Raw genomic sequence first — 144,179 nt, forward strand, 5'->3', positions numbered from 1 at the left:
TTTCGGGATTCTTATGGCTCAATAATGGTAAAGCCATAGGCAAGTCTAAAAAGACTCCATTATTAAAACCAAAGCTCCCGAGGTGTGCAACATATCCCACATAGTGGGCTCAACAAAACCGATAATAGATCCCAGTCCCACTTACCCTAATATAATTAACAAAATCAACCATTAATAGGCTACTTAAGGACCTCTCTTCTTAAGCAAGAAAAGAGAAACCAAATGCTCTGATACCAATGTAATGGAAATGGCCTATGAACTTTGAGAGTAGCGGAATTAGGAAATTAGATAAAACACTTTTGTGAGATTACTTTGTGAGCATAGCGGGTGAACTTAATTGATGGTAGCAACATAAAAATGGTACTTAGTTAACTTGGCATGAACAATACTTTTGCAAGAGAGAGTGTTTAGAGAACATGACAACAAATGAGGACCGGATTCATACGGAGCCGGTTCCCCCTCCAATAGGCATTTGTATTATAGTTTCTCCCATCAAGAGAGACTTGGTACAATACAATCTTTGTGTTCCTTGTGACCTAGGTGATGCAATGAAGATGGAAAGCTTCATGCATCACGAGCATAACATAAACTTTGTAGAAAGCATTAACTATCCCAAGCCTCAGTCCCAAGGCCTCAAACACCTTCGAAGGTGGAGAGAGCTAGCCGGGAATGAGGGTAGGGAAGAGGAAGAAGAAACATTCCATAGGAGAAAGAAATAGTTCCTCACTTATCATCACTCTTCTTGCTAGCATACATAATAGCATAGTAATGAAGATGGAGAAGATGGCAAGCTTAAGCATTGAATCATAGCTCTTGGTTGGATTTGCATTCCTTAGCCAAGAGTGTTGGTGTAGGCTCTCACTTCTCACAAGCTTGGAGAAGGAGGTGGAGTTCCTCTACTTTCACCAAGTGAGAATGAATCCACAAAATGAGTGTGTGTGTGTGGTGTATACCCCCCCAACACACCCCTTGCTTGCTTGGGGTGAGTTCTACCTTTTTCCTCATGCATCAAGCTCATTGGACCCCTCTCCCCCTAGCCAATCACATGCAGCATGCATTTCAAGTACATGGGTAGTCTTTGGACAAGTGTCCTCCTTACCCCTTAGAGAGAGAGAGAGCGAGCTTGAAAATATCTAGATATTTGTTGGATGGAACTAGAAGCTCATTGGACCTCTCTTTAGCCCAACCAATAGCATTCAAGCACACCATGTGGCTAAGCATAGGGAGAGTCTGACATGTGTCCCATGTGCCCCTTGAGAAAAGGGGTGCCCTTTGGGTGAGTGGGAAGTTAAGTCAAAGATTCCCCTAACTTTGGGGCTTTTCCCCCTCCTTTGTAGGGTATCTTTTTTACTCAAGCACCTTACCCCCCCATGCATGGGAAGTTTCTCAAGCACCTTCCTCATTAAGTATGACAAGCACCTCAAGTACCTTAGTCATCAAGCATGACAAGCACCTTAAGCTTAGGTTGGATTCCTACCTCAAGCTCAGCCCTAGCTTGTTAACACTAACCATTGGAGGTCTTTAACGAAGCTAACCCTAAGGTCTTTTAAGCTCCATTAGTTAGCCTTGCTCTTTGACAGACCATCTCTCATTTGGACCCCTTTACCATTGGCCCGTGTTGAGATAGATCTATAAGCACATGTCTATATTCTAACCCTTGTTCCCATTTATTATCCCACATTAAATGATCAGTTTAATATGAGAAAATCATTTGGGTTGGTTAGATATTAGATTTTATGACGGCCAACATTTTCATTGAAGAGAGCAGCAGAGACTAGACTTACTAGAGACCACACAGCATTGGGTAGATTGGAGAGGATGTGTTCACATGTTCAATTTCAGGAGCCGCGAACTAAGCTCTGGCTCTTTGACACTTTGGTGGCTTCTACATTGCTCTATGGAGCTGAGATTTGGGGACCTTCATTGGACCATCATGGGAGGACAGGTTGCACTGATGGATGGGGGGACATGGAGAAGCCACTAGTCTCTATGATCTCGCAGCTCATTAGAGCCAAGGCTTCAGTACCACGTGCCATTATTCGGGCAGAGTTAGCTTCCCCCCCACTAGTGGTGGAGGTGCTCACCAGATCTGTCTCCTTCATACACCACATGTGGGAACTTCCTAGAGACAGATATGCCCACCTTGCACTTGAGTCCTCTCGACAATTAGCCATGCAGGGAGATACAACATGCTGGTATGGGGAGATGACATCATGGTTTCAACATAGACAGATTTCCCCCCTTCCAGTACTCACTAGATGCACCCTCTCTGACTCTTACACAATTCGAGATCACCAGGCTCATCCGTCAGGACTTGACTCAGCTAGACACCATGAGGACATGGATACAGCCAGCATAGGAGTTGGGCACGAAGATGGCTTTCTACAGAGAGCATCTTCTCCATCTTATGGAGGACGGTTTTGTGACTAGGCCCAGATACATGGACACCCACTTGTCTCATTGGATACGATGTGCTATTGGTCAGATACACACATCTTCACACCAGCTATGGATCGAGAGTGGGAGATACAGTGGAGTACCGACAGAGGCCAGGACATGCCTTCTGTGTGACATGGAGCCTGAGACAGAGTTGCACTCCACATGCCACTGCCCCGTCTACTACGAGATACGTGGCCGCTTCCACTGTTTGTTCAGAGAGGGCTTCAGACCACTCTCCATAGTCATGCGGTATGAGGATTAGAGATGCTTGGGTTTGTTTTTTCTCGAGCTAGGCAGACACAGAGAGAGCCTGATGAGGGGAGAGCTTAGAGACGGATCTTAGACTTCTTTAGAGCAGACATTGGGCACCCGAAGGAGCTACTACCACAGGAGAGCCTGTCGCCTCACACTAGAGGCTCACTGATCAACCAAGTGATCAAGCTAGGGACATCTTGATGCCCATGACTGCGGAGGACTACACAACATCGATGGAGGCTGCAAAGAGGATTCGGATCACTTTGGCCCGACATGCACGACGCCCGGTCAGGCTATTGTCCATGGAGGAGATTGATGAGATCCGCCAGCGAGACCGATGCTGGATCTTTTGTGATTTAGCTATCCCACCTAGCTGCTTAGCTCACACCGAGCAGTTTAGGATCCCATAGTAGTATATTTTGTCATTTTTTGCTACTTTGACTTTGTATCAGATCCACCACAATGTAACTTTTTGGTCTCATAGGTGACTTTGGCCTTTTGAAGACGTTAATATAACATTTCATTTCATTTCTCTCTCAAGTAGACAAAATCAAGTACCAACAATTATTAATAAATTTTGAGAAATTTCTTCCTAGGATTTACCTATTGGATGCCAACTAAATTTTTGTGAAACGTGGAATTAATGTTGTACAAGGAAGCAACCCAATAATAATTAAGCCTCCCAATATGCTTAATAGTCGAAGGAGGTAGAATGTCAATTTTAACTACTTCCAATGTGATTTTATTAATCGTAGTACCTCTCCATGGGACCATGAGCTTCGCCAATTCTCTCGGTGAAGAAGAAGGATGGTTCTTTGCATGTATACATAGATGATTATAGCTTGAATTACTTTCCAATCAAGAAAAAGCTACCAAGGGCACATAACTCTTTGATCAACTATAAGGGTCATGTTACTTTTCAAAATTATATTTATGCTTAGGGTACTATGAGGTATGTATTTGACCCTATGATGTACATAAGATGGTGTTTTGAATACGCTCTAGGCATCATAAACTTTTTATGATGGCATTTGCTTTAATAGTTTCCCTAGCTATGTTCATGAAGCATATGGACAATATCCATACCTTGGTAAATTTGTTATTACATTTTTAGATAATGTCCTTGTTTACAATTCTTTCAAAGTAAAAGACTTGAAGTATCTTTGTAAAGTTTTTGAATTGGTTCATGAACACAATCTCTACACAAGCAAGATTGAGGGTGAGTTTTTGGGCCTAGAAATTGGCATTACCTTAGACATGTATTTCTAAGCATTTTGAAGTGGTCCTCTCCCACCAATCTATAGGACTAACAAATTTTCCTTAGGTTTGATGAATACTATCGCACATTTGTTAAGGAATATGCTAAGATAGTAGGTCCTATGGTAGAACTACTCAAGGACATGCTTTCAATTGGGGAGAGGATCGGCAACGTAGCCTCACTAAGCTTGAAGTAGCTTGTTGTTGCTTTTGTGGTAGCAATTATGAAACCTCACACACCCTTTATGCTAAAAAAAAGTGCTAATGATAAGGCATTTGGTGTAGTTCTAAGTCAAGATGGTAGACTTGTGTATTTGGAAGTAAAAAGCTAGATACAACTCAATTGATGTACTTTGCTTATGAGAAAGAACTTTGATCTATTATCCATGATTTAAAGCAACCACGACACCTTTTAAATGGGTAGAGATCCTTCAAGAGCATGAGTGTAAGTTATGATATCACAAAGGGTGCTATAACGTGGTATTGGAAATTGTTAGCAAGTTGTGGCGATGGATGATACGACACAGCTAATTGCCTGCTAATATATCAAAGTAAATATACAAGGAGTAGACCTGGTTTTGGCACAAGAGTAGCTCGGCTTATTAGGCATGGTGCATTGGCTCATCCATAGCGATCACAAAGGTAATAAACAAAAACAACAAATCAAGACCAATGAGCAAACAATCTCAACCCCACTACTAACTAATTAGATTGGGCATCTCAAAAAAAATATCTAAAAGAGGTTACACACTAGATGGACACCACCTCTTGGGTTTGATAAAACCTCATTTTGAGAGTCCAAAAAAGAGCAACCCATCATTTTTAAAGGTTTTAAAATTAGCACAAAATGCTTGCACTATCTTAGGAATACTCTAACCCTTCTCCAATAAAAAATTAAGGATACGAGCAACATTTAGACTACTTAATCAACATATTTAGGCTCCAGATAGCCCATCTCCAACCATCAAAAATTGCACAATGTAAGCAATTAATTATAAAAGCATGAGTATGAGATTACTAATATGCAATTGAAATTGAAAATCAAGTACAAACAATGCAAGACCCTTGATTTGAATTTCTAATAGTAGCTCGGAGTACACGGGAGTTGCTCAACTTTGATAACAACCTCAAATAATGAGTTGCAAATGTCTTTTATACTTAAGGATTGGCAAATACTAATGTCCTAAGGCTCAATAGACTTCTGGTAGAAGACTCATTTAATTACAAGTTGGAAGTCCATTGACCACATTCTCATCAAAAGTCATGCTACAAATGGGAAATTACAAAAAAATGATAAGATCAAGACATCATAGATTTTCAATATTTGCAAAAAAAGAACTACTAAAAATTTGATGTCCATTGACCACATTCTCATCAAAAGTCATGCTACAAATGGGAAATTACAAAATAATAATAGGATCAAGACTCCATACCTTTTCAATATTTGCAAATTTTTTTCCCTAAAAACTTGATGTCATGGGTTGTGCCATGTTGCCTTCTCATAACATTTTCTCCTTCTATTATGATGCACATCCCTAAGTATCGTTGAAGATTTCAAGGTTATCTATATATATATATATATATATGGTGTTCTTATAATTCAAATCTTTGCTATAGCAAAGCACTCAAGCATCATATTTTGCTTGATTGACATTGGATCTCAATGAGTTGGTAGCCAAAATAGCTTGATAGTTTACATGACAGTCTTGTAACTCCTTCAAGAGGGAGTTGAAAACCATAAAACTCAAAGAAGCTAGTGATGAAGCTTTCTTCAAAGGTTTGTGGAAAGTGAGATGGAAGAAACGTCACCCTCGAATAAGTTCCCATAACGATGTTATGATTATGGGAGTCTATGAGATCCCAACAAAGTGTAAGGATTAGGGTAGGTCAAGAAGTGTAGGGATGGTGGATGTTACCTTCTTGCCATAATACATACAAAATTTGTTTTTGTAGCAATCCTTGAAGAAGTGTCTAGGCCTACCACACTTGTAACACTTCTTTTTATTGGATGAACTACATGAAATTGCTAATCCTGATGACGATGCAAAAAAAAAGCTCCTCCACTCGCTCCATATGGTTTTGCCTTCTTTGATTTCTTCCTCTTTTCCTCGTGCATTGAGCTAAGTACATGTTTCAAAGTTGGTGTAGGGTCTTCCTGTTTTAGGATTGTGACAATGTAAAATGAGAGAGGTAATGCACCCAAGAGAACCGCCAGTTTGTCTTCTTTAAGAACCTCATAGTTAATTTAAGTGAGTTGGGTAATGATGCTCATTAAGTCTATTGATGAGACTAGAGCCATCCTCCCCTTGAAGCATGACTGCGCGACTGCTTCCAAAAATTTCAACATAATACCACATGGTCGATTTTGAAACTTTATCTTCTAATATTATGAGGACTGACAAGAAAAGATACACCGAGTGATAGTGGAAATATGAGAGGAGAACTTGAGAAGCAGTAGTTGCACCATGTGCACCACTTTCTTCTTACTTTGGGCAATAGATTTCCCCTTGGAACAATCCTTTTTGCCATGTCCACTCCCTAAACATGTGAAACATAACTTTCTCTTCTTAGCCTTCTCAAACTCTTCACTAGACAGACGGCCCCTAGGCCCCTTGGGCTTCTTAGATACATCGGATGTAGCTACTATAAATTTTCTCTTATTATACCCATGATGTGTTCGTGCATTTGCATGTGACACTTATGCAATGCTTTCTCATCGAGATCATCGTTTGTACGTGCTTGCACTATAGCCTCCTCAAGCGTCTTGGGGTCTTGATTTTTAGCATGCTTCTTAAGCTCTGGTGTCAACCCACAGATGAACCAACGCACTTGCTGAAAGGTATCTAGACCCTCCAGCTTGAGAATCACATCATGATAGTGCGAGATATACTCCAATAGTGTCTTATGCTGATGCATAGAGCACTTGTCCCATGCAAACCAATTTCTGTCTGCTTCATTTGTGGGCATAATTTTTTTTCTAAACACCTTCTTGAAGGGTGCCCAAGTGTGTGGTAGTTTTGGCAATCGACAATGAGTACAAAAGTGAAAATCATGTGAATCCAAAAGTTGAATCACTTTTCTCTTGTACTATTTTTTTTCAATAAGCCTACTAAAGTGTGTGTGCAAAGCCTTGGGCCTTTAAATTCCAACTTGCCATAGAATTACCATAGATTATGCCACTTCTAATGTTTTGGGCCAAATTATTTGCTATATGTTTGTGCACAAGTGAACCCTAAGCAAGTATTGGAAGAATCTAAATGTGAGGGACTAGAGAACCAGCTTCATCACACACATCCCAAAGATCTTTTGTGATCTTGCCTTGTCAAAGCTATCCTATGCTTGTGAGGTGATCACAGATTTGCCGTGTATTTGGCCACTTATAAGGCTTCGTTCAGATTGCGCACACTTTAGGCTCATACTCATACCTTTTCCCATATGGGTGCATTTCACACTTGACGTGGAAGCAAAAATAGTAAAAATTAACAGCGAATCATGCCCGCCAATGTGGTTAGGTCATTCGTTGGGGTCGAGAGTGCCAGAAATGCTTTGTTTTTGGGCATTTGAGGCCGCCCAATCTGTTGTTGGTCCTGGTTACAGATTTCCAATTTTCCGGTCTTTTAACTGCCAGCTTCAAGACGCTTTGGGGGCCGTCAGCCTAAAAGCTTCTGGTACCGAGTTATGAGAGGTTTACTCTCCTGCCGCGTGCTGAAGGGACCGTCTGGTGCTGAGACGTTCTCCAAATCCCTCTTCAGACACTCGCAGCGTCGCAAAAGCTCGAGGAGACCTCCCCTTCGGAGACCCAAAACATCGTTGCAGACACACTCTTCACTAGCTATAGAAGGAAAAGAGAGAGAAGAAGAAGCTAGTCAGGCCGGTGACAATGTTGGTGGTGCTCATGCCACCTGTGCTGTAAACAGAAATCATGATCACGCTAAGTGCCACAGCATCAATGATACTGATGATAATGATGACGTCCATGATCATTTTGCAGCTGTAGACAATGCAGGAACTGGCCTGAAGGACTTACATGCCATGGGAATTCAAGAATCTATAGGTGGTGACGTGAATTTTGGTGTAGTAGATGTGGAGGAGAACGTAACAGAAACAGAAGACAGTGCAGAAGAAATGTTTGAGGAGGAGGAGGAGGGTAGGGAAGATCGTTCTCATGCCACCCCTCATGCTTTTGGCAATGGCTACAAGCACAGCAATGAAGTCAGTGTAAGCGTAGAATGGCACGCAAACAACACAAATTTGCAAGGGGAGGATAATGCATCAAATATCACCAAAGCTCTCAAGGGCCCACTTATTTTACCTGATTGGGAAGCTGTTGTGTCTATCATTGCAGAAACATCAGCAACCATTTCCTTTGTATGTGGAGGAAAGAATACCGGCAAGTCCACTTTTGCCAGATACCTCATAAATTCTTTGCTCAAAAGGTTAATTTTGTGCTTTGTTCTTTGTTTTTTTTTTCCTTTCTAAATCTATTGTTGACAGACAGTTGCTGTTTGGTTGCTTACAGATATGGAAGAGTTGGTTTTTTGGACACTGATGTGGGGCAGCCAGAGTTTACTCCTTCGGGCTGTCTTTCACTTCATGTGCTGGATAAGCCCATCATAGGTACTTAATTAAACTTTCAAACATGTGATGAGCATTATACTTTTAGATGTGCATGTATGGGTATTTGAAGCTGATTTTTGTGGCAATAATTTACAGGTTTACCGGCTTTGGAAATGAAAGATCCTGAAAGGTAGGTGTATATACTTTTAAACTTATCTATCAAGTATGACTGTGTTCTCTCTGAACATAAGTTGTTTGCTGATTGCTTCGTGTACAAGAAAGTTGGTTGTTTGGGTCTAATGTGGCTGAAAACACTGTGTGGGCTGCTGTGTGTTAAGGAAAGCAAATTGTTTTGGTCAGATGTAACCCTGCTAGGGGTCATGGTCCCGCGAGGGAACCACCTCTTAAGGTTATAAAAGGGGGCTCCAGGGAAATTAAGCCAGGTGTCGAGCAGCTTGTTAAGCTTCTCATGCATACTGGCGGCGGGAGCCATGAGAGGGTTATCTGTCAAATTATAAGTGAGGGTTTTTGTCGCTGGAGACATCCGAGTACAGATATTTCTAGTGCGTCATTCAGAGTAATGAGGAGAGCATTGTGAACGGAGATATCTGGAGGGCCACCAAGAACAGTTTCTTCTCATGCGTCACACTGGATGGGTGACAAAGAGCATCGGGAAGAAGTATTTGACCATGCGAAACGGACATCTCTGATGCGTCATAGGATGGGAGACATAGCATCGCAAAGGAGATTGTACCTTAAGTTTGGTGACAAAGGACTAGGTGATGGGTATTCCTGATGCGTCACATGGTGGGTGACGGGGACATCGGAAAGGGAATATTACATAGCCATGAGGAAACTCTGGAGTGAGTTAGAACTGTGCACAAGAAACAAGCAAGCACTTGAATGAAGATGGGCTCATAGGAAATTTTGAGGAAATATAGTTGCTTTCTAAGAAAGGGGGTTGCTTTTTGGGAAAGTGGATGCTTTTCCATAAAGTGGTCTATGTTAGCATTGCATCTGTGCATGAGACTGCATCCGGAGGCGTGGGTTGTGATTGTGTAAGCATTGTTTTCAACTTATAAGGTTTTACTGAGCCTTAGCAGGTTAAGATCATTTTTAAAAGTGGCCGGCTGCCCACCTAATAAGTGGGCAGCCGCATGACAAAAACAACCAGCAAACCCCTAGCGCCCCACTCTCTCTTTTTAGCAAGAGAAAAGCGATCCTCTCTCTCTCTAGCCCTGAGCGCCTCCTCTCTGCCCTATTCTTGTGGGAGAACCTCCCCTTTTTCACCGGTTGCCAAGAGCTATAAAAGCAGATCCTCTCTCACTCTAAGGCTCAAGAAAAAGTGTCACAAATTGATGCCCAGCTGGAAGAGAAATGGCCGAGTGGATAAGAGAAATGGAATTCGAAGAACTAAGGAAGTTTTGAACCTGCGAAGCATCGGCCAAGGGGCCTAAAACCCTAATAAAGTCAAAAGCTTGAACTCTGGACAAGTTTTCGTAAAACGTGTTGATTGATGATGTGGCAGGTTGTGCTGACGTGGCATGTTATACGGACTTCCGTTAAACGCGCTGACAGTGCCACTTGGCAGTCTGTACAGATTTCCACGTTTTGTGTTGGCTGATTAGCTGGATGTCTCTTGCACATCTAACCCTATGTGGATGTGAACAAGCTGTACCTACTTCTAGGGTTTAGGTAGCCTAGGAAGTGTTTTGGCACCTTTGTGAGCTTGTACGTAGGCCATGCATGTTTAGGCACAGTAGCTACATACCCTCTGATTGCACAACCCATTAGTACCCAACATGAGCGTCAATACCCAGCATAAGCATTTCACCGCATGGGAACCACCTCTTGTCGTGTGCGTGAACCACCTCTTATTTTATAAGTGGATTATTAGGCAATTTTCCAAATCGTAAGGTTGTAGGGAGCACTGCTCGACCCAACTTTATGCAGGTATATAAGCAGCACCTAGTGCCAACAGTTCAGGCAGAGGAGCAGAGCATAAGAGCCTCTCAGCAAATCAGCCTTCCTAGTGTTTTTGCTAGCAGCAGCACCAGCGTTTTCAGCCCTAAGGAAAACGCTAGATCCCCAGCGGTTTTCAGCCATTAACCTCAGCAGTTTTCAGCCATTAACCTCACGATATGCCACCATTTCTGCACCGGATCCTCGTCGGAAATCAGCCAGCGTTTTTAGATTTCAGCCACCAATGTTTTTGCATAGCCTCGTCATCGTTGTCGTCGGCTTAGTTGCAGCTTCAGCCCTAGACTATCGATCAGTTTTCAGCCAGCTTCAGTCCTAGCGTTTTTCATTTTCAGCCCTTAGCCTTCGTCTTCGTCGTTGTCGTCAACAAGTACCACAACATCTAGAAGCATTCTACCAGACCTTGTGCAATCTAAAGCAAATACCTCTCTAGCAATAGAGAGGGGGGTCCTTGGAGGGTGGTTTGGGATCCCATCCGGTGTCGTCTCTTCTCTCTCTCTCTCTCTAGCACTTTCATGCACTTCGCACTCACAGTTTTCACTCTTTGTTTTGGTCATTGTACATTTTCTCTCTAAGCAAGGAAGGCTCTCTCTTTCTCTAAAGTAAAAGGAACCTTGAGCGCTCACTGATCACTCATCCTAAGTTTACACCATCATTCACTTCCGCTGCACATTACATTGGTATTAGAGCTCTTTGGGTATCATCACTCAAGAAAAGAATCACAAAGAACCACATTAATTTTTTTTGCTTGTTGTGATCGCACGTAACCTAAGACCACTTGGGCGTGTCGATCCCTAATTTGTGTTTATGAAGAGTGGCAGGTAACTCAAGAAAGAAGGACTTGTCCAACCTCTCCTCGTTCCTCTTTCCCACTTATTGAGAGCGGACCTTGCACTTAGCAGGCCAATCGACGTAAGGTGGGAAAAAACAACCTTGGTGTGAGCGCAAGGTCGCCAAGGGGTGCACCCGCAGGAAGGAGTTGAGCTTGGGTAAGAGTAAAGCCTTCCTAAACGAAGATTGCAAGCCAAGAATTCCAAGAACCCGGAGTACTCAAGAACCCTAAGAACCTAGAGTACTCAAGACCCTCAAGAACCCAAGTACTCAAGAACCTCAAGAACCCAAGAACCCCAAGTACCCAAGACCTCAGTGCATGGTCATTACCCGAAGCAAAATGGATACCTTGCGTGAAGGTGATGAGAGTGGAGTTGTAGAAGACGAAGTTTCTACACCAGGAGGATTGTTCCCCCGATTCTCCCCCATCCCCATCTACACCACGGATTGCATCAAACCCTATGGAGGCTTTGGTGAAGTCGATCATGGAGATGATGCTACAATAGGAGGCTCAATGTACCGTCATGGATAGAGATCGTGAAGAACGAAGGGCAGCTATGGAGCTTGAGCGTGAGCAAGCACTCAAAGCTCAACACATAGCAGCTGAAGAAAGAAGGGCAGTTATGGAGCTCGAGTGTGAGCAAGCACGTGAGGCTCAACGCATAGCGACCGAAGAAAAGCGAGCGGCTATGGAGTTAGAGCGAGAGGCGCAGAGGGACCAATGCATGCAGGAGTTGGTCCTACAGGTATTCTCCACGACAGGCGAGCCACTCAAGGAGACCAGTGAGTCATCACGTAGCATAAGTAGAGGCGATGACTTCAACAATCCAGTCAGTGAGAAGTTGACGTTTAGTAAGTATGATGGTAAGATGGATGCATCTGTGATTCATTCTTGGTTGCATCAATTTAATGCCTACTTTACGACCAACAAGAAAACAAGCAACATTAAAGTGTTGATTGTTGCTATGTATCTAGCAGGTGTTGCTATCAATTGGTATCAAGCTTGGCAGGAGTCATAGTTGGCTGAGCATCTTGAGCGTGCCGAGGAAGGCGTACCCCTCTCTTTTAGTTGGGTCAACTTCCAAGACAAGCTGACGCTTCATGCCGCCGCAGTACCTTGATCGGTTAAAAGAAGATTGGTGTGGTCTTAAGCAAAATGGCACTCCTGTTATGTCTTTTTTTAACCGTATTTTGCACATTAACGTCCAATTGCGCAAAATCGGATCCTGAACGAAAAATAGGCTTTTCTTTTCGGGTTGGACGAGTGCATCAAGTTCGATGTGCAAGTCTTCAACCCTACGGACTACAATGATGCTGTCAGAATTGCTATGGCACAAGAAATGAAGCACAACAAAGGTAAGCCGAAGGAGAACAAGTCTAGTACCTCTCAGAATCAACCGAACGGTAAGACCAATGGTAAGCATGACGGTAATTTCTCTTCTCAATCTTCTTCTACACCTAGAGCACAAAATTTTCACAAGGATAATAAAGAAAAGACTAAAACTCAGGAAACCCCTAAGCTGACGCCTGATGAAAAATCTGCTCAAGGAATTTTAGGAGGTAGGTTAACTCTTGAAGAACGAGCCGAATATGCACGAAAAGGAAGATGTTTTGAATGTCACACTAAAGGTCACATTAAAAGAGTTTGTCTTAAGAAAGCACCTAAAGAACCCACAAAATCCACATCATCTGTTAATGCACTCACACTAATGTGTCCGAAGTTTCTCATGATCATGTAGATGAGTCTCTCATGTAGTGTTATGGTCATGTGAATAGTCAATGCATTGTGATCTTGTTTGATTTGGGTAGTATGCATGATGTGATTAGTGACTCTCGTGAAGAGCGCACGTTTAGAAGCTCTTCCCATAGATTCCATTGTGATCTCTGGTTTTGCTCCTGTCTTGCACTCTTCTTTCACGCATGAATGTCCAGATGTGACAGTGTTAGTTCAAAATGTCGGTTTTCGTCGTAAGTTTGTGGTTTCTTCACTTAAAGAATGTGATTTGAGTTTTGGCATCAAGTGGTTTAAAGGTTATAATCCACACATTGATTGGAAAGGAAACACTCTCTCTCTCTCTCTCACAGTTGAAGGAGCACCTCCCGTGGTTCTTCGCAGTGACAAGAACATTCCATCTTTGCCACTAGTCTCTCACTCTCATGTTTTGAAAGAGGATAAAACACATAGTATCAGAGATTCTCTCCAGTTCCACAGTCTAGAACAGAATGAGTCATTGCATGAAAAGGAATCTCTCTCAGTCACTCCTTCTTTGAAGCACGACACACATTTTTTGCATGATAGAGATTTGATTGTTCATCGGGATCACCAAGCCTTACGTTGCACCAGTCTGTACCGAGTACACCTTGGGGTGACCGTCAAGCTAGATGGTTCCAGTCTTGTGAGCAATTTGGTGGTTTGGATGATTGTGTTTCTAGTACAGCTAACCTGTAGATACGATCAGTCATGCAAGACCGATCTTGGCTCTCGAGTCGAGGCCCAAAAAACCCATTCAGGAAGTATTTTTTCTTTGCATGATTAGTTAGTATGCATTGTTCGCGTCTCTCATTCGTGACGGTTTGTTGTATATTCGTCACCGTCTTTATGTGTTACCTTCTCATAGGAACTCCATATTGCACGATTCACATGATTCAGTCACGGATGAGCACAAATGTATACATATCACTTTAGAAAGAATAAAGAGTTTGCATTCAAGGAATTCACAATGTTTCACGATTGTCCGTTTTGTCAATCGGTTTTGTATGCTCATTCCTTGGCATGACATAGTAAAAAAAAAGCACGAGCACGATTGTCCATCAAGCATTGGCATTTCTATTGTGGTTTGCCACAGTTGATAGCTTTAGGTCGAAAAGTCAAGTTTGGTGAACGGTTTGGCACTCCGTCACATTGTTCATCTGCATATCATGCACAATCATTTCGGAAGAATGGTCTTTTTCCAGTCACTCGACAAGGAACAAATATGTTCATGGTCTTGTATTGGACGTGGTTTCAAGGATATTCCTCAGCGGAGATTCTTGCAGAAGGTGAATCCTAGATCGTAGACGAAGTTGAAGACATGTTTCCGCAACAGATTATTGTGTCGCTTTTGGCGCGGCCCAAAGAAGCAAGCATTGCAAACTTTCTTGAAGTTCAAGTATCGCGCAACCCACGTAGCAGAGTGGGCCAGCGAAGAGTTCTTCGCAGACTCCCAAGAGTTGTTGGCGGACAATATGGAAGCCATACAACTCGGTATTAGTACCTCACCTTGAAAAGGGGGGGATGTCACGTGCACATCTAACCCTATGTGCATGTGGACAAACCGTACCTACTTCTAGGGTTTAGGTAGCCTAGAAAGTGTTCCGGCACCTTTGTGAGCCTGTACGCAGGCCGTGCATGTCCAGGCACTTAGAGTAGGTGCATACCCTTTGATTGCACAACCCATTAGTACCCAACACGAGCATCAATACCCAACATAAGCATTTCACTGCGTGGGAACCACCTCTTGTCGCGCGCGTAAACTACCTCTTATTTTATACGTGGATTATTAGGCAATTTTCCAAATCGTGAGGCTGTAGGGAGTACTACTCTACCCAACTTCATACAGGTATATAAGCAACATCTAGCGCCAGCATTTCAGGCAGAGGAGCTGAGTATAAGATCCTCTCAACAGATCAGCCTTCCTAGCGTTTTTGCTAACAGTAGCACTAGCGTTTTCAGCCCTAAGGAAAACGCCAGATCCCCATCAGTTTTCAGCCATTAGCCTCGCGATACGCAGCCACCAACGTTTTTGCATAGCCTCGTCGTCGTCACTGTTGTCATCGCCGGCATTGTTGCAGATTCAGCCCTACGATCAATTTTCAGCTAGCTTCAGCCCCTAGCGTTTGTCATTTTGAGCCCTTAGCCTTCGTCGTCATCGATGTCAACATCGTCGTCGTCAAGTACCACAACATCTAGAAACGTTGTACTAGACCTTGTGCAATCTAGAGCAAATACCTCTCTAGCAATAGAGAGGGGGGCCCTTGGAAGGGGTTTGGGACCCCGTCTGGTGTCATCTCTTCTCTCTCTCTCTCTCTCTCTAGCACTCTCATGCACTTTGCACTTACAATTTTTCACTCTGTTTTGGTCATTGCACATTCTCTCTCTAAGCAAGGAAGGCTCTCCCTTCCTCTAAAGTAAAAGAAACCTTGAGCACTCATCATTCACTTATCCTGAGCTTACACCATCATTCACTTCCGCTGCACATTACACTGGCAGTTTTCGTGGGCTTTTGAGGTAAGTGCCTTTGGGTACTATGCTTTTGAACCTGATGCTTTTGGGGCTCTGCTTTTGGGCAATCCTTTGAACTATTTATAAGAGTCCTTGGGGCCTCACTCTGCAAAGCATCTAAACGTACAGTTTGAGAGCAGAGGACCCTCGGAAGTGTTAGTCTTTGGGGCTAGTGTTTCTAGGCATGGAACTCTGCCGTGTCGTGTCGACTCTCTTTCTCTCTCTAGTAAAGCTCAATGATTTTGCAGTTTCTGTTCGTTTGTTGTTATTGATTTCTTGCTTGGAGTGTCCAAGCTTGTAACAGTGGTATCAGAGCTCAAAAAGATTTTTCTTCTATGGGGGATCCGATCCCTTTTGCAACACACAAGTTCTCGAGGAGAATATGGTAGAGCAGTCAAGATTTTGTTTGTCAAGGAATCTTCGTGTCCTTGCCTCGGATTTATTAGCCACTCCTATCCTTAGTCCATCGCACATCGGTCGCGCTCCCGTCTTTATCGCTCTGAGAGCCAGTAAGCTATGAAAGAACCATTGAGTGGGGCCCACCCTGAAATGCCAGCCACAGACAAATATCCGGTGGGGGAGTTTGACAGAGTGGAGTACAAACGCCAACTGCAGGTTGATACGTGTGTGAAAAGATTAATGAAGTACATCTAGAACTGGAAATATGTGAAGCATCCGAAGACTTACTCGATGGATGAGATCACGCGAGATGGCGAGAGGCCATTGATTCTCCTCTCAGGTCGAGAAGAAAGCTAAAAGGATAGATGAGTGCAAAAAAGCGAAAATTGTACTTGCAGAAAGAGCTGGACAGAACTCTTGACAAGAAGATGAACCAGATAATAAAAGGCTTGAAGCGCTCACGGAAGAAGAGGAAGTCGGTGGATTTCCCCGGTTATTTGGATCGAAAGTGGACTGTCGAGGTGGCAAGCAGATCCAAGAAGTGTGCTCATTTCGAGGATGACTCAGATTTTTATTCGTTAGTTTCCGTAAGGATGAGAGAAGGCGGACGAAGTGGAGAAAAAGCAAGAAAATCTATAAGGCATGGGAGGGCATCTAGTAGTTCAGAGAAGGAGAGCTCATCCTCTCTTGACAATAAGCAGATGAGCAAGAAGATCAAGGAGTTGAAGGAAGGGAGTTAGGCCATCAGGTTTGAGACGTTTTCAAGCTTTTAGGACACCCATCGAGCCCTTTAGAGTTTATACAGTAGTTTGACGTCGCCTTCTTTGGAGGTCGGTTCACGGAACACTTCAAGGTGCGAAGGGCAATATCTTACTTGAAAGAAACTGCAGAGACATGGTGGTCTACTGTGTTGTTACGGAGAGAAGCACCTACTACGTGGGTAAAATTCAAGAAAGTTTTCACATCAACTTGGATATCAAACGATAAGAGAATTAGACGGTAGTACATCCGACGGTTCCTACGACCTAAGAACTGATGCAAGTTCATCAAAGGATTTCGGAGAAGAATAGGGATCAGATGATAGTGTGTCTCAGGGTTTCGACGATTGAGACCGACATGCCATAGGACAGGGGAGGCTAGCGAGGCTACCCATTGTTGAGCTTATATGTGAAGCTACTCAATATATGGCTTCTCTATATATGGCACCCAGGTCCCCTCTATATATACATCATCTCATGTGTGTATTCTACACACTTTGGGGTTCTATTTCTGTGCTCTCTCTTTCTCTTTCAACATGGTATCAGAGCAGTACGTTTTTGTTTTCGATTTTTCTTCTGATTGAAAACGATTTTGCAGAAACTACCCTTGCGAGGCACCGGAATCGATGTGGTCTACAACTTTGTAGAAGAAAGTTTTTTCAAATTCTGCACCGATTTTGAGTTATCGTCCGCGGACTGCGTACATACGTGAAAAGCAACTTTCGCTTTTTGTTTTTGATTTTTTTGCTAATTGAAAACGATTTTGCAGAAACTATCCGCGCGAGGCACGAGAATCGATGTGGTCTACAACTTTGCAGAAGAAAGTTTTTTCAAATTCTGCATCGATTTTAAGTTATCGTTTGCGGACTGCGTACATACCTGAAAAGCAACTTTCGCTTTTTGTTTTTGATTTTTCTGCTAATTGAAAACGATTTTGCAGAAACTACCCGTGTGAGGGACCGGAATCGATGCGGTCTACAACTTTGCAGAAGAAAGTTTTTTCAAATTCTACACCGATTTTGAGTTACCATTCGTAGACTGCGTACATACCTGAAAAGCAATTTTCGCTTTTTGTTTTTGATTTTTCTGCTAATTGAAACCGATTTTGTAAAAAAACTACCTGCGTGATGGACGGAATCAATGTGGTCTACAACTTTGCAGAAGAAAGTTTTTTCAAATTCTGCACCGATTTGGATTTATCTTTCGCAGACTGCGTACATGTCTGAAAAACAACTTCGTTTTTTGTTTTTGATTTTTCTCCTGATTGAAAACGATTTTGTAGAAACTAGCCTGAGTAGGCATCAGAATCGATGTGGTCTACAACTTTGCAGAAGAAAATTTTATCAAATTCTGCACCGATTTTGAGTTATCGTTGGCGGACTGCGTACATGTTTGAAAAGAAATTTTCGCTTTTTGTTTTCGATTTTTCTCATAATTGAGAAGGATTTTGCAGAAACAGCCCGCGAAGACACTGAAATCGATGTGGTCTATAACTTTGCAGAAGAAAGGTTTTTTTTTTCAAAATCCTGCACTGATTTTGAGTTATCGTTGACGGACTGCGTACATGATTGAAAAGAAACTTTCGTTTTTTGTTTTTTGATTTTTCCCTTAATTGAGAACGATTTTGCAGAAACTATTCGCGTGAGGCATCGGAATGGATGTGGTCTACAACTTTGCAGAAGAAAGTTTCTCTAAATTCTGCACCGATTTTGGGTTATCGTTTCGGACTGCAAATATATTTGAAAAGCAAAATTTTATATTTTGCTTTTGATTTTCCTCATAATTGAAAACTTCTCAATTATATTTTTTCTTCATCAATCATATATTTGTTATTGACGTAAGTTTGTTGCAAAAGCTAGTTACATATCGTTTCGATTCAATCGAGCCGTTGATGATCGTCCAAATTCTATTGAGCTACTGTTGGTACATGATCTTTTGTTATATGATATACTCGTTCATTGATTCTCGTATAAATATTCTTCTAGAGATATAGTTTACTCGTTTTATTGATAATTTTTCGTTGATACCATAGTGATTTTGATGGTACCATGATGATGTTTTGTTAGTACTTTGGTCATGGTGATTTTCGTTGATACCATGATGATATTTCATTGATACCATGGTTATTCTCGGTGTTGCCATGATGATATTTCGTTGATACCATGGTTATTTTCGGTGATGTCATGATGATATTTCGTTGATTCCATGGTGATTTTCGTTGATACCATGATGATGTTTCGTTGATACCATGGTTATTCTCGGTGATACCATGACGTTGTTTCGTTGATACCATGGTTATTCTCGGTGATACCATGGTTATTCTCGGTGATACCATGATGTTTTTTCGTTGATACTATGGTTATTCTCGATGATATCATGATGTTGTTTCGTTGATACCATGGTTATTCTCAGTGATACCATGATGTTGTTTCGTTGATACAATGATTATTCTACGATGTTTTTTCGTTGATACCATGATAATTTATTTATTTTTATTGATACAATGATGATATTTTGTTAATACTTTGATGATACTCATTGATATCACTACGTTGATAAATGTCATTTTATGTAGTATATACACATGTCATTTGCATCACGTATCATGCATCTTGTACTTTTTATGTTCATACTTAATGTCCACATATGTTGTCGTGCGTATATATATCGTCAAAAGAGTGACGTCGCAAACTATCTCTTATGGCATTGTGAACGTAATTATTTTACTAACGATGCTAATAATTTTCATGACTATGTTTTTTGAGTCTATGATCTATGTAGGATTGATCAAAGAATTGATTTCATGAAGACAAACTTGGTGACAGTAAAAGATTTATGAAGACATGTTTGGTGATGCCATATTGATGACAACATGAAGATATGTTTGGTGATGCGATAGTGATGACAAGCTACACAGCAGATTCACGGAGACACCTCTGATTACGAGCTAATCGATAGCTTTTACACCTCTTTATTGAACCTTTGTATTCATTATTGTATTTGATAGGATAGGAGTAATGTAACTCCTCATAAAACAGGAGTGATGTAGCTCCTCATAAAATATTCATTGTAAAGATGTAGCTCCTCATGAACATTTGTATTGTCAATGATTTTTATAATATAACGGTGGGTGTATATAGAGCTGAGGGTTTTTCCCTTGATCCCCCAAGGGTTTTTTCATCCACAGTTAGGGACCCTTACTTGAGCGGGGGTGTTGAGCTTATATGTGAAGCTACTCAATATATGGCTTCTCTATATATGGCACCCAGGTCCTCTCTATATATACATCATCTCATGTGTGTATTCTACACACTTTGGGGTTCTATTTCTGTGCTCTCTCTTTCTCTTTCAACACCCATAGGTCCCAGGACACAAGGAAAGAAAGGAAAGGGAATCGGTTGGTAGATCAGAGAATTCCATAGGAGGTGCCAAGGACAGGGAGGCCAACAGGGTTACCAATAGGGTTACCAATAGGTCACAGGACACGAGAAAAGAACCGAAAGGTAAGCTAGGTCCAGCGGAAAAGTTGGTCAAGGTTACTTTTTGGCCCTCGATGCAAAGTGGATGGAGGAGGAGAATCTCGCAAATTCTCTTCAGAGAGAGCTGTACCTTGGAGCTTTTGGGCTCTTAGCGATGTCTGCCAAAAAGTTACCGATGAATCAATAGGTTGAACCTGATGCGATGCGAACTAAAGAGGAGAGCCACTCCACTCTTTTGTCACATATTGAATAAAGTCTCTAATTTCTCTTTGAGATTTTAGAATATTGTTGAGTATCCCTTCTACTTTCGAATTTGTAAGGTAAGTATTCTATTATTGAATTTTTGTTTAATTGATTTTTTTAAAGTTCTCTCGTGACAAAGGACAAGCTCAACTCACCATTGAGTAAGATTTGGAATTTTTCGTGGTTTCTCCTCGGGCGGTTGAGTTGGACCACCACATTGAGGACAATTGTTTGTAAGTGAGGGTTAGTCTCGATGGAGACATCCGAAGGACAAGCTCAACTCACCATTGAGTAAGATTTGGAATTTTTCGTGGTTTCTCCTCGGGCGGTTCAGTTGGACCACCACATTGAGGACAATTGTTTGTAAGTGAGGGTTAGTCTCGATGGAGACATCCGAAGGACAAGCTCAACTCACCATTGAGTAAGATTTGGAATTTTTCGTGGTTTCTCCTCGGGCGGTTCAGTTGGACCACCACATTGAGGACAATTGTTTGTAAGTGAGGGTTAGTCTCGATGGAGACATCCGAGTACAAATATTCTAATGCGTCATTCAGAGTAATGATGGGAGGACTGTGAACGGGGATATTGTAGGGCCACCAAGAACGGGTACTTCTGATGCGTCACATCGGATGGGTGACAGGGAGCATCGGGAAGAAGTATTTGACCATGCGGAATGGACATCTCTGATGCGTCATACGATGGGTGACATAGAGCATTGCGAAGGAGATTGTACCGAATTTTCGATGAAAAAGGATTAGGTGATGGGTATTTCTGATGCGTCACATGGTGGGTGACGAGGGCATCAAAAAGAGAATATTCCATAATCAGGAGGAAATTCGAAACTGAGTTAGAACTGTGCACAAGAAATGAACAAGCACTCAAATGAAGATGCGTTCAGAGGAAACTTTGAGGAAATATAGTTGCTTTTTGAGAGAGCGGGTTTCTTTTTGGGAAAGCAAATGCTTTTCCGCAAAGAGGTTTATGTTAGCATTGCATCTGTGCATGAGACTACATCCAGGGATGCCTTGGTTGTGATTGTGTAATCATTGTTTTCAGAATATAAGGTTTTGTTGAGTTTTTAGCAGGTTCAGATTATTTTTCAAAGTGGCCGGCCGCCCACTTCATAAGTGGGCAGCCATAGGACGCTCTACTCTTTGTAACCGGCCCGTAGGGTGGCAGACTTTAGCTTTCACCTGAATCTTTACTTGATAAACTTTACTTCAACTTTACGACATAGAGAAACTTCATGAATAAACCTGTGACCGGAATTAACACTTCAAACAAAGCGCGGCTTGGCAGCTAGAGTGCTTCCAAGCAGACGACACCCTATAGGCCCCAAAGACTGACGCCTCTTTCTGCATTTCTTTATTCTTATAAAACTTGGGAGAAAAGTTCCTACGAGCTGTCCCGCTTTTACCGGGTTGAAAAGACCTACTCTAGTCCGATTTCGGCAGCATAACTGCAGTAGGAGGCTTCACAAACCAATGCTAGGTGCAACGGAATTAATGTTTAACTTTGCTCAAGATGAGTGCTCCGAACTGTGCTCAAGGTTCCTTTTACTTATGGAAGGGAGAGCATAGTTACATGGGACGGCGGGTCGGGAACAGGGACGGGGACGGGGACGGGACGGCAAAAGTCAGGAAATGGGGACGGGGTCGGGACGGCAAAAAAAAATTTAGAGTTTTTTTGGCATTTTTTGACCTATACACATGCCACACACATAGAGCATCACTTTGACCACAAATTTACACTAAATAGACCAAAGAACATGAGTCATATAGACGCAAATGTGCTAATAAAACATCGAGAAATGAGGACCCAAAGGGTGGCTTTTATAGCCATTGGGGTGCTTTAAAGTTCAAACATATGTCTATTAGAGAGAAACTAGCCTCTAGAAATGATCAGTTTTTCAAATTTTTAAAAAAGTCCCCTCCCATCCTCTGCCGTCCCCTCCCGTCTCTTGCCGTCCCCTCCGTCCCCTTGTTGCACTAAGAACTGTTAAAAGATTGTAGCTACAGGAACTACCATCACGAACGGACAACTCTGATGTGTCATTTGATGGGTGACGGTAAACATCGCGAAGGAGTTTCCGTACGTTCGGTGGAAAGGGCCGGGTTACGAGTGCCCCTGATGCGTCACATGATGGGTGATGGGTGCATCAGTAAGGGGGCGTCCCGTAGGCTAAGGAGGAAATCCGAACTGAGTAAGAAAATACGCGTAAGAACGCAAGCACAAGAATAAAGATGGGTTCAATGAAGCTTTTTACGAAAAGTAGGAACAATCGCGGGAAGGCAGAGGCTTTCCCGCGAGGAATCTATGTTTGCATTGCATTCGTGCATGTGGTTGCATCCAGGGACACCTGGGAAGTGTTGTGAAATGCATTGGTTTTAACTTATAAGGTTTTATTGAGTTTTTGGGCAGGTTCAGACCAATTTTAAAATATGCCGGCCGCCCACTTAATAAGTGGGCAGCCACTTAGAAGATAAAGCAACAAAACCAGCCAGCAAATTCTTTCTCCCTATTTCGGGTAGAACAACGCAAAAAAAAAAAAAAAAAAAACGGCCGCGATCTCTACGCGAGCAGCTATTCGTGCCGTGGCCAGGGAGCTATAAAAGCACCACATGCCCTCACTCAAAGGGGGTACCAACGTCAGCAAGAGAAGACTCTGCCGCAAGAGATCGCGAGACTACGAAGCACGGAAGTCGCTTTTTCCCGCGCAAGAGCGACAGGTATCTATTGTGGATTCGCCATACGAATTGTTGTTGCGTGTTTGTGTGGTTTGTTTTGTAGGAATCTCCCGTCTTACGGGAAGGCCCTTCACGGGAAGTACGGCTTCACGCCTAAGTCACTTACGGGAAAGTACGGCTTCGCGCCTAAGTCCCTTACGGGAAGGAACGGCCTTGTGTCCAAGCCCTTTACGGGAAAGCACGACCTTCGGGTCTAAGATTACAGAACGGAGGGGTTTCCTAGTGTTCTCGTGCTTGTATACGAATTTTCCTTGAATAAAAGAATACTCTTAATGGGGGGGGACCAGCCCATCTTCTGGTCCCCAATATTGTGTCGATCTTCTCCCTTCTCTCACATTTGCGAAGTATTTTAATTTTCAGATTTTCAAGTGCTCGTGTACGCTCCTGTTTTGTGATAGTGGTATCAGAGCTTGGACTCCTCTCTTTCTCTGCAAAGAAGGACGATTCCGGGAAGAACGGGAAGAACCATGTCGAACCAAGGGAGAAGCGTTGAAGAGGAGCTTCAACAAGTGCAAGCTCAGCTTGCGGAGTTGCAACAAATTTTACTGTTGCCAGACGTCCAAAAGCTTTTGGGCAGAATGAAGAAAACGAATGGAAGTGATGCAGTCAAGCATCCAGACAACACTGTTGGCTTGAGACCACAGGAGGCAAGAGAAGAAGAACGTGCCGAGGTGCACAAAGGATCTTCGGATCGTAATGAACGGCCTACTCCAAGGAAAGGCCAGAAAAAAGAGCTCTCTTTGCTAGACGAGAGCAAGGACATCTCTATCTCATCTCCATCTTACTCTCCTGATTATACTTCTACTTCTCGATCATCTCGTCAGAAGGAGGAAGCCGCTACTACTACTACTCTTCATCAACCTAAAGATAAGCCTCGATTCAAGAAGCAAGGTCGCAAGTCTCAACATCGCATGAGAGTCTTCAAATCAGGCGACAAGGACATCAAGTTCGAAACCTACAACAGATGGAGAGACATCTCCAAAGCACTGTCCTTCATCAGACAGTTTGAAGTCGCCTTTACCAATAGGCACTTCACAGAAAAATCCAAATTACGCCATGTGGGGATGCACCTCAAGGAAACGGCAAGTAATTGGTGGTTAGCCAAGATTCTGGAAGGTTCTCAGGCCAGAACTTGGGAGAGCTTCAAATCTGAATTCTATGAACAATTTCTTCCACCTGACTTCGAGCAGGACATACGGAAGGAATGGAACTGGCTTGCCCAGAAGGAACATGAAAGAGTAACGACTTATGTGGACAAGTATAGGTCGGTTCTTTTGAAGGTCACTCCCTTCATGAAGATTACCGACGAGGAAAAGAAAAGAAAGTTCGAAGCAGGTCTCCAACCGCAGCTTCGAAAGAGTATGAAAGTGTATCCGCATGATACTCTTTAGAGGATGATGGAGTCGGCAATCATTGGTGAGGATTTGCACTCAACTGGGACGCCCAGAAAGATGGAGCATAGCACTTACCGTGCAAGACAAAGATGGGTCTACGATGACCAAGGGGACCAAGGAAGAAAACGTCCTCCATCTAGAGACGATGATCATTCTAAGAAGCCAGAGGGCACTGGCAAGCGAACTAAGTACCTTTCTCCTACTCAACTTCAAACTTTCAGAGAGGAAGGAAGATGCTTCTACTGTGGCGAGAAAGGACATATGAAACCGGACTGCCCGCTAAAGCAGCAACGGCAAGAGCAAGCCTGTACGAGGCAAGAGAAAGCAAGGAAGGAACCCGCACCACCAAGCTCGAACTCAATTCCAGATGTTCAAGGAAACACAGAATCTGAGAAAGGGAAGCGTCAACTTCTGAAGGGCTGGGGGTCTTTGAACAACCAGCGAGTACTGATTCTTTATGATCCAGGATCCACGGATAACTTGATCTCCTTGGATATTGCGGAACGATTGTGCCTCACACCAGATCAGCTTGGCACACCGGTTACATTTGGATCGGCATTCGAGGGGTTGACAACCAATGCAACTCCCGTGCAAGGACCGCTCAATCTTCGGATTGGCGAGTACAAGGACCGAGAATCATTTTTGATGGCACCTATCGAGGGATGTGATATCATCTTGGGTATGCCATGGCACTTCCACATGACACCTATTCCCGATTATGTGGAAAAGACCCTCACTTTTGATCATGGGGGTAAGAAAATAAAGATTCATGCTGATGCAGGAGATTGACAGTTCCCAATTGTAATCCATATCTCCATTAAGAAAGAAATGAAGAAGTGTGTTTCTGCTTACTTGATTTTTGCACGTGAGAAGGATAAAACTAGTAGGGACTCTCTCTCTAGTATGGAAATTAAGCGTCTTCAATTTGTTGAAAAGTACAAGGATTGTTTCACGGAAACACTTCCTGATGAACTCCCTCCGGTACGCCCGGAAGATCACCGCATAGATCTCATACCGGGTAGCTCGCCTCCCAATCAACCCCCTTATCGGGTGAGTCTTGCTCAACAAGAGGAAATTTTGAAGCAAGTCAACGAGCTTCTAGAGAAAGGGTTAGTACGGCCAAGTACTTCACCCTACTGCTCTCCAGTTCTACTGGTGCAGAAGAAAGATGGCACGTTTCGAATGTGCATAGACTATCGGTCTTTAAACAAGATCACAGTCAAGAATCGCTTTCCGATCCCTCGGATTGATGATATACTTGATAAGTTGCAGGATGCAAGTGTCTTTAGTCGCATAGACTTAAAGAGTGGGTATCATCAGATACGGATCACCCCTGAGGATGTCCATAAGATTGCTTTCCGCACAACCTTTGGACTATATGAATTCTTGGTAATGCCTTTCGGCTTGACCAATGTTCCTGCGACGTTTAATCGCATGATGGACCGCATTTTCAGCCCGTATCGAGCTTTTACGGGAGTATTCTTTAACAACATACTCATCTTCTCTAAGTCAGAAGAGGAACATCGGAAGCACTTGGACTTAGTGTTTCAAGAATTACGAAAGCATGAGTTGCATGTGAATGCAAAGAAGAGCGAGTTCTTTCTCTCTGAGATACACTATCTCGGCCATATAGTCTCTCACAATTGAGTGAGTATGGATCCTGCCAAGATCCGAGTGGTCGAAGATTGGCCTATTCCCACTACGGTACATGATGTACGTAGCTTTCTGGGATTATGTTCATATTATCGAAGGTTTGTCCGAGAATTTGCTTATGTAGCAGGACCACTTCATGATTTGACAAAGAAGAAGATTCCCTTCAAATGGGGATCGAGACAACAAGGAGCTTTTGATCGGCTCAAGTACTTGGTAAGCCATGGACCTATTTTGATAGTGCCTGACTTAAGGAAACCATTTGAGGTTCACTGCGATGCTTCAAGCGATTGCATCCGAGCAGTGTTAAACCAAGAAGGCCATGCAGTAGCATACAAAAGCAGACGGCTTAAGGATGCAGAGTTGCATGCATCAATCTACGAAAAGGAACTCTCAGCTGTGATTCACGCCTTGTCCAACTGGAAGCACTATCTTCTAGGAGCGGATTTTGTGATCAAGACTGATCACCAGAGTTAGCGGTATTTTCTTACGCAAAGGAAACTATCTGAGAAGCAGATGAAGCAGATGAGATGGGCAAACTTCTTGTCTATGTTTCACTTCCAGATCCTTCACACAGCTGGGAGTAAGAATGTAGTCGCAGACGCACTATCTAGGCGGCCAAGGGTGAACACTATCAATTCGGTGTATCACCAAGAATTAGAAGCACTACCGGATTTGTATCCGAATGATCCAGACTTCTCCGCCATTTGGGAAAAGCTACATCGTGGAGAGAATGAGTTTCCCTATTCCATTCGGGACGGTTATCTCTACCACCATCAGGCCATTTGTGTGGCGGAACCATTAAGAAAGAAGATCATGGATGAAGCACACGCTTCGCCTTATGCGGGTCATCGGGGTATTCTCCCTACGACCTTAGCAATGGAAAGATATTTCTTTTGGACTAGCCTTAAAGCAGACATTGATAAGTATGTCAGGGAATGCTTGGTTTGCCAAAAAGTGAAGTATGATCGGCATAAGACGCCTGGGTTGCTACAACCTTTGCCTGTGCCTAATGAACCTTGGGAAAGTATTGCCATGGACTTCATCATGGACCTCCCTAGAACTCAGACTGGAAATGACGCGATCTGGACCATTGTGGACAGGTTTAGCAAGCAAGCACACTTTATACCAGTCAAGAAAACGATCAAAGCAGATCATATGGCTAGGGTTTTTCTAGCACAATCTTTAAGCATCATGGAATGGCTAAGTCTATTGTGAGCGATCGAGATCCTCGGATGACAGGAAATTTTTGGCGTGCCTTGATGGATAATCTTGGTACAAAGCTGAATTTCTCATCTGCCTACGATCCTCAAACGGACGGGCAAAGTGAGATAGCCAGTTCCACAGTATTGGATATGTTAAAAGCTTATGTGTCAGACCGGCAATCTGACTGGGAGAAATATTTGCCTCTTATTGAGTATGCGTATAACAATACCATACACTCATCGACAGGGAAAGCACCTTTTGAGATTCTCTATGGTAAGCCTTTGCTTCCACCCATCCTTTTAACTAAGGATAAGATCTTTGCAGCAGATGAATTTGTTCGGGAGGAAATCCGAACTGAGGAAATGTTTGCATTGCATTCGTGCATGTGGTTGCATCCAGGGACGCCTGGGAAGTGTTGTGAAATGCATTGGTTTTAACTTATAAGGTTTTATTGAGTTTTTGGGCAGGTTCAGACCAATTTTAAAATATGCCGGCCGCCCACTTAATAAGTGGGCAGCCACTTAGAAGATAAAGCAACAAAACCAGCCAGCGAATTCTCTCTCCCTATTTCGGGTAGAACAACGCAAAAAAAAAAAGAAAAAAAAGAAACAGCCGCGATCTCTACGCGAGCAGCTATTCGTGCCGTGGCGAGGGAGCTATAAAAGCACCACATGCCCTCACTCAAAGGGGGTACCTACGTCAGCAAGAGAAGACTCTGCCGCAAGAGATTGCGAGACTACGAAGCACGGAAGTCGCTTTATCCCGCGCAAGAGCGACAGGTATCTATTGTGGATTCGCCATACGAATTGTTGTCGCGTGTTTGTGTGGTTTGTTTTGTAGGAATCTCCCGTCTTACGGGAAGGCCCTTCACGGGAAGTACGGCTTCACGCCTAAGTCACTTACGGGAAAGTACGGCTTCGTGCCTAAGTCCCTCACGGGAAGGAACGGCCTTGTGCCCAAGCCCTTTACGGGAAAGCACGACCTTCGGGTCTAAGATTACCGAATGGAGGGGTTTCCTCGGGTTCTCGTGCTTGTATACGAATTCTCCCTGAATAAAAGAATACTCTTAAGGGGGGGGGGACCAACCCATCTTCTGGTCCCCAATATTGTGTCGATCTTCTCCCTTCTCTCACATTTGCAAAGTATTTTAATTTTCAGATTTTCAAGTGCTCGTGTACGCTCCCGTTTTGTGACACCCCTGCCGTTCCCTGCCGTCCCCTGCCATCCCCGGGACGTTTTGCCTGCGTTCCCACTTGGCAGCCATTTTTCCGTCCGTCCCCTGCCATCCCCACCCGTCCCCGTCCCGGAAATGGGCGTCCCCCGTCCCTAGGGTCCATCCCCTCCGTCCCCTGTAACTATGAGGGAGAGCCTTCCGTTCCTTTAGTGAGAGAGTGGAATGGACACAGACAAAGTGGTGAACACTGTGAATGAAGGTACATGAGACTGAGAGATAGAGAGAGAAGAATACGACACCAGAATGTTGTCAAAACCCCCCTCCGAAGGCCCCACTCTCTATGGTGAGAGCGGTCTACTTATGATTGCACAAATCTCTACAATGCTTGTACTTGCCGACGATGTCGACGACGAGACGGGCTGAAATCTGAGAATTCTAATGGCTGAAATCTGCAAATCTTTATCTGCTGAATTCTGACTCTATGTCGGTGACGATGTCGATGACAACGGCACGACGACGACGCGCTGAAAACGCAGATGCTGAAATCTGTGTTTTCCGGGCTGAAACTAAAAACCTTGCGGAAACTAATCGTGCGGCGAGGATCTGCTGCGGGAAGGTGAGATCTGCGAGGTTCGGGACTTGATCTGCGATGTTTGACTGCTGAAAACTGAAAACGCTGGTCCTAGGGCTGATTCTGTCGCGATAGATCTGCAAAACGTTGAGGTTGCTGGCAGATGCAAAAACGGTAGGGCTGAAAATTTGCTATTGTCGCCGGATGGCCTGCAAAGGCAAAAACGCTAGGCTGACCTGCTGTCTGCAAAAACGCAAGGCTGATTTGGGAGATCTGCAAACGCTAGATGATCTGCTGCAAAAACGCCAAGGCCTATCTGGTGCAGAAAACGCTAGCTTGGTCTTTATGGCTGAAAACGCTATGGAATCCTGTCGGTCTTGTTGAGAAGGTGCCTGTTGAGCCAAGCTCCTGTTGCCTCTTCTCCATTAAGTGCTAGCTTTGGTTTTCTTATATATTATCTTACCCAATTTACCCTACCTACTTTCCAACAAAAGTCACTTAAAAATAATAAGTGAAAAATGTCAAAAATAGGGAAAATAGGCTAAAATCACTGGAAAATTCCCCCAACTGATTCTGATGGGAATGCTTATGATCATGCTATGTGAAACCTAGAGAATATGCATCTACACTAAGTGACTGGGCATGCACGGTCTACGAATAGACTCACAAAAGTGCCAGATCACTTCTAATCTAGACTGACTGGACTGACGGAACCCTTGTTATTGAAGTAGCTTGTCCACGGACACATAGGGTTGGATGTGTCACGTGACACTTTAGCTTTCACCTAAATCTTTACTTGTTAAACTTTACTTCAACTTTACGAGACATAGAAACTTCATGAATAAACCTGTGACCGGAATTAACACTTCAAACAAAGCGCGGCTTGGCAGTTAGAGTGCTTCCAAGCAAACAACGACACCCTATAGGCCCCAAAGATTGGCGTCCCTTTCGACATTTCTTTATTCTTATAAAACTTGGGAGAAAACCTGCAAGTTCCTACGAGCTGTTCCCCTTTTACCGGGCTGAAAAAGACCTACTCTAGCCCGATTTCGGCAGCATAACCGCAGTAGGAGGCTTCACAGACCAAATCCTCATGTAAAAGGTGACTTTCCCGGTGCATACGAGCACTTTCCCAAACCTGGCGAGAATCTGCAGCACGCTGAATTCTCCCGAAAATGCATCAGATCATCTGTACAGTGACCCCCTCGTTTCTCCGAAGCTCTTGGGGGTATTAGGGATCGATTATGGTCAAAACCCTAAACCTGCTAAAATATACAGCAGGCTGTAATCAACTGTTTTGGGCTCCGTTTCGCATGCCGACTGCATCCACAGCAAGCCCTCGAGCTCCCGCACCTATAGGGCTACTTACCTTTTGAATCGAACGGGATTTCTTGCATGAAATCTCTTTTAGTTCACTTGTACTTGCAGGGGATTAGCAGTTGGCTAATCTAGTACCTGTGCAAGAGGCTGTTGCCTCGGCAATCGCTCATGAACCCACACAACTGTACATACAGATGAAAAGCCCTCGAGCGGGGCATCACAATTTTGTATTCAAAGGGGGAGAGAGATGCACGAGAGCAGAATCATCGTGCTACATAAGACAAGGGGGAAGGCAAGCTTTCCATAAAAGCTGTGATCACTTGCACCGACTACTCACACACACAGTAGTTCACTTATGAAGCAAATCAGCCCCTTCTCAATTTGGGTGTCCCCTGTTGGCAAAATGATATGGAGCCGCCAAGTGTCCACTTTGCCTCTCTTGAGTTAATTTCCTAGTACCCACCGACTTATAAAGTGTAGGGAGGGGCCTAAATGACTTTGAACTGAGCCTATACACCCTTTTACTGCTCGGATTTTAGTGCCGACGGACGTGACCATCTCGTGGCGACCTGCCCTTCTCGACTGCGGTTGAAACACTCAGCGATCGGCCGTTTCACACTGGCCACACAATGTTCGACCATTTGTGACTTCTAAAAGAGGGTCCCAAAAATTAAATAAACATCAAGGGAAAGAAACTAACAACTTAAGGTTAGTGGTTGCCGTGGCGACCTGCCCTTCTCGACTGCGGGTGAAACACTCGGCGATGATCGGCCGTTTCACACTGGCCACACAATGTTCGACCATTTGTGACTTCTAAAAGAGGGTCCCAAAAATTAAATAAACATCAAGGGAAAGAAACTAACAACTAAGGTTAGTGGTTGCCACAACTTTGTGACATATCCCCCTCTTGAAATCGCAAACGTCCTCGATTGCATATCCAATATATGTCACAAATTGCTGACATGTCAAGCCACTGAAGAACGGAGCCAACGGGCAGATCCCGATCGAGGAGCCTAAATCCTTAAAGCAGAAGAAGTGCTATTAACTTATGGGACCCCGCCTGATGGGGCCCAGGGGACCCAAAGACATTAAAATTAAAGCAGGGCCATCACACACACACACAAAGGGTAAAAGCTTGATGATGTGGCAGATGATGTACTAATTTTTGAATTTTGCTTACGTGGTAGCCCGTACGGATTTTCGGATTTTACGTTGACTGTTGACGTGGCAGATTGTACAGATTTCCGTGTTTTACGTTGATTGCTGACGTGGGAGAGCTGTACGGATTTTTGCTTTTGCGTTGACAGTTTTTGGGCATCTGCTTTTGGGGCCAGTTGCTTTTGAGTTTATAGCTTTTCATGTAAACTGCTTTTCATAGGCCAAGGGCCTTTAAATATGAGCCAAGGGCCCATTCTTTGGCATGCTCCGCGAGAGGTGCAAAGGATGGAGTACCGGCGTTGTACAGAGTTCCAAGTAATATAAAGAAATACCGAAAGGGGCACCAAGGTTTGGGGCCAGTGCTCTCTTGGGGTGGAACTCCGCCACTCCACGTCTCGTGTCGTGCATCTCTTTCAGTTCAGTTGTTATTGAAGTGCTAAAGTCTGTTCAATCTGCTCTTTTCTGTTGGCACGTTGTGCCCGTCTCGTGACAATGGTATCAGAGCTTCAGGCGTGTGCTTTTCTCAAAGCATACCGGTCCTATCAAAGAGTAGACATAGCACTTGGGCACTTTGGAAATTGTTATTTGAAGTATCTTTGTGTCTCGACCCCCGGACTTATTAGCCACTCCCACCCTACTTCATCGCGCATTGCGCGCGCTCTCGTCTTCATCGCTCTGTCTTACAGGGCATAAGCCATAAAGATTACTTGCAAGAGAAGGATCCAAGATTTGTTTCGAGGAGTTGTTTTTCTCAAAGGTAGTGCCATGCAGTGGTGGATGTCCATAGCTACCAAGCCGCTCACTCGAAGGACTTGGCAAGCTTTCAAAAAAATTTTTGCTCGAAGTTATATGGTTTTTGGCAGAGTGGGAAACCCTAGCAGATTGTAACTTGAAATTTCTCGACATCTCTGAGTTCGGCTTGTACAACGTAGAGGGCGGTACTATTTCAATTACCTGTTAACTTTACATAGAGTACTGTGAAGAATAGAGAACACAGTTGCGTCCAGCGACTAGAATGTCACTGCACACACGAGATCGACACCTTGCAGGCCCCAAAACTGGCGCCCCTTTTGGTATTTCTTTATTCAATCAACAATTGACGATCCGAACACTTACAAAGCTGTCCAAACCTGGCGAGGGTTGAAAACGCAGGTTTCCGACCTGATTTCGGCAGCGTAACGGCGCCAGAACCTATGTAGGTCAAAAGCATTTGTCTAGGACGGATTCCCTCGCAATTTAGAAGCTTTCTGGTGAGCTGTAACAGAATTTCAGCATGCTGTAATTCTCTGTTTTTCTGCTGTCGGGTGCACATACTCACACACTGTAGGTCACTTATGAAGTTCAAATCAACCTCAACCCTCATTTGGGCATCCCCTCTTGCTGAGGTGTCCTGCAGGTTGCTCTCCTTCTGCCAAGTGTCTAGTTTGCCCCTTTTGAGTTAATTTCCTAGTTTCCACCAACTTATAAAGTTGTAAGTGACTTGCCGAGTGGCCCAAATTCCTTTTGGCGCACACATGTTTCCATACTCGTCAGAATTCGTGCTAATTGGCCCGACCAGTCCCAGACTGACTGACTTAGACTCCCGATGTGAGAAACTTGTTTGGCCGTAGCCGTTTCACACTGGCCATGCAATGTCCACTTGCACCTTTTCAAGGGTCCTAGGAAAAACAAGTAAAATTAAAATAAAGAAAAATATGTAGTACATTCCAACCTTATGGTAGCTTCAACCTGTAAGCTACATCGCTGATCTTTTTTGAAATCTGAAAAGGACCATAATATCACATGCTGAGCTTAGGAAACAAACGTTCCTTGCCTTTCCTTTTCCTTAACCTGGCCTTTTCAAAGCGCAAAAGTACCCAATCACTAGGTGAGAATACAAGTTCACGACGATGACGATCAATAGTTTTCTTTTGCTTAGCTTGAGGTTTCTCAAGAGAAATCTTTATCTTCCTATATATCTCATCCATATCTTGCACATACTTGTCTACCTCAAATATCTTGTGCTTAGTCTGCAAAATGTCCTCCTTCCACTATCTCAAATGATGCCTGACCTATTGACGTATGCACAATGTTATTGTAAGCATATTCAACCAATGGGAGATGGTGTTCCCAAGTTGCCTTGTGCTCTGACACATAACATTTGAGCAGATCCAAGACAATAGAATTTGCCTCTTCTGATTGTCCATCAATTTGTGGATGAAATGAAGAAGAGAACTTTAACGTAGTACCCATGTTCTCAAACAATGCCTTCCAGAAAAGACTCGTCATACGTGGATCCCTGTCACTGACAATTGACTGAGGCATCCTGTGATAAAGATATTGCTCATGAATATCTTGACCATGTGTTCTGGCTTTATCTTCTTCTTAACATGAATGAAATGGGCCTGCTTACTGAACCTACAGATGATAGTCAAAATCCCATCATTGCTTGTTTGCGTCCTTGGAAGATCAAAGATAAAGTCCATCCCTATGCTTTCCCATGGCCTATCAAGGATCGCCAATGGATGCAACAATCCCGATTTCTTTTGCCTGTCAAATTTGACTTTTTGGTAAACTAAGCATGATCTTACAAATGTGTCAACATCTTGACGCAAAGCTGGCCAATAGAAGAATGCCTCAGCCGCTTTCACTGTCGCATCAATTCCACGATGCCTAGCATAAGGTGGAGCATGACTTTCCATCAAAACCTTTGGCCATAACTGTTTAGTAAGGCATAACTTTCCATGCATCATGTGAAAGTCATTCTGAAGCATGTAGTGCTCATGTTGTTGCCCATCAACAAGCTGATCATAGATCCTTGCAAAATCTGAATCTTCAGCATATTGTGTCTTCATTTCCTCTAGTTCACAATGGTACATAATTGACATTGTTGAAATTTGGGGCTTTCATTGACAACGCATCAGCCACCACGTTCTTTTTCCCTTGCACATGCACAATCTGAAAATGGGAACATTGACAAGATGTTTGCCAATCGCATGTGTTTCTTAGGCAACTTCGTTTGTGTGAGAAAATATCGCAAGGTTTGATGATCTGTTTGGACAAAAAGATCAGCCCCTAGTAGACAGTGTTTCCAACTAGTGAGAGCATGAATTACTGCCAGCAATTCTTTTTCATAAACTTGCAAGTTCCTTTCGGTCTTCAAAAGTATTCTGCTCTCATATGCGACTACTTGGCCATTCTGCATTAGAACTGCACCAAGGCTGTGGCCGTATGCATCACACTGAACCACAAAAGGTTTCATAAGATTTGGCAAAATGATTATTGAATTTGAAGTTAGCTTTTCTTTCAAGTGTTTGAAGGCTAAAATTTCCTTGGCTGTCCGCTTGAAAGTGACTGCTTTCCCTTGCAGTGCATGGAGTGGAGAAGCAATCTCAACAAAATTTCGGATGAATCTCGTGTAGTAAGAACATAAGCCTAGAAAGCTTCGAATGTCACATGCACATCTAACCCTATGTGCATGTGGACAAGCTACTTTAGGTCTAGGGTTCAGGTCAGCTTAGGAAGTGTTCTGGCACCTTTGTGAGTGTGTTTGCAAGCCGTACATGTCGAGGCACTTAGAGTAGTTGCATATCCTCTGGTTGCACACAACATGATCATCAGATTACAGTCAACAGCCATCATGAGCATTTTACAGGGCACAACACCCATTTTCCCTATTTTAGCCATTTTTCACTTATTATAAATAAGTGACTTTGTTGGGAAACTGGGTAGGGCAAAGTTGGTAAGTCAATATATAAGAAAAGCTAGCGCTAGCACTTTCTGGTAGAAGAGGCAGCAGGAGTCCACCAACTCACAGGCACCTTCTCAGCAAGACCGACAGGAGGCCTAGCGTTTCCAGCCAACAGCAGATCAAGACCAGCGTTTTGGCTCAGGACCAGCCTAGTGTTTTTCAATAGATCAGCCCTGGTGTTTTGTAGTTTGCAGATCAGCCCTGGCGTTAGCAGATCACAGAACGAGCCTGGCGTTTTTGTAACAGATCAGGCCTAGCGTTTTTGCATCTTGAAGATACCTAGCGTCTTGCAGATTCCCAACGACAGATCATCACATAGCATTAGCGTTTTCAGTTTTCAGCACTTAGACACCAAAGATCAAGTCCCAAACCTTGCAGATCTCACCTACCCGCAGTAGATCCTCGCTGCACGGTCAGATCAGCCAATGTTTTCAGTTTCAGCCCGCTGTTTGCAGATTTCAGCATCTGCATTTTCAGCGCCTCGCGTTTTTGTAGCAGATCAGGCCTAGCGTTTTTGCATCTTGAAGATACCTAGCGTCTTGCAGATTCCCAACGACAGATCATCACATAGCATTAGCGTTTTCAGTTTTCAGCACTTAGACACCAGAGATCAAGTCCCAAACCTTGCAGATCTCACCTACCCGCAGTAGATCCTCGCCGCACGGTCAGATCAGCCAGTGTTTTCAGTTTCAGCCCGCTGTTTGCAGATTTCAGCATCTGCATTTTCAGCGCATCGTCGTCGCCATCGCCGTCCTCGTTGACACAATGTCAGAATTCAGCAGATAGCAGATTTGCAGATTTCAGTCTCTAGCGTTTTCAGATTCACCCCGTCTCGTCGTCGTCATCATCGTCGTCGACATCATCGGCAAGTCCATTGCATTTAGACCATTGTACGAGATTTGTGCAATCAATAGCATAGACCTCTCTCGCCATAGAGAGTGAGGCCCTTGGAGGAGGATTTGACAACATTTTGGTGTCGCATTCCTCTCTCTCTCTCTCTCTCTCTCTCTCTCTCTCTCTCTCTCTCTCTCTCTCTCTCAGTCTCAGCACCTTCATTAACAATGTCATTTGCACTCTCTCACTAAAGGAACGGAAGGCTCTCCCTTCCGTAAGTAAAAGGAACCCTTGAGCACAGTTCGGAGCACTCATCTTGAGCAAAGTTCAACATTCACTTCCGCTGCACCTTACATTGGTATCAGAGCTTTGGCAGTGTTGTGTATCACTCAAGGAAAGAACCACAAGAATTTTTTTTGCTTGTTGCGTTCGCACGTAACCCAAGTCCACTTGGGCGTGCCGATTCCTAATGGTGTTTTTGAAGAGTGACAGGAAACTCAAGAAAGAAGGGCTTGTCCGGCCTCCCCTTGTTCCTCTTTTCACTCATTGAGAGCGGACTGTACACTTAGCGGCCGACCAATCGACGTGAGGTGGGAAAAAGCAACCTTGGTGTGAGCGCAAGGCTGCCAAGGGGTGCGCTTGCAGGGAAAAGTAGATCTCGAGTAAGAGAAGATCCTTCTCTAAGACAAATTGCAAACTAAAGAAAGACCTTAAGAACCTCAAAAACCTCAAGAACTCAAGGACTCAAGAACCCAAGAACCCAAGAACCCAAGAACCTCAAGAACCCAAGTTCCTCGTGGACTTAAGTACCCAAGATCTCAGTGTATGGTCATCACCCGAAGCGGAATGGATACTTTGCGTGAAGGTGATGAGCATGGAGGTGGAGAAAAAGAATTTTCCCCACCAGGAGATTTTTCCGACCCTCCTCCCTCTCCCTCTACGCCAAGGGTTGCACCAAATGCTATGGAGGCTTTGGTCAGGTCGATGATGGACATGATGTTACAACAAGAGGCGCAACACGCTACCTTGGAGCGCGAGCGCGAAGGACGACGGTTAGCCTTGGAGTGGGAGCGTGAGCAAGCGCGCTTGGCGGCCGAAGAAAGACGGTTAGCCTTGGAGCGTAAGCGCGCTTGGTGGCCGAAGAAAGACGAGCAGCCTTGGAGTTAGAGCGTGAGGCGCAGAGAGCATAGTTACTCGGAACGCGGAACGGGAATGGTGACGGAATGCGGGGGAACGGTGAGGGGTTCGGAACAGGCACGGCGCGGAACGAGGCATAAAAACACCCAAATAATGCAATTTTAAGTTCTGTGTGATTGAATAATAGTAGTGTCAGAGTCCTTTGACTCTAATACTCACAAAAAACTTGATTTGAAGACCACTCAACCTTACTATGGCCAACGTGTGTCGTATAGACTTGAGAGCTTGAGGAGAGATGGACGTGGAGAGAGAGATTGGTGGCCGTGTCAGTCGCAGTTTTGAGCTTTCTCGATCTGTCCGTCAGGGATGTCCTTTAGCAGCATATCTGTATCTGTTTGTGGGAGAGACTATGTCTGAGTTTCTTCATGCTCAGAGTCATGCATTTCGTGGCTTGACCATGCGAGACTGCGAGTACCTACAGCTCCAGACCTTATCGATCAAGAGTTTGCTGACACTATGCTCATGTTGCGCTATTTGCTATCCGCTCTTGACCCATGCGGGAGGCCCTACAGGTTTTTTGCATTGCCAGTGGTGCACGCATTAACTGGCATAAATCCTATGGGTTATTGGTTGGTAGTGATGACATACCTACTTGGGCGGTAGCTGATGGTTTCACATGGCTGCAGCCGGGTCAGACATGCAAATATTTGGGCTTTCAGGTTGGATTTGATGTTTCCTCACAGCAGCAGTTTGCACCCGTACTATAGTCTATTCGCAGGAAGCTATGCCATTGGTCTTCACGCCATCTGTCGTTGGCTGGCCGTGCATTGGTCGCCAACCAGGTCATTCTGGCTACAGTGTGGTATACGGCCTCTTGTTGGATGTTACATTCCGGTGTGATAGCTCAGCTCCGCCGACTAGTGAGGAACTTTTTATGGAGTGGCACAAATGGGACTATTGATACTCGTGCTCGAGTTCGCTGGTCCACGATCATTCGTTCTAGGTCAGAGGGAGGCCTTGGCATTATTGATCCAGAGTTACAGAGCCGCGCACTTCTTACCAAGCTTATTGTTCGGGGTCTTTTTCCCGGCCAAGAACCTTGGAAGATGCTTCTTCAAGCCGCTCTTTGCACAGTGACTCCATGACTCGGCACTAGAGACGGTCATACTTGGCATTCAGGGTATCGTTTTCTCTTTACGGATGCCCCCTTGTCCACCTCCACCCTCTCACCCTTCCTCCGATCGCTCCTTCAGATTTGGGTTTCCATGTGAAGGGCTATCGTACGCTCACCTCCCTCATGTCGTGAGGAGATTGAGCGCCAGCCTCTCATTTGGAATGCTACAGTTCTTGATTCTTCGGTTAATCTACCTCGTCAGCTTGGAGAGAGGACTCACATTGTTTGGGCTGCTTGGGACACTGGCCCTGCTGCCTCTATGCAGTTGTTTCATGAGACACGTATGTTGGATGTAGATTTTGTGGTAGAACATTATGACATTGGTCGCGGGGTGACAGACAGATTGCTTGAGATTCTGCCGTTCCTTCACAGTGGGATGCAGTCATGCGAGGCACGGTTCAGATGCCCCCTCATTGTGGCTGGGAAGGCCTCTTTGATCAGAGCACTCTCTTATTAGTTCGTTTGGACACCATGCTGTTCACAGTTGATACTGACAACTCTCAGGGGATTCATGCTAGATTGACATATGTTGCCACTTCTCCACTACTTATCTCCCCTAGCGCTCGATGGGAGGCCATACGAGTAGTTGGCTCACGCGGGAAGCGTCGTTGTGTTGACCCCCGTTTTACTTCCGCTGATGTTGTACTTTGGAGGCTTTGGGTGTGGGAGGGTCGTGCCCTATCTTAGCTTTATTGGGACCCAGGAGAGTGGCATTGGCCTCACTCAGACCCCACAGGTACACCTGTATCATTCTTTGAGTACACTGTCAGGATTGGAAGGTTAGCATTGATGAGACAGCAACCACAGCAGCCCACTCGTATGCGTTTCTGGTTACATTCAGGCCTCTCCCATGCCTATCTGCAGCAGTTTTGGTCCGCCATCTGGGATTTACATGTGGCTCGTCGTATTTCCTTTTTCATGTGGATGATTGCTCATGCGGGACTACCAGTTGGGACTTGGCTAGCTACTATGGGTCATGATCCGTTATGTACTCGCTGTCCTTTGCGACAACTTGAGTCACCTGCCCACTGTCTTTGGTCATGCTTAGCTTCCCATGTAGTGTGGCTTGCAGTTTGCTTTCTACTCAGCAGAACAGGTGTTTAGCATGGATTTCTCACTTGGGGATCTGTCTCATGGTTGATGCCGATGCCCGGCCCGCATCTTTTCTACGAGGGCTCAGCCACAGATGCAGCCTTCATGCTTACCTCGACTGGTTATCGGCGAGGGACTTTGGCGATGATACCACAGATTGCTTGGCAGGAGGATACTCAGACACGTGACAAAGTTTTTTCAGTCATCACTAGTATTACACTATGGAATGTTTGGAGAGCTCGTTGTCTTCACATTCTCAGTGCGGCTCCACAGCTCCTTCAGGATATCCTCACTGCCATTTGGCTGGACATCATTCACACCGTGATTTGGCAATGGGATTCTTCCTCAGGTACATCTCGAGCAGCCGAGGCTCGTCGATTTGCCTTCCTTCGGCGTTGGGCAAGATCCCCACTCTTCTTCACACTGACAGATGGTCAGATTATTTGGCATTATGCCCCTCCTCAGTGGTTTCTCCTCCACTCCTCACACTGACCACCATGAGATTGTTCTAGTCGAGTAGTCACTATAGTGGCTCTCCTCCTTACATTCAGCTTGTACACCCCACGTGATAGCCTATTTTGGCATGCGCTGGGATTATTTTGTACTCAGTAATATACAGCCCTGACTTTTTCCGAGAGAGAGAGAGAGAGAGAGAGAGAGAGAGAGAGAGAGAGAGAGAGAGAGAGAGAGAGAGAGAGAGAGAGAGAGAGAGAGAGAGAGAGAGAGAGCGCTTAAAAGTGGGAGACTCGACTCTCGAGAGAGCTTGAGAGAGACGGGGAGAGGGAGAGAGCCTTGTCGACTCTAGAGTCTAGAGTCTAGACTAACGTGGCTAGAGCTTGAGAGTCAAGACTCGAGACTCGAGAGGGTAGAGCTTGAGCTTTGACCCTTGAAAGCTTGTGTGCACTGTGAAGGTAAGGGGTGGGGGGAAGGGCATTTAAGAAAGGGGAGCCTCACAAGATAAAGCTCAAAAATCTGAAAATCTGCCATTCCTAGCCGTTCCGAACCGTTCCGGGCTGGCCGTTCCGGGCCATGAAAACCCTCTGGAACGCTGTTTCGGCGTTCCCAGTCCACAGGGGAGGCGTTCCCTGGTAACTCTGGCAGAGAGACCAACACATGCAAGAGTTGGTCTTACAGGTACTCACCTTGAAGCCCGAGCCTGTCAAAGATGTTGGTAGTTAGCTCAAGCAGAGATTCGGACTCCAACAACCCCGTCACAGAGAAGATCACATTCAGTAAGTATGACGGTAAGATGGATGCTACTATTATTCATTCTTGGTTGCATCAATTTAATGCTTATTTTGCGACAACTAAGAGGACAGGAAATAAGAAGGTTTTGACGGGGCAGCCATGTACCTTGCCGGTGATGCCATTAATGTTAGGAAATATGACGTAGCTAAATAGATATTTGAGTAGATTACTTAATGGAGAGAGATAGAGTTCACACACAAGAGATTATAGAGTAGAGACAAAGAGAGAGTACACACGATATACGTGGTTCACACAATGTGGGCTACTTCCACGGGAAAGCAACCACTCAATGGCTTTAGTACTTCAAAACAAGAAGTAGTTTACAAAGGGATTATACCCTTAATGGAGCTCCCGCCTTACTTCACTCTCACCACCTCACACTCACCTTGTTGCATCAACTTCACACGATGAAATGTGTGTAGAAATGGCCTCCTTTTATAGGCCAAAAGGGTTGCCCTCTCTCATGAGAGGCAGCCATGTGTAGCCGCCCTTGTGTAGATAAGTCGAAATCGAACCCTCCAATCCGCCCATGTGTGGCCGCCCTTGAGAAGACAAGTCCGCTTTTGAATTTGGCCACCGGCCATTGAATTCGGCCAACGGCCATCGGCTATTGACTTCTGACTACCGGCCACCGGCCATTGACTACCGACCACCGGCCAATCGACCGGTCGTTTTCCGACCACTTTCCGGCCCCTGAATTTTGGCTGTGAAAATTTTGGTTTTCGGCGAGTGATTTTTCTTCACGCACGATGGCTTCTCCTCATAATGGGGGTCTTACAAATGTGCGTTTTTACCACAGAAAATTACAAGGGGTAAATCAGGCTCCATACTTAACAATCAATTGGTACCACGCATGGCAAGAGGCACAGTTGACCGCGCACCTAGAGGAAGCCGACGAAGGCGCATTCCTTTACTTCAATTTGGTTGACTTTCAAGACAAGCTCAAGGCGCGGTTTATGCCACCACAGTACCTAGCACGGTTGAAAGACGATTGGCGCAGTCTCAAGCAAAATGGTATGCCAATCATGTCTTTCTCTAATCGTGTTTTGCAGCTCGGCATCCAATTACGCAAATCGGATGATGAGTGCAAGGAGGCATTCCTTTATGGATTGGACGAGTATAGCAAGTATGATGTCGAGGTACTCGATCCAATCGATCTCAACAAGGCGGTAGCGATTGCTCTCGCATAGGAGATGAAGCACAATAAGGGAAAGCCTAAGGAGAACAAGTCTTCTCAAAGTACCTCTCAAACTCCTCAGAACCCTCAGAACGGTAAGAATTGTAACTCTTCTAGTCAATCTTCCAATAGTCTCTCGGAAAAGAACACTCAAAATGAATTTAAGGGTAAAGCTAACACACTTGCTAAACCTAAGCTCACCCGAGATGAAAAAGCTACACAAGGAATCATAGGAGGATACATCACGGCAGAAGAAGAAGTCATTTATTCTAAGGAAGGTCGATGTTATCATTGTCACGTCAAGGGTCATATAATGTCCTAAGATTGAATCTAACGAATCTAAAGAACTCACAGAACCCACATCCTTTGTTAATGCCATAAATAAGAACACTCATGTGTCCCAAGTTTCTCATGATCCTATCATTGATAGTCTCTCATGAAGTGTTATGGTCATGTGAATGGTCAACACATGGTGGTCTTGTTTGATTTTGGTAGTATGCAGGATGTGATTAGTGACTCTCGTGGAAAGAGCTCGCTTGGAGGTTCGCAAGACATCTCCTTTCGAGGTATCAGGCTTCGCTCCCGGTATGGACTCTCTCATTACAACAGAGTGCCTTGATGTGTTATTCACGGTTCAACAAGTGTCCTTCCGTAGAAAATTTGTAGTGTCTCCTCTTTCAGGATGTGATATGCTTCTTGGCATTCGATGGTTTCGTGAGCATAACCCTCTCATTGTGATTGGGCGGACAATACTTTCACTTTCAATGCCAAAAGTGACTCTCCCATTGTCATTTATGGGGAGAAGGTTGTTCATTCTTCATCTCTCATTTCTAATGTGCAGGCGAAGTTTGAAAAGAAACAGGAGAAGGAGACTTTCTCAGTCTTTTCTTCTCCAAAGCACGACACATGATTTGCATGATACAGATGTGATTATTCACAAGCATGATACTTTGCATGATAAAGATGTGATTGTTCACAAGGATGATGGTTTAGTTGATACTTTTCCTAGTGAAGCTAACCTCATTGCAGATACGATCAATCACAAAGAACCAATCTTGGCTCTCGAGCCGAGGTCCAAGCCGAGGTCCAAGGAAACCACTCAGGAAGTATTATGTGTTCGCATGATTAGCTAGCACGCATTGTTCGAGTGTTTCATTCGTGACAGTTTCTTGTACTTTCGTCACCATCTTTATGTGTTCCCTTCCACAGGCATGCCATATTGTACGATGCACATGATTCACTCATGAATGAGCACGGATGTATGCGGATTTCTATCGAAGAGAACAAAAGTTTGCATGACATAGTGCACAAGAAATATTGTCAATCAAGCATCGGCGTTTCCATTGTGATTTGCCACAGTTGATAGATTCGATCAAAAAGACAAGTTTCGATTCCATTTTTTGTGTGTTTTTGGTGAACGGTTTGACACTCCGTCACTTTGTTCGTCTGTATTGCATGCACAGTCTTTTCAAAAGAATAGTCTTTTTCCAGTCACTCTACATAGAATGGGTATGTTCATGTTTTTGTGTTGGAAGTGGTTTCAGGAATTTTCCAGCTCGGAGATTCTTGAAGAAGGTGGACCTACGTCCATAGACGCAGTTGGACCATTGAAGCAGCCTTAGATGACTTTGTGTCGCTTTCGGCGCGGCCCAAAGAAGCAAGCATTAGAGACCTTTATGAAGTTCAAGTATCACACAACCCACGCATCAGAGTGGACCGGTGAATAGTCCTTCATAGGATTCTAGACATTGTTGGCGATCCCTCGACGCCATATAGTTCGGTACCAGTACCTCACTTTAAAAAGGAGGGGATGTCTAACCCTATGTGCATGTGGACAAGCTACTTCAGGTCTAGGATTCAGGTCAGCTTAGGAAGTGTTCTGGCACCTTTGTGAGTCTGTTCGCAGGCCGTGCATGTCCAGGCACTTAGAGTAGTTGCATATCCTCTGGTTGCACAAAGCATGATCATCAGATTACAGTCAACACCCATCATGAGCATTTTACAGTGCACAGAACCCATTTTCCCTATTTTAGCCATTTTTCACTTATTATAAATAAGTGACTTTGTTGGGAAACTGGGTAGGGCAAAGTTGGTAAGTCAATATATAAGAAAAGCTAGCGCTAGCACTTTCTGGCAGAAGAGGCAGCAAGAGTCCACCAACTCACAGGCACCTTCTCAGCAAGACCGGCAGGAGACCTAGCGTTTCCAACCAACAACAGATCAAGACCAGTGTTTTGGCTCATGACCAGCCTAGCGTTTTTCAGCAGATCAGCCTTGGCGTTGTAGTTTGCAGATCAGCCTTGGCGTTAGCAGATCACAAAACGAGCGTGGCGTTTTTGCAGTAGATTAGGCCTAGCGTTTTTGCATCTTGTAGATACCTAGCGTCTTGCAGATTCCTGACGATAGATCATCACATAGCATCAGCGTTTTCAGTTTTCAGCACTTACACACCGCAGATCAAGTCCCAAACGTCGCAGATCTCACCTACCTGCAGCACTTCCTCGCCGCACGGTCAGATCAACCAGTGTTTTCAGTTTCAGCCCGTTGTTTGCAGATTTCAGCATCTGCATTTTCAGCGCATCGTCGTCGCGTCGTCGTCCTCGCCGACACAGTGTCAGAATTCAGCAGATAGCAGATTTGCAGATTTCAGCCCCTAGCATTTTCAGAATCTAGATTCAGCTTGTCTCGTCGTCGTCATCATCGTCGTCGACATCATCGGCAAGTCCATTGCATTTAGACCGTTGTACGAGATTTGTGCAATCAATAGCATAGACCTCTCTCGCCATAGAGAGTGGGGCCCTTGGAGGAGGGTTTGACAACATTCTGGTGTCGTATTCTTCTCTCTCTCTCTCTCTCTCTCTCTGTCTCAGCACCTTCATTCACAGTGTCATTCACTTTGTTTAGGATCATTTGCACTCTCTCACTAAAGGAACGGAAGGCTCTCCCTTCCGTAAGTAAAAGGAACCCTTGAGCACAGTTCGGAGCACTCATCTTGAGCAAAGTTCAACATTCACTTCCGCTGCACCTTACATCGAATGTCATGGACAAACTTCAAGTCAGGCCATGATCTAATTGCTTCCACTTTGGCACGATCCATGCGTACCCCATCCTTTGAAACAATGTGCCCAAGGAAGTGAATCTCTTCCAAAAAGAATTCACTCTTTTTCACATTAATGAGTAGCCTATTTTTGCGTAGCTCATTTAAAACTGCGGTTTATTGATCCCTATGCTCCTCTTTGGACTTTGTGTAGATAATCATATCATCAAAGAAGGTATCCACAAAATTTCTATGTGGTCTAAATATTATGTCCATCATTCTATTGAACGTGGTAGGAGCATTTGTGAGACCGAATGGCATAACAAGAAACTCATAGAGACCAAATGTTGTCCTGAACGTAGTCTTATGGACATCTTCTGGCCTAATGCGTATGTGATGGTACCCACTCTTTAGGTCTATCCTTGTAAACAATGACGCTCCCTCAAGCCGATCAAGAATGTTATCTATCCTCGGTATGGGGAACTTGTTCTTGATGGTTTTTTTATTCAAGACGCGATAGTCAATGCACATGGCGCCATGAACCATCCTTCTTCTACACTAGGAGTACAGGCGAACAAAAAGGGGATGAACTAGGCTGAATTAGCCCCTTCTCTAAAAGCTCGTTGACCTGACTCATAATCTCTTTCTGTTGGGCTGCACTAACCCTGTACGGTGGTCTATTCGGTGGACTAGAACCTGGCACAAGATCTATGGTATGATCCTTAGGTCTCTCATGAGGTAACTCCCTTGGCAAAGAGTCCGAAAAATAATCATTGAAACCACTCAAAAAAGTTGACTTGTCTTTATCTAAGGTAGACAAATTAGATACAACTTCAGGTACTTCTTTTGCAAAGATCAAGTACGCAGAAAGATGATTCTTTACTACAGATGAAACAGCAGAAGAAGAAACAACTGGAACACTTGCCTTTAAGCTTTACATCAAGGACATGAGTCTTTCCTCTATGTACAAGGGTAATTTTTTTGTTGTACGTATCCACCATAGCATGCACAACCTGTAACACCATGGGATATCCAATAACACATCACAGCCCTCAAGTGGCATAATATGAAATTCTTCCGCATCCACATAACTCTGAATGTGCAGACGAAGCTTCCCCAAAATGGGAGTAACAGGTTCTAAATGACTTGGGCATGCCAAACATGCTTCACCTGTCATACCCATCTCCTCTGCACTAATGCCCAACTTTGATGCCAATTCTGGTGATATAAAATTTGCACGGGCTCTTGGATCAAAGAAAACTAGCACTCTCTGGTCTCTAACTTTGCCCCAAGCCCTACACAGTTCCATGGCATCTATGTTTGGCTGGTCACCAACCAAATCTGGGACAAGTCCTACACTCGGCTTTGGCTTCTTCCCTTCATGATCTGACTTGTCATCCTTATCTTGTGACTTCTTCTGTGGGCATTCATTTGCAAAATGTCCTTCCCCTTCACAAATGTAGCATTTCTTGGCCCCCTTAAGAGCTTTCCTTTCTTCAAAAGTTTTGCTAGAAAAATGCCTTTTTTGTCCTTGTCCTCGTCCCGAAGAAGATTTAGACCGCTTCTTGGACGTGTCCGCTTCTTCAGTGGAGGGCTTTCTTGTGGGAGGCACAAAAGGCTTTGCTGCAACATTGCCCTTGGCTGAAAACTGTTTGCCCTGGGACCCTTTCTTTTGGCTATTAAATCCATCGGAATCTCCCTTCGACAGATTGCTGGCCACTCTCACATTCTCAATCAACTGGAACATATTCATGACAGTAGTCCCTGATTTTCTTGGACAATCCGCAACAATACTTCTCAATCTGTTCTGACAATGACACAAATCCTGTCAGAGGTGACTGACAACAGTGCGGCCCAAAACTGTTTATTGTACTCTTCCAGATTCGCGCACTGTTTAGCATTCAACTCGTGCCATTCTGTCATCACATCCACTTCAAAAGTGTTTGTCAGCCATGCAGGTGCAAAAAGCTGTTTGAACTGGACCCACGTTGTAGGGGCTTGACCTTGATTCAACAGTGCGTTCCACCATTGAAGCGCATTCTCTTTCAAGAAAGTTGCAGCCTTGCGTATCTTCGAAGACTCTGTGAAGTTTCCTCCGGCGTAAGCTGCATCAAACTACTGTATGAAGGTCAAAGCCTTCATTTGATCTTCAGTTCATCGGAAAGTTTCAAACTTCACTCCCTGCCCACCTTCCTTGTAATCCTTAGGCTGACTCAAAGGAGCCACATTATCATAAAGAGGTGCCCGCAAAAGTGGTGAGCCACGATTGTCCATTCCAACACTCGCATCACCTGTTTTACCTGTCATATCTGCATTTTGGGCATATGGTTGCGAAAAACCAGCCATGTATCAAATTGTGTTCCAAGCACTCTAAATTGACCGTATGCACCCTGAAAACCTGGTTGGACACCCATGTTCGCGTACATAGGGTTACCCATGCCTGTTTGCATTGTCTTGAACACATTCCCTGGCATATAACCTGTGGAAGGTCCAACCATAGCTTGAAACACTGAACCACCTCCAAAATAACCTGGATAAGTAATTGGTAATGGAAGGGTCTGATGCATAGCTTGTTCATTACTCCCTTGACCATTCACAAACGGTTCCTGTCCAGCTAAAGCAAGTTGCCTTGGATCATTGGACACCGCAGGTTGCTCAACCACATGGGCTTTCCCTCGAGCATCACAAGTCCTCTGCGCATTGGAAATCTCCTTTTCTTGTAACGGCTTAGTCATGCCCTGTGTAGGAGGCTGAAAACCTTGTGTCGGAGCCTGAAATTCATGTGTAGGAGCCTATAAGAACTCTTGTCACAAAGTGATGACGTGTCTGCCCGAGAGCATGTGGGAAACCCTAACCCTGACTGCTGCTGAAAACCCTAATTCTGGAAACCCTAACCCTAAAACCTGCAAACCCTAAAATCTATCAGAAATCCTAATTCTAACCCTAATCCTAAAAAATGTCATAAACCCTAACCCTAATCCCAGGGCAGTAGAACTGATTTCCGTGAGGATGACGTGGCAAGGTTTCCATAAATTGCGGCGCAATTGGCGGGCTGCGGCAGATTTTTAGCTTTTGCTTTATTTTTGCTCTACGCAATTTCATGAGCAAGAGAGAGAATATTTTGCTTTATTACAACTCAAGAGAGCTTGAGAGAGAAGAGCTTTTGCTTTCATTTCTAGGCTTTTGATATGAAGCTTTTGGGGCTTTGCTTTTGGCATCCATTGTAAACTTTAAATAAGTGGTTTGGGCACATACTCTGCAGAGCATCTGGACGCAGAGTCTGAGAGTGAAACCCTAACCACTCTCTTGTACTTTGAACTGATTAATACATAAAGAAATACCGAAAGGGGCGCGAGTCTTTGGGGCCAATATCTCTAGGCACGGGCCAGTGCAAATCTATTGTGATCTGTGAACTGTTTTGAAGTGGTTATTTGGTGCTGTTGTGATTGATCCTCGACCGATTTCTCTTCTACGGGAAATCCGATCCCAATTTTTTTTCCGCGGCACCTATGGCTTCAGACAAGGATCAGTCGACTACCTCTGCATCCGAAGATGCGAACAGGGATCACAATGAAGATTCCGACAGAGAGTATGTCCCGCCTCGGCCTACTCAAGCGGAGCAAAGAGAGATGAAGCGTCGTCAATTGATCGGCGATGCAACAAAGATGATGCTCAGTTTTGCGAAGGACCCGAAATTGGCAAAATATATGAGCGAGACTTCCTTTCAGGAAGTGCATGCGTAGTGGTGGCAGAAAACCACTACACCACCCCCGAAACCCACTCTCAAGAAACCTTCTAATCACAAGCAATATTCAGAGAAGGAATTAGAAGAGGTGGTTGATGCACGGATTGCTTAGCTTTTTGACGTGCAAAAGAAAGCCAAAAAGCACGGCAAAAAGCAGAAGAAGGGCACTGACTTCCCGGGTTATTTGGGTCGTCCGTCGACATTTGACAAAGCAAAGAAACAGAAGAAGCGTGTTCGATTTGAAGAAGTATCTAGTTCTTCTTCTTCTTCTTCTTTTGACAATTCTTCTAGCTCTTCAGATTCGAGCGAAGAAGACAGAAAAGGTAAAAAGCGAAGCAAGAAACAACGCTTCGGAAAGGGCAAGAAAAAGGCAAAGAAGTCTAAATCTCTCCCAGTCATGACACAAACTCAGTACGCTGAATTTTGTGTTGATGTATGCTCATGTGTGTGTGTGTGTGTGTGTGTGCGGTGTGTGTTGTGTTTGGGAGCATATGTTAGTACCTAGTTCTACACCCACTATTGGGCATTGACGATGTTAGTGGGGATGTCGTGGTATTTAGTCAATACTATGCATGATGGAGCTGATGGTTATATTGCCTTGTGGGTGACTACCATGGGTCTATACCTTGTACTTTCCTTTAAGGGTGAATCTGGGCTTATCGTGGATTCATCTAGGTATATAAATCTCACCCAGTGATTGACAGTTCTATAGAGGACTCGTCGACAGACAATTCAGACTCCGATGACGGAAAATTTTATGCGAGCAAGAAGAATTTTTATAAAGCCAACCAGTATGACTTTCTGGAAGATAGAAGCAAGAAAGTCCGAGATTAAAGGAAGGTGGACAGTCAATCAAATTTGACACTTTTTCAGGATACAAAGATGCTTCGAAGGCTTTGTCTTTTATACAACAGTTTGACATCGCTTTCGCGGGAGGACGCTACTCAGAGCACTCCAAGATTCGGAGAGCTGTCTCTTACTTTAAGGGGAATGCTCGAACTTGGTGGTCCACGCTTCTTTTAAACAAGACTGCGCCAGTTAAATGGTTGAAATTTAAGAAGCTTTTTATTTCTTCTTGGTTGACGCAAGAGTATGAACGCGATATACGAGCTGCTTGGAACCATCTTTGGATGACCAAGAGAGATACAGTGGATGCTTACTGTGAGAGATTCTGGAGCTCTTTTCTACCCGCCTCTTCATTCAAGAAGATCTTGTTTAGAGAACAGATTGAGCGGTTTACCTTGGGTCTACCTACAGAGATCCGAGATCATTGCTTGGAACAGAAGTCAGCTTCTATTCAGAAGTTGATGAGTCATGCGAAACAAGGTTTTGCCATTCACTTTGGCAGTCTGACCTACCCCACGGATGAGGTCATGACACAACGAACCGAATAGACTTCAGCGAATGAAAGTAGAAAGAGAAAGAGCAACCCAGAGAAGAAGGATTCACGACCCAAGCTTACTCCTCAGGAGAGAGATCGCTTCATCAGAGAGGGGAAGTGCTTTGGATGTGGGGAACATGGACATATCTCCGCAAAGTGCCCTAAAAAGGCACAGAAAGAACCAAATGATAAGGACGACGACATGCCCGAGAGTTCGAGAGCAGTTGAGGAACGTGGCAAAAAAGGCAAGATGAAAACAGGACTGGTTCCAGATTGTGTGGGTACCGATCCCAACGCCATGGACGAGAGTACAGAACTTTGCCGAGCTTGGGGCAAAGTGAAAGGCCAAGAGGCCCTGATCTTCGTTGATGGAGGAGCCAAGGCCAACTTCATTTCATCGGAATTGGCAGCGCGGCTCGAGATCACTCGCGATCGGATGGGACCACTTGCGGAGGCTGTTCTAGCGGCACCCGGCAGGGAGTGATGAGGATAGGACAAATATGTCTAAACTTCATAAAGAACGCCAAGATTTTCTCCACTCTCACGACGATTGCTTCTCAGAGGGCCTACCAGGCGAGTTACCACCTGCTCGTTGTGAAGATCATACCATTGATACTTGGAAGCACACCACCGAACCGGCCACCTTATCGTGTGAGCCGAGCACAGAAGGAAGAGATTATGAATCAAGTGAAAGACCTCTTGGAAAAGGGTCCTGTCCAGCCCAGTACTTCACCGTATTGCTCTCCAGTGTTATTGGTTTTGAAGAAAGACGGATCTTGGAGAATTTGCATTGATTATAGAGCTCTCAACAAAATCACCATCAAGAACAGATTCCCGATTCCTAGGATCGATGATATACTCGACAGATTACAGGGAACTTCGTGCTTTAGCAAGATTGATCTGAAGAGTGGATATCATCAGATCCGAATCGCGCCGGGAGACGTCTACAAGACATCTATTCCAACGACTTTTGGGTTATTTGAGTTTTTGGTGATGCCTTTTGGCCTAACCAATGCTCCTGCGACATTTAACCGGATGATGGACAGGATATTTCGAGAGCACAGGCTATTTGTTGGCACTTTCTTTGACGATATCATTGTTTTCTCCAAGAATGAGGCAAAACACAGAGATCATCTGCTTTAGGTCTTTCAGGCATTACGAGATCACAAGTTAGTGATTAATGCAAAGAAAAGTGAAATTTTCCTACCAGAGATACACTTTTTGGGACACATGGTCTCAGTAGCGGGAGTGCAAATGGATTTGGCCAAGATAAAGACTATCCGTGATTGGCCCGATTTGAGGAATGTCCATAAAGTTAGAAGCTTCTTGGGACTGTGTTCGTACTACAGGCGGTTCATTCGAAAGTTTGGAGAGGTTGCTTCCCCTTTGCATATCTTGACATAGAAAGGAGTCCCTTTCTCGTGGGGACCCACAGAGGTGACTGCCTTTCAAACATTGAAAGGGAAATTGACTATGGGACCAGTTTTGACTCTACCGGACTTGCAGAAGTCTTGTGAAGTATATTGTGATGCTTGTGGTTGTAGTCTGGGTGCGGTCTTAATGCAAGAAGGCCATGTCATTGCTTACGAGAGCCGATTGTTCTTAAGGCCGGAGATGACAGCACAGATTTATGAGAAAGAGCTTTTGGCGGTTATCCATGCTCTTATGCAGTGGCGGCATTACCTACTCGGAGCAGATTTTACTGTCTTTACAGACCATCAGAGTTTGCGCTACTTCTTGTCACAGAAGCAACTTTCGGAAAAGCAGATGCGGTGGGCGAACATCTTGTCACAGTTTCACTTCCAGATTGTCTATGTTCAGGGACAAAAGAATGTGGTGGCAGATGCTTTGTCTCGGAAGCTGTTGGTTCTGGCTATTTCCGCGATACATCATGGGAGCTTTGAGGATATGGTCGACCAGTATGCCACAGATACAGATTTTCACACGGATACGAGATGGGGAGATAATAGCGGGATATTCCATTCGGGATGGCTACTTGATGAGAAAAATCATGTTGTGCGTTACACAATCGTTGAGGGAAAAGGTTATGGCTGAATGCCACTGTCCACCTTTTACGGGTCATCGCGACATTGCTACCACCAGGTAGAGAGATATTTCTTTTCATACACACATGTATACTCGATTTGTCTCATAGGCCGACTTCGGCCTCACATAGACGTTAAAAAGCTCTCTCTCTCTCTCTCTCTCTCTCTCTCTCTCTCTCTCTCTCTTTCTCTCGTTAGATTTACACTACTCTGCTGCTTCACAAGTCTAGGGCATACATGTACGGCTAGTGTCCTCCGGGTTGGCCACCCATGCTTGCATATGCATATAGGCTGCACTATCCGGGCGCCCACCTTGTCCGGGCGCCCTCATATATTCTTTTCTTGCTGGGTCGTGGGGCTTGTTATTGGCATTGCCCTACCTCCCCTTGGGCACCTATACATGGGGCCAGGGGGGTACCCACATCCATAGTCTGACACATTGTACCGGTCTTTTGCTCATGGTAGTCATGGGGGGCTGATCGCCCCCTCTTCACCTACCTTGTGTTTGTGTCTACTGTCTCTCCCTTCTCTCACGCTTCTGCACACGCGCACTCTCACATGGTATCAACAGCTTCAGGCTCTGCCGTGTTCCAAGGCGCATCTCCGCATCAGGTACTCTTCCCAAACAATCACATCAACAGCCTTTTTACATCAGCCAGTGATCAGCAAAAAGCTAGGCAAGCGACGACATCTGGAGCGGTTTTTGTCGCGGGAATCCCCATTTCCACCTGCGTTTTTGCTTCCTCCATTGGCAATCACCTGCTGGCTGCCAGCCCCAGCCATTTCTGGACATTTTTGTCACGGAAAACCCCTCTAGATCACTTGTGGTTTTTGCTGCCCCTTGCATTTTTGGGGAGCACCTGCGTTTTTGGTTGAAAACCTTGCGTTTTCAGTGGAGGGGGCAGCGCCAACATCAACCCACTCAAATCTTTGCCCCACCGGCTCAGCATCCGGTGCCTTGCCGGCGAGAATCCTCTTCAGATCTACTGTTTTCAGCCATATACACCTGCTGTTTTTCCTCTGTTTTCAGCCCATCAAGGGTTGTGACATTGATTCCCCGCCCTCCCTACACCCTCTGCTCCGCTTCGGACCATGCCGGGAGCATACGAGCACGCTGAAAATCGCTGGACAGCAGAATTTTCATCACCTCGCAGTTGTGTTTTTTGGGTGGGCAGCAGCCACGTGGCTTGTGTTTTTCATATAGGATGAAGTTACCTCCTGCCAGGATACCATCCGGTGGTGGTCCATGCGGTCTCTCAGTGACTGCTGCAGTAGAGGATGAAGTTATCTCCTGCCAGGATACCATCCGGTGGTGGTCCATGTGGTCTCTCAGTGATTGCTGCAGTACACGGTATCTTTTACATCGGCTTGATCATCTACGGGCGTACGATCCTTGGGAGATCCATTCATTCCAGCCATCATTCGGCGGTTGCGCACTCCAATGGGGGTAGTGACTTGTGGTTTGCTATGGACACACCTATGCACTCATCAAAGGAGTTCTCACGAGATATGGCCATGCTCATGGCATATGGGATTCCGACATTCCCAGAGAAGACACCACCATCATTGGTGGATAGACACTTACCACTTGACCTCGACACGTCAGATCACTTGCTTACACAGGAGCATCTAGATATCTTCTTGGATAGGTCATTGCTTGGATCTACAGACTGGAGTGGGCTCTTGGAGAGTTACCCGCGAGATGCGAGAGATCAGGCATCCTGCGACTACATCCGAAGTCACCCGGAGCTTGGCTTGCATGGTAGTGAAGTTGCTTTCTACACTCCTAATCATTTGGATTGCTACCTTCAGAGTTGCTTACACTCACCCTCGGTAACCTTACAGAAGACTTATCCCCCAACCTGGGCAGTAGGCCACTCCCGGCCCATTCACATTGAGAGCCACACCGAGATGCGGTTTGGTGGCATTGTTGGCGTGGATTATGTTTTGGTTGATCCCGGAGGATTGGAGGCAAGAGATACAAGCAAGACGGCGCAGACAGATTGGTCTGGCCTTTCCTCTTCTCAGAGGTTCTTCACAGCGCAGACTTTTCAGTCTGGCTTCCCTTCTTCATACAAGATGATTACGGTGCAGACAGCTTGGTCTGACGCCCTTCACAGCGCAGACTGTTGAGTCTGGCTTTCCCCTCATCTTGGATTACCCTACCTACTGACAGGACACCATCCGATGGTGGCCCATGCGGTCTATGGGTGACTGCTGCAGCTTACGGTAGCTTCTACATTGCAGATTTCTTAGTCTGGCTTTCCTTGATTCGGAGGACGTTTACGGCGTAGATTTCTACATCTCGTGTTGCTAAATTGGCTTTATCTTACAAAAAAATAATTCTAAATGAATTATTGGATTTATAAGTGAGAGGGTTTTCTCGCTTGGAACACCAAGGAAAAATAATTCTAAATGAATTATTGGAATTTTAAGTGAGAGGGTTTTTCTCACTGGAGACATCCGAGTATAGAGTATTCCTAGTGCGTCAGTCAAAGTAATGATGGGAGCACTAAGAACGGGATATTTGTAAGACCACCAGGAACGGGTACTTCTGATGCATCACATCGGATGGGTGACGTGGAGCATCGGGAAGAAGTATTCGACCATCCGGGAACGGACATCTCTGATGCGTCATAGGATGGGTGACATAGAGCATCCCGAAGGAGATTGTACCGTAAGTTCGGTAGGAAAGGACTAGGTGATGGGTATTCCTGATGCGTCACAAGGTGGGTGACGGGTGCATCGGAAAGGGAATATCCATAGTCAGGAGAAAATTCCGAACTGTGTTAGAATTGTGCACAAGGAAAGGCAAGCACTTGAATGAAGATGGGTTTAGAGGAAAGTGTGAGGAAAAACAGATGCTTTTTGAGAAAGCGGGATTGCCTTTCGGGAAAGCAGATGCTTTCTCGCGAGGAAGTCTATGTCTGCATTGCAACTGTGCATGTGATTGCATCTAGGGACGCCTGGGAAGTGCTGTGATAGCATTGTTTTTAACTTATAAGGTTTTATTGAGTTTTTGGACAGATTCTGACCATTTTTAAAGGTGACCGACCGCCCACTTAATAAGTGGGCAGCCATCTGATAAATAAGGCAACAGATCAGCCAACATTTTCTCTCTCTCTTTTTCAGGCAGAGCAGCAAAAATTTTTGAAAAAAAAAAAAAGGCCGCGATCTCTACGTGAGCAGCTATTCGTGCCCGTGGCTAGGAGCTATAAAAGCATCACATGCCCTTACTCAGAGGGGATGACCAATCTTTGCAAGGAGGAGATGCTGCTACAGATTTCAGTTGTAAAGAAGACGTTGCCGGTGATGCCCATGGCTGTCCCAAGTGTACCAGATGTCGCCAAGACCCAATGCGCGAGTTCCCTCGCGAAGAAGTGCCTACGAAGCGTGTTTCCATCGCGACAAGTTGCTGTTTTTCTCTGTTTTCAGCCCATAAACGTCGTAGACGGGGCTGATTTACGAAAAGGAACCTGAGAACACACCTCTTGTGTGTGTAGTATTGGAAGAGAGGATTTTCTATGCAGAGATTTCTTCCGGGGAATTGCTTTTCGAGAACGGAGTTGCGTTTCGAGTGTCGAGACTTTGAAGGTAACGATTTTCATGTTATGAACTCTGAGTATTTGTTTGTAGGTGTACTTCCTCTTAGTGAGGGAGTAGGAGCAGAGGAAGGTATGAGCCTTTGCAGGAGAAAAGCGCTCTGAGGAACTAGAGCCAGATCAGCCCAGGGGTTTCGTACCCGAGTTTGGGAAGTAGATCCAGGGATCGGAGAGAGGTAGTCTCTCAAGTTGCGATCTGGAAGTTGGGATTCCCAAGTAAGGACTTCGTGTTCGGGAAAGCAGAGTTGTTCTGCGGGAAGAGGACTCTGGAAAGAGAGTTGGAAAAGAGTTGCAGGGATGCCATGCCCTGAGTCTGGAAGGTGAGATCCAGAGGCGAGAACCTTGATTCTCGAGGAATTGGAATAAGGAACGGGAGTTCCTTGGAATAGGGTTTTGCCCTAGGAATCGGAAGCTGAGGCTTCCGGGAACCATCAAGTCTTATTCTAGAACGAACGTGGTAATACGTTCGGTTCAAGTGCTTGTATAGACTTCTCCTCAGTAATAAAGATACTATTATGGGGGGGGGACCAACCCATCTTTTGGTCCCCAGTACTGTGTCGATCTTCTCACTCTCTATCTCTCTCTCTATTTATTTCTCTCCATATCCTCTGGCTTCAGTAATAAGTGATAAATCCTATTTATCCGAATGTATTTTATATTGTTATGCGCTCCCGTTTGTGACAATGGTATTCGAGCATGGTCTCCTCTCTTTCTCTGTAAAGGAGGACGACTCTGGGATGATACGGGAAGAAGCCATGACAAGCCAAGAGAGAAGTAAGCAGGCGGAACCCTAAGTCTTGCAAGGAAAAGCTCGCAGAGTTGGAAAAAAAAATTTTCTCTGTGTAAGAAGTCGACACAAGACTTGGGATTCTTTGAGAAGGCGACAAGAGCATGATGCTCAAGAACCTAGAGAATCCAAGGAGCGGAATGCTCGAGATCCTTCAGAATCCAGAAAATATCCATGAACGTCAATCCAGAACTATAGCCATGAAATCCCGTCATTTTGGGAAGGATATGAAGAAGGTCTCTAGACCTAGGAACACTTCCAATCAAGTTTGATACTTTTGACGGAAGGGAAGATGCCCCGAAAGCTACCGCTTTGATTCGACAAGTTTGAAGTTGCCTTTGCAAATGGCAATGTCTGAAAAAGCGTCGAAGATGAGGTATGTGATTAAACACCTCAAGGGGATTGCAAGTACTTGGTGGTATACCAAAGCTCTGCAAGGAACTTACAACAAGACTTGGATTCAATTCAAGGCTGAATTTTTCGACAAATTTTTTTCCTCTACACTTTGAGGAAGGCATCCAAGAAGATTGGGATGGGTTTGCCCAATAGGAACACGAGTGAGTCAAAGCAAGTAGTGGTTCACTCTTGCCAAGGTAGCTCCACTCTCGATCCTCTCTGAGGAAGGAAAGATGAAGAAATTCAACAAAGGACTTTTGCTCGAATTTTGTAGACGCATCTGCAAAATACTTTGCAGCAGATGATAGAGTCAACAATAAAAGCTGAAAGTGTACACCTTAGTGTACATAGAATCCAATCCCCGTAGTGGGACAGGAATCATTGAACACAAAGTTTGGAGTAAGGGAATTCAATCTAACTCCTGAGTTCTTGAATAGAAGACCCTCGAACTTTAAGTGAGAGGGCAGGTTTTCAATCAAAGTTACATCTTTGAGGAAATCATAAAGTGCATTGTGCTTGTTTTCTCTTTTGCACGAGGTATGGTTATGTCTAACCGGGACTACTCACTCTTGAGTGTTTATGAGAGCAAGATCAAATTGAAACATTGTTTTTTGAGATGAATTGGTTTGCTTGACTAGGCGGAAGGTTGACTATTGATCTGGTATCCGGTAATTCTCGAACAGATTACCTGCTACTGCGGGTAGGAAATTATGAAGGAACCATTCTGAGCTTTCCAGCAAAGAAAAGCTTTCATTAAGCTTGAGTACCTTATGAACCAACACCCCTACCCGGTAAGGGAAGATATGGTAGTGCTTTTCACACAAGTGAATGAACTCTCTTTATGAGGGAAGGAACAAGCGACGACTACGGCTTGTGCTTGAGGAATCCAAGGATTAAAATCCTAGACTATTTATGAGCGGGTTTTGCTCTAAGATCGAGCCAAGGGATCGTCAAGTTGAGCATCTTCGCTCTAAGGATCTTACGAAGGGAAGGTAATTTCCCAAGTTCACCGAAACTTTAACACAGCTTAAGAATTATGTACTCTTTTGAGTACATGGATAACACACGAAGATGCAGACCTATGCCAAGGAACTGGACGAGAGTTTGTTATACTCTCTTGAGCGCCTTTTTGCGCGCAAGAATATTCCGACACGAGAATCTCTATTTGAGATGTGTTTGGTAGAAGGAATTTAAGTTTCTCTACGGAGAAGAGGTTTTCCGATGGTCGTTGATCATTGAGTACGCTATGTGCTTTTACCATTACAGTAGCAACTTTTGGTTGCGGTATATGTTTCTCCATGAGCAGGTCAAGTAGCATTTACACGCTGCTGGAATAAATTTGAACTATTTTGTTCGTAAGAATATAATTCGCCAACCGTTTCAAAATGGTACGAATTACAAATGGGAGAATATCCCTGAGAATCAAAGAGGGTTTGCTCTATTGTGAACCTGATTTGAACGTACATTTAGAAAATGCTATGGCTAGAATCCTATCTACTTGAGGTTTTGCAAATCGTCATTGATGCTCGCAAGGTGAATCATTTTTTTATAATTTTGTAAGGAAGAGACGATAATGGGCGTCGAGAAATCACTGCTGGTGGTAATAACTCGCAGGAGGAAATGATTGGAAGGAAGTGCTGTCATGCACAAGGAATCTTCGGATTGGAACCGTCCGCCTACGTTGAGCGATGGCCTGGAACAAGAACCTTCTTTAAGGTGATCGCAAATTGTGGAAGAAAGACATCGAACTTAATGCTCTATGACTTGGGTATTCCCTATGTGAGAGGACACAAGAGGTTTAATACCATATGGACTAACAGCGTTGGATTATGCGCAAGGACATAGACCTAGATTGATTTCTAGAAGGTTTATTCTTTTCGGAATTGAGTAAACAGATTCTCGGATGAGGAAACTTCCAATCTGTTGGAAAGACGCGAATGACGAGTTCTTACATGGCTCGTAACTTTAATGAAAGGTGAAGGATATCCTCGAGGTCCTAGAGGAAAGACATGAACCGGTAAGGTAAGTATTGAATTATTCAATTTTTATTTAATTAAATTTTTAAGTTCTCTTTTGAGAAAGGACTAGCTCGACTCACCATCGAGGAAGATTTGGAATCTTTCCGGTTTCTCCCCGGCAGTTCAGTTGGACCTCTACAGTTGAGGACAACTGTTTATAAGTGAGAGGGATGTTGCTAAATTGGCTTTATCTTACAAAAAAATAATTCTAAATGAATTATTGGATTTATAAGTGAGAGGGTTTTCTCGCTTGGAACACCAAGGAAAAATAATTCTAAATGAATTATTGGAATTTTAAGTGAGAGGGTTTTTCTCACTGGAGACATCCGAGTACAGAGTATTCCTAGTGCGTCAGTCAAAGTAATGACGGGAGCACTAAGAACGGGATATTTGTAAGACCACCAGGAACGGGTACTTTTGATGCGTCACATCGGATGGGTGATGGGGAGCATCGGAAAGAAGTATTCGACCATCCGGGAACGGACATCTTTGATGCGTCATAGGATGGGTGACATAGAGCATCCCGAAGGAGATTGTATCGTAAGTTCGGTAGGAAAGGACTAGGTGATGGGTATTCCTGATGCGTCACAAGGTGGGTGACGGGTGCATCGGAAAGGGAATATCCATAGTCAGGAGGAAATTCCGAACTGTGTTAGAATTGTGCACAAGGAAAGGCAAGCACTTGAATGAAGATGGGTTCAGAGGAAAGTGTGAGGAAAAACAGATGCTTTTTGAGAAAGCGGGATTGCCTTTCGGGAAAGCAGATGCTTTCTCGCGAGGAAGTCTGTCTGCATTGCAACTGTGCATGTGATTGCATCTAGGGACGCCTGGGAAGTGTTGTGAAAGCATTGTTTTTAACTTATAAGGTTTTATTGAGTTTTTGGACAGATTCTGACCATTTTTTAAGGTGACCGACCGCCCACTTAATAAGTGGGCAGCCATCTGATAAATAAGGCAACAGATCAGCCAGCGTTTTCTCTCTCTCTTTTTCTGGCAGAGCAGCGACAAAAAAAAGAAAAAAAAAACGGCCGCGATCTCTACGCGTGCAGCTTTTCGTGCCCGTGGCTAGGAGCTATAAAAGCATCACATGCCCTTACTCAGAGGGGAGGACCAATCTTTGCAAGGAGGAGATGCTGCTACAGATTTCAGCCGTAAAGAAGACGTTGCCGGTGATGCCCATGGCTGTCCCAAGTGTACCAGATGTCGCCAAGACCCAGTGCGCAAGTTCCCTCGCGAAGAAGTGCCTACGAAGCGTGTTTCCATCGCGACAAGTTGCTGTTTTTCTCTGTTTTCAGCCCATAAACGTCGTAGACGGGGCTGATTTACTGGAAGGAACCCGAGGACACACCTCTTTTGTGTGTAGGATTGGAAGAGAGGATTTTCTATGGAGAGATCTCTTCCGGGGAATTGCTTTTCGAGAACGGAGTTGCGTTTCGAGCGTCGAGACTTTGAAGGTAACGATTTTCATGTTATGAACTCTGAGTATTTGTTTGCAGGTGTAATTCCTCTCAGTGAGGGAGTAGGAGCAGAGGAAGGTATGAGCCTCTGCAGGAGAAAGTGCTATGAGGAACTAGAGCCAGATCAGCCCAGGGGTTTCGTACCCGAGTTTGGGAAGTAGATCCACGGATCAGAGAGAGGTAGTCTCTCAAGTTGTGATCCGGAAGTTGGGATTCCCAAGTAAGGACTTCGTGTCCGGGAAAGCAGAGTTGTTCTGCGGGAAGAGGACTCTGGAAAGAGAGTTGGAAAAGAGTTGCAGGGATGCCATGCCCTGAGTCTGGAAGTGAGATCCAGAGGCGAGAACCTTGATTCTCGAGGAATTGGAATAAGGAACGGGAGTTCCTTGGAATAGGGTTTTGCCCTAGGAATTGGAAGCTGAGGCTTCCGAGAACCATCAAGTCTTATTCTAGAACGAACGTGGTAATACGTTCGGTTCGAGTGCTTGTATAGACTTCTCCTTAGTAATAAAGATACTATTACGGGGGGGGACCAGCCCATCTTCTGGTCTCCAGTACTGTGTCGATCTTCTCACTCTCTATCTCTCTCTCTATTTATTTCTCTCTATATCCTCTGGCTTCAGTAATAAGTGATAAATCCTATTTATCCGAATGTATTTTATATTGTTATGCGCTCCCGTTTGTGACATCTGGCCTTCCTAGAGTTTTACACAACTTAGCCACCTGGCCACACTGGGTTACCGATTCATGCATTGACAGGCTTCCGGTCATTCTCATGACGATTCCTGGGCTTCCCCATTTTCTCCAGACGGTTTGACTCTAGACACGACAGATCCTATTGGGCAGGACACTTGCAGGTCTATTGGCACTTCTTTTACGACAAGGAGTTGTTTTCACACTCGGTTCGGGACCTTCACGCAATATCTTTACCCTGCATTAGCAGAGTACAACAGTTTACTACACTGCTCGTGACCGCACTTTACCATGGAGATCTCTCGGAGGTAGGGACACCCGGACTGCTGCTACACTCACGGAGTACGCCGGAGTATTGTCCTTCAGTGGACATCGCAGCAAACATCTTCATCATTTGCCTCACATCTTCGGCTTCATGTGGTTTGTGCAGCATCCGGTGCTGAGAGGGGGTGTTTAGATTTACACCACTTTGCCGCTTCACAAGTCTAGGGCATACATGTACGGCTATTGTGCCTCCGGGCTGGCCACCCATTTCTTGCTGGGTCGTGGGGCCTTTTATTGGCATTGCCCTACCTCCCCTTGGGCACCTATATATTGGGCGAGGGGGGTACCCACTTTTATAGTCTTGACACATTGTATTGGTGCTCATGGTAGTCATGGGGGGCTGATCGCCCCCTCTTCACCATACCTTGCGTTTGTCTCTCTCTCTCTCTCTCTCTCTCTCTCTCTCTCTCTCTCTCTCTGCGTATAGTACGTCGCAAGAAAAGGGCATATAGTACGGCGTATAGTATGTCGCAAGGAAAGGGCATTTTTAGCGAAACTGGAGAAGGATTTATATCAGCTCTTCTTGAGTCAGGACTCACATGAGGCCTGGCGCTTATTTCACGAGCACTCACCGCTTCCGACGATTATTTCTCCTGAGATTTGGGGTCAATATGTAACATCATTATATATGGTATCTGGACAGCCTCCATTACCAGATCCGCTAGAGCCATGCCTTGCTACTAGTACTTTCTTTACTACGGAAATGGTGAAAAAAGCCATTGATAAGATGAAGACAAGAAGAGCATATGATCATGATGGTTTAGTATTAGAACATCTGATCCATGCCAGGGATCTACTTTCAGAAGTCCTTGCTCGTCTGTTTAATCGGGTCATGTGTGAAGGATTACTTGAATCTTGGAAATTATCTACTATTGTACCTATTTTCAAGTCAGGGGATCCTATGATACCCGGGAACTACCATACCATTATGGTAGGTCACACATTGACCCGACTGTACGCATCCATTCTTGAACAAAAATTGAGTAGATGGGCAGAGAATGAGGACATAAGGGCAACAAGACAAGCTGGATTCAGGAGGGGTTATTCCACTTTAGATCATATTCTTACGCTCAGAGCCATTATTGAGGAAGGAAGAGCAAGCGGGAGAAGGATGTATTGTTGCTTTGTGGATTTCCGGAAAGCTTTTGATACAGTACCAAGGGCCAGATTGATGCGCAGGATGCAAGAGTTAGGGGTCCCCAAAGAGATTATTTGGGGGATCATGGCCTTGTACGGGTCAGTAACTGGTTATGTACGTACTCTAGAAGGGGATTCCGACATTGTTCATTCCACCGTTGGAGTAAAGCAAGGATGCCCACTGTCCCCTACTTTATTTGGTATGTACATAGATGAGGTATCAGATTACATTGATAGAGAGGGTGACAGAGGTGCTCAACTTGCAGGGTCATGGATCCCTTTGTTGTTGTATGCAGATGATATTGTATTGATGCAGAATCACCAGATGGAATGCAGAGGCAGCTAGATGCATTATATAAATTCGCGGAGGACAGTGGACTGTCGGTAAACTTGGGTAAAACCAAAGTTATGGTGTTTAACACCACACCGTAGTGGGTTAGGAGATCGGCACCTACATTTGCGTATGGCCAGGATACAGTAGAGTACACAGATGCATACACATACCTTGGTGTGGTATTTGCAGGACCAAAGTTTACTCTTAAGAATGCAACTTGATGCTAGATTGTCCAGAGCCTCTGCGGCCTTGGGAGGGTCGGAGAGGATGAGTTCACAAGTGTAGTTTCAGAACCACGAACAAAACTTTGGCTCTTTGATACTGTGGTGGCTTCGGCTATGCTTTATGGGGTCCAGATTTGGGGACCATCTGTGGATCAAGATAATTGGAAGTCAATGGAGAGACCTTTGGTATCTATGATTTCCCGAATGATTAGAGCCAAGGCTTACCCGAGCGGAACTAGCTGCCCCTCCGATAGAAATTGAAGCTCTTACCAGATCAGTGTCCTTTATACATGGTTTGTGAGATACAAATAATTGCCGATATACTAGACTGGCCCTCGAATCCTCTCGACAATTAGCAATGAAAGGGGATACATCATGCTGGTATGCGCAACTGTCCTCGTGGTTTCAGAGACACGGGTTCAGTATGGAAAGATTACCCCCCTTCCAATACTCTCTTGAGGCTCCATCATTGGCAATTACACGAACGGAGATTAATAAAATCATTCGTCAGGATCTTATACAGTTGGATACTAAGAGGACATGGGTAGACCCTACACAAGAATTGGGCACGAAGATGGCCGACTACAAAGAAAAATTCCTACAGCTATCTGAAGATGGATTTGTGATTCGCCCGAGCTACATGGATACCCACCTGTCTCATGGTTTGAGATGTGCTATTGGTCAGATTCGTACATCCTCACACCAGTTGGAAATTGAATTTGGCAGATTTAGGGGAATCCCACCTGAGAGTAGAATTTGCAAGTTATGTGGAATGAAGTCGAAGATAGAATTACACTACATATGCCACTGCACCATATACTATGAGATACGTGGGCGCTTCCATTGTCTATTTAAAGAAGGCTTTGGACCTCTTGATAGAGTCATGCAATACCAAGATCAAAGATGCTTAGGCTTGTACCTACTGGAACTACCTCGGCACCGGGATAATCTAATGAGAAGACAAAGAGCACTACAGCCTCAGAGGCAGATCACAGATTTCTTCGGATCGAGAGAAGCAGGAGTGGAAGGAGAAGCAAGAGGCCAGCAGCCAGCACAAAGGAGTACCCACATTCATACCAAAGGTGCCCTCATTGACAGGGCGATTGAGCTTAGGAAATCGAGACGACCACGACCGAGATGCAGAAGCACACTTCACCGGAGGAGACTACAACAAAGGATTAGAAGCATTCTAGCCAGACACCCAGAATGCTCCTAAGAAGTTTATTTAATACTTTGTATTTAGTTTTTCACATTTATTTTCACACTTTTCACACTTTTCACACTTAGTACTTTAGTACTAAGGTACCCAGACATTGTAACAGATTCACCACTTTTGTATCAGTGTCATAGGTCATTCTGGCCTTTTGAAGACGTTAATATAACATTTCATTTCATTTCATTTCTCTCTCTCTCTCTCTCTCTCTCTCTCTCTCTCTCTCTCTCTCTCTCTCATTTTTCACATTTAAGCCAAGAGAGAGCTATGCCGAGGAGCCCAAGCGGCGGTTATCTATGTAAACTCCACATTGAAGAACTTGGGTATTCTTGACAGGTATGTTAAGTTGTTTGCCAAGTTTAAGCACTTATTTTAACCATTGATGTCGAATGCATCTGCGAAGTAGGATTTCCATCTGCCAGAGTGAAACACACCTCCCATTGATGAGGATCCTGGAGAAGCAACGATATGAATAGACATTGGTGGAGGAAGAAAAGTTTTTGGTTCCAGGACTGTGTAATAAGGCACTTGTGTGATCAATGGTCCAGTGGGAATTGGTGGAGCAAAATGAACTAGTAGGATAGGTGGAGGAATGCACTTGTCATGGTAATGTACATCCAAAGATATCATAAAAGATCCTCACTTTGAAAATATGGTGCATACTTTTCGGAAGTAATAGTTAAGTGATGTCCTCATACCAAATTCACTAGATAATCTCGATCTATATAAGTTGTCATGGGAATCTTGGAATTATTTGCTCTGTGTGACCACACACATAGCCTGCCTTATAACTGAAGGCCGGCATTCACCATTCTGGGGTTGTCTTATGGAAGTTTTCTTAGCAGCGTTACATAGGGTCTGCTCGCATCACTCAAGCACTACACTGGGGCATAGTCAGTTTTGCTGTTACTGTTATCAGCCCATTCTGCAAACCTTTTTAGTTCATCTACATCGATCGGTATGTGCAGGATACATGATCATCACATTTGCCTATGGTGGCTTGTTGTCTCTCAAAAGTGTCTTTAGTGTAAGAAGAAATTTCAAATTTCTGGAATAATTGTCTCAAGTGACTTTTGAAACATATGTAATAGCAAACTTTTTGACTACAAAAACCTTATTTCTATTTCAGAAAGTTCATGCTCTGCAGTGGATCAGTGTAATTAATGCAATGCTAGGTCATGTCTTCTTTCAAAGACCTAGTAGGGTCGTTGGAGGCCTTTCAATCTGTATTGACCAAAGGCTTTGGTTATTTTCAAGGCAGATGCTACTTTTTTGGTGACATTTCACCCAAATCCAACCCTGAAGATTACTTGGACAGCATATATTCTCTCTATAATCACTTCAACAATAAGTATACTGTGACTCGCATTGGAAGCAAAGTGGGAGAGTTTCCACTCGTCATCAATACCCATGGGTGGATTCAAGGTTAATGACCTTATGTGTGCTATATTTTTGAGCCAATATGCTTTACTGGTTGTTTTTTTATAGATGGTAATTTTTGCCGTGTATAGCATCTAATCTTGTTGAACTTTTACAGGAGTTGGTCTTGATGTTCTGATTAATTTGATACGGTATATGTTGCCAACCCATCTTGTGCAAACTGTATCAAAGATGTCAACTAGGAACCTTCCTCCAAATCGATTTTGGGAATCCAGCACTACCGTGTGCTCCAATGCTCAGCTTCTCTATATTAACAATGCCCTTGGAGACACCACTTACTTGTTAGTCCCTTCTTGTCTACATTTTTTCATAGAAATCATTATATGTCATATTTTTGGTTATAGACTGAAAGATTTGTAACATTGTAAGGTTTTTTTGCTCGCTTTTTGATGAGTATCATTAGATGATGAGAAACTGCAGATTTAACAGATAAGGTCTTGTCCATAACGGCACACCCGCTCTTTTGATTTTCTATGTGGACCACATTCACGGACGTACACACGAGCATGCACGTGCACGCCCATACACACATCATTTGCAGCTGTTCCTTTGAGAACATAAGAGCCTAGGACCACATCCTTTCAGATAGTGTGCCCTTTTGGATAGCGTGGATCAGACAGCTACTGTTTGTACTGACGTGGCAGCTGTACGGATTTCCGTAATTCACGCTTGCAGCTTTTCAAGCCTGTTTTTGGATCATATGCTTTTAGAGTTGAAAGCTTTTCATGTAACTGCGCGTTTTGCGCTGCTGTTTTTTTGGACCATATGGCACACTCCCGCGTGGAGGTGCCTCCTGGTTTTCCTTGCCTTCACGTGGCCTACCACTCCAGCTCCATATTCGGCCTGCAGCTCGGTCCAATGCCCTCCCATCAGATTGAATAACTTTTTCACTAAAGAAAACCATGTAAAGGTGCCATTCCCACGATGGCTCGCCTGTAAAACAGGCTCGATTCCATCCAGCATGCCTTTTTGGCTTCCACGCAAGCTTTCCCATGCTCTTCCCCTCAAATAGGTATAATAAATATATTGCAGCAAGCTAGACCTCGACCATATATGCGGTTTAGGCTCGGCCATATGCACCACTGTCGAGCAAGGTTGTAGCACAATGAGGCATTAGACTTGACCTCCTCTAACTTGGAATATTTACAAACGACCATGCCCAAAATGTTGTACATTGTACATCGGCTTCAGTTCGAAGCTCTAGAAGAGGAGAGAGCGCCTTTAAGTTGCAGGAAACTTGTTCACCATCATCATTGCCCTCCCTCTTCGGTGAGCATTCATGCTCAACCATAGCAACACCTAGGAAGAAAAACCTGGTAAAAACATGTGGTCCACGCTAAGATAGAGTATCTGCAAGGGGTGCAGGTCTAGGAGAGCAAAGATTCTAAGGCCTTTTGAGGGCAGCCATACACAGGCACCGCTTAGGGAGAGGTCTCTCTCTCTTTTTAGATCTTTCTTGGTGCCAAGGGAAGGTAACCAATGTTTTTTGCTGTTAGAGTAGGCTGGGGTTTATACCCATGTGGAGGATGAGGTCTCATGTGCAGAAGCAGATGACAAATAGCAGTCGTAGTTATATGTATGTAAGGTGCAGCGGAATGATTGTTTGCGCTTTGCTCAAGATGAGTGATCCGTAGTGTGCTCAAGGTTCCTTTTAGTTCTTATGGAAGGGAGAGCCTTCCGTTCTTAATGGAAAGTGCTATGATCACAAACAAAGTGAATGGACACTGTGCATGCAAGTGTATGAGACAGAGAGATGAGTGATCCGTAGTGTGCTCAAGGCTCCTTTTAGTTCTTATGGAAGGGAGAGCCTTCCGTTCTTAATGGAAAGTGCTATGATCACAAACAAAGTGAATGGACACTGTGCATGCAAGTGTATGAGACTGAGAGAAAGAGAGAAGAGAGATACGACACCCGAGAGTTTGTAAAACCCTCCTCCGAAGGCCCCACTCTCGTCGGCGACTTATGATTGCACAAAGTGGTACAATGCCGATGAAATGGACTGATGCAATTCGGGACTATGTCGATGACGACGACGACGACGACGACCTTATGGCTGAAATCTGTGGTCTTCTAACTGCTGAAATTCGGGACTGTTTCGGTGGCTGAAAATGACTGTTTTGGTTGCGTTTTTATGGGCTGAAAATGGGGGTTCTTCTGCAACCAATTGGGGCTGATTCTACTACTGTCCCATAGGCTGAAAACGCTGTGGTTCTGATGCGGCAAGGGCTGAAAACCACTAACACTGGCTGATTCTGGAGTTTCCGTCGCGATGATGGTGCAAAACATTGGGGCTGATCTGCAACCAAAAACGCTAGGGCTGAATTCTGGTGTTTCTGTCGTCGGGATTTTGCATATGTAAAAACGCTAGGCTGATCTGCTGTGGTCTTGTCGCCGCGGCTCTACAAATGCAAAACGCTGGCTGATCTGTGGTGTCTTGTCCAAAAACGCTAGCCAAGATGTTGTGGAGCAAAAACGCTAGAAGCCTTTGGGGTCCTGCTAAGAAGGTGCCCGTTGAGCGGTGCTCCTGCTGTCTCTTCTGCTGTTGAGTGCTAACTTGGGTTTGCTTTTGACGAGGAATTGTAAGTTGGTAGGCACCTTTGCTTCTTCTACTGCTTCTAGGGTTTAGGCCCCTCTACTGGGATCTGCAAGTTGGCTAGGAATCAGGATCTTGAGTGACTTGACACATCAGTAGTTTGTGATATCCCCCCTTCTTGAAAGAAGAGTGATCGTCCGCAATTACAATATATCTGCAAAAGAACTAAGTCAGCTTAAAGATATATGAGGGTCATTGCGAGGGACATTCAATTTTTCTCATTCTAGATCGGAGCTCTTGATAGTCCGGCGTAGCAAAATTAGCCATCACACCCAGATTGTTGTTCTTGAACGGGTGTCTCGATGCACTAAAATCACATACCTAGGCAATCTCACCCAATTAAGAATATTCTGCAAAAGAACTAAGTCAACTCAAAGATATATGAGGGTCATTCTGAGGGACATTGAGTTTTTCTCATGCTCTTGATAGTCCGGCGTAGCAAAATTAGCCATCACACCCAGACCGTGTTGTTCTTGAACGGGTATCTCGATGCACTAAAATTACATACCTAGGCAATCTCACCCAATTAAGAATATTCAGTGGTTGGCACATCACAATGCAACACAAATGCTCACATATGCATGCTACAAGACATAGAAACATATAGTCGTTGATGAACACTTCCTCCGCAAATAACCATCCCAGTCCGGGCCATGAGTTGTTCAACGACTCCCTCATCACTCCTCCCGTAAATAACCTAAAGAGGTCCGAGCCATGAGATATAGAGGCCTTTTGCAACCAAACGCTCCCCAGACCGCAGCCTGCATCTCTTGGAGGTGCTGAAAGTAACCATTGCTCAGACTTCTTAATACTCCCTCCGTAAATAACCATCTAGGCTTGGGCCATGAGTAAAACAACACTTTACAATCATTCAATTGCCCGCAAAGAACCACAAGGGTCGAGTCATGAGTATATGCAAGCATTCTCAAGCATCAATTCTCTATAGTACTCCTCTCGGGAGTAAATCACGAATCATTGAAACGAGTATCAGAACCAAAGTCAAGCAATTCTCAAATCGGCACCAAGACATGTTCAAAACAAATATCAGCCATTCAAACAATTTCCAAATAGTATTTAAAACAAAATTCAAAAAGTATCTAACTACAAAGTAATTAGAAAATTCATTCAAGTTTCTGTTTAGACAGTGGAACTTTGAGGACTGGCTTGTCCTTCCGTATGAAGGTGATTGTTCGGTTGCGGATCTAAAGTGTTGGGTTATTCTTGTCGTTCCAAGGCATGCCCAAGAGAGCATCTTAATTTCCCAACTTCATGATGTGGAAATCGGCTTTTCCGTGATATCCCTGAAGAGTCACTAAGATTGGTACCACTTTCTGAGTTTGCCTCGTGGCTAGCTCGGCCTTAAGTTCGCCACCCTATGAATGGTAATCAAAGTCCATCTGCTTCAGGAAGTCGGGATGGATGGTAACATAAATAGGAGGGCCTTGTGCCTATTGTATTCATTGTGGAGAGCACTCTCACTAGGAGAGGAGAGGAAGTCAGGGTAGGGATTTCGAGACGAAGAAACCTAAACAAGTGGGAATTAATCTTGGAATGGGAAATGAAGGGAACAATTTTGTATCAAGTTTGATTTAAATAAATCATACTGTTTTCAGGGTTTTTTTAAAAGTGCAAAGCTTCTTGTCAGAGTGTGTGTGTGTGTTTGGCTATTTTCTCTCTCAATCTTGTGTAGCCAGAGACCGAGCACCTTTCCGACCAAAGTTAAACAAATTCTGCTCGTGCAAGGTTTGTCTTTCCATGACATTGTGGCAAAGAAAGTAAACCCATGGCCTTATCTTTACCTTCATATTGCAGGGAGAAGCTGGAACAAGCTGAGTTGTGCAACAATTTCACCTAGAAACTGACCCTCTCAATAAGTTATCAATAAATGACTTTTCACGCTTTATTTTTTAAGTCATGTCAAAGTCATTGCTCGACCTAGCCTAAGCCAAGTACATAAGGAGCCTCTAGTAGAGTATAAGAGGCCATGTAGCCTCTCATCTGAGAACACAAAAACTGGGTGCCATCCTCTTCCTACCATTTTGCTGCAAGAACTGGTCTTCCCATCTCCTTGGCATTTTTGGCTGGCATTTTCTCTACCATTGTCGCCCTCCATTTGCAGCAATCTCAAGCGCTCTTGGTTGCCCACTCTCTCGTGGCCGATTGCTTTCGAGGTCAGCCTCATCTGCCGTCCATCAAGTGCTCCATCGTCAGCTGCGTTTCAGTGTGTTTTCACATGGCGGATTTGCTGCGTTTTCAGCATCCCAGAATTGTAGTTTTGCAACCAGAAAGTCCTTGAATCCTCTGACATCAGGTGGGACAATTAGCCCTAGATCTTCGTCGTGGTGGCTATCCGCAACCTACATTGACCCGGATGACAAAGTTGCATCAAGTTAGCGTGGATACCACGGCTTCATCATCCATTCAAGTCCAATCTAGTCTTGCATTGAGATATTACATTGGTGTATATTCCATTTACACAATCTAAAGCAAATACCACACCAATTGGCAATAACGGTGTGAGGGGCCCTTGAGAGGGTTGGTTGGGAACCCATCGTGCGTCTCTCTCTCCCTCTCTCTAAAAGGAACCATGAATAATGTTGCATTCATCAACGCAAGGAAAGAACGAAGGATTGTGGAAGTGTGAACTATGGATTCTGCCTACTTCTCAATTCTGTTGCACCTGACATTTGTATCAAAACCTGTTTTTACACTAATCTGCTAATCCCCCCCCTTCCCTCCCCAATTCTCTCTCTCTCTCTCTCTCTCTCTCTCTCTCTCTCTCATTTGAGGTTTGTGTTTTGGAGTGTTTTGGGGCACTCCTCCCACTCTTGTTCTGCCATTGCAGGTGGGACCGTCCACCTCGAGCATTGGTGAAAGGAAACATTTGTATACCGGGTGTTACATGCGTGGTGCATTGATGAGGGGTAGAAAAGCAGCCTTGAATTGAAGTCCGCGACATTCCTTTTGCACAAGGAAAGGGATCCTCGCATGGTCAAGACTCCGAGGGGTATGGAATACTCCGAATACCTAATAGGCAACAAGCATCTTCCTCGATGGATCCACCATTGGATTCTCCAGTTACCCCACCGTCTTCTCCAGTCTCACCCCATCGGTGTCACCTAGTCCTATGGATTTTTTAATGCATCTGCTTTCTCAAAAAGCAACCTGCAGTTGCAATTCTTCAAAGTTTTTTCTGAACCCTTCTTTATGCAAGTGCTCATTTCTTGTGCACAATTCTAACTGACTATGAAATATTCCCTTTCTGATGCTCCTGTCACCCACTATTGTGAGCATGTCTTGAGCTAGAAGAGAGCGAGAGGAGGCGCTCACAATATACAAGAGCTTGAAACTTGATTGCAAGACTCAATACTTGATTACAAAGCTTGGATTACAAAGCTTGACTTAACACGACAAGACTTGATTGCAAGAACAAGACTTGATAACAAGACAATAACTAGAAGAGGACTTACCTCGCAAGAGCCTCACAATTGTTGGCAAGACTGATGGGCTTGTAGCCCAAGACCTCTATTTATACTAAAGTTTAAGGAGGTTAAGAATCTTCTAGGTTCTTCCTCAAGCTTAAGGAGGTTAAGAACCTTCCAAGTTCTTTCTCGAGTTTAAGGAGGTTAAGAACCTTCTAGGTTCTTCTTCAAGCTTCTAGAACTTTCTAGGACCTTCTAGATTCTTCTATAAGATTCTAGAACCTTCTAGATTCTTCTAGAACTTTCTAGAACCCTTCTAAGAGTTCGCATGTGTGACATTACGCCCTCCTCTAGCGACGAGTTCCACGAGGAGCGGTTGTCCTTCTTGATATAGCGGCATACTTCAATGGATATTGTTGAGATGGAGGTTAGACCTCGGCCTCAGTGTAACAGGGAACGGGGGGAACACAGCCCAAACGTTCCAAAACGGCGTTCCGGATGAGTCCCGTTCCTCAAACGGAGATGGGAACGGAACACCATTCCGGAACGTGGTGTAACCGGAACGGTGTTCCAGAATGGGGGGAACATGAGGCGGAACGAGCAAAAGTAGGCATTTGGGGGGAAAAAAGTGGGCTTTTGGGGGCAGATTTTGGGCTGTTCGGGGAACATATGTGGTGCAATTTGAGGGCGGGTTAGGAGGCAGATTTAGGGGCAGTTTTGGGGTTGTTTAGGAGTTTATTTGGGACTAAGCTGAATGGAGGTAATTCAAGCCTTACTTTAGGAAGACCGTTCCAGCCCCGTTCCTGTTCTGCCCCCCGCCCCCCTTCCCCGTTCCGGACCCTGTCGTTCTCGTTCCAGGTAACTATGGTCGGCCTATGCTCAGGGACCGAGGGCATCATAACCTTTCCAGTTGACAAGGTACTGAAGTCTTCCACGAGAGATTTTGGAGTCAAGGATTTGCTCGACTTTATATTCTTCATGACCATCAATCTCTAAGGTGGTGGTGGCTATGAGAATCTTCTTGGAATCTAGCATTGATGACAAGGCTCCAACAATAAAACATGGAAGATTGGATGAATCTTCATGGAACGTGGTAACTCGAGACCGTATGTGACTGGATTCACTTGGCCAATTATCTTGAATCGCCCAAGTCTTTCATAGTCCAGCTTTTGCGAAGGGCGAGATGAACATTGCGGCAGAGAAGCCACACTACTCGATCCCCAATTTTGTATGGTGGATGTTGCATTTGGTGTTTGTCTATGCCTGCTTTATACCTCTGTTGAGCTCTTTTGATATTCATCGTCAATTCTTTATGAATGCTTTGTAGATTTGTGGCTAAATCTGTGGCTACCGGATTCTTCACTCGATGATTCAGGTGGATATCCATCCTTGGGTGTTGACCATAATTGGCAAAGAATGGGGTATGTCGAGTGGAGGCATGAATAGTGTTGTTGTAGGCAAACTCAGCCAGGGCTAACAATTCTAGCCAATTTTCTTGATGGTAGTTGATTGTGCATTGGAATGAATAGTGTTTTTGTAGGCAAACTTAGCCAAGGTTAGCAATTCTACCCAATCGTCTTGATGGTAGTTGGTACTGCTCTAGAACTTGATTCACCCTCTCTGTTTGTCCATCACTCTGTGGATGGTTGGTTGAAGAGAGGTTTATCTTTACGCTTAGAAGCTTGAACAATCCTCTCCAAAAGCTTTATATGAATTGTGGCCCTCGATCTAAGATAATTTCATCTTGAAGTCCATGATATTTTCAAGGAAGAGCTTTGCCGTTCCTTCTTTGGTGATTGACTTGGTTGCTGGAATGAAATGTGCCATCTTTGTGAGCCTATCGACAACCACCAAAATTGAATCATAGCCCTTAGAGGGGGGTAGATCTGTAGTGAAATCCATGGAAATAGAAGCCCACGGTTTGCTAGGAACGGGCAAGGGCTAAACTAATCCATGTGGGCAATGTCGTGGAGCCTTGGCCCTATTGCAATTGTCACATGTGTATGTATTCTTTGACGAGCTTCCACATTTGAGGCCACCAAAAATCCAATGTGATAAGCTCAATTATCTTGTTTACTCCAAAATGGCATGCTATTCGGGAACAATGTCTTTCTTGAAGTATTTGCAATCTTAGTTCTTGTGATGGTATATCAAAAGTCCTCTATTGTACAACAATCCATCAACTTATTCAAAGTCCTATAAAGTGTTTCTTTCCCCTTGTTGGAGTTTGAGATTGATGTCGCGAGCAAGTAAGTCATTGCAAAATTTTTCCTTCACCTTTTCAACGAAGGCAAAGTCATTTGAGGCCATGCTAGTCACTGCAAAGAGCTTGAGTTATTCTGGCCTCAACGGTACTGACTCTTGTTGATCATGCACACGTGGAGAGATGATGATGTGGCAAAAGAGTACGAACTGCCCGCAAATTGCACTCACAGGTTGATGACATGGCAGCTCCGCCAATTACGCTGACAGCAGGCTGACGTTGACGTGGCTGCTGTACGGAATTCCGTTTTTTTTTTGCGCTGGTGTTTTTTTATGGTAGCTTTTGGAGCCAGTTGCTTTTAGAACAAGTTGCTTTGGGGATTATTGACTTTGCTTTCGAGTTTAATTGCTTTTTGGGCTGTGATTTTGGCATCCCTTGTAAGAATAAAAGGACCCTTAGGGGCCTCACTTTTCAGAGCATGTGGACGTAGAGCCTGAGAGCAGAGGACCCCTCGGGTGTTGTACTTTGCTCAAGCATTAATAAAATAAAGAAATACCAAAACTGGCGTCAAGTTTTGGGGCCAATATCTCAAGGCACGGAACTACGTCGGGCCGTGTTGAGTCTATTTTTAAAGTTGTGAAGTATTTTAAAGTGATTCTCTCGTATGTAGTGCCGGATTCTCGACTTGGGGTGTCCAAGTTTGTGACAGTGGTATCAGAGCACGACTGATTTCTCTTCTACCGGGAAATCCGATCCTCTTACCGCGACACACATGGATTCAAATGACGAATCCCACAAGAATCACCCGATACTTCTGAAACGAGAGGCGGTACAAAAAATTCGAATGGATTAGCAGATCACAAATACAGACCACCTCGGCCTACGCAGTATCAGCTAATGGAGATGCAACGTCAACAGTAGGTTGATGAGTGCGCAAAGTAGATGCTCAAATTTGCAAAGGATCCTCAGTATGCCAAATTTTTGACGCGGCACCCAATTGACGAGGTGCACACCATTTGGCAGAAAGCCATTGATTCTCCAATAAAGTCAACCCTCAAGCAAGGCCCTCAACCAACCTCTTGTTCCACGAATGTTTACTGAAGATGAACTCGAGGACGTTGTTGAAAAACGAGTCAACCGGGGTCAAAAGAGAAGCAACTGAAGAAATGTAACAAGGGAACTGATTTCCCTGGCTACTTGGGCCAAAATCCTCTTTTGAAAACGCCAAAAAACAGAAGAAGTGTGTACGCTTCGAAGGATTGTCCAGTTCGTCCTCATCTTCGTCTGACAACTCGGACAACTCATCTTCTTCTGACTCGAGTGATAAGGACAGAAAGGGCAAGAAACTACGGAAAGATCATATCTTTTATTAAAAAAGGAAGCACTTTTACAAAGCCAATCAGTATGATTTTCTCGACGACAAGGGCAAAAATGCCGAAGAATTCAAAGAGGAAGGATAGGCAATAAAGTTTGATTACTTTTCAGGGTTTCGAGATGCTCCCAAGGCTTTAGCCTTTATCCAACAGTTTGATATAGCATCTCTTGGAGGCCGCTATACAGAGCACTCCAAGATTAGACGGGCAACATCCTTTCTAAAAGGCAATGCAGGAACATGGTGGTCTACTCTTTTAGAAAAGAAGCGTCGACAAAATGGTTGAAATTTAAGAAACACTTTATTTCTTCATGGCTCACACAAGAATACGAACGAGACGTGATTAGTGACTGGAACCATATTCGGATGGTCAAGGCAGAACCTTGGGGGACACAAGAACCATTAAAAAAGGAAATCGCAAAGGATTGCTGATGTGGCAGGCTGTCCGTAAATCGCATTGGTTGACGTGGCGAGGTGTACGGACGTCCTTAGAATTTGTTGCATTGACAACTGACCTGGCATCCGTACGGATTCCCGCATATTACGAAGCTGTCTTAGCGCAAGCTTTTGGAATCAGATGCTTGTGAGACTTGATGCTTTTTATGTCATTGCTTTTGCGGCTCTGCTTTTGGGCATCCCTTGTACTGTGTATAAGAGCCCTTGGGGCCTCACTCTGTAGAGCATCTGGACGCAGAGTCTGAGAGTTGAGGTCCCTCAGGAGTTTAACCCTGTTGAGATCAATATATAAAGAAATACCGAAAGGGGCGCCAGTCTTTGGGGCCAATGCTTATGGGCGCGGAACTGCGCTGTGCCATGTCGACTCTCTCTCTATTACAGTTTAGTGATTTTGAAGTTTTTGTTCGTGTGTTTCTATTGATTTCTCGCTTGGAGTGTCCAGGCAAGCGTGTTACAAGCTCCTTGTCATGAATTTCATATTTAATTTTGGCTATCGAGAATTTTTGAGAGTGAAAAGCAACAGGATGCTCTCGACCATCATCGCCAATCTAGGATAATACAACTCCAAGTGCAAAATCTGAGGCATCTGTCTCCAAGAAGAGTGGAGACAGAAGAGTGGTTTTGTTGGATCTACATGTATCAAAATTGGTGCCGTTGTGAAGGCCTTCTTAAGTGCTTGAAATGTTTGTTCTATTTCTAAATTCCACACAAACTTATCCTTCCTAGTCAAGCTTGTTAAAGGAGCAGAAATCTTTGAGTTGTCTTTGATAAAGATCCGATAAAAATTGGCAAAACCCAAGAAGCATTGAACATCTCGTACAGAGGTGGGAGTATATGTATATTGATATGTTTCAAATATCTTATCTTGGTGCGGAACCTTCTTGACACCCTCTATAATCTCAAATGGTGCCTTTCCCGTAGACGTATGAAATGTGTTATTGTAGGCAAACTTCACCAAGGACAAATACTTCTCCCCCATTGAGTCTTCTGATTAGAGATGTACGACTTTAACAAGTCCAAGACCATTGAATTGGCTATCTCTGACCGCACATCTATCTCTGGGTGAAATGAGGACGAGAATTCAAGCCGTGTGCCTATCTATATTCTCCCAGATTGCGCTCCAAAACAAACTCATGAAGCGGGGATCTCTATCTAAAGCTATAGATTCAGGCATACCATGCAATTTGAAAATCTGTGAGACAAACAACTAAGCCAAATGGTCGGCTTTATTTGTCTTTTTAACCAGAATAAAGTGGACCTGCAAATCATTCTCCACACCTTTCAAGGTGGTGTCAATGTTGCGATGGCCGGCAAAAGGTGGACAATGGCACTTTGTCAGAACCTTGTTCTTCGATCCTTAACACACAACATTGTCTTCCGCATTAAATAACCTTCCTTCAGAGCATAGCTTGTAAGTGTCTCCCCACACTGCAACTAGTCAAAGATGTCTGCAAAATCAGGATTTGTGGCGTATCGATCTGCTATATCCTCGGAGTTCTGATGGTGAATCACTAAAATAGCCGATATTTGTGGCTTGCTAGACAACGCATCTACCACGAAGCTCTTCTTTCCCTTGACATGGATGATCTGAAAATGAAATTGAGACAAAATATGCGCCCATTTTATTTGTTTGTTCGAGAGTTGTTTCTGGGACAAGAAGTATCTCAAACTTTGGAGATTGGTGAACACTCTAAAATCTGCTTCGAGTAGAAAATGGCGCCACTGAGTAAGAGCATGGATGACTGCCAACGACTCCTTTTCGTAAATCTGTTTGGTTGCGAGAACATCTGCTCTGATAAGCTACAACATGGCCATCCTGCATTAAGACCGCTCCCAGAGTGCGACCATACGCATCACAGTAAACCTCAAATGGCTTCTGCAAATCTAGTAGTGTCAACGAGTGCTTGCTCAGTTGATAGAGCAAGAGCCTCTTGTGTCTAAGGTATTGGGTTCAAACCTCCTTGACAACTCGTGTGACATGAAGCCCTTAGGGGCTGTTCCCATGGTCCATATGATGGTTTGGCCACCCTTAACCGGCTGGGATGCTCCACCTCACGGAGTCGGGTGTGTGAGTTGTAATTTCAAGTTCCTACTCTCTCAAAAAAAAAAAAAAAAAACACTCGACCAATCGTCGACTTTTCCTTTAGAGTCTTGAATGATGCAATCTCTAATGGTCCCCATGAAAAAGGAACCCCTTTCTGAGTCAAATTGTGTAATGGAGAAGCTATCTACGCACTTTCGAATGAATTGCCTGCAGTATGAACATAAGCCCAAAAAGCTGCGAACTTCATGTACATTCTCCAAATCTTGCCAATCTCGACTGGTTTCAACTTTGGTCGGGTTCATTTTTACACCCTTCGTAGAGACAATGTGTTCCAAAAAGTGTATCTCTGGCAAGAAAAACTTGCTCTTTTCCCATTAACCACTAGTCTATGTTGCCGCAGGGCATGGAAGACCTGTAACATATGGCGTCCGTGCTCTGCCTCACTCTTGGATGATGTCATCGAAAAAGGTGCCCACAAATGACATGTACTCTCTAAAAATCTTGCCCATCATCCTATTGAACGTTGCAAGAGCATTCGTGAGACCGAAAGGCATCACCAAATACTCGCACAATCCAAAGGACGTTCTGAACGCGGTCTTGTATACATCTCTAGGAGCGACCTTGATTTGATGATAGCCACTTTTAAGGTCGATTCTGCTAGAGCACGTAGAACCTTGTAACCTGTCCAGTATATCGTCGATCTTGGGTATTGGAAACCTGTTCTTGATGGTGATTTTGTTGAGAGCTCTATAATCAATGCACATCGAAGCCAATACAAGTGGGACGGATCCGCCCTTTGATTTCACTTCAAGTACTATATCTCTACCCTTTTCACTCTTCAATGTCGCTTTCCTAGCCCTTTTGTTGACCACAACTCCGTTCTTATGGTACCAGGGAGGTGTCGAGAGTAGAGAGAGAGAGAGAGAGAGAGAGAGAGAGAGAGAGAGAGAGAGAGAGAGAGAGAGAGAGAGAGGGTGCCCTGGTTTTTGCTACTATGTTTTACCTGTGGCTGCCCACTTATCAAGTGGGTGGCCGGCCTCTTTTAAAAATGGTCTGAACGTGCTAAAAACTCAATAAAACCTATAAGTTGAAAACAATGCTTTCCTAGCCCTTTTGTTGACCACAACGCCGTTCTTATGGTACCAGGGAGGTGTCCAGAGAGAGAGAGAGAGAGAGAGAGAGAGAGAGAGAGAGAGAGAGAGAGAGAGAAAGGGGGTGCCCTGGTTTTTGCTACTATGTTTTACCTGTGGCTGCCCACTTATCAAGTGGGCGGCCGGCCTCTTTTAAAAATGGTCTGAACCTGCTAAAAACTCAATAAAACCTTATAAGTTGAAAACAATGCTTACACACTCACAACCCAGGCATCCCTGGATGCAGTCTCATGCTCAGATGCAATGCTAACATAGACTTCTTTAGGGAAAAGCGTCTGCTTTCCTGAAAAGAAACCCGTTGTTTCAAAAGGCAACTATATTTCCTCAAAGTTTCCTCTGAACCCATCTTCAATCAAGTGCTTTCTCATTTCTTGTGCACAATTCTAACTTAGTTCGGAATTTCCTCCTGACTATGGAATATTCCCTTTCCGATGCTCCCGTCACCCACCTTGTGAAAGCTTATATGTTCTCATGATTGGGTTCTTTTTCCATCTTACATTTGTTCTTTTAGAAGTTATCATGAGAAGTCTGGATTCTAGGATTAAGTCTTGAATCCTTGTTTGTTAAAAGTTAAGTGTTAGTCAAGTAGCTTCTTCAGCTTATTTTGCTTATGCCTTTTTCTAAAATCATTTGTTTTAAAATAATGGTTTGTTTTTATGTAGTTCTGTTTAGTAACAAATAAAGTGATTAAGCTTTTCCTTTATCTCTCGTCTTGTGTTCCTTGCTTTGTATTTTTGTGAGTGTCTTATCCTCTCTAATAATTCGTAAGATCAGATTTTTCTGACCTTATGAAGGTATCCCATCTTGAGTTATTGTGTGTGTGTAGTCATTGCACAACAATAAGACACAAGCTAACATGTCTCAAAGTTGTATGTAGGGCGGAGATCAAGTATGATTCAAGAGAACTAAGGGATCTAAGATTGCTCTCTTATTTCCAAAGGAGCATAATAGACAAATTTATGCCGACCTCTAGACTGTCTTCTCTCTTTGAGAAGGCAGCCTCTGAATTGGCATGCTGCAAGCCTTTTCAAGTGCCAATTGCAGCAATCAATGTAGTGCAACAACACTTCCAGGTACTTGTTGTGTATAAGGCGGTTTTCTGCTAAAAGGCTACCGGTTTTATACATCTTTCTATTGAGGAATGATATTCTTGCAGGTGCCCGCAGGTGAAATAATATACAGCCTAAATGCCACTTTAATAGGGCTTGGAGTGAGTAAAGAGAATGAACAGGATGCCAAACCTTGGTGTGTAGGTCTTGGTAAGTAACTTGACTTTTTGAGTACGATTATACAATGTACACTACCTGTTTTATGTGATTTTCATGATGACACTAATCAAAAGGGTAATCATGTGAAATTTGTGCCATGTGCAGCAGATGATGGACTTGATTATCATGATTACATTGATGAAGATGGTAGTCACAGTGAATTTGTGTCATGTGCAGGGGGTATAACCTGACAAAGCTCTCATGAATCACAGACACATTCCCTTGTCTGTGCTTGATTCCATCCTGTTAGAAAGTGTTCTTTGGACGATAGAAAGATATTCAAGAGGTGAAGGTGGCTTAGGAAAAGATAGAAAAAAAAAACATAGCAACACCATGATGGGGTCCATTCTGTGATCAGAGCAATGTCCCTTTTCTTCTGGATAAACAAGGTTGTACAAGAGGCCGTACCTGATTTCCATGAAACTATGTACCTTTGGTGATGACGACCACTGGATGATCCACTTTTTTTCCCCCAAGAAAAGAGATTCTTCTATTAGTTAATAATAACTGCCCGAAGGCTACAAACCACCTCTACGAGAGAGGGCTACGTCAGAAACATGGGGAAACTCTCCTAGTTAGAAAAAGTATGTACAATGAGGGCTAGATCGTGAGATGGGAGGAGGAAAAAACTGGTGGCCGGTAGTGCCATCTAGGCACACCTTGAACCATGGTGAAGAAAGTCCCTGGGGGCCAAGTCGCAAGAAAACCTCTCGGCCTCCCGCATGCGGTCGGAGCTGCCCTGAAGTCTCTCAAATTGATCCCTGAGTGTATGTATCAGCTCCGGCCAAAATGTCACAAACAGTCTCTGCCGGTGGAACATGGTGGTCCTCAAAGATGTGAAAGCAGCGGGCCCGCCAGATGAACCAGAGTCTCAGGCCGCAGATGAGCTCCCAACACCACTCTCTATCACTGCACCACTCTTGGGGGATGAGCTCTGTGGCGAGCTGAAGTGTAGGTCGACCCTCCTTGGCCCGTGAGAGTGGACCAAGCTGCAGCACCCCAAGTGTACTGTCGGGCTGTGGAGAGGGCTCTCATCAGCCGCAGAACTCGAAGCCAAACCTGCTATGCCATGGGGCAGTCCCACAAACAATGATGCTGACTCTGGGCACAGGCTGCACATGTGCCAAGAAGCCGCTGTGTGTGTACCAACCAACTCCCAACTGCTGTAGCCCTGTGCGCTACAAGCCACTGAAACATAATAACTCTCCTCGGCTGCCTGTTGTCCCATAAACGCTCCCAAAAGCCTGACAAGAACTTGGTTGTGAGACCCTCCTCCTGCCAGTGAAGTGTTGCAGTTGGGCGAGCCTCTCTTTGTGCTGTCAGTATGTGTCGCCCCAAGCGAGCTGTGTACTAGAAAAAAGGAGTCCCTGGGTGATTGATTGAAGAGAAAGGATCCCGCCAGAACCACACTCCTGAGTCCCACTGCACTCGTACCAGAAGACGGCTCTCCCAAGCCCAAAGCCGCTAGTGTCCTGACTCAAGATCTGCTAGGTCAGGATCGATGACACAAGTCCTCCCACAGATGCCCACAACTCACTCTGCAACCTGCGGTGCTTGTACTAAGACTCTGTGAAGCCGACCCTCACCTTGAATCTCAAAAACATGTGGGGCACAGTCTCCGAGCAAGCCCTAACGATAATGAGGACCTCCAGGCGCGTGAAGGCCCCCATCCATCTGGAGCTGCTGCCTCAAGAGGGGTATGCCATTCAGCTGGTATAGCCTTTGTAATATCTTGAGACATGCTCTGCACCCCCCTCATACCTTGTAGTTGGATGCTCTAAACCTCCTTGAGAAGGTCTGAAAACTGTAGCCAGTCACCAAAAAGTGTCGGCTGGACCCTCTGGCATGGGACCCCAAGAAACATGAGGCCTGCTGCCAACCAAATGGCCTCTCTGTGTGCTAACCATGGGGTTCAAAACAGGAGGCTGCCTCGAGCGCTCCTCCATGCAAGTGGGTTGGTGCTACTTCAGGCCACTCCGCAACTGCTCTCCCAGGACCTAAGCAGACTCACAGCAAAGCGGTCCTCCCAGCTCTTGCTCAAGCCGACTCGGTGCATCTGTGTAAAAATCAACCTGATGGATGGGCTCCAAGGGCCACCCGTATGAGGGACTCGAGCACGAATCCGATGTACCAAGAACTCCTTCTAGGGCTCCTCCCTTGGAAGCTTCCCAAGGAGGGCTCTGCTCTACCGTGTTGGGTCGATGATCCCTAGCCCTCCCCGAGAACATGGTAAAGTGATGACCTGCCAGGACACTTTGGCCCTGGCTGATTGGGTGTCGCGCCTTGACCACAAAAAATTCCGATCAGCCTCTCCTGCTGGCTGATACTGGAGCTTGAGAAGATCGAGCAAGACGTGATGTACCACATAGTAGCCAAAAGCACCTGGTTGGCCACTACCACTCTACTAGCCAAAGATAGCCGTGCAGAACTCCAATGAAGCAGCTTCCTCCTAATGGATAGGAGGAGGGGAGTCGTCTGCTGCTCTGGAGACAAATCCAAGCCAACCTGACAGCCCATATAACATACAGAAGTTCTTGAGGGATCCATCTGAAGCCCGTAGGAGCATTGCCAACCTAGAAAGCCACAGTCTTTCTCCAGCTGATCAGTGCCCCTGTTGAACAACAAAACACCTCAAGCGCCTTCTCACACCTGTGCAGATTTGCCTCATGGCCCTCCAAGTACATGCGTGAGTCGTCAACAAACTCAGCCTCAAGCAACTCGTCTCTCCTAATAGGGAGCTCTAAACCACGCAAACCAACCTCTTGTGAAGTCAAAAATCTGCTCATCGCCTCAACATAGAAGAGAAAAAGGAAGGGGCAAGAGGGCAACCCTTTCTAACCGAACGCGTGAGCATGAAGCGTTCCCCTCTTCCTCCTGCCAAGAGCACGTGACTGTGGACACATTTGTAGAGAGCTGACACTCCTTTGATCCAAGCATCTGAAAAGCCCATCCTACGTAGAGTGCTCTCTAGGAAATCCCAGTCAACTGTGTCATAAGCCTTCTCAAAATGGAGAAGTGTCACAAGATCCTCTCCTCGGAGATGTGCAAGTGTCGACGCCTCCCAAAAGGTAAAGATGTTGTCAAGGATACTGTGCTCCTTGACAAAACCTGTCTGAGTCTCATGTATAATGCTCTCAAGTAGCAGCTGAATTCTCAAGCTCAGAGCCTTTGCTAAGATTTTGTAGACTGAGTTGAGAAAAGTGATGTGTCGCCACTGTCGAATCTCGTCCAAGGAGCCTCTCTCCTTGGGAATAAGGTAAATCAGACCCTCACTCAAGCTGTTAGGTATCTTACCATTGTGCAACATGGGGGAGTGCCATGAGGGCCTCATAGAGCTCCTCTAGCTGGAGAGGCATCTCGAGTCTCTGACGCATCTGCTCAGTAACTAGGCAAGGCATTTGCATGCACTCTGGGCGCTCTGACTGTGGCTCAGTTGAAAGCAACTCCCGGTAGAAGTCAGTAGCAACCGTACGCATATCCTCAGGCTCTGAAGCAACTGACCCATGAGGTCTCCTCAATTGGCTAGCACTGGTGTGCGCATGGCGAGGCTCCACAGTCTCAAAGAACTCAGCAATAACTCTGTCGCCCACCTGGGTCCACTAAGATGCCTGCCGATAAAAGGCAAACTGATGGTGCCGCTTTTCAATGATGCTCAGCTCCTGTCGAGTGTCACAAAACGGGAGCGTACACGAGCACTTAGAAATCTGAAAAATGTAATACTTTGCAAACATGAGAGAAGGGAGAAGACCGACACAGTATTGGGGACCAGAAGATGGGCTGGTCCCCCCCCCCCCGTTAAGAGTATTCTTTATTCAGGGAGAATTCTTATACAAGCACGAGAACCGGAGGAAACCCCTCCGTTCTGTAATCTTAGACCCGAAGGTCGTGCTTTCCCGTAAAGGGCTTGGGCCCAAGGCCGTTCCTTCTCATAAGGGACTTAGGCGCGAAGCCGTACTTTCCCGTAAGGGACTTAGGCGTGAAGCCGTACTTCCCGTGAGGGGCTTTCCCGTAAGACGGAAGATTCCTGCAAAACAAACCACACAAAACAACAATTCTCAATGCGTATCAACACCTTATACCTATTGCTCCTTGCTCGGAAAAACGACCTCCGTACTCAGTCGTCACACGGACACCTGCAATTTCCGTCGCCAACCTCTGCTCTAGAATCCCAGCGCTAGCTTCTTCTGCTGCTTCCGGTAGCAGAAGAAGCTAGCGCTAGCTGGAACGCTAGCTGCCCTTTTATAGGCCCTTGCACCCGGCGGGAATAGGAGCCGAAAAAGCAGAACTTGGCGCCCCTAGAGAGAGGAGAGAGAGGGATCGCTAAATCAGCCTCCCCCCCCCCCCCCCTCCCTGCGTAGCTTTTTAGCGCTGGCTTTTTTTAAAGAAGAGCCTTGCTTTATTTTATTATAATAGGGCTGGTCACTTAAAAGTGGCCGGCCACTTTATAAAATAAAGTGTGAACCTGTTCAAACTTTAAAAACTCACCGAGTTAGTGAAAATAATGCTACACGAACACATTCCAGGCGTCCCCGGGTGCAGAACACGGCATAGATGCAATGCAAACACAGACTCCTCGTGGGAAAACATCTGTCCTCCTGCGAATGTTCCTGCTTTTCGTAAAAAGCTTCATTGAACCCATCTTTATTCTTGTGCTTGCGTTCTTACGCGTATTTTCTTACTCAGTTCGGATTTTCTCCTTAGCCTACGGGATGCCCCCTTACTGATGCACCCGTCACCCATCATGTGACGCATCAGGGGCACTCGTAACCCGGCCCTTTCCACTGAACTTACGGAAACTCCTTCGCGATGTTTACCGTCACCCATCAAATGACACATCAGAGTTGTCCGTTCTTGATGGCAGTTCCTGTAGCTACAATCTTTTAACAGTTCTTAGTGCACACAATAAAATGTCCTAAAAAAGAGATTAATCATTAAAAATAAGAAAATAGTCCAATTAGCAACATCCCTCTGGCTTCTTAACAGTTGACCTCAACTGTAGTGCTTGGACATATACCTCCAGTATCTCGGGATAAGTTGCTAATTCCTCCTGCGTCATCCACTGAGCATCTAGATTCGAATAGTTCTTAAAGTTAACCAAATACTTCCGTGTTATCTTTCCGGATTTGAGAGGCCGCTCCTGATGACTTACTATCTGCTCCGGTTGGAGTATTTCTTCTGTTTCCTCAACCTCAAGAGGTTCCTCAGCACTAGGCTGGCTCAGAGGCGGTCCCACATACGGCCGGAGTAAACTGACATGGAAAGCATTATGGATCGTCCAATTAGGCGGTAGCTCTAATCGGAGGGTGACATCATTCACTCGCTCAGTGATCTTAAACGGCCCATAATAACGGGTAGAAAGTTTTACCACCTTCCCCTTATGAGACGCTTGTTTCTTAAGTCTTGCCTTCTCAAACTTGAGTAAGACTAACTGTCCGACTGTTAAGTCTAGATTCCTCCTCTGCTTGTCTGCAGCTTTCTTATGCTTTTCCTAAGAGCGTAGAATAGCTCTCCTAACTTGCCCGTAGGCTGTGTCCAAATCTCGGACAAATTCATCTGCTGCAAAGATCTTATCCTTAGTTTAAAGGCTTCGGTGGAAGCAAAGGCTTACCATAGACAATCTCGAAAGGTGCTTTCCCCGTCGATGAGTGTATGGTATTGTTATACGCATACTCGACAAGAGGCAAATATTTCTCCAATCAGATTGCCGGTCTGACACATAAGATTTTAACATATCCAATACTGTGGAATTGGCTATCTCACTTTGCCCGTCCGTTTGAGGATGGTAGGGAGATGAAAAATTCAGCTTCGTACCAAGATTATCCATCAAGGCACGCCAAAAATTTCCTGTCATACGAGGATCTCGATCACTCACAATAGACTTAGGCATTCCATGATGCTTAAAGATCTGTGCTAGGAAGACCCTAGCCATATGATCTGCTTTGATCGTTTTCTTGACTGGTATAAAGTGTGCTTGCTTGCTAAACCTGTCCACAATGGTCCAGATCGCGTCATTTCCAGTGTGAGTTCTAGGGAGGTCCATGATGAAGTCCATGGCAATACTTTCCCAAGGTTCATTAGGCACAGGCAAAGGTTGTAGCAACCCAGGCGTCTTATGCCGATCATACTTCACTTTTTGGCAAACCAAGCATTCCCTGACATACTTATCAATGTCTGCTTTAAGGCTAGGCCAAAAGAAATATCTTTCCATTGCTAAGGTCGTAGGGAGAATACCCCGATGACCCGCATAAGGCGAAGCGTGTGCTTCATCCATGATCTTCTTTCTTAATGGTTCCGCCACACAAATGGCCTGATGGTGGTAGAGATAACCGTCCCGAATGGAATAGGGAAACTCATTCTCTCCATGATGTAGCTTTCAACAAATGGTGGAGAAATTGTGATCATTCGGATACAAATATGGTAGTGCTTCTAATTCTTGGTCTGCCTAGACAATGCGTCCGCGACCACATTCTTACTCCCAGCCGTGTGAAGGATCTGGAAGTGAAACATAGACAAAAAGTTTGCCCATCTAATCTGCTTCTCAGATAGTTTCCTTTGCGTAAGAAAATACCGCAAACTCTAGTGATCAGACTTGATCACAAAATCCGCTCCTAGGAGATAGTGCCTCCAGTTGGATAAGGCATGAATCACAGCCGTGAGTTCCTTTTCGTAGATTGATGCATGCAACTCTGCATCCTTAAGCCGTCTGCTTTCGTAGGCCATTGCATGGCCTTCTTGGTTTAACACTGCTTTGATGCAATCGCCTGAGGCATCGCAGTGAACCTCAAATGGTTTCCTTAAGTCAGGCACTATCAAAATAGGTCCATGGCTTAGCAAGTACTTGAGCCGATCAAAAGCTCCTTGTTGTCTCGATCCCCATCTGAAAGGAATCTTCTTCTTTGTCAAATCATGAAGTGGTCCTGCTACATGAGCAAATCCTCGGACAAACCTTCGATAATACGAATTTAATCCCAGGAAACTACGTACATCATGTACCGTAGTGGGAATAGGCCAATCTTCTACCACTCGGATCTTGGCAGGATCCATACTCACTTGATTGTGAGAGACTATATGGCCGAGATAGTGTATCTCAGAGAGAAAGAACTCGCTCTTCTTTGCATTCACATGCAACTCATGCTTTCGCAATTCTTGAAACACTAAGTCCAAGTGCTTCCGATGTTCCTCTTCTGACTTAGAGAAGATGAGTATGTCGTCAAAGAATACTCCCGTAAAAGCTCGATACGGGCTGAAAATGCGGTCCATCATGCAATTGAACGTCGCAGGAGCATTGGTCAAGCCGAAAGGCATTACCAAAAATTCATATAGTCCAAAGGTTGTGCGGAAAGCAGTCTTATGGACATCCTCAGGGGCGATCCGTATCTGATGATACCCACTCTTTAAGTCTATGCGACTAAAGACACTTGCACCTTGCAACTTATCAAGTATATCATCAATCCGAGGGATCGGAAAGCGATTTTTGATCGTGATCTTGTTTAAAGACCTATAGTCTATGCACATTCGAAACGTGCCATCTTTCTTCTGCACCAGTAAAACTGGTGAGCAGTAGGGTGAAGCACTGGGCCGTACTAACCCTTTCTCTAGAAGCTCATTAACCTGCTTCAAAATTTCCTCTTGCTGAGCAAGACTCACCCGATAAGGGGGTTGATTGGGAGGCGAGCTACCCGGTATGAGATCTACGTGGTGATCTTCCGGGCGTACCGGAGGGAGTTCATCAGGAAGTGTTTCCGTGAAACAATCTTTGTACTTTTCAATAAATTGAAGACGCTTAATTTCCAGACTAGAGAGAGAGTCCCTACTAGTTTTATCCTTCTCACGTGCAAAAATCAAGTAAGCAGAAACACACTTCTTCATTTCTTTCTTAATGGAGATATGGCTTACAATTGGGAACTGCCAATCTCCTGCATCAGCATGAATCTTTATTTTCTTACGCCCATGATCAAAAGTGAGGGTCTTTTCCACATAATCGGGAATAGGTGTCATGTGGAAGTGCCATGGCATACCCAAGATGATATCACATCCCTCGATGGGTGCCATCAAAAATGATTCGCGGTCCTTGTACTCGCCAATCCGAAGATTGAGCTGTCCTGGCACGGGAGTTGCATTGGTTGTCAACTCCTCGAATGCCGATCCGAATGTAACCGGTGTGCCAAGCTGATCTGGTGTGAGGCACAATCGTTCCGCAATATCCAAGGAGATCAAGTTATCCGTGGATCCTGGATCATAAAGAATCAGTACTCGCTGGTTGTTCAAAGACCCCCAGCCCTTCAGAAGTTGACGCTTCCCTTTCTCAGATTCTGTGTTTCCTTGAACATCTGGAATTGAGTTCGAGCTTGGTGGTGCGGGTTCCTTCCTTGCTTTCTCTTGCCTCGTACAGGCTTGCTCTTGCCGTTGCTGCTTTAGCGGGCAATCCGGTTTCATATGTCCTTTCTCGCCACAGTAGAAGCATCTTCCTTCCTCTCTGAAAGTTTGAAGTTGAGTAGGAGAAAGATACGTAGTTCGCTTGCCATTGCCCTCTGGCTTCTTAGAATTATCATAGTCCCTAGACGGAGGACGTTTTCTTCCTTGGCTCCCTTGGTCATCGTAGACCCCTCTTTGTCTTGCACGGTAAGTGCTATGCTCCATTTTTTTGGGTGTCCCGGTTGAGTGCAAATCCTCAGCAATGATTGCTGACTCGATCATCCTCTGAAGAGCAAGCTCCTGTCGAGCCTGCTGTAACTGCTCCTCCAACCATGGACTGTCTGGATGCTGCTCCTGCATCCTCTGTAGTGAAGCAATGCCTCGTCTGAGACGCTGCTCCTCTGTGCAAGCAAGCTCCTGTCGAGCCTGCTGTAACTGCTCCTCCAACCATGGACTGTCTGGATGCTGCTCCTGCATCCTCTGTAGTGAAGCAATGCCTCGTCTGAGACGCTGCTCCTCCTCTCTCGCTGTAGCCCGTCGAGCCAGAGACTCCTGGAGAAAGAAGTGGCTAAGCTGAGCTAGGCCTGAGGCCACTCTGGCTGCAGATGGAGCCTGGCTGTCCATGCCCTCTTTCCATAGAGCCTCGACCCTCTCTCTAAGTGCTGAGTCCAACAAGACCCGCTCTGGGATGCGAAGCATCGTGCTCCCACTCCTCTGCCTATCTGCCACTGTGAGAATCACTGGTGCATGGTCCGAGAAGGATGTCCCTGCCAGGATGCCCACTGATCCCCCCAAGTCACTGAAGTGGTCACTAGTGTAGAAGCGATCTATGCGCGATAGATTCACTCCTCCCATTCTGCGGTCCGATCTAGAGAAGGCAAGACTCTCTGGAGGCCTCACAAAGCCAGAATGCTGCCATGTATCCGAGACCTTCAGCGTCATACAAAACCTCTCCCAAGCTGCTAACTCGACTCCATGCACAGTAGCATGGCTGCCTCCGATCCTGTCAGAAGGGTCCTCCAACATGTTGAAGTCCCCTCCTACACACCACTGGTCAACCTGTGGCAAAGACTCAACAATCTGTGACCAAAACTCTGCACGAGCACTCGCCACATTGGGCGCATAGATGTTCAGGAAACCCACAAGGCTACCCTGAACCTGCATAGTAATCCACTGAGCCCTGCCTGGTACAATAATCCCTCTGCCCACAATGGCCTGCTGTAGTGAGTCCGCAATAGTCATACATACCCCACCCTGGATGCCTCCAGGTCCAAAAGCAGCTGACCAAAAAGTATCATAGCGTCCACGCAAAATCTGACCACATCGCCGAATGCGGCTCTCAGACAAATGGTGCTCCTGAAGCATAAGGAGATCAATCTCTCCTCCCACAAGGCAACGCTGAAGCTCCTGACGCAATCGGCCCCGCTGTCGTTGAAACTGGGGCCCACCTAGTCCCGGCACGTTCCACGAGACGATCCTCATGGGGAGCGAGAGAGAACAGATGCTGCCGCAGCAGCAAGACGAGCTATCTTCGAAGCAGGCTTGGATGGGGAGTAATCCGCATCCGAGTGTCCTCTAGATAGGCGAGACTGCAGTGAGTGCCTGGTCCAAGCCCAAGCAGAGCGAGCCGTGCGTAAAGCAACCTCCTCTGTCCAGGAGTCCTCATGAATGAATACATAGCAAGGCAAACACTGCGTATCAGCAAAAAAGTACACCACAATGTGTCTACATCCTGCTGAGTCTAGGGGTGTCACCGCAAACTTGGCCAGTGGCCACAACGTCTGCAGCAAATCTGTAACGCCAAGTTCTCCCATGTGGTGAGAGAACTCGAGAACCTGTGTATGCAACCATCCCACCACTGAGTCGAGGGACCACTCTGTCTCAGTCCTGCCACAGAGGGGGAAGGAGAAACCAAATGCTGAGTCCAAGGCCTCTGTCCCCCTAGCGGCGAGGAACAAAGCGTGGACTTTGAAGCAGGCTGCCTCGTGGTCTGCTGCGGAGTCGCCAAGAAAACGAGTAAACCCGTAATCGAAGAAATCCCAGCGGCGTCGGAGGTCAATGCTCGTCAAACCACGCGGGATAGCTGCAAGAGAAGATGTCTGAATCTGCAGAGGGGGCCGCATGAAGGGCTGACCCTCTCTCGCTAGGCGACTCGTGGCAAAGGCGCTGCCAAGAGATCTCCTAGCCGCCGGCGAGGGTCCAGTCTCCTGAGCCGACTGAGGTACTGAAGCAGGAGGAGGGGGAGAAGGGGCTGGGGGGGGGGGCGGGGGAGAGGAGAAGCGGGGTGGGGCGGCAGAGACATGGGGGGGGCGAGGTGGGGGGTGAGCGGTAGCAGAGGGCGGGGGAGGGCATGAGGAGGAGGAGAGGAGATCGGAAGGCGGAGCGGCTGGCGAGGGTGAAGCGGAGGTGGAGGCTGGCGAAGGAGGCTACTCCTGCTCAAGAGGCCCAAAGCGGTTCCCCGTGGGAACCCACTGCTGCTGAGTAGGCACCTGGGGGCCACTCTGAGTGCCAGGCTGACGCTGTGGCCCCTGGCGTCGACGGCCACGGGCCTGCTGCCACCCCTCCTCCGCTGGAGCCCCAGGCTCGTAGGGTTGCGCTGAATCTGTGCTCTGTGTCGTTGGCTGTGGCTGCGGCCCAGCCTTGGCAGGTTGGGGCTGAGGCTGGGGTGCGGGTCGTGGTCTCCTCCGTGGACAGGCCTTCGCTAGGTGGCCCATCTGTCTGCAAATGAAGCACTGGTTCGGGAGACCCGAGTACTCCACACTCTGTCGAAACCAACCCCCACTCACCCGAGGCAAACGGATGACCTTCGGGAGCGTGTGGGTATCTCTGACCAAAACTCGAACTGAAGGGATGCCAGCCGCCTTGGCAGCTACTGATGCTGCCGTACGAGGTGTCTCCAGGACTGTCCCGATGGCGGAGCCAATCCTGGAGAGAAGTGGAAGGTACTCCCTCCGTAAACCCGGAAGGCAGACTGAGATGGGGATGTCTGCCTCCTCTACTAGCACATCCGAAGTCGGGTCAAAACCATGTCGCCACTGTCGAAAGTGGGCGCGTGATGCTCGGATGGCCAGTGGACTCATAACAATGACCTTGGAAGCCATCTCGGAAGTCTCGAACTCAATCTGGTAGTACCCCCGTCCAAGAATCTGGACATCCAAGATCTTGCCCACCTCTGAGAGAAGGCGGGCCTGGAAGGTCTCGCAGCCCTCCTCTGCTAGGTCGAGTGCCGAGAACCTTGCAGATGACCGAAGTCGCCTGCAATCTCTCTACCTCTGCGGCAAGGCTCGCTTGCTCTGTAGGCGAGAGAGCAAGTCGAATGGTGGGCTCAGCGGGCTCGTGCGAGGGGGCTTCATCAGAGTCCCTCTGTGGCGAAGCTGGAGCCTCCATTTGTGTCTGCTGCTGTAGGGGAGGGGCGGAGAAACGTAGTCGAAAAACGAAGCTTTTGCACGACCGAACCCGTCACTGGTACTGGCGAGGCCCAACAAGCAGGATGGCCGTCGTGAGGTAGGATTGGGAGGCGGGGCTGGGGGGCTGAGGCAGAAAACGGGGCGGCAGGCGAGAGTGGGGGAAAGCTGGCGAGCAGGTGGGCAGGGCGGGCATAGGGTTGCGGGCAGGCTGGGCAGCGCGCTGGCGTACGCGCAGTAGGTGCGGGCGGCGAGGGCAGGGGGGAATGGGCAGCGGTGGCGCGCGAGGGCAGGGGGGGGAGGGGCAGGGGGAGGTTGCGATGGCGAGTGGGTAGCGCAACAGCAGCAGCAAGCTCCACAGTCTGAGACAACGGACAAACCACTTTCTTAGAACCGATCAATACTTGTCCCCATAGGTCGTGACTCTTTCATGTTCCTTCTGGGCAAGCCAGTCCCATTCCTTCCGTATGTCCTGCTCAAAGTCAGATGGAAGAAATTGTTCATAAAATTCAGATTTGAAGCTCTCCCAAGTTCTGGCCTGAGAACCTTCCAGAATCTTGGCTAACCACCAATTACTTGCCGTTTCCTTGAGGTGCATCCCCACATGGCGTAATTTGGATTTTTCTGTGAAGTGCCCATTGGTAAAGGCGACTTCAAACTGTCTGATGAAGGACAGTGCTTTGGAGATGTCTCTCCGTCCGTTGTAGGTTTCGAATTTCATGTCCTTGTCGCCCGATTTGAAGACTCTCATGCGATGTTGAGACTTGCGACCATGCTTCTTGAATCGAGGCTTATCTTTAGGTTGATGTAAGGTAGTAGTAGTAGCGGCTCCTTTCTTCTGTCGAGATGATCGAGAAGTAGAAGTATAATCAGGAGAGTAAGATGGAGATGAGATAGAGATGTCCTTGCTCTCGTCTAGCAAAGAGAGCGCTTTTTCCTGGCCTTTCCTTGGAGTAGGCCGTTCATTCCGATCCGAAGATCCTTTGTGCACCTCGGCACGTTCTTCTTCTCTTTCCTCCTATGGTCTCACGCCAACAGTGTTGTCTTGATGCCTGGGTGCATCGGTTCCATTCGTTTTCTTCATCCCGCCCAAGAGCTTTTGGACATCTGGCAATAGTAAGATTTGTTGCAAATCCGCAAGCTGAGCTCGCACTTGTTGAAGCTCCTCTTCAACGCTTCTCCCTTGGCTCGACATGGTTCTTCCCGTTCTTCCTGGAATCGTCCTTCTTTGCAGAGAAAGAGAGGAGTCCGAGCTCTGATACCACTGTCACAAAACGGGAGCGTACACAAGCACTTAGAAATCTGAAAAATCTAATACTTTGCAAACATGAGAGAAGGGAGAAGATCGACACAGTATTGGGGACAAGAAGATGGGCTGGTCCCCCCCCCCCCGCCCCGTTAAGAATATTCTTTATTCAAGGAGAATTCTTATACAAGCACGAGAACCCAAGGAAACCCCTCCATTCTGTAATCTTAGACCCGAAGGTCGTGCTTTCCCGTAAAGGGCTTGGGCCCAAGGCCGTTCCTTCCCGTAAGGGACTTAGGCGCGAAGCTGTACTTTCCCGTAAGGGACTTAGGCGTGAAGCCGTACTTCCCGTGAGGGGCTTTCCCGTAAGACGGGAGATTCCTGCAAAACAAACCACACAAAACAACAATTCTCAATGCGTATCAACACCTTATACCTGTCGCTCCTTGCTCGGAAAAACAACTTTCGTACTTAGTCGTCACACGAACACCTGCAATTTCCGTCGCCAACCTCTGGTCCAGAATCCCAGCGCTAGCTTCTTCTGCTGCTTCCGGCAGCAGAAGAAGCTAGCGCTAGCTGGAACGCTAGCTGCCCTTTTATAGGCCCTTGCACCCGGCGGGAATAGGAGCCGAAAAAGCAGAACTTGGCGCCCCTAGAGAGAGGAGAGAGGGGGATCGCTAAATCAGCCCCCCCCCCCCCCCCCCCCCCCCCCCCCCCTGCGTAGCTTTTTAGCGCTGGCTTTTTTTAAAGAAGAGCCTTGCTTTATTTTATTATAATAGGGCTGGTCACTTAAAAGTGGCCGGCCACTTTATAAAATAAAGTGTGAACCTGTTCAAACTTAAAAAATTCACGGAGTTAGTGAAAATAATGCTACACGAACACATTCCAGGCGTCTTCGGGTGCAAAACACGGCACAGATGCAATGCAGACACAGACTCCTCGCGGGAAAACATCTGCCCTCCCGCGAATGTTCCTGCTTTTCGTAAAAAGCTTCATTGACTCTATCTTTATTCTTGTGCTTTCGTTCTTACGCGTATTTTCTTACTTAGTTCGGATTTCCTCCTTAGCCTACGGGATGCCCCCTTACTGATGCACCCGTCACCCATCATGTGACGCATCAGGGGCACTCGTAACCCGGCCCTTTCTACCGAGCTTACGGAAACTCCTTCGCGATGTTTACCGTCACCCATCAAATGACACATCAGAGTTGTCCGTTCTTGATGGCAGTTCCTGTAGCTACAATCTTTTAACAGTTCTTAGTGCACACAATAAAATATCCTAAAAAAGAGATTAATCATTAAAAATAAGAAAATAGTCCAATTAGCAACATCGAGCTTGCTGTATCTGCTTCTCTAAACAAGGACTGTCTATGTGGCGCTCCTGCATCCGCTGTAAGGAAGCAATGCCTCGTCTGAGCCGCTTCTCCTCCTCCTTAGCAGCAGCCAAGCGAGATGCAGACTCCTGAAGGAAGAAACGGCTAAGCTCAGCAAGTCCAGTGGCCACTCTACTAGCAAGGGTACCGTAAGTGCCCAAACTCTCTGTCCAAAGTGCCACCACCCGCTCTCTGATCTCTACATCTAGCAAAATCCTCTCCGGGATGCACAACATCACACTCCCACCCCTCTGTTTGTCTGTCACAGTAAGAATCACTGGCACATGATCTGAGAAAGAGGTCTCTGCCAGAATGCAAACAGATCCTCCTATGTCACAGGTGTGGTCTCTCGTATAGAAGCGATCTATCCAAGATAGATTCACTCCTACTACTTTGCGGTCAGAGCGAGAGAAAGATAAGTTGTCTGGACTCTGGAGGTCGCACAAAGCTTGCATACATAAACGCTCCCAAGCTGCCAACTCGGCCCCGTGCACAGTAGCATGACTATCTCCAATCCTATCTCAAGGGTTCTCCAACATGTTGAAGTCTCCCCCGACACACCACTGCTCTGCATGCGGCAAAGACTCTACAATATGTGACAAAAACTCAGCTCGTGTACTTGCCACATTGGGCACATAGATGTTCAAGAAGTCCATGAGGCAACCATGAACCTGCATAGTAATCCAATGGGCCTTGCCTGGCACAATAATACCTCTGCCCACAATTGCCTGCTGCCATGAGGCTGCAATAATCATACATATCTCTTCCTCAATGCCTCTAGGCCGAAAAGCAGTTGACCAAAATGTCTCATAGTGGCCACGTAGAATCTGACCACATCGCCGAATGCGGCTCTCACAAAGATGATGCTCCTGGAGCATAAGAATATCAATCATACCACCCACAAGGCATCTCAGAAACTCCTGACGCAAGCGGCCCCTTTGGCGCTGAAACTACCTAAACCTTGTACATTCCATGAGACAATCCTCACGGGATTAGTGAGAAAAGACCGATGCCACAACAGCAACCAACCTCGCTATCTTCGAGGCCGGCTTGGATGGGGAGTAATCTGCATCTGAGCGACCTCTAGACAGACGTGTCTGAAGTGACTGTCCCACCCAGGCCTAAGTAGAGCGTGCAGTCGGTAGGGCTACATCCTCTGTCCAAGAATCCTCATGTACAAGGTGTCTACATTCTGCTGCATCTGGTGGCGTCACATTGAACTTGGCTAGAGGCCAAAGTGTCTGTATCAAATCTGTCACCCCCAGGTCCCCAGTGTGGTGTAAAAACTCTACAGCCTAGACCTGGTGTAACTGACTTGGACACTCCAAATCGAGAATCTACCGCGACACCACAAATAATCACTTCAAAACAGTTCACAGTTCACAATTAGTTCACAATTGATTCAACACTGGCCCGCCCGGCGGAGTTCCGTGCCTAGAGATATTGGCCCCAAAGACTGGTGTCCCTTTCGGTATTTCTTTTTGTATTAATTTGCAACTCAAAGTACAATGCGAGTCTTCGGGACTCACTCTTAGACTCTGTGTCCAGATGCTCTGAGAAGTGAGAGCCCAAAGCCCCTTTTAAAGAGTTTACAAGGGACGCTGAAAAGCAGAGCCCCAAAAGCTGTCCCAAAAGCCCTTTTTTTAAAATAAGCTTAAAAATAATGCAAAGCTCTCTTTCTCTCTCTTCTAATGTCTTGCGTTAAAATAAAGCAAGTCATTTGCGTAGAAAACAACCCACGCTTGCGTAGCCAAAAGGAGAGTCGAAAAACTGCCGTCCGTACACTGCTTTTCCGTACGTTGCTGCTATGAATCGCGTCGCGTTTTGCGGGGGCAATACGGATAGTGCCACGTCATCATTCCCCCGAACCTACTGTTCCGGGACTGCTGCTAGCGGGTGTGTGTGAGTACTGGGTAGCCACGTCACCAGTTTGTGACATACCCCCCTCTTGAAAGCATTGTAATCGCCCTCGATTACGCCTACAAAATAGATAGAAGCCATACACTGTCTTAGCAGATACTGACTGTTAGTACCGACACACTAGGAACACACATCTAGCACATGTACCAATCGACAGTCACATCACAGGACATCACTTGACATCACAGGACAAATCACATTCAACATTCATTCGTATCTCAGACCATGATTTATCGGCAATGCAATTAGCAATCGCATCTAGATCCACTTAGGACCTTATAGATGCCCGATTGACTAATCCCTATTGCAACCATGTCTATCGAGATCATTCAGACCAAAATGCTGCAGTCATTTCGTCTGTCAGTTCCTGCACTTAAACAAGTCAAGAACAAATCAGTTTCATATAATCTAGAATTCCATTTCATAAAGTCATACAGCAAGAATACTGTCGGCTCTCAGTATCCCGGAAGCTCAAAGAGACATCAGTGACTCTAGTATTCAAAAATCAAGGCATCTGTTGACAAAGGAGCGGAGTAACTCCCCTCTTGTGCAAACCCACTGCACCAGATCTCCGGCCAAGCTGAATTCGGGGTTCCATTTGGAGTAGACTATGCTAAACCAAAAGCTTCAAGGTAAAGTTTCACAATCTGAGGAGTATCTGCTAGGTCCTCCTCCTCCATCCACTTCGCATCCAATGCAGGATAGTTCTTGAATTTAACCAAGAACCGCCTTCTCACTTTACCCTTATTCTTTCTATTCTTATGTGCCAAAATCTGTTAAGGAACAAGGATCTCCTCGTTTTCTTCCACTTCGGGTTGCTCATCAGGCTCCCCATCTTTAGGCACATCACCTTTAAAAGGTTTCAAGAGACTCACATGAAATGCATTGTGAATCCTCCAAGTGTCAGGTAGTTTCAGTCGGAAGGAGACATCATTGATCTTTTCGGAGATCTGGAAAGGTCCGTAGTATCTCATACTAAGCTTTGGAAAAAGCCTCTCCTTTCCCTTCTTCTTTCTCAGGCGTGCCTCATTCTCCTTCAATTTCAAATCGCGACGATGGCGATCCGTTGCCTTTTTCAGTCTTTCCTGAGATTTCTGCAAAGCCTCGCGGACCTTGGCAAAAGCCATGTCCAAGTCGCGCGTGTACTCATCGGCTTCAAAAATCTTATCTTTCGTTCTTAGGAAGGGTGGAACCTTCGCAGCACCTTCAATAATCTCAAATGGCGCCTTCCCTGTCGAAGAGTGTATCGTGTTGTTGTAGGTAAATTCCACCAAAGGTAGATACTTTTTCCATTGAGTCTTCTGATTCGAGATGTAAGACTTCAATAAATCTAAAAACCACTGAATTGGCAATCTTAGATTGCCCGTCAGTCTGCGGGTGGAAAGATGACGAGAATTGCAACCGCGTGCCAATGTTCTCCCAAATTGCTTTCCAAAACAAACCCGTAAATCTGGGGTCCCTGTCGGAGACAATCGTCTCGGGCATGCCATGTAGATCTGGGCGACAAACGGTCTTGCTAAGTGATCCGGCTTGACTGTTTTCTTCACTGGAATGAAATGAGCCTGCTTGCTAAATCTGTCAATAACAGTCCAGATACCATCGTGACCACTCTGTGTTCTCGGGAGATCAAAAATGAAATCCATTGCAATACTTTCCTAGGGATGGGTGGGTATGGGCAAAGGCTGTAACAATCCCTGTGCTTTATGCCTGTCAAATTTGACCTTCTTGCATACCAAGCAACTGCGCACAAACTCGTCCACATCCTTCTTGAGTCTTGGCAAAAGAAGTATCTCTCTACTCGTTTCAAGGTGGTAGCAATGCCGCGGTGACCCGTAAAAGGCGGATAGTGACATTCGGTCATAACCTTTTCCCTCAACGGCTGTGCAACGCACAACATGGCTTTCCTCATCAAGTAGCCATCCCGAATGGAATATCCCGCTACTGTTTCCCCATCCTATATCCGTGTGAAAATGTCTGCAAAATTTGTATCCGCGGCATACTGATCGACCATATCCTCGAAGCTGCTATGATGAATCGCGGAAATAGCCAGAACCAACGGCTTCCGAGACAAAGCATCTGCCACCAAATTCTTCTGTCTCTACACATGGACAATCTGGAAGTGAAATTGTGAGATGTTCGCCCACCGCATCTGCTTTTCCGATAGCTGCTTTTGTGACAAGAGGTAGCGTAAACTCTGATGGTCTGTAACGACAGTAAAATCCGCTCCGAGTAGGTAGTGCCGCCATTGAGTAAGAGCATGGATAACCGCCAAAAGCTCTTTCTCATAAATCTGTGCTGTCAATTCCGGCCTTGAGAACAATCGGCTCTCGTAAGCAATGACACGGTGTGCTTGCATTAAGACCGCACTCAGACTACGACCACAACCATCACAATATACTTGAAATGACTTCTGCAAGTCCGGCAAAGTCAAAACTGGTCCCGTAGTCAATTTCTCTTTCAATGTTTGAAAGGCAGTCACCTCTGTGGGTCCCGACGAGAAAGGGACTCCTTTCTGTGTCAAGATATGCAAAGGGGAAGCAACCTCTGCAAACTTTCTAATGAACCGCATGTAGTACAAACACAATCCCAAGAAGCTTCTAACTTCATGGACATTCTTCAAATCGGGCCAATCACGGATAGTCTATTGGCTGGATCCGTCTGCACTCCCACTACCGAGACAATGTGTCCCAAAAAGTGTATCTCTGGTAGGAAAAATTCACTTTTCTTCGCATTAATCACCAACTTGTGATCTCGTAATGCCTGAAAGACTTGAAGCAAATGTACTCTATGTTCTGCCTCATCCTTGGAGAAAGCAATGATGTCGTCAAAGAAAGTGTCAACAAATAGTGTGTACTCTCTGAAAATCATGTCCATCATCTGGTTAAATGTCGCAGGAGCATTGGTTAGGCCAAAAGGCATCACCAAAAACTCAAATAACCCAAAAGTCGTCCGAAAGGTTGTCTTGTAGACATCTCCCGGCGCGATTCGGATCTGATGATATCCACTTTTCAAGTCGATCCAGGTAAAGCACGAGGATCCCTGAAGTCGGTCAAGTATATCATCGATTCTAGGAATCGGAAATCTGTTCTTGATGGTGATTTTGTTGAGAGCTCTATAATCAATGCACATTCTCCAATATCCGTCTTTCTTCAAAACCAACAACACAGGAGAGCAGTACGATGAAGTACTAGGCTGGACAAGACCCTTTTCCAAGAGATCTTTCACTTGGTTCATAATCTCTTCGTTTTTGGGCTCGGCTCACACGGTAAGGTGACTGGTTTGGTGGTATGCTTCCAGGTATCAGATCAATGGTATGATCTTCAGAACCAGTGGGTGGTAACTCGCCTGGCAAGCCCTTTGAGAAGCAATCGGCATGAGAGTGGAGAAAATCTTGGCGTTCTTTATCAAGTTCAGACATATTTGTCCTATCCTCATCACTCAACTCTTTCAAAAAGATCGAGTAAACAAACAGATTGGATTTCATCAATTTTGAAATGGCCGAAGCCGATACAATAGGGACAGACTCGCCCTTAAGTTTTACATCGAGTACAATGGTTCTGCCCTTCTCTGTGGTCAAAGTCGCTTTCCTCGCTCGATAGTCGGCCACGGCGTTGTTCTTGTGGTACCAGGGAATTCCCAAGAGAACATGACAACCTTCCAAAGGCATTATGTAGAAGTCCTCATGGCCCAAATACCCTTGACAATGCAACCGAAGTTTGCCAATGACAGGTGTAATGGCTACGTCCCTGTCGGGTGCCGCTAGAACTGCCTCTACAAGTGGTCCCATCCGATCGGGAGTGATCTCGAGCCGCGCCGCCAATTCCGGTGAAATGAAGTTGGCCTTGGCTTCTTGGTCTTTCACTTTGCCCCACGCTCGGCAAAGTTCTGTACTCTCGTCCATCGTGCTAGGATCAGTACCCACGCAATCTGGAACCAGTCATGTTTTCATCTTGCCTTTTCTTCCACGATCCTTAGTTGCTCTCGAACTCTCAGGCCTTTCGTCGTCCTTGTCGTTCTGTTCTTTCTGTGCCTTTTTAGGGCACTTCGCGGAGATATGCCCAGTTTCCCCACATCCAAAGCACTTCCCCTCCTTGATGTAGAGAGCCCTCTCTTGAGGAGTGAGTTTGGGTGTAACCGGTCTGTTCAATCCAAAAAGGGCGGTAGACTTTACTTCAAACCTTGATTTAGCTTTCACCCATTATTAGTCGTCTATTTTACCTGTACTTTCAAGACACAAGAGAGGGGAATGGGATACAAATGCTAGAATGCACCTGTATGAGAAGACCGACATCAGATTGGCCCCTAACTTAGGCGCCCCTTTCGGTATTTCTTTATTGTTTATAAGAGGGAATATACGCTGTGGTTATTTCCAAGCTGCCCCGCACAACCTTGGCTGAATTTTGACTGTTCTGGCCTGATTTCGGCAGCATAACTGTACTAGAACCCTTCACAGTCAGTATTCTCACGCATTAAATGACTTTCCCGACGCATACGGGCACTTTGCAAAACCTGGCGAGAATCTGCAGCACGCTGAATTCTCTGTTTTCAGCCCTGCAAATGCGCCAGATGGCCTGTGCAGCGGTCCCCTTGCGTCCCCGAACCTCCTGGGGGTATTAGGGTCCGTTTAGGGCCAAAACCCTAAACCTGCAAAAATACACAGCAGGCTGTAATTTACTGTTTCGGGCTCCGTTTCGCGTGCCGGTCGCATCCGTAGCAAGTCCTCGAGCTCCCGCACCTGTAGGGCTACTTGCCCTTTGAATCGGATGAGATTTCGAGCGTGAAACCTCTCCGAATCACCTGTACCTGCGGGGGATTAGCCGCTAGCTAATCTAGTACCTGTGCAAGAGGCTCTTGCCTCGGCAATTGCGCATGAACCCACACAACTGTACATTGGTCAAATGAAAAGCCCACTAGTGGGGCATAACATACTACCAAAGGGGAGAGAGAGGGCAGTGCGTAGCGTGCAGGGCATCACTCCTGGCACCGCACTGTGCATAAGAGGGAAAGCAAGCACTCCATAGCTCTTAACCTGTGACAAAACTGAAAATGAGCCTCTCCCAGCTTAAAATTCAGTGCCACTTCTTGTTGCATGAGGAAAGTGCACCAGAAGGTGCCACTTGGCACATTTACAAGCATTTTCCCGTTTCGGAGTTGCCGCCTAAAAATCTCCCAACCGGTTGCCCAGTTGACTTCACGGCAGAGTAAGAAAATGTTCTCCTTGTCATTCCGGAGGTAATGACGCAAACACATTTTCAGGTCCCAAAATAGCAGTTCCCTAAATTTTAGGAGATGCTGCCATTGTATCTTTCTAGGTCATCCGACCCTCTTTGTACATTGTGGCCACACCCAGAACTGAAATGTAGCCTCTGTAACAAAGGATTCCAGTATGGCTAGTCAATGACTCCACTTTGGCTAACCATAGTCTTTGTCCAACCTTAGTGCTCTCTTGCCCTCAGGCCTGGACTCCCTCTGGATAGTTCCACACTAGCTATGCAATGCAGGGCAGTTAGATTTCCCTAGGGGTGTTTCCAAAAAGTGAAAGTAAATAGATAATAAGAAAGAAATCAACAAAAAGGATAGATAGTAGTCACACGCTGGTGACATACCCCCCTCTTGAAATCTCAAACGTCCTCGTTTGCATCTATGTCGTACATGCTCCTAGTCAACACTGATGTATTCAACACCTGTCGACACATGTACGACACATACATGCTCATTGTCAACCGTGGTGTATTCAACACCTTGTCGACTCATGTATTGCCTGCGTGTGAACCCTGTCCCAATGACATAGTGGTAGCTTCGCACTCTGCCATTGCTCTGAGTCACTAACTTTCCAATGACAAAATAGTAGCGACACATTTTGCCACTGTCTTATAGTACACGTTGGATCCCGTAACACTTTCAAGCATATCCAAACCGACAGTTTAAGAATGCAGTTACACATGTACTCTTTAATAGAAGCAATTACTGTATCCTTGACAAACTGACAAGAAATACTCACTTCTATAGCACTAACCAAACTTTTGGACATTCCATAAGAGCAATTGCCAAACTGACAATCTGTACGGCTCTAACATTCATGTAACAGGTATTTCATTTGAGCTCACTTTAAATACCATCTACATCATTTGTTTCAGAAGCCATTGTCACACTGACAATCCATGTAGCTTTGAAACTCAAGGGGTCAAGGAGGTTGCAAATCGAAGGCTTCAAGGTAAAGTGATAACACAGTTGGCGACTCTGTAAGTTCACCTTCTTCCATCCACTTAGCATCCATTGGTGGATAGTTTTTGAACTTTACCAAGTAACGCCTAGCAACCTTGCCTTTCACTTTCCTTTCTTTGTGTGCCAAAATCTGTTCAGGGACCAAGATCTCGTCAAGTTCCTCGACTTCCGGCTGATCTTTAGCTGGCATATCTTCTGGCACATCACCCACATAGGGTCTGAGAAGACTCACATGAAACGCATTGTGAATCTTCCTACTGTCAGGCAATTTCAGCCTATATGCAACATCACTGACTATGTCGCATACTTGAAAAGGCCCATAGTAACGCATGCTGAGCTTTGGAAACTGTTTTTCCTTGCCCTTTTCAAAGCGTAAAAGCACCCAATCACCAAGTGAATATACCACTTCACGACGGTGACGATCAGCTGCTTTCTTTTGCTTTGCCTGAGTCTTTTCCAAGGCCACTTTGACCTTCTTGTACATTTCATCCATGTCCTGAACATACTTATCTGCTTCAAATATCTTGTCCTTTGTATGCAGTATGGGAGGAACTTTCTTGCCATCTTCAACTATCTCAAAAGGTGTCCTGCCAGTTGATGAATGCACTGTATTATTGTATGCATACTCCACCAATGGTAAATACTGCTCCCACTTTCCTTTATGCTCTGACACATAGCACTTCAACAGATCTAGGACAATAGAATTTGCCTCTTCTGACTGCCCATCTGTTTGAGGATGAAATGACGAAGAGAATTTGAGCGTTGTGCCCATATTCTCAAACAAGTCTCTCCAGAACAAACTTGTCATGCGTGGATCACGGTCGCTAACAATCGACTGTGGCATGCCATGATACTTGAAAATATTGCTCATAAACAAGCGTGCCATCTGATCTGGCTTTATCTTCTTCCTGACAGGAATAAAATGAGCCTGTTTACTGAATCTGCAAATAATGGTCCAAATACCATCGTTTCCTGTCTGCGTTCTCGGAAGATCAAAGATAAAATTCATAGCAATACTTTCCCATGGTTTATCTGGAATAGGTAGTGGTTGCAATAACCTTGGTGCCTTTTGCCTGTCAAACTTGACCTTTTGGCATATTAGGCATTCTCGCACAAAGGCATCCACATCCCTTCTCAATGTAGGCCAATAGAAGAATGTCTCAACCGCTTTAACTGTAGCATCGATACCACGATGCCCTGCATACGGTGGGACATGACTCTCTTCCATCACTTTGCGTCGCAATGGCTTTGTGACACACAATCTGCCATGCATCATCATGAACCCATCTTTGAGAAGATAGTGTTCATGACGTTGTCCTTGCATTAGCTGCTCAAAGACCCTTGCAAAATCTTCATCATTTTCATACTGTTCTCTCATATCATCAAGTGCATGATGATAAGGAATCGACACAACTGAAATTTGTGGCTTCCTTGACAAGGCATCAGCCACAACATTCTTCTTGCCTTCCACATGCACAATCTGAAAATGGAACATGGACAAGATATTTGCCCATCGCATATGCTTCTCAGATAACTTTGTCTGTGTCAAGAAGTACTGCAAGGTCTGATGGTCCGTTTGGACAACGAAATCTGCACCTAGCAGGTAGTGTTTCCAACTGAAGAGCGCATGAATCACAGCCAGTAACTCTTTCTCATAGACCTGCATGGTCATCTCTGGCCCTTGCAAAATTCTGCTCTCATAGGCTACTACCCTGCCATCTTGCATTAGCACTGCACCAATGCTACTACCACAGGCGTCACACTGGACCACAAATGACTTCCTAAGATCTGGCAACACAATGACTGGATGTGAAGTCATCTTTGCCTAAGAGATTAAAAGCTGAAATCTCTTTCTGTGTCCATCTAAAGGTGACTGCCTTCTTTTGAAGAGCATGTAAAGGTGAAGCAATCTCAGCGAAATTTCGGATAAACCTTTTAAAATAGGAGCATAGTCCCAAAAAGCTTCGGACATCATGCACCGTCTTCAAATTTGGCCATGACTTGATCGCTTCAACTTTTGCAGGAACCATTCTGACACCATCCTTTGAGACAATGTGTCCCATAAAGTGGATCTCTTCCATAAAAAATTCACTTTTCTTTGCATTGATGAGCAACCTATGACTGTGTAGCTCTTCGAACACAATGGCCAAGTGATGCCTATGCTCCTCTTCATTCTTTGAGTAGACTATCCTGTCATCAAAGAATGTACCAACAAACTGCTGGTGTGGACGGAAAATTCTGTCCATCATCCTATTGAACGTAGCAGGAGCATTTGTGAGACCAAAGGGCATCACTAAAAATTCGTAAAGGCCAAACGTCGTTCTAAAAGCAGTCTTGTGCACATCCTCTGATCTAATGCGGATCTGATGGTACCCACTCTTTAGATCTATCCTGCTAAACATAGCTACTCCTTCTAATTTGTCCATAATATCATCAATTCTAGGTATAGGGAACCTATTCTTGATGGTATTCTTGTTCAGTGCACGGTAGTCGATGCACATACGCCATGAGCCATCCTTTTTCTGCACCAACAACACTGGAGAACAGAATGGAGATGAACTGGGCTGAATCAGCCCCTTTTCTAACAGCTCCTGTACTTGGCCCATTATCTCTTTGTGCTGAGCCGCACTAACCCTGTACGGAGGCTTATTTGGTGGGCTACTGCCTGGCACCAAATCTATCGCATGGTCCTCGGGTCTCTCTGGCGGTAATTGAGACGGTAATGAATCGGAAAAACAGTCACTATACCGTTGTAAAAACATTGACCTTTCTTTATCTAGCACAGATAAATTTGATTCATCACAATCACGTGCAAAAACCAAGTACGTAGAAAGATGCTTTTTCATTACAGAAGTAATAGCAGAAGCTGATACAGTGGGAATAGACTCCCCTTTAAGCTTTACATCCAGAATGTGAGTCTTTCCCTTGCTCTGTACAGTGATCTTTTTGTTGTAGGCATCCAGGATTCCCTGTACACGAAACAACCAAGGAATACCTAACAACACATCACATCCGTCCAGTGGCATGATGTAAAATTCTTCAGCATCTACATAGGACTGGATATGTAGGCGCAATTTTCCAATGATGGGTGTCACAGCCTCTGTATGGCCAGGACATGCCAAACCTGCCTCTGCTGTATACCCCATCTCTTCAGGTCTGATTCCCAACTTTGAAGCCAATTCTGGGGAAATGAAGTTGGCTTTGGCACCTGGATCAAAGAAGATAAGCACTGTTTGATCCCTGACCTTTCCCCATGCTCTGCAAAGCTCACTTGCATCTGAATTTGGCTTGTCGCCCACCATATCTGGCACTAGACCAGCCATGGGCTTCTTTCCTTTCCTGTCCTCCTTGTCTTCAGAATCAGCTGGCCTTTTCTTTGTAGGACAATTGTAAGCAATGTGGCGAGGCTGCTCACAAATAAAGCATTTGTTCTCTATCCTCAGGACCTTCTTTTGCTCTTCAGACTTGCGAGGAAAACGTCTTTTCCATTTCTTCGCTGGTCTCTTTTCTGATTCAGCCAAAGCTTTGCCTTTCCCTGCGTTGGCTGGCTCCTGAGTCACTTTAGGAACCTCCTTGGAAACATACTTCTTCGCTGAATTTTTCTTGGCTGATCCTTCCTTGACGCCAGTATTGAATTCACAATCTTCTTCCTTGAGCAAACCATTGCCAGTGTTTGCTACCTCGATGAGTTGCGTCAAAGTAGTGACTTTTGTCTTCGTACAGTACTTTCTCAATCCTTTAGGTAGGCCACAACAGCATTTTTCAATCTGTTCTGTCAATGGCACAAACCTATAGGAAGTTACTGGAAGTAGAGCTTTCCAAAACTTCCGATTGTAATCATCCAGATTTCTGCAAGTGGTAGTATTAAGGTGGTGCCATTCCGTCATGACATCTGCTTCAAAGTCATCAGATAACCATGCTGTTGCAAAAATCTGCTTGAAGTAAATCCATGTGGACAGAGCTTGCCCTTGAAGCAATAAAGTTGTCCACCATTGTCCTGCATTCCCTGTCAAGAAAGTGGCTGCCTTGCGGACCTTTGAAGCCTCTGTAAAGTTTCCCCCTGCATAGGACTTGTCAAACTGCTGGAGGAATGAGAGAGCCTTCTTCCTGTCATCAAACCCTGTAAAGGTCGTGAATGTCACACCTTTGCCACCTTCTTTGTACGGAGTTGGCCTCTCCAGCGGCGTTAAATTGTCATATGGAAGTGACTGAAACATGGGAACACTGTTAGGGTTCATTTGTGTTCCCTGACCGCAATTAAGTTGACCTGGAAACGCCATATTTGGCTGCTGATTTGTAATTCCAGCCATACCAAAATTTGCCTGTGGCATCCCAAATTGGCCCTGAGTGCTCTGAAACCCTGGTAGCATGCCCGTGACACCATACATGGGGTTAGGCATCATCGTTTGAGCACCCCCGAACACTGTTCCTGGCGTGTAAAACTGATTTGCAGGTGCATGACCAGCCATGCTCTGGAATACCGATCCACCTCCAAAATAGCCAGGGTGTACTGAAGGTGGTGGGAACACTTATTGCATAGTCTGTAGGTTGCTTCCCTGCTTATTAGAACCAGCTATAGGCTGCTGAAAGGTGGCGGGCTGAACTGGTACAGCTTGAAAGACTGGCATCTCAGCCACTTGTTCTTGCACCTTAGGCACAGGTTGTGGAGACTGCATGTTCTCCGTCAAGTGTACAGGTGTTTCCATTGACTGTGCAGTATGAATCACGTGTGCTTGAGCCTTAACAGGCTTTTGAATATGATCCAGTGACCCAACTTGCTGAGACGGAACAGGAGGTTGCAGAAAGGCTAAAAACCTCGGATTCTGTATTACTTGTGTGAACATAGCCACAGCAGTAGCCAATTGGGTCCTGAATATATCATCATCTGTCTGTGGTGGTCTTGAGGACTCACCCACTTCCTGTGTCTGTTGACCCTTTGAAGAGGAAACCTCTTCAGTCACATCATCTGGTTTGTCAGTCATAATTGCTATTTCCTGTGTCTGGTCTATGATCCCGTGTGTCTTCAAGCCCAAACTGACCAAGGCTCACTTCTATGGGAAAAAGTGATTTAATCCCGTCGATGGAACCATGTAACCGGCCTGTTCAATCCAAAAAGGTCGGTAGACTTTACTTCAAACCTTGATTTAGCTTTCACCCATTATTAGTCGTCTATTTTACCTGTACTTTCAAGACACAAGAGAGGGGAATGGGATACAGATGATAGAATGCACCTGTATGAGAAGACCGACACCAGATTGGCCCCTAACTTAGGCGCCCCTTTCGGTATTTCTTTATTGTTTAAAAGAGGGAATATACGCTGTGGTTCTTTCCAAGCTGCCCCGCACAACCTTGGCTGAATTTTGACTGTTTTGGCCTGATTTCGGCAGCATAACTGTACTAGAACCCTTCATAGTCAGTATTCCCACGCATTAAATGACTTTCCCGACGCATACTGGCACTTTGCAAAACCTGGCGAGAATCTGCAGCACGCTGAATTCTCTGTTTTCAGCCCTGAAAATGCGCCAGATGGCCTGTACAGCGGTCCCCTTGCGTCCCCGAACCTCCTGGGGGTATTAGGGTCCGTTTAGGGCCAAAACCCTAAACCTGCAAAAATACACAGCAGGCTGTAATCTACTGTTTCGGGCTCCGTTTCGCGTGCCGGTCGCATCCGTAGCAAGTCCTCGAGCTCCCGCACCTGTAGGGCTACTTGCCCTTTGAATCGGACGAGATTTCGAGCGTGAAACCTCTCCAAATCACTTGTACCTGCGGGGGATTAGCCGCTAGCTAATCCAGTACCTGTGCAAGAGGCTCTTGCCTCGGCAATCGCGCATGAACCCACACAACTGTACATTGGTCAAATGAAAAGCCCACTAGTGGGGCATAACATACTGCCAAAGGGGAGAGAGAGGGCAGTGTGTAGCGTGTAGGGCATCACTCTTGGCACCGCACTGTGCATAAGAGGGAAAGCAAGCACTCCATAGCTCTTAACCTGTGACAAAATTGAAAATGAGCCTCTCTCAGCTTAAAATTCAGTGCCACTTCTTGTTGCATGAGGAAAGTGCACCAGAAGGTGCCACTTAGCACATTTACAAGCATTTTCCCGTTTCGGGGTTGCCGCCTAAAAATCTCCCAACCGGTTGCCCAGTTGACTTCACGGCAGAGTAAGAAAATGTTCTCCTTGTCATTCCGGAGGTAATGACGCAAACACTTTTTCAGGTCCCAAAATAGCAGTTCCCTAAATTTTAGGAGATGCTGCCATTGTATCTTTCTAGGTCATCCGACCCTCTTTGTACACTGTGGCCACACCCAGAACTAAAATGTAGCCTCTGTAACAAAGGATTCCAGTATGGCTAGTCAATGACCCCACTTTGGCTAACCATAGTCTTTGTCCAACCTTAGTGCTCTCTTGCCCTCAGGCCTGGACTCCCTCTGGATAGTTCCACACTAGCTATGCAATGCAGGGCAGTTAGATTTCCCGAGGGGTGTTTCCAAAAAGTGAAAGTAAATAGATAATAAGAAAGAAATCAACAAAAAGGATAGATAGTAGTCACACGCTGGTGACATTGGGTCGTGCTACTTTCTTTTCTGGGCTGCTTTTCCTCTTACTACTTTCATTTTTCGAAGTCTGTTCAGCTCTTTGTGTCATGATTTCATATGTGGGGTAAGTCAAACTTCCTGAATGAATGGCAAAACCTTGTTTCGCATGACTCATCAACTCCTGAATGGAAGCTGACTTTTGTTCCAACCAGTGATCTCGGATCTCTGTAGGAAGACCCAAGGTAAACCGCTCAATCTGTTCCTTGAACGAGATCTTCTTAAATGAAGAGGCGGGTAGAAAAGAGCTCCAGAATCTCTCGCAATAAGCGTCCACTGTATCTTTCTTGGTCATCCGAAGATAGTTCCAAGCAGTTTGTATGTCGCGTTCATACTCTCGAGTCAGCCAAGAAGAAATAAAAAGCCTTTTGAATTTCAGCCATTTAACTGGCACTGTCTTGTTTAATAGAAGCGTGGACCACCAAGTTCGAGCATTCCCCTTGAAGTAAGAGGCAACTCTCCGAATCTTAGAGTGCTCTGAGTAACGCCCTCCTAAGAAAGCTATGTCAAATTATTGTATAAAAGACAAAGCCTTCGAAGCATCTCTATAACCAGAAAACGTGTCAAATTTAATTGACTGTCCACCTTCCTTGAACTCTCGGACTTTCTTGCTTTTATCTTTCAGAAAGTCAAACTGATTGGCTTTATAAAAATTCTTCTTCTTTGCGTAAAAGCTGTTGTCATCAGAGTCTGAACTATCTAAAGACAAGTCCTCTGTAGAACTGTCAACCACGGGGCGAGATTTAGGCTTCTTTGCCTTTTTCTTGCTCTTTCCGAAGCTTTGCTTTTTGCTTCGCTTTTTGCCTTTTCTGTCTTCTTCGGTCGAGTCAGATGAGCTAGAGGAACTGTAAGAAGAAGAAGAAGAAGAAGAAGAAGAACTGGGTACTCCTTCAAATCGAACACGCTTCTTCTGCTTTCTTGCCGATTCAAAAGTAGACTGACGACCCAAATAACTCGGGAAGTTAGCGCCTTTCTTCTGCTTTTTGTCGTGCTTTTTAGCTTTGTTCTGCGCGTCAAAAAGTTGAGCAATTGGTGCATCAACCACCTCTTCTAATTCTTGCTCTGTGTACATCCTAGGAGTAGGAGGTTTCTTGAGAGCCGGTTTGAGGGGTGGCTCTGTGGTCTGCCGCCACTGTGTATGCACCTCATCGAAAGAAGTCTGGCTCATATATTTTGCAAATTTCGGGTCCTTTGTCCTTCGCAAAATTAAGCATCATCTTTGTTGCATCGTTGATCAATCATCGATGCTCCATCTCTTAGATCTCCGCCTGAGTAGGCCGAGGCGGGCCGTACTCCTCGCGTGAATCTTCGTTGTGATCTCTTCTCGCATCTCTGGATGCAGAGGAAGTCGACCGATCTCTGCCTGAAGCCATAGGTGCTGCGTAAAAAGGATCGGATTTCCCGTAGAAGAGAAATCGGCCGTGCTCTGATACCACTGTAACTGACTTGGACACTCTAAGTCGAGAATCTACTGCGACACCACAAATAATCACTTCAAAACAGTTCACAGTTCACAATTGATTCAACACTGGCCCGGCGGAGTTCCGTGCCTAGAGATATTGGCCCCAAAGATTGGCGCCCCTTTCGGTATTTCTTTTTGTATTAATCTGCAACTCAAAGTACAATGCGAGTCTTCGGGACTCACTCTCAGACTCTGCGTCCAGATGCTTTGAGAAGTGAGAGCCCAAAGCCCCTTTTAAAGAGTTTACAAGGGATGCTAAAAAGTAGAGCCCCAAAAGCTGTCCCAAAAGCCCTTTTTTTAAAATAGGCTTAAAAATAATGCAAAGCTCTCTTTCTCTCTTTTTCTAATGTCTTGCGTTAAAATAAAGCAAGTCATTTGCGTAGAAAACAACCCACGCTTTCGTAGCCAAAAGCAGAGTCGAAAAACTGCTGTCCGTACACTGCTTTTCCGTACGCTGCTGCCGTGAATCGCGCCGCGTTTTGCGGGGGTGGTACGGATAGTGCCACGTCATCATTCCCCCAAACCTGCTGTTCCGGGACTGCTGCCAGCGTGTGTGTGTGAGTACTGGGCAGCCATGTCACCAGTTTGTGACACCTGGAGCCAGCCAAGAACTGTGTGTAAGGTCCACTCTGTGTGATCCCTGCCACACAACGGAAAGGAGAAACCTACCGCTGTATCCAAAGCCTTGGTGCCTCGGGCTGCTAGGAAGAGGACGTGAACTCGTAAGCAAGCTGCCTCAAAGGTCGGGAGAAGGGTCACTGAGGAATTGTGTGAAGCTATAGTCAAAGAAATCCCACCGTCAACCAATCAGCCCACGGGGGACTGATGCAAAAGGAGAGGCCTGTGCCAGAAGTGGTGTCCTCAAGTAGGGCTGTCCCTCCCAAGCCGTTCGGCTTGTAGCGAAAGCACTACCAAGAGAGTGTCTAGCTGCGGATGAGTGTCCAGTCCCCTATGTTGGAGGAGTGTGGGATGGGTCGGGTGATGAGGCTGAGGGCCCAGCAAGAGAGGGGGGCGGCGGCGGCGGGGCAGAGGAGTCTGAAGGTGGAGGGGTGGCGGCGCTGAAGCTGAGGTGGAAGGGGGCTCCTATTGCAAGGGGTCGAAATGGTTCCATGTCGGAACCCAATGCTGTTGAGCTGCAGGAGGTCTGCCACCAGGAGAGGGGCGGTGTGGCGAGCCCGTCCCTGTCGACGGCGGCTGGGCACCCACTGCCAGCCATCAGCTGGCTGGTAGCTCGCTCTGTCAAAGTGCCAGGCTGTGTGTCCTGGGTACCTGTTTGCTCAGCATGTTCAGTCTTGGGGGGCTGAGCATGCACTGTGAGGACAGGCGTTCGCTAAGTGGACCATCTGCCTGCAAATGAAGCACTGTACGGGAGTCCTGAATACTCCACCCTTTGGCGTAACCACCCACCACTCACCCTGTAGGTAGAAGAACCACCTTCGGGAGAGTATGAGTGTCATGAACCAGAACGCGTACTAAAGAAACACTTGCAGCCTTGGCAACAACTGAAGCTGTCGTGCGCTGGGTCTCCAAGACTGTCCCGATCTCGGAACTAATCCTGGAAAGAAGCGGTTAAGTATTCTCTCCTCGGGCCGGGAAAGCAGTCCGAAATGGGCAGATTTGCCTGCTCTACAAGAACATTCGAAGCTGGGTTGAAACCATGGCGTCACTGTCGAAAATGAGCCTTGACCGCTCGGATGGCGAGCGGGCTCATCGAAATGACATTGGCATCCATCTCTGTTGCTAATTGGACTATTTTCTTATTTCTAATGATTAATCTCTTTTTTAGGATATTTTATTATGTGCCCTAAGAACTGTTAAAAGATTGTAGCTACAGGAACTGCCATCAAGAATGGACAAACTGTGACGTGTCATTTGATGGGTGACGGTAAACATCGCGAAGGAGTTTCCGTAAGTTCGGTGGAAAGGGCCGGGTTACGAGTGCCCCTGATGCGTCACATGATGGGTGACAGGTGCATCAGTAAGGGGGCATCCCGTAGGCTAAGGAGGAAATCCGAACTGAGTAAGAAAGTACGCGTAAGAACGCAAGCACAAGAATAAAGATGGGTTCAATGAAGTTTTTTACGAAAAGCAGAAACAGTCGCGGGAGGACAGATGTTTTCCCGCGAGGAGTCTGTGTTTGCATTGCATCTGTGTTGTGTTTTGCATCCGGGGACGCCTGGAATGTGTTCGTATAGCATTGTTTTCACTAATTGAGTGAGTTTTGAAAGTTTGAACAGGTTTACACTTTATTTTATAAAGTGACCAGTCACTTTTAAGTGACCGGCCCCTTTATTAATAAAATAAAGCAAGCAAGGCTCTTATAAAAAAAGCCAGCGCTAATAGCTATGCAGGGGGCTGAATTGCGATCTCTCTCTCTCCTCTCTCTAGGAGCGCCCAGCTCTGCTTTTTGGACCCCTATTCTTGCTAGGTGCTAGACCCTATAAAAGGGTAGCCAACGTTCAGTTTCTAAGGAGCCGGAAGCAGCAGAAAAGTACCAGCGCTGGGATTCTGGAGAAAAGCCTGGCGACAGAATTTGCAAGTGTTTGCGTGACGACTGAGTACGGAGGTCGATTCTCCGAGCAAGAAGCGACAGGTATAAGGTGTTGATACGATTTGAGAATTGTTGCTTTATGTGGTTTGTTTTGCAGGAATCTCCCGTCTTACGGGAAGGCCCTTTACGGGAAGTACGGCTTCACGCCTAAGTCCCTTACGGGAAAGTACGGCTTCACGCCCAAGTCCCTTACGGGAAAGCACGGATTCGCGCCTGAGTCCCTTACGGGAAGGAACGGCCTTGTGCCCAAGCCCTTTACGGGAAAGCACGACCTTCGGGTCTAAGATTACAGAACGGAGGGGTTTCCTCGGGTTCTCGTGCTTGTATAAGAATTCTCCTTGAATAAAAGAATACTCTTTACGGGGGGGGGGGGGACCAGCCCATCTTCTGGTCCCCAATACTGTGTCGATCTTCTCCCTTCTCTCATGTTTTCAAAGAATTATAATTTTCAGATTTTCTAAGTGCTCGTGTACGCTCCCGTTTTGTGACAATCTCAAGAGTCTCAAACTCGATTTGGTTGTATCCTCGCCCAAGAAGCTGAATGTCAATGATCTTTCCCACCTTTGCTAGAAGGCGGGCGTGGAGGAGGTCGCATACCTCACCTCGACTTGGTCAACTGCCAATGATCTTGCAGATGACAGAGGTGGCTTGAAGGCGCTCCACCTCTGCTGCAAGGCTTGCTTGCTCTGTTGGCGACAAAGCAAGTCGGATGGTGGGCTCGGCGGGGTCGGACGAGGGGATTCATCTGAGTCCCTCTGTGGCAGAGCATGAGTGTCCATATGTTCCTACTGCTGGCTGGCAGGATGCCGACACGACCTTTGCTGCTGCAAACCCTTACTCTGGAGGGAATCCGAACCAGGACAAAGGGAGGTCGACACAAGGCCGGGGAGGGGGGGGGGGGAGTGTGCGGGGCGGGGAGCAGAGCGCTGAGTGATCCACTTCAACACGAGAATTTGAAGTATACTGGATGATCCACTTGGAGAGGGTGTTCTTCCAAACCAGATCTTCTCTTCATCATCAATCTCAAGGAACTCCTATATTCTTCGGCTGAGAATTTAGAGTTTTATGGCTTGATTTAGGGCTGAAAAGACCTGCTCTTAGAGCTCATCTTTTATCTTATGGTGCTGCTTAACCTTGGTGTGAGCTAGGGTTTCCTAAGGCATTGCCGTTGAGGATCAAATTGGCTTCAAGTAGGGCCCTTCGAGGGCCTGAGGTACTACTGAAAATTAGAGTGTATGTCAGAGCTGCTCTCTGGGCTGTTCTATCATGCCAAAAATTTCCTGCAATCTGGGCCGCAAGTGCTCCAGGTATCGTTGATGGTTGGTCTCTCTTTTGATGTCCAGATTAGCTGCTGGCTAAGAGCACCAAAACACAAGATCTGACTGGATGGGGTGCCAAGAGGTGCTAGCTACTTCATCCTTTTATGTGAGGTCAATAAGAGCCTTAACCCTTCTTTTCTACTACTTCATGGCCTAGAATCGTATATCCGAGTGACTGATAGTAGTGGTAGTGTAAGGGAGGTACAAGAGGGTTGTGGATGCATATTTGTATGTATGGGAAAAATTTCAAAATCATGAAAGTGCAAACCTATTCAACTCAATCTTGTGATTATGGGTGGGTTTAAATGTCTAAGACATTGCCACCTCTCTTGCAGAATGTTGCTGATGTCTAGCTCACTGTCCTGAATTGGCCTCCTATGCGGTGTAGTGGTTTGTATTCAGGAGTTCTCCGATGCCAAGGTGCTCTGACCTCCTGTGTTCAGGGTGACTCCCTGTTTTTCGGTCACTCCATGGTGAGATTGCATAAGAGCAGGCTGCAATGTGATGGGTCTCACCCACTCTTTATACGCCTCAATGCTGAGACATCTCAAGAAGAACTGTCTACTCATCTCTGGTCAAGACTCATCGTAACTACTTGGAAAGAAAACTGTATTTCTCCAAACAGGAGGCTGAACAGGCTCGTTTATCCCTGAAGCAAGCTCATGGGCATACAAAATGAGCCTCGGTTGCTACCTCCTCTCTGCATGGTCTGCATAGCCCAACCTCTCTCAGTATGCCTCTTGCTCGACCAACCGACATCTCTCTTGCTTGATCCGCCTCAATCACTAGAGGGTGCGAGAAGACCTGAGCTGTCCAATCACTACTCTCAAGCTATGCGGTCCATGTTGAGTGGTTGTTGAATGAAACTATGTGTCAACGTAAGAAACTGATCCCCGTCATAGCCCATCTTTGTGGGTAGAGGCTGTGCTGGTGTCGCTTACGTCATCTCTTTGTCTCTCTATCTGAGTTCTTGTCTCACTACTGTGCTCTCACTGTGGGAGAGGGAGCTATGTGGAGGGCTCAAGCCATACTGAGCGGGAGCTAGTCTTTCCATGTTGTACCCACTGTCCTACACCTGTCTTGTCTCACTGATCTAACTCTGCCAGCTGCCGAGAGGCCTGCAAGCATGCCTCAGGAGTTTTTCTGGTCTCATCTTCTTGAGCCTGTGAAAGCAAGATGGCCCCCGCTACCATAGGTGGTATATTAACGGCTACTCTCAATATATGATGTGGCACAGAGAGTTTGCTATTTGTACTACTTTGGTTATGTTTGCCTCTTCTAGGTAGGTTCGTAGTAGTAATTCATTTCTAGTATTTAGCTTACATTAGGATTTAAGAATTTGTTTCTTTAGAAGTAGTATGACTCCTAGGGTTAAGTCTGTGTCTTATCCTTTTTAGTTTAAAGTTGTGTACTTGTTTGAAGTTTTAGTCAAGTAAGCTTTTTTAAGCTTTATTTTGCTTATGCCTTTACTGAAAGCTTTTTTAAGTGCATAATGGTTTGTTTCATCAAAGGTCTTTTTGATCTACTTCTTGATAGTATTGATAGACTTGGTATTCAAACCAAGCTGCATACATCAATGTTGGTGTCAATTGATGTGCACTTTGTGCGTGGCTCTTGAAATTTGCCTGATTAACAAGTCCCAAAACAGGCTTCTAGGTAGGTCTTGTTTTGAACCCCGCTAGTTGGTCAGGAGGGGCTTTTATTGATGTGGGAGTAGAAGTAGCAGATTGAATATTTATTGAAGGTTCATGACTTAGGTTGGTCTGGAAGTCCTGGGCTCTTTAATTGATTCTTATTCAGGATTAGATTATGTAATAGAAGATTAATTTACAATTTTACTATTGATGAAATGGTCCGTGATGACTCATGGGTTTGAATGGTGGGGCCTTTAAACAGTGAACAACCAAAAATGTTTCACGAGCCACATTTTGACATACGGTCTGATAAACGATGGTGGAACCATAGTGTGCTCCAGATTGGGTGGCAGGATTTCAGTAATGGTTTGAAGGATAGGAAGCATCTTTAATGGATGGCGAGGCATTTTCTTATTCATTTACCTTCAATGCAAAAATTAAAATTTTATGCAGTGGTTGTGTAGGTGTAGTATTCTAGCCGATGCAAGTATGCTTTTGAGCTAGGGAGGCGCTTACCATGAAGTTTCTTGAACATTTCATTTACTACATGATAGGCAGGTGCCATTTTGTTTGATGGCTTGCCTCACATCCTTTACCTTGAGCCAATTATTGCGTATGTGGCCGTCTGCTAAACACTTGTTTTCCACAGAACTGTGAACAGCTACTTATTCTTTGGAAGTTCTGGTGCAGGAATTGTGAGGGCAGTAGATGTCTCAAGAGGCCTTTTCTATGTGTTAACGCCTTTGAAACTGGATGTGTTGCAAAGAGTGAACACTTTCATTCAAGGTAGAATTGAGATTCCAGCAGCATTTTTGAAGGTAAGTTGTGATATGGGCCTTCATAAACTTGTCCAGCTCTTGGAAGGGCATGCATGCATTGATAGAGTTTATCTTGAGTCTTTGTAGAGTCTCTAACCTGGTGTTGGCAACTTACTTTTAATGCAGGCTCCTAGATATGTTTCACCCTACTTATGCAAGAACACCATTACCATGGACGGCACAGGCTCAGCAGCTATGGGTAAAGCAAAGAAGAAGGTTTTGCGTATGCTGCGTTCCCCGGGGATTTGGTAGTGGCAACGGGTAATGTATTCTAAGCAGTCAAGTTTTTGTCGAGGGATTTGGCCGCAGAATGTTTTGATGGTGTTTCCTTTTATGTCTACATGGAGAGACCATGTTCTTGTGGGGGTAAGGGCAGTGGTGTTGAGCCTTTTATGTTGTGTGGCTAATGCATAATAGCAACCCCAGGGTAACCTTACTGCAGATACCAAAGCAGCAGGATGAGCTGCTAAACACAAGTTGATTGAGGGGGGTTACTATACGGCACACACATACACACGCACGTGCATGTGCACACCTTCACACACGCCCACGTGTGCGTGCACACGTGTGAACGGATGCCATGTATCATCATCACATTTTATGTATGACCCCATAAAACTGTGAGGACTTTTTAATGATCATTGTACCCCAACTGAGAAAAAAGCTTTTCGCATTCTTCTGTTGGAGAACATCAATTTGAAGGCAACAAATCTCATCCCACGTCCTATTTCTACCTACTAAAGTCACCACCATATAGAAAACATGTGTCAAAACACACAAATTAACAACTAGAGTGCTTCGTTGAGCTGTGTTTGCATAGGTTTGAAATGGAGCGAAGTAGTGGAAAATGTGTGTGCCGTTTCAACACTTCTTAAATGAAAAAAAAATCTTTTTATTAATTGATGCTATTAATTAAATCTAAAATATTTATTGTGTGTTTTTTTTGGGGGTTGTTGTGTGTGTGTGTGTGTGTGTGTGTGAGAGAGAGAGAGAGAGAGAGAGAGAGAGAGAGAGAGAGAGAGAGTTTGCATAAAAGTGCATTGGATTATTTTCGAGTAACAATCATGGTGTTTCAGAGGTGTGCCTTGCAAAAAATCTCAAGAAGGGTTAGAGTTTGTCATGCTTATTTAATCCTTTGTTGTTCCATTTTATATTTCAAAACAAGGGCAAAATAAGTTGCTCTGCATGGGAGAGTTTGCATGTTCCTCCCTAAATTATTATAATACGTAGGAACTTGCCATCCCCATGACAACATGCAACTTTCAACATGTTCATTCATTGTGTTCTCAATGTCAAAGTAAAAAGATGGTAGTGCGTACTCACCACACGACTGAATGTGTTTCATCAATGTGCACGAGTTGTGTTCAACTCTTCTTTATAGCCTCATTGTTGCCAATAAACATGATAGTGGAGGTGGAGTGGCCAATGGGACTGGAAAAGTTGAAGCTGCATCACCAAGCTTTAGTATGAAAGATCTGAGAGGGCTTTTTTGCAATAGTGGGGGACCAACACAAGCGTGGTCTCGTGGAACTATATTTTTTTGCCTTGTGAATACTTGGTATCTCCAACAAATCATTGAGCCTTTCCACTTGTAATAATTCGGACAATTATGTCCTAGTTGCCTTTGAATGCCATTCTTAATCCTTGTTTGGTGCTGTCTCGTGCATGCCAATTGCTGCATAAATATTGCTAATGCAAGTATTACTCATTATAACGTTTGATGTAACATTACATTTTTTTGATACTAATGAATGTTGAAAGGCCAATTGATGTGATTACTTTCATAGCTTTGTCAAATGACTTGTTGCTTGAAATGGTCAACTATTCCATTGTAGTGTTCTTTGTTTGGTGCATTAGCATTGTTTTCCCACATGCTATTAAAAAGCATTTGGCCCTCATGCACCAATAGACCCAAGTGACTACATGCGTTGAGCACATTGAGAAAGGTGATTGCAATTGGGGAGGTGCCCTAAGGTTGTCCTTCACAAAACCAGTTCAGAGCTCCCTCAGCTTGTCCTTGCTTTGCGGATGCTTGGTATCTATGCCAACAAATCATTGAGCCTTTCCACTACATGAGTCCGGTCTTGGCTGCTTCCGAGCACCATTCCTAATTCTCATGTATTCAATGTTTAGTGCCACCTCTTCCATGCCGGCACTTGCATAATTGTTACTCATTAACACACATGTTGCAGCATTACATACCTCTAGTTCTATTGCACGCTCAAAAGCCAATCGCCTAAGCTTCTCATTTTCCCCTTTTGATAAGCATCTAGGACCTATCGAACTAGAGAAAAAATTGATGATGGCATCTTCTCGATTACTCAGCTTAGGTCAAAGATATTCAAGACCAACTTTCTGATGATGGATGTGTAGGGTCCTTAAAGTATGTTGTTAAGAAGATCGTGGCTAAGAAGTGTAAGGGCCATACATGATTATGCAGCCATACACTAACTACATGAGGACCAAACAAAAGAGTTTAGGCCAAGAGAAATAACATCAGAACATGAAAGAAAGCAATGAGCTATGTTGGAAGGGCTATTTGAACTTTACCTAGGGCTCATTTGGCCAGTGGCCAACTTACAAGGCTAAAAGCTCAAGACAAAAAGACTACAACTCAGATTTTACAATGATGTGGCTCAATAATCATCTGGCTCAATAAGGTTGGAAAAGACTACAACTCAGATTTTACAACGATGTGGCTCAATAATCATAGTTACTCTTTTTTACAAGGCTTTCTGGTGATTACAAAAAATAATGGCCATGTGGTGATGTGATCGACTAGGAGGATGCCCATTGGGTGCATTTACTAACATGGGGGTGCATTTACTAACATTCCCCCCTTCCTAAACTTTGCACGTCCTCATGAAAACTATGGATGTGGCTTCAGTAGTCGAAGGTTCCTTCCAAGGTGAATCTGAATCCCTTGTACTGAGTGTGAAAATCCGCAACTTGTTCTGCTCTCAAAACTTGCTTAAAAAGTGAGACATGTGTGTAAGGATCTCCCGATCCATTGTACTTTTTGGCAACACATTTTTTCACTTGAGATGGTCGCATTCTTCATGATTCAGCTACCATTTTTGTAAGTCTACACTCTCCTAATACGACATCTCTCGCTTCACATCCACCGTTAGGAACTCTAGTGGGAGTTCTTTCAGTTGATCTCTCATCATGTCATACGTCTCTAGCTTCGGTCTACATGTCTGGAACCCTTGTAGTGTGGATAGTGTCTGTAGCGTCACTACCTCGACGTGTGTCTATTAGAACACTCGAACTTAAGGATCTCATTGGTCTAGGTACAGAAAAATGTGGTTGACTGAATAAATCTTCCACTAGTTCTCAAAGGACTCGCTCTTGCGGTTTCTGGCCTCGTCTCATAGACAAGTGGTTTATAAGTGCTAGGAGTGACATAGTATTGATGGAGAGGTCCTACAAAATACGTATATCTCTCCAGCTCCTTGTGGTCTACGGAAGAGTACCGTCGTCCATGCTTATCAAGCATTATCACTTGGATATGTCTGCCTTCTTTGCATGTAAAGACATACACGCATTTTTGCTCTGATAATTCCCCAATGTTGGGCTTGTCACACTTATAGAAGATCATTTTCTCTCCATTGTCGTATTTGTACAAACCCACATGTGTATTGTCTGTGTTGACTTGAGTTTCCATATTCATTTGCCTAATCTTCGCCTTAGGGATGTCCAACTTTAGCGGCTTTTCCTCAGTCTCGACATCAACCTTATCCTTGGTGTCTGTTAATCCCCATTTGTCCACAATATAGGGATTTTACACAACTAAATACATGGTTTTCTCGTCATCGAAGTATTGATCGCCGCTATAGTCCACAAGAACATTGTCCATGAGCTCGCTTGATTTCTGTTTTAGTTTCACACAATAGCAATCCATACCATCTTTGTAAATCTTTGCACCTTGTTCATTTTTAAAATGAAATTTCAAGTGAAAAAGTTTCATGGTTAGTGCTGGTTGGGATGGTCCCATTCCCATTGTTGTTTCCTCCTTGAAACTCACACTCTTGAATCCGTTATCCATGTAGGTGTAAGATCTCTCTAACAAAGTATCAGAAAGACTTTCCTCTAAGATGGGGCTCTCAAGTCGGCAAAGATCCTTGATTGACACTCTCCTTAGTCGAGATATGACTAGCCTAGTCTCTCATAGTAGGGTTTCTACTCTAGTATAATCTACTTGATCGCAAATACATCAAGAAAACACTCTGGCATAAATCCGGACCTGTTACCTTATGTGATGCATCAAAATCTTTCGATTGAAAGCACTTTGAGCCACACACTCTAGCTCTTGAAATTTGTACAAAAAACACTTGGTGACTATGAGTTTACAGCTACTCTGTTAGTCAAAATCTAAAACTAGCAAAATTTTATTGCACTTTTGGTAAAAAAATTTATTATACTTTTGGTAAAAATTCTTATTTTGTTTGTAAAATCCACAAGTCAACTCCAAATTCAATTTTGAAAAGACCACTATGCTCCTAGGGACTAGTTCTAGCTATGGTACACGTCTAAGCTCAATCTGTGACAAAGGAACATGGATTTTATGATCCATGTACCTTTGTGATAGAACTTGTTGAAACTTGATACAAAGCTTGTCCTTAGTCTATTGATCACAACTATATAATTTTTGTCCAATTTGAATCAGTTTTGGACACCCAAAAGTCAAACCCTAGGTCTGCTTGACAGTTTTTGGACTTGAAATGCTTTTGTCCACTTTTGACTTACTTCTTGAACTTTTTTTGCTTCATTTATTTTGGAAGTTTTGTTTGTAATGTCCTCTGCTACAAGCTAGTATGGTCTTTCTCCCCAAAAAAAAGGTACATGGATCGCGATCCATGTTCCATCAGATCTAGATTCCAAATTTGGCATATTGTTACTTTAATGTCAATAGTCTACTCCACAACTTTTTTTTGGATTTGAATAACTTTTTGTCAATCAAAAGCAAATTTTTGTGTCTGCCCTACAATTTTTAACTAGGTACCAGTCTTTTAATAATTTGACCAAGTTTTTGCACATTTTGCTATGGTGTCTTTTGGGAAAAAAATTAATGATATTAGCTATCTACTGCTCAAATCTTAGCCTCAGATGCTCAAAAGGTACATGGATCGCGATTAATGTTTGGTAGCCTTTTGACATGAAACTTGCTCAGCAGATTGCATGTAGGTCAGATGTCACCCCTTTTTAAATTTGGATTTCTAAAAGTTGGAAAAACCCAACCCCAAATTTTGGTCTAATTTTCAAGCTTTTGCAGGTTTTTTTCAATTTCTTGATTTTGAGTGTTTTTTCAATGTCAATTTCACTCCAAAGTGGTGTATTGCTAGGAACCACCCTTGACCCATTGATATCAGTCTCTGGTCAAAATGTCACACACGTACACGTGGATGGCAATCCATGTTCCTCCATCAAACATGATAAAACTTTCCAAATTGCTTTTAATAGTTTAATTATCCCCTTTTTGCACAAATTTTTGAGTTTTGATCAGCTTTCAAGTTCTGACCATTTCATTTTTCAATTTTCAGAGTTATGGTTTCACTTACTCAAATATGGTTTTCTATAGATTTTGCCTTGAACTTTTTAGATCAATTTGATGGTAATGGTTTCTACTTAACCTACTCCTAAGTGTTGAAATGTATCTAGGAACAAAAACAGACACACAATGCAAAATTGAAGGTGAAGTGGATAATGGAACAGTATTTTCAAAGCATTGAGAAAAATGCAGAATGAGATGCTTTTTGTATCTCACTCACAACTCTCTATACCTATCAAGAGTAGATCTAGCAAGTCCCCAACTCCCAGCCTCTGCCAAACTAAACCCCGCGTCTAGCTGCTTGACTGCTAAAGGTGTAAACATAATGGGGATCAAAATCTAAAGACAAGAAGGCTACTCACCACCTAAGGATCACTATCCCCGACAACGACGCCAATGTTAAGGGGTCGCCATGATCGGACGTCTACAGCATAGTTCTCTGGCACTAACATACTGTCAATACTCAGGGAAGCGACTCGGATGGGATACGAAGACTCTTTGAGGGTGTCAACCTGAAGAAGTGAACCTACGAAACGAAGCTATCATCAACACTAGCAAATCTATCCCTCTCTACTCTGTCTATGTTTTGTCTCACCGCTCTAGGTCATCATGCCATTTCGGCACTGGAGCGAACTCAAAATGCAACGAAACTTTAGGAGGAAGCCTACTATGCCTAGGGGCACTATCCTACCAAGTCTGATCACAATCTGACAAGGTATCAAAATCATGATCCATCATGATCAAGGTCTTGAAAACTACAACATGACTATTTAGAAAGGTCACTCTATGGTCTAGGAACACTCTTATATGGTCGAAACGTCAAAAAACAACCATTTTTGCACTCAAAACAACAGATTTAGCCCATAGACAAGCAATTGCGAACCACAACAAAATTGAAAATGATCACACTTAAAGAGCCCAAAACAAGGAATACAATGCACTTTGCGAAATTAAATTTAGATTACCAGAGCTTGAGAAAAATGGATTACAATGTGCTTTAGAGTAGCCACTCGTAGACGTACACTTAGAGCTCTTCAAAACTTTAGATAAGATATAAATGGTGTGTTCAAACTTTATACATAGGGCTTATTTGGCCAGTGGCTGACTTACAAGGCTAAAAGCTCAAGACAAAAAGACTACAAATTAGATTTTACAATGATATGGTTCAGTAATCATCATCTAGCTCAATAATCAGAGCTACTCTTTTTTATAAGGCTTTCTCGAAAAAATAATATGATTACAAAAAATAATGGCCATGTGGTGATGTGATTGACTAGGAGGATGCCCGTTGGGTACATATGCTAACAACCCGCATTCTCTTTTCTGACAAAGGTTCATTCAATTATCTCGTGAGCTTCTTAATCTTTTCCACGTACCTTCTCATAGACAACTTGCCTTGCTTGATCTTTTTCAGCTCATATAGAATGTCTTCATCCCCATAGTTCTCACTATACTCCATAAGAAATGCCTTCTTTAGCTTGCTATAGGTCCAAAGTTTGCATGTTGAGTAATGGTAATACCACGTTGTGGCCGCATCCTTCAAAGTGTATGGAAACTACTCTCTCCACTCATCCTCATGTATATGTGTATATCCGGATCATCCTTCCTTCCAGCTTGAATGTTGGAAAGGCAATCTTTAGGTGATTTGATCTTTCCCATGTCTGGACTGGTGGTGATCCGACTCTCGTTCTCTGTGTCTAGGTTTTGTCCTTGCGGGCAGAATTTCTCTTCCTATGCTTGTGTTTGATGTAATGCTCAGTATCAACATCCTATTTGTCATTATATTGACCATCCATTTTAGTTACAATGTCCAATTCATTTGTTTGATCTAGTTTTTGATGTGATGTTTCCTTTTTGCTTCACTTGCTACCATCATTGGAATCAGTCTGTCCTTTTCTTTGCCCTTTAGGTTCGACTTCCAAGACCCATGTGAATGAGAGTGTCTTTTAGCCCTCTCCAAATGACTTCTCTTAAATTGAGTTGAATGTTGAGAGTCCCCAACACCCTCAATGCCTCTCCTTCCACCGTTAACATCGGTTTCCTCATTATGAGATCGAGGTCCATCATGACAACTCTACGTCATTTCTTTAGCCAGCACAAGGGTTGACATCAATTTCCTCATTATGAGATTGAGGTCCATCATCACAACTCTACTTCAATTCTTTAGCCACTATGATGATATGGTCATGATCCTTAGCAAAGATTGTGGTAGATCTCCTTCCTCTTGTTGAAAGTCTAGATGTCATTGTGAATGTTCAATTGACTCTAAATTTTAACTAGGAGACCGGTTCCTATCAAGAGCTTAAGCTCACTATCATGATCATCAAAATGGAATGGGTTGGTCACTCTGGCAGTTATTCTAGGTTGGAGATTCATAGTCAAATGTTAGATTAGATGGAATGGACAATAAATTCAAACATCAAATGAACATAAGAAAAACAAATAATGAGCTAAACTGAAAGTACAAAGTCAAATGTTGGACATAAAGTATTATAGTTTATGTATTTAGATAATGGAATGGAAGTACAAGTCGCATTGAGTGTTGGGTTACAAGAGAGATTGATTACAATAACAGAAGTAGCTCAACCACTACAAGGACTCAAGACAACCTGCTTCTCCTTCGTTTTGTTCTCTTACATTTATATGTTACACTTACAAATGTTTATCCTCTCTTGTAAGAGGAATGGGAACCAATGGAGTGCATTATAGGCCTCATCTCTGTGAACTCATGCTCACATTGATATCTTACAATATGTGGAAAGGACTAGCAAGAGATTTGCAAATGGAGGAATATTCTTCTACGACCATTTCTACCAACTCAATCAAAGGAATAAAAAAGGAACATTGGTAAAGGTTCCTCTACCAACCAACTGAAACTCCATGAATATGCCAGTTTTGGACACAACATTGAGCAAGTCATTGCGGAGTAAGCTCTATAGGGTGCACAAAGGTCTCTCCAAAACTTTGTATCCACTAAATTGATGAAGTTTTCATTTTTTTGTCCTATTAGTATATTTGTTGAGCTTTTCATACCTGCCATGTACATGTCGCTAAGACTATGTTAGTCTAAACATTGCTTGATTCTTCCTTTTGTGATCTTCTCGATTGAGGATGGTATGTGAAAGAGGTGGATGGCATATGCTGCGAGATTGCACTTGACACCTGGTTGTCAAGTATATGATTGCCACTTAGTCTTTTATCATCTTCTTTTAATACAAACGTTCTCATTTTGTCAAAAGATTCTATGTGCGTATTGATCAAGAGTCAGCATGCTTGGAGAACAATGCTATCATAGATGTGGAAGTGGTGGATAAAAATCTTAACCTTGTGACAATGATAACAATAAGGGAGCAATGCAACCTGTTTGTAACTTTTACATGACATAGTGGAGGAGACTGCTGACAACGACCCCTCAAAATTTTATTTCTTGTTGGGCGGATGCAAAGTAATGCAACGAAGGGAAAATAAAAATTTCTAGTAGAGATCTTTGTGGCCAAGTTCAAATCGTGTCAATGTAATGCATCTTGGATTATTTCCACAAAAATGTATCTTTTGGATAAATTCAAATCTTTAATTTGACTTTATGTTAAGAGTGATATTAATCGGACCCTCTCTCTCTCTCTCTCTCTCTCTCTCTCTCTCTCTCTAACACAACATTGGCACTACCTCGACATGTACAAAGAATCGTTTTAAAGTCTATAGTTAGCATTACAAAGTTTATTTGCAAGTGCAAATTCAGAGGTACTCAAGGATACGATTACTGCAAATATGGGATCAAATTGTCCTCTAGGTAGAAATCATGTTGATGCCCTTCAAATGAGAGTGGGGAGAGAGTTGTGTTGGGTGAATTAAGCAAACCCTTATATGGTGTGTCATCTATCAATAATATGTTGTGAGCATCAAAGGGCACTTGGATTTGGGAAAAGGTTTGTAAAAACAGGTGTAAGTCGGGTTTTGTAGAGTGTCTTTTGCTATACAAAAAATTAAATATAGATCTCTGAATTTTGGCTTTGTTATACAAACTATGGCCACGAGGGGCTCGAGTTTTTGGGGCCATACCAAAGACTTAATTGCAACCTTGAACCTTGGAATAAGAAAATTCAAAAATTCCTCAATGCATGGTCATAACCCTATGATTGCCCATCCAAAAAATGTGCAACCCCATGTAGAGTGTATCTCGTACATATGGCTCTTGCAACAACAACAATCCATTGATGTCCAAAATAATCAATCTATATGTAGCATTGTGTGGATCTTATAAGTATTTAAAAACTAGGATGAATCTTTTATTTTATTACATTGGATATTACCGAAACTACCATGTGACATGTCTACTTTTTATCAAAGGTCCATACTGGGTTTGACTATTGTTGAGATTGTCCTATCCAATGTCAATGTTGCCTTCTACTTTGTCAAGGTTCTTCTCCTCAAGCCCTTGTGCTTTTGTGGTCCAAGACTCTTGTGTTTCCATCGCAAAGTTGTTGGATTCTAGAGTTGTATGGTCTTTTGCTTAAGGCTTAGGCACTACTGCAACATGAGGAGGTTGAGGCTCTTTTGTTTGAATGGGAGAGGACTCTATTTGAGGCTTTGGAGTATCAAGGTGCTTCTCTTCCTAGGTCGTCCCTTTGTATGGTGAATATATTCCTCAACAACCCCTCCCTCTGCATGGAATTTCTCCTCAACCCCTACCTTTGCATGGTGCATCGCTTCCTCCACAACCCCTCCATGGTGCATATCTTCCTCAACCCCTCTCCCTCTACATGGTCTTTCTCATCCTTTGTCCCTCCCTCTGCATGATACATCTCTTCCTCCTCAACCCCTCCCTTTGCATGGTCTTTCTCCTCTTCAGCCCCTCCCTCTGCATGTTCTTTCTCCTCCTCATCCCCTCCCACTACATGATAAATTTGTTCCTCTTCCTCTTGTGCCTTTCCAGGGACCCGGTCTCCTGAAGAGGACTTGGGAAGGTCCACTAGCTTAGGTCCCTCACTAGTCGTTTTCATCTCCGTCACATGATTATCCACCAAGTTGTCTTCTGCATCCAACATTATAGGATCTTAGAAAGATTATAGATTTGGATAAGCATAGCACCGTATCATTGCAGATATTGTAAGGCGTATTTCTCCAATGCACGCTGCAAAATTAAAAGAAGTTTTGATCATTCCTTCAATATGTACAACCACCAAGTCACTGTAATGCATTACAATGCATTACAAGATGGATACCTATGACATGAATGGATTTTATGCAAAGAGGATCTGTAGTATGTACTCCACATGGAGGAGGCATCAATATCCACGTGAATTTGCATCTACTCAATTTGGCATTGTGACATCTTTTATGTTTTCCTTGTAAGGTTCATAACTACCACATAAATTCCCATATGCATGCAATAATCTCGTTATGCAGTTGCAAACAAACAAAATAGTTGGCCAACTACAAAAATCATTGCATGCATCTCTAAACCCACAAAAAACTAATTTCAAAATCTGAACACTCACAACCTTAATTTTGGATGGGTTCCTAGAATTGAATTGAGAGTCCATACCACTAGCTTGTCAAGCTCAATGCATATGAGGCTCCAGTGATTGTTGCTTTTGTATGGAAAAACAATTTTTGTTACTTGGAGCATAGGGCAATGAGAAAACCATCTGTCGAATGTACCCTACGGGGTATTTTTCATTTGCAAATGCACAAAATTTGTGGATCTAAAATATATGTTTTAATTTGGTTTTGTTGAAGAAGTTGGCTCTTTATTAAAACTACAATCAGTTAATGCAAGTTATTATCCAATCCAAAGCTAAAAGCTAAGTATGTTAAAGCAAGAGAATGGGACTTACTTTAGGCATATATACATAATAGAATCAATTATTTGTGCATCTAGATCCTGCAATATATTAATATCGATAGAATTGATCGTTAACTTCCTTGATCCATCTGCTAATGGTATATCTGCTAGTAGTCCTTCCTTCATTGAGGATAAGATTTTATTATTTCTCTCATCTATCTCACAAGTATTTGTGTCATAGCTTTTCTTCTTAGCTTCCACAACGAGTGTGAGATTTTCTTTCTCCCTTATTTTCTTGGCTTCCTTAGCATGACAGGTTTCATGCTCAACTTTGGCCATTGTTTTAGCTTCATGGGTGACCTCTACAATTTTAACCTCTGATTGTTGCCGTGCTAGAGGTATGAGCGAAATCTCCCTCATTTTTTTGTCAATGAATTCATTGGACAATAGCCGTTTATCATATCTCCACCTTATTCTCTTGAGGGTTTCATTGTCCTTGTCCATAATGGTCAAGTGGCGTGCATGTGCAACCACAATAGTAATGTCATTTAAATAATCCAACAAAAAGTCCTCCGGTGTCTCTTCAAGGGCAAGAAGGGAAACGGCCTTCCACCTCTGTGCATGCGCATGTCTCATAACACATTGACCTCACCAGCCTCTAAAATGGCACCTTGGATACACAAAGCTCAATGCATTTCTAAGCTTTTCAGATCTCCCTGAACAACCTCTAGTTGTTTTGTATCTTCTTCATTCTTGGCCCCTTTACAATATTCATTGGCTTTCCAAGCCTCTTCTTCTTGCTAACTGACCTCCCCCCTGCTTTTGCAGCTACCCCTGGGCCCTTTGCTTGCCGTCCTTGAAGTTGCCTTAGTTCTTGCCATTATCCAGAATAATCAATCCAAATTAACCATTTACTCTGTGTGTGTGTGTGTGTGTGCACCCTGCTAGAGCTTTGTTGGACTGACTATCTTGAATTAACATTTTTTCCTTTAAATTACTTTTAACCTTGATAGACTCCCTCCTTTTGTTCTCTCTCTGTATCTGGTTTTGCCGGTGACAATCGGGCTCTGTAGCTTATGCTACCTGGGGGATAGGAACTGCCCTCTAATGGTTACCCCATTAAAAAGGTCCTTTGCATGAACTATCTCTTAGTTAGATGAACTTGTAATTGAATTTTTCACATTATGGGCTTGTGATTTAACCTGTGAGAGTGGGATTGGTCGACGCGTATACTTGCATTCTCTGATGATATGCACGTGGGTTAGCTTACTCTCTCTCTCTCTCTCTCTCTCTCTCTCTCTCTCTCTCTCATTTCTGGTGCGTGCTATTTGGGGAGGTTGATAGCCTGGATGCTGCGCTACACCTGCGGTGAGTTAAAGCTTCTCTGCTGCCACTTCATATTCTCCCAAAGATAGGTCGACTGCGATTGAGACGATCCGAAGCAGATGTGCAACCTTATAAAGGTGAGCCACTGGCTCACTTAGTTCTTCATTCTGCAAAAAGTGTGTGTGTGCTATCTCACTGAGTGTATCACCTTCACTAATACCTTCTTCAAGCTACACCTGAGGGCTCCGAAGCATGGCTCCAAGCAAGAAATCGGTGGTGGAATCTAATGAGGTTAGAATGAGATTTTTTTCAGCAAAACGGTGTGGTCCTGTTTGTCTTGACTATGGATTGGTAGAGAATGTTTTGATCTCCCAGATGGGGTGGTTTTGTGGTGACTATAGCATCAGTTACGATTGGCATTATTGAGCACTTATCATTTGTAGCAAATTATAATGAATACATTGAACACTTAAGCTTTAGGAGGTTAGAATGGTATTTTTTCTACAGGAAGGGTCAGTAATGCCACCACGTTAATTTGCAAAATCTGTTGAAAGACTACTTTGGGGTATTGGTGTGGATTGGTATTCCTAGCTATGGCTATGACATATCTCCCATTGTGGGTATTATACATTTATTGGCTCTAGACAGTCTTGTACTGGTCAATACGTTTGGCAAATCTGCCTCATGGATTAACCAACAAATGGTAGGCTCCTTTATTTACCAATTGCTCTTGCATATTGACCTATTGTTGAAATACCAATTACCTGAGTACTTTGGTCTGATTGCTTATAAGCTTGCAGGTTGTTGCTCAAAGCTTTGATTCAGAGTAGTACCTTTATGCTTAGTGAGTCTCTGGTCTAGTAAATTGACCCTTTGCTTGTATTTTATGATTGTCTTTGTATTTTTCAGGATACTGCTAGTGCTCTATCTTTGAGGGACTACCATCAGTTACCCCGCCTATTGTGCAGTCATTCTCCTCCTGGTAGGATACAGTAGCACTAGTAAACCTGGCTTGGAATTCATACTAAAGGATATCGTTGTGCAGGACGGGTATCTGCTTAAATTTGAAAGGATTGTTTTCTTGTTGCTCTAAGGATATTTTCAACTTTGAAAAATTGCATAAACTTACTTTCAAAAAGTACTTTTAAAAGTTTATGAGCCATTATGTAGGAAGGAATATAAGGAGTAAAGGTTTTTTAGAACCTTATTTCATATTGAAGTTAAAAACTTTAACTTGGCATTAAAATATATGGTTAAAAATTTAGACCTAACACTCTAAAGTATATTTGTTTCTTTAAATCAAGAAAACTGTTGCACATCACTTCAATTTGTACAACTTGATCTTCTTCTTAAGATAGTACCAGGGTGACATGGATGACAACTAGGTTACCCCAGTTCCCTGTTATGCGGTTTGAAAACTAACGAACAATTGTTTTCTTACTTTGGATGCAAGTAAGGGTGTCCTTTCCTTGGCTGCTGTTTGAGGGGATGTAATGCTGTACACTGATACTGTAACACTAAATTAGGACCTTCTTTCCCTAATATGGCCTGATACTGTGATGTTTTTTTTTGGGATATTCAGTCGAAAGGAATACACGATTTTGTACTATAGACTGTAGAAATAGGTCTTTGAAATTTGTCTCATGTGTTATGTATATTGTAAATAGATTAAACTCTCTCTCCCTAAACACATGGGTGGATTAGGTTTTTGACCTATGGCACCAGGACCTAGTCTACAGGACTGTTATCCTTAGGAGATGCGGCTTGAAAATTGGATTTTCTAGGATAAGGGGGGTTTCCACACAACCATTATGACCTAGGTCTTGGTTGTTTTTAGGATGGAATACCTACCAGCTCCTCTTTTTAGATCTTACTGACATTGATATTTTTTTCAGATTTTCCCTGTCTCTGCTTCTCTTGACCTTTCCACCCTTCCCTTCTCCCCGGCATCCCTGCTGGTGATTAAACTTATCCAGGACCCTTTGGCGATTTCTCTACTAAACCAATTATCTAAGGATACAGAAACCCATGACTCTATCATGAGTCTATTAACCTTTAATGATTGCGTTCTTATCCTCGCCAATCTGGTGGCTAAGACGAAAGAAGGAGTTCTTCACCTTCAAAAGTTAGCTTCTAACCTTGCTGCAATTGAATCAAATCATAAATCCGATCTTCTTCAATTCTCGGCTAAAGGAGCTGACCTTTCTAACTTTATCAGGAAACTTTGTGGCCTAGCATCTTGTTTTGCCACCTCTAAATCTTTTGATCCTACCAAGGCTCCAAAAGGACTCTTTTGTAGGGATGATGCTACTCTTGAAGCAGTTAAAAGTTTTCAACAAGGACTCAACTCATCTAGTGAAACTTCTTTACTAGATATGGTTCCAAAAGTCTCGAAGTGTTTTCCCTTCTTACCTTCGAGACAGATTGCTATTGAAGGAATAGAGCTTGACCATCAACTATGGGAGCTCCAAAACAAAGCGTTTGTGGCACCCATCTTGATTGAGACTTGGGTTTTTCTTGCCACCTTATCTGCCTCCACAAGTGAAGACTGTAGACTGGAGATCCTCAAGGGAGTTCAGTTCTTGGATAAAGGTGATGTCATTAAAGCACCTTTTACTATGCATTTCTTGGATTTAAGGAAATTCTCTATCTTATCTGGCATTTATGTCAGAACCAAGGGTATAATGACCTTTTCTAAACAAAGCAGTGAATTCTATTCTGAATCAATCTGGAACATCTACCGTCCCTACATCAAATGTTCTTGCAAAGCTTTGGATGCAAAAGCTGATTGTGAGAGTAACATCCTTTGGTTTGATCATGCAATTTGGTTCCTCCTCAACCATCTGGAGGACCTCTTCCCATCACACACAGAGGAGCACTTTCTCCCTATTATTTGTTCTTGGCTTGGGGATCAGGCTAAGGAAGCTGTGCGAGCCCAGATTGCTTACCTTCACTTCAGGAACTTCATGTACGAGGCTCTGAAAGAATTAAAGTTGGACGCACCTAGTCATCTGCTCTCTAATTTAAGTGCTTCTAAAGGCATCAAACATATCCTATCCCTTCTCAAACCTTCTTTAGATGCAGAGGAGTCCCCTAATCTCAAAAGGCCTATGTTAACAAGTTCTACTTCACACTCAATCACATCTTTTTTATCCCCTTCTTCTACACCAGGGTCATCTGACGGACGTAATAAAGCTAGAAGCTATGTCAAAGGTAGGGGGAAGAATCTCCCTATCAAGAAAATGTTTAACTCCTAATTTTATTACTGTTTCAGATTTATCGGACATCCTCTGGAAAGCTATATGACTTCCTCGAAGATAAAAGCAAGAAAGCATAAGAATTTAAAGAAGACAATCGATAAAATTTGAATCCTTTTCTGGATTTGGAGATGCTCCGAGGGCTTTGGCCTTCATCCAGCTGTTTGACGTAGCCTTCTATGGAGGGCATTACTCAAAGCACTCCAAGATTAGGAGGGCTGCATCTTTTCTAAAAGGCAATGCTCAAACATGGTGTTCCACTCTTCTTTTGAGGAAAGAAGCTCCAGTCAAGTGGTTGAAATTAAAAAGGGTCTTTATTTATTCTTGGCTGACCCAAGAGTATGAACGGGATATACGAACCGCTAGAGCCATCTTCCGATGACCAAGGGAGATTCTCTAGACGCCTATTATTTTGCAAGGAAGGGAATCTAAAGAAGCATATTGTTCATTGCCACTTTTCGAATCGGATTTTTGATTGGTTTACTCCAAAAAGTCTAATACATTATGCTTTCGTTTAACAATACTGATCTTGTAGATGAACTAACTTTTGGTTGGACCTTTGATCCTCCCTTAAAGAATTATATATATTCTACAGAATTTCTTACTACAAACACAAAACCATCATGTATATGCTCGCTCTTTGGGAACTATTGTTCTGACTTCCGTAAATTTGGACAACACGTATGTACTACGGATTTGTCTCTTATTCACTCAAAGGATATCAAGGACCTATTGAGAAAGGGTTTCAATCATATCCCGCTCCAACCACTAAATCCGCACTTGGCTCTTGCCGCATTACTTACTTGCTTGACTAACATAGTCAAGCTATTGAAGTTAGACAGTCTACAACATGCTAGACTTGCTAACTCTTTAGCATCTTACTTTCAAACATGTGTTGAGTCAATCCCACCTGCATGGATTAGCCAAGAAGCAACATGGCTTTCTCCCTCACTGTCCTCTATGATACATAAACTAAAGAAGGATTGGTTTGTGGTGGTACTTGACAAAGCCCCTCATATACCACCATTTATTTGTAAACACTTAGCCAAAATAATGGCTCAGTCTAAACTTCAAGGACCAAATTTTTTGCTTTCTGAAATGTGTCCAGAAGACACCATCCAATACTTGGACTCTTCCCTAAGATATTTTAAATTATGTACTCAAAGTTTGAAATTGCCTATACTCTTTCCCACATATAAGAGTCACAAACACAAGTTTAGGTGGATTTCAGATGCCTCCAACTGTGTCATGTTACACGCCACATATGTAATCACAGCCTGCCTCAATGTGATTCTCACTGACTTTAATACCATCTGTGAGGAAAAGTTTTTAGCATTTAAGACCTTCATTGGCCTTGTAGCAAATAACTTCTGGCTCGTGAAAAACTCAACGGAGGTATTTATTAATCTCCCACAATACATTTTCTCAATGTTTACAGCTGATATTACGCAATTCCATGAAAACATATCAATGTTTGGGCCCTCTGGACTACTCGCCGTTCTACAACAAATCTGCACGATGGTGTTTAGAAAAAGAAATGAGATGGGACAACATAATAATTCTTTGGCTTGTAGCACTAGATGGGTAAAAAACATACAAAAAGGGCCACCTACCCACTATGATCTGTACAATCTAATGGAGATTATTGAATGGATTTTTTGAAATTGCTTCGTCAGACCAGGGGAACAATGCTTTCAACAAATACATGGGATCCCTATGGGCTTCTCATGTTCACCAGTCATGTGCAATCTCTACCTAGCTTTCTTTGAGTATAAATGGATTCTTAAACAGTATGAGACAACTGATACTCCCATCAATCTAACATTGTTTAAACACACCTATAGATATATGGATGATTTGTTAAGTTTGAATAATCCGGGTTTTGAGCAAAGCTTGCCGGAAATTTATCCCATTACGCTTAAGATTGAACCTACCTTCATGGAATTCCTGGAAGTTGACAACGAGTATGTGGTTACTAAAACAATTTTTCTCAATCTGGAGTTGTCACTTTGTTCTCCGCTAACAGGAAGTTTTATCACGGAATTCTCTTGGAAAAGAGACAAGCTGCACCTGGGCTTGATTGAATTTGTCGGGAAGAAGAGTAACCGTCCTTATATAGTAGCAGTAAAAACTTGTCTGGGCATGATTTATCTTATTATGTACTCATCCTCAGACTCGTTCATTGCGTTTCGGGCAATATGTCATCTGATAAAGAAGTATGTTGCCAATGGGTTTGCTGCAAAAGCACTGCTAGGCACTATTAGGAATTTTCTTAATAAAAACTCTTGGACACTATGTTTGGCAGAAAAAGGGAAAGTTATTGAACTTCTAGAACTCTCTCACTGGTACACTGGTTGTAGGGGAGGTTTCACCACCTAGTGATGAACCCCCTCACCAGATGGTAGGCCTTTCCCTGGTTAAGGGTGGGTCAGTGTCTCTCTCTCTCTCTCTCTCTCTCTCTCTCTCTCTCTCTCTCTCTCTCTGTGTGCATCCTGCTAGAGCTTTGTTGGACTGACTATCCTGAATTAACATTTTTTCCTTTAAATTACTTTTAACCTTGATAGACTCCCTCCTTTTGTTCTCTCTCTGTATCTGGTTTTTCCGGTGACAATCGGGCTCTGTAGCTTATGCTCCCTGGGGGATAGGAACTGCTCTCTAATGGTTACCCCATTAAAAAGGTCCTTTGCATGAACTATCTCTTGGTTAGATGAACTTGTAATTGAATTTTTCACATTATGGGCTTGTGATTTAACCTGTGGGAGTGGGATTGATTGACGCGTATACTTGCATTCTCTGATGATATGCACGTGGGTTAGCTTACTGTGTCTCTCTCTCCTATTTTTGGCGTGTGCTATTTGGGGAGGTTTATGGCTTGGATGTTGCGCTACACCCGCGGCGAGTTAAAGCCTCTCTACTGCCACTTCATATTCTCCCAAACATAGGTCGACTGCGATTGAGACGATCCGAAGCAGATGTGTAGCCTTATAAAGGTGAGCCACTGGCTCACTTAGTTCTTCATTCTGCAAAAAGTGTGTGTGTGTGTTCTCTCACTGTGTGTATCACCTTTACTAATACCTTCTTCAAGCTACACCTGAGGGCTCCAAAGCATGGCCCCAAGCAAAAAATCGGTGGCGGAATCTAATGAGGTTAGAATGAATTTTTTTTCCAGCAAAACGGTGTGGTCCTGTTTGTCTTGACTATGGATTGGTAGAGAATGTTTTGATCCCCTAGATGGGGTGGTTTTGGGGTGACTGTAGCATCTGTTACGATTGGAATTATTGAGCACTTATCATTTGTAGCAAATTATAATGAATATATTGAACACTTAAGCTTTAGGAGGTTAGAATGGTATTTTTTATGCAGGAAGGGTCAGTAATGTCACCACGTTAGCTTACCAATGACTCCGGTGTGATACTTCTTGTCGAAACATGGGAGCATGATGCGCAACGAATTCTTGGATTTGACAAATATGATGTGCATTCTTTGACGTGGACCAAAAATGCAAAGCAACGTAGAGGCCAAGGAGGCGTAGCATGTATGATCAAAAAGGGTTTGAAAGATGTTTCCATTGTCAAAGAAGATAAGTATAAACGCTACTTATGGCTGAAAATCATCCCACCCAATGGTCAAGTCATGTTTGTGGTTGGTTGCTAAAATCCTGACTATGACTCCAACTTTTATGCTCGCTTGCATATGGATAGAGATCAGCTCTTTGTTGAACTAGAGGAATATATTGCTCATTACAAGGACCAAGGTGAAGTCATTGTCTTTGGAGACATGAATGCTCGCACAAATACGTTACAACACGACACACAACAAGTTGACATGCCGCATGTCTCAAGAAGAATGGATGTCTCATACATGTATAATCGAAGTTCTAATGATGCAAAAGAATTGGATCACTATGAAAAGTCACTTCTACATATGTGCAATAGTACCGGGATGCTCATTGCAAATGGTGTATCTTTATGGAAAGGCACCAATGACTTTACATGTAGAAAGCACAATGGTGATAGCGTGTTGACTATATGTTGTTTTCGGAAGACACTCTACAATGCATACAAAGCTTTACACTTGGTGAATGGAATCCGGAATTGGATCATAGGATGCTATGTATTGACCTCAAGTGTGGTAAAAGACCCGAGCATGTAGCATCCAATCATAATGTAAATCATTCGTACCTACGTCTAGACTTCAAACGATCACTTATATATGCTAATATGGTAAACCAAATGTTAAGCATGACAGAGCATCAAGAGAGCCCAACATTAGAATGCAAGTGGAAAGTTTTCAAAGAAGTAATTTTCTCTTGTGCGAAGGAATGATTTTCGGTGAAACACATGTCTTGCAAAAGATCTAAGAAGGGTAGCACCAAGAATAAATGGTTCAACATGGAATGTAGTCAAGCCCGAAAACACTTGCTAAGGTTGGATGCAAGCAAAGACAAGGAAGGTTACTTGGAACGTTCACAAACATACAAAGCACTTGTTCAAAAAAAGAGGAGAAGGTGGGAAGTCAAAAAACAACTCCTTTTAGCGCAAGAGAAAGCATGCATGTGGCAAGTTTTGGCAAAATCTAAAAGGCAAGCGTGTTGAGAGCTTTGGTGACTTGACTCTTGAGGATATGTATATGCATTGCAAGAACCTTTATGAGCAACCCAATATTGATAAGATGGAGTGTTGTAGCTCCCTTCCATTTATGCCTCCCTTCTTTACCATTGAAGATGTATGTTGCGCGCTTGAGAAACTTGCTACCCGCAAGGCAGGGGACCTTCAAGGTGTCAAGGCTAAAATGATTAAATGGACAAGCAAGAAAACACAATATTGGATATGCGATATGTTTAAACTTGCACTTCAGCATGGCATGCCTCATGATTGGAGTGAAAATTGGATCAAACCTTTGCACAAAGGAGGAGATGTAAACAATGTGAACAACTATCGCACTATAATGGTTAGTTCTTTGATGGCAAAGTTATTTGGATGTATCATGGAGATGAAGATAAGTGAATGGACTGAAAAGAATGACAAACGTATGCTAGGCCAAGTAGATTTTCAAAAGCATCATAGCACTATTGATCACCTTGTCACTCTTCGAGTTCTTATGGAAGCGTCTCGATTGAAAGGAAAAAGTTGTATTGTTGCTTTGTGGATTTCAAGAAAGCTTTTGACATGGTACCGCGAGGAAATCTATGGAGATGTATGCAAAGCCTTCAAGTGCCGAGAGAATTTATGCATGCAATCTTTCGCATCTACCAAAAAGTGATATGTCGACTACATATGGGAGATGGAATTTCTGAATTTTTTGCAAGCACCATTGGTGTCAAACAAGGATGCCCACTTTCCCCAACCCTCTTTGCGATACTCATTGATGAATTGGAATGTATGGTTCTTGATTTATGCAACAAGAAGGCATAGAAGAGGTTAAGATCGAAAATGCGATGCTCATGCTTTTGCTTTATGCCGATGATGTAGTACTCTTGGCACATACCCTAGAAGATGCACAAAAGCTTATGAGTGTCTTGGAACGCTTTTGCCTACATAGCGGGCTGATCGTGAATGGATCCAAAGTCAAGGTTATGCTTGTAAAGACCCTCAATGATGAAAAGCCATGCATTGTATACAACAATGAGCAACTTGAAGTGGTAGATAGCTTCAAGTACCTTGTCCTTGAGGTTCCATCCAATCATAGATGGAAGGATTGCGCAATGCGTCGCTTGGAAACTGGAAAGAGGGCTTGTTATGCATTTGAGAACATGTGCAATGCTGGAGAGATCAAGTGTTGGGATCTCAAAAAGTACCTCTTTGACACATTGGTGACACCGGTGCTTCTCTATGGAGTGGAGGTGTGGGGTGGTAGCATCGGGAAGTCTACTTGGAAAGAGTTTGAGAATGTCCAAAAGCGTTTTCTCACCAACTTTCTCCAAGTCAAGACACAAACACCCTAATGTATCACGGCTTGGGAGAAATTCGGAGGTTCTCGCTTCATCCATTACACCACACACATTGCCCCAAACTACAAATTTCTCTTTTTCTCCGAATGCGGTAACCGAACCCATCCCTACATCCTTGAGCCCATCCCATTGAGTGCGATCTGCACCATTGCCTCCATTCGTCTTAGCTCCCATTCTCTATGCTGCAAGACAGAACGTCGGGGCACTGGTGAGGAGTCTCATCGACTTTGCACCTTATGCCCTCGTCAAGTGCGAGAGAGTGAGTATCAAACACTACTTGAGTGCTCAACTTTTGACCACATGAGGTCCTCTTTTCCCCATATATTCAGCCATGAGCTCTCCCTACATACCTTCCTCTCCCAACCACGATGTGGACTCTCTATTGCGACGCTCATTTCAACCATTTTTGAGCATCGAGAGTCACTTATGACCTCCACTCACACCATGTGACATGTTCATTTGGTCCCATAGGTCATATTTGACCTCCGAGGATGATAATAGAGCTCTCTCTCTCTCTCTCTCTCTCTCTCTCTCTCTCTCTCTCTCTCTCTCCAAGTAGAGTGTGCATGCCTACCAAATGGGTACGTGAACTTTGGTGGAAATGTGGCCCAAAGCAATTGGAAATGTACAATATATTTAATAACCACTAATTATCATTAGTTATTTTACATGTGTGATGCTTTAATTCAGTATTGGACCATGCACGATGCCAATTGGCAATGATTCAATGGTTTATCGTAGTTGGAGGGAGAGAGAGAGAGAGAGAGAGAGAGAGAGGATAATGGATCTAAATGAGAGAGAGGGTTTAGGATTTTTCTCATTCATTAAGCACACACACACAGACAAGGATGTGCCAAAAACATAAGAGACCTTCGAGAGAAAGATCTATCTATATATATATATATATATATATATATATATATATATATATATATATATATATATATATCTATATCTATATATATATATCTATATATAGATATATATATATAGATATATATATATATATATATATATATATATATATATATATATAGAGAGAGAGAGAGAGAGAGAGAGAGAGAGAGAGAGCAAGAAATTAAGCCCTAGGGAAGATAACGCTCAAGATTCCCACATGAGAAATACAGAGATAGAGCAAGCCTTGCTTCTGTCATTGGAACATGTCACCTAGATCTCTCAGAGAGGAAGACAAAGGAGAAGAAATTAAAAATTCATGCCAAGCCCAAGATAAGGTACAATTTCATGAATGCCGATATTCATTTTTGTTTAATAGCTTTTATGGTTTTTCTCCCAATGGAACGTGAAGATGTATTTACTCTAGATGAATGTGTCTATACGCGTTGTAGGAGAAAAGGGAAGCAAGAAAGAAACTATATAATATATATATATATACCTTTTTCTCCTATAGTGCACATGGATGCATTAGTGTTTGAAGGATTCTTCTCCGCGTGCCATAGGAGAAGAGGAATATATATATGTGTATATATACATATACATACATACACACACACACACACACACACACACACACACACACACACACACACACACACACACACACATATACATACATATATATATTATGTGTGTGTGTGTGTTACATGTATATAGAGATATGTTTTATTTTTTTATTTATATATGTTAAATGTAAATAAATAACTATATTTGTGCAAAATTCTTAGAATGTTCTTTATTTTATGTGTAGATGGATAGATAAATTGGAAATTTTGGAACAAAATCTGAATTCATACCTTTAAGAGTTGTAGTTTATTCCTATATTTTTATTTATTAAGAAATCATGGTGTTTCTTGAGCTATTATCTATTAATCAATGCATTTATTGTGTGTTTGGTAGGATTAAGAGCTAAGAGAAGAAAGAGGCAAAAAATAGATCTAGAGTGTACGTTGGTTACCAACATGCACAAGAGGATCCTCCTCAATTGTTAAAAGGTTCTATGAAGAGAAATGTTGACCTCACTCAACCTATGAATATTATTGGTAGGGAGGACATATCCTATGAGGTTAAGGGTATTATGGGAGCAGAGAACCTTGCCATGAGCTCAATTGTGGATGATGAAGAGGCATAATAAAAAACTTTCACAATTTAGGAGGACATTGTACCCCCAAGGTTCATCTACTGACCTCACAAAAGAGGGATGTATATTTTTCTACTATTGCGAGTGGGCCCTACCAAACGTATGGTAAAAGAGCAGAGGAAAAAAGAGGCAGTTATTGTAGAAGAGCTTGTAGTCATCATTGAAAGGCTTTTCAACTTTGCAATATCTTCAGGATCTAATGATAAATTTTGCAAGGTATCTTGTATTTTTAATGCCACCTTCAATCTTGGTGATTAATTTCTTGAAGCTTGAAAGAGAGAGGTTTGAGCTAGAGGTTTAAAAGGGGTAGATTATCCTTGGTGACATGGTTATGGTCCATTTAAAAGATTGTGATACCACAGGATGGTCATACAAGAAGTACAATCAGTTGCCACTTTCATATAGACACTCAGAGTCTCTTGCTCCGCATATGGCACACATATTCCATTGTCTCCCTTCACTTTCTTTGGCCTTCACAAGTAGTGGTGTTGCTGAATGCCTCTAATCGTTTCACTTTTTTTTTGTGTAAATGCCTCATTGCATATGCTATCGCTGAAGAGACTAATACTTTCTTTTGCTACATGTAGTGAAGGATTCTCTAATAGAACCATTGAAATAGCTCTTTCAAACTATTTGCCTTGTCTTGAGAGCCACCATATTGTGTGTGTATGAAGTAGGCATTCTTGGACATGTAATGAGACTTTTCCAAGCCTTGGGTATTCCATACGCCTAAATTTCCATACTTTTGAATAAAGTATGGTAAATGGTTGAAAATGATGTGTTGCAAATTAAGCAAGTTGTTAAGAAAATAAAACACTCACATAGTTCTTTCTAATTACAAGAGTGCTTGAAGAATACCATGCATGAGTAATTTGAGTGTCAACCAATGCTATCTTGAATGAATTTTTTAGTAGCTGAAGGTTCTCCTTAAACTTGTTGAGATCATCTTGTGACTAATCATCTTTGTCACACATAAAAAAGAGATTGTCTATGGAACTCCACACATAACCCTTGGTGTTGCGAGTAGTTGGCTCCTAGTCCTTCATTGCCATATGTAGTTTTTTCCATTATAGATACTCAACTTTGCTAATACACGTAGAGCGGAATATCCTCCCACGCTTTGTCAACTACATATCTTTTATGCCTAGTGGTTTAGATAAAAACTTGCATGCCTTTACCCTACCAATGGATGGTTTGGAAGGCAAGTCCTTGTCATTGGTTGATCCTTTTTTGTCTCGATGGATTTTGACATTGCCCCAATGGAGATCCATATCTGACAATACTAGCTCAAGGGCCTCTAGAGCCATCTGATGCTCACATGACTTCTTGATTTTCCAAGAAAACCCAATGCAAAGATATACTAAGTTCTCCATAATTCTACAAAGAGCATGCATTGTACAAATGTGTACATTAACAAGTGGAATATCTAGAACTAGGTGGAAATTAGGGTCTTCATTGAGACAACTAGGAGCCTTCTCCACCACTTTAGGTTCACCACCTTTGCGAACTTCATGCAGAACAACATGAAGACATTGTCATGGCACCCATTCCTCAATTATATATACACTTCATTTTTTTGAGGTTACTTGCAAGATGTCATTGGACTTGAAAGTCTCCCCTCCCATCCACAACCATCACCTCTCCTCAATTCATTTGTCTATCAATTATATCAGGAATAGGGGTTTGATGGATGACCCAAACTAAAATTTCATGGTCCTCTTTCTTTACATGCAAGATTAATCCTTATGTGATGTGAAATTAAATGTATAATTTTAGTACAAAAGTCAGCTAGCTAGAGCTACAAAGTTGGAAGAAAATGAATTACCTCAAAAGCACCAAGCCACCATATGTTTGTTTTTGAGTGAACACCGAAGTATAAAAGATCACCAATGGGATATTTCAAAAGTTTCCTATTCATTGATGTGATTGTGAATCACTCCAGCTTCTTCTCTTTAAGAATATCACACTCATTTAGGTTCAAGACAAAATGTAGCACCCCGCTAGCCTCTTCAAATGTGACACTGTAGAACTCTACCATTCTAGTTTGTAACATAGCAAGGTCCAAAAAGATGTTGTTGTACTCAGCATAAGTTACAACTATTCCTTGGGCTTTGAAAGTACCTTGCATATGAAAGAGACATCCAAGGAAGTCAGTTTGTGTGTGGTTGAGCTGAAGTCTCTCTTTCCAGACACTTGTTGCTATTGGTAATAGCTTAGACTTTATTCCCTTCTCCACAAATATGGAGGAGATAGACTGTCAAATAGTTGAATACTCTCTCTTGATCACACCAAGGGAGTCAAGTGTGCACTGTATTTCAAAGGCAGACACTCTACTCTTTGAAATCAAATGGTCCACCACATCGTGCTGCAAAACCTTAAACTTTTTGTCATGAATTATATCCTTTGTAAGACTACTACTTATCAAGGGCTTCAACTGATGATTTTCCTCATTGGCTTTGGGATCAATGTTTACTTTGTCTGGATTGATAGCATGTCTATAAAGGAATCAATACACGCATAAGAAATCAACTAGTTTAGTTGAAATAGTTCAAAATGTTTAGAATCATCACCTCAATGCTTGGATTCTTTTCTTAAGACCACCAGATCTAATATTCAAGAATTCAAGATTTCGTCGTTTCTTCTTTCGCACACAAGCATCTAAGCTCGTATTTTCAGTTTGGCTAGCTAGAGCTTTGCAATAGACAAGCAAGACATTCTCTCCATCACCAACAAAGCTCAATAAACCAATAGGATTTGCAAATGCAAGAGATACAATAGCCATAGGATTCAAAGGATAGAGCAAACCATGTGTCCAAATGTCTACATGTTTTTCTTCTTTTGCCAT

At 44.3% G+C, this 144,179-nt stretch overlaps 1 protein-coding gene across 1 annotated transcript; it reads left to right on the top strand.

The window, feature by feature from the left end:
• Window positions 1-7,535: 7,535 nt before the first annotated feature.
• LOC147419225 (Pre-mRNA cleavage complex II protein family) lies at window positions 7,536-118,095 on the top strand. The gene is made up of 9 exons (XM_086505490.1): window positions 7,536-8,387; window positions 8,471-8,568; window positions 8,665-8,698; window positions 65,723-65,886; window positions 65,999-66,182; window positions 80,020-80,215; window positions 80,299-80,401; window positions 117,243-117,370; window positions 117,497-118,095. Exons 1-9 carry the CDS (start codon window positions 7,630-7,632, stop codon window positions 117,620-117,622), a joined length of 1,791 nt encoding a protein of 596 aa, XP_086361616.1. The 5' UTR covers window positions 7,536-7,629; the 3' UTR covers window positions 117,623-118,095.
• Window positions 118,096-144,179: the final 26,084 nt, after the last annotated feature.

Source organism: Adiantum capillus-veneris, chromosome 29 (genome assembly GCF_014529385.1).
Source record: "Adiantum capillus-veneris isolate H3 chromosome 29, ASM1452938v2, whole genome shotgun sequence".
In the NCBI taxonomy this organism is placed as follows: Eukaryota; Viridiplantae; Streptophyta; class Polypodiopsida; order Polypodiales; family Pteridaceae; genus Adiantum; species Adiantum capillus-veneris.

Bases quoted from the DNA above. Each gene is read 5' to 3' on its own strand.
- LOC147419225 (XM_086505490.1), top strand. From the start codon at position 7,630: ATGAGAGGTTTACTCTCCTGCCGCGTGCTGAAGGGACCGTCTGGTGCT. The intron at 8,699-65,722 runs GTAGGTGTATAT...TTTTCAAGGCAG, and splicing joins GAAATGAAAGATCCTGAAAG to ATGCTACTTTTTTGGTGACA. The intron at 80,402-117,242 runs GTAAGTAACTTG...GTTCTGGTGCAG, and splicing joins ACCTTGGTGTGTAGGTCTTG to GAATTGTGAGGGCAGTAGAT.